Consider the following 144,179-nt stretch of genomic DNA (forward strand, 5'->3'; position numbering starts at 1 on the left):
AGTGTCGATCGTGCATCCTGGGCTGTTGGGACGGCCATCCCCCGGGGCACCCGTGCCTTACCCCCAAACGGCAAATCAAAACCGAGATGGTGCAGTCATTGTCCCCACCAAGCTGGGGGTCTCCACTTAGTTTTGCAGAGAGAATACAGAAGTGTATGAAGGTACCGTCCAGGCAAAGTAGGCATCATCGGGTCCAGAGAGTCTTAAACTTTGACGTGCATGAAAAATCACACGGTAATCTTGTTCAAACATCGATTCCCACCCAGCACGGGTGGGAGCTGGGGGCTGTGCATTCAGTTTTCACAAGCTCTTTGGTGGGGGTAGTGCTGGTCCTCCCCCCAAAAGCCCACCCTTGGAGTAGTGAGAGTCTCTGCTGGACCCGCAACTCATTTCACCTTGGAGGGTTCTTGTCTGCAGACCACACGGTCAATGGATGGCCTCTCTCAATCTTTGCTTCATGGTGGCACCTTCCAGTCTGACTCCCAGAGGTTGATTATGTCATGATGACCTATGTATACACATAGCATAACGGTGTGCACACACCCGCTCTGGCATATGGCACAATTACGTTTTGAGGGATATATATGTTTTATGTGTATTATATGCATGGTCACACGTATACGTATCCAGCATGATTTATTATGAGGAATGGAAATGTACCTATTATACATATTATATATACTATCTACTGGTCTACTTACCTACCGCCTATCTACCTATCATGAAGTATCTCTCATCTATCTGTCTCTACACCTGACTGTCTGTCTGTCTGTGTATCTATCTATCCATCTATCTACCTACCTACCTACCTATCATCTATCCATCTAATCTATCTGTCTGTCTGTCTATCTATCTAATCTATCTACCTGTCTGTCTACCTATCTATCTATCCATCTAATCAATCTATTATCTATCTATCGATCTATCTATCTATCTATCTATTTATCTATGTCTGTCTGTCTGTCTGTCTATCCATCCATCCATCTAATCAATCGATCTACCAGTCAATCTATCTATCTATCTATCTATCTATCTATCTATCTATCTACCTATCATCTGTCCATCTAATCTGTCTGTCTGTCTAATCTATGAATCGATCTATCTACCTACCTGTCTGTCTGTCTACCTATCTATCTATTTATCTATCCATCCATCCATCTAATCAATCAATCAGTTAATCAATCTATGTATCCATCTATCTGTATCTATCTACCTACTTATCATCTATGTCCTATCACCTATCTGTCTATGTAGTATCTATAAACAAGAATTACAGCTGCAGTATAATTTTTTAAAAATATATTGCCACATCCTCTTTCTTTCTTTTCTGCTTGGCCTGAGGTTCTTCCTTGTAAACAACTTTTCCTTCTCCAATCCCATCACTTCTCTTTATCCACAAAAAGCAAAACCCATTTTTTTTTACCTCTAATTTTCTCTTATCTACGAGACCTGGCCACTTCTTTCCATAGTGATATTCTGGGCCATTGTTTTCCTTCCAGCATCAGCACAGTCTATGACAAAGAGATGAGTTTCTCGACCATGTTGTTTTTCATGGAATAATATGGAACCTGGCTATAGAAGAATCTCATTTTGGAGGAAGGTGTTTGTTTTCTGGCAAGACAAGCCTCTTAACATATAACTCTAGCTTCTTGGCTGAAATGAGAATCATTATCTGTTTTTTGTTTTTTTTTTTTACTTTTTATAAAAAATTGATACATTTGATGTACAGTACTATATATCTTTCAGGTGTATAACATAGTGATTCACGATTTTTAAAGTTATACTCCATTTATAATTACTATAAAATACTGGCTGTATTCCACATATTGAGCAATATATCCTTGAAGCTTATGTATATTATACACAGTAGTTTGTAGTTAGAATTGTTACCTTTTTTAAATATGTCTTGGGACACACTTGGAATCCAGACGCCGGTTGAACCAACTTGAGTCAAGACAGCACAGTTTGGCTTTCATTGTATTGGAAATCGTGCTGCTTCTGTTAACAGTTTTGCCGTTCTCATATTCCAGCTTCCTGTTTTGAGAAGTCACAAGGGGCTTCTGTGTCTTAAGCATGGAATGCTGGAAATCTAGGACCTGTTTGCTTTGAAATGACATTCATTCTAGACACGCTATCTTTATCCCACAGGATGTTTTATCTCGTGGCGTGTCTTCTCATTACTAATAATTTACACACGAGGTCTCCACACCCACAACTTCTTCAAACACTTTGCACAGCTGTCTTCCATCAAAAAAAAAAAATAAGAGTGTAATTCTAGTTATGAGAAAACATTCTTGCAAATGGTGCTGACTGAAAGGCAGCCACTGAGCTGGTTGTGTCCTGCCCACGTTGACTGAGCTAGGAAACTTGTCCTTAGGACAATGGTCTGCTTTATTTTGCTTTTCTCTTTTTGATCAGTGAGTGTCTAAAGGAATTTTGTGCAGTTGAAGCTTCCATGAAGCACCTGGGCTGTCTAAAACGGTACGACTCGTTACCATGCACCTGTCCAGATTCTAGAGAAAAGGAATTCAACTTTTGACAGGACGTACTAACACCGCATTGCAGAGGGAGGGTAGAGCTCAGTGGTAGAGCATGTGCTCAGCATGCATGAGGTCCTGGGTTCAATCCGCACTACCACCGTTAAAAAACTAATAAAAATAAAAACCTAATTACGTCCACCTCCCTCCAAAAAAAAATTTGCATTGTAGACAATGGTTCAGCACAGGACGTAATTTTGTGGTCTGTGACTAAAACCCACGACCGCCCCAACGTCTGATCTCCTTTCAAGTCAGGTCCACTGGCCTGCCCACGATGGGGCCTCTGCTTTTTCTTAAGGCTGACATTTCTTGACTAGGTTCAAAGCAGAAATGGCTAGCGTTTGTGTTCCTTATTCTCTCGTGTACTTGGAGGTAAAAGTATTCTGATGGGTTTTTCAATAGACGCGTGTGTTTCTTACTGAAATATTTCATCATGGGTGTTAATCAATGCTCCTGGTTCTTAGCTGTAATGTGGCTCCTTTTACACTGATCTTGAGATGTGAACTATGACCACACACACACACTTATCCATCCATCCATCCATCCATCCATCCATGTAAACACACAGGTATGTTTGCTGAGAGAGAGAGCGATTGCCAGTGCTTTCCAGCCTGATAAATTCGCCTTGGGAGTCTCCGCTCTGTATTACTGATGTGTTCATTGCAACGCAGCTATGGAGAGAATTCGACACAGCATAATTGACTTGAAGGTCACTGCTGCATTTTAATAATACATTGAAGGGAAGTCATCCAGCTGATCAAATAGTAGTAACACCCACTTAAGAGGGAAAAGAATCCCCTGTGAAAACAGATCCGTACCGCGAGAGCTCTCTTTTGTGAGTCCTTTGCATTCAGATTGGTTTTCTGAGAGCAGAGATAAATACAGCTGGCCTTTCCGCAAACACAGAGGCGCTCCCCAAATCATGACCCTCGTCTTAAAGGACCTAACGAATATTAGAAAGACGTGGGAGGGTCCACTAGCAGAACGCGCACTTCCCCAGAAGAGGCTGGCTGTCGAAGTCTTTTATTTCCATATTGGCTTCTGTTCTATCAGAGCATGTGGATGGGAATTTTTTTGTTTTTACAATACCACCCCACTCGAGTTAAGACCTTGTCCTTTGCTTTTTAATAGCATCTCTTTTGGAAGGAAGAGGAAATTAAATCTATGGGGCGTGCACGGGTGTAGAGGTGTTTCCGGGAGGTCCCTGAGGGTGCACACAGACCGAGGCGATGAAGGGACACCAGCTGAGGCTGTTCAGATTAATTCCTGATGCGCGCGTGTCCCTCATTTCCATGGTGGCAATAAGACAGATGATCTAGAAAGAATAAGACACAAGGTTCTCTGCTCTTCCTTTTCTCAAAAACATAACCTACTGTGCACCCAGGCCCTAGAATATCTATAAATTAAAAAGAAAAAGTACCACGGTAAGTAGAGCATTAAGGGAGGTTGGCAGCTCAACAGTACATTCCAGTATGGCCGAGATCTTGAGTAACACACAAAGACCGGCATGAGTTTGAACTTCTGCAAGGTTGATAAATGTCTTTTCAAATGCATGGGTTGGGAAAATGTTCATACAGATGTGTGTTTTTCCATTAAAAGGGAAACCACAGGTGTTTTTTTTGGTGCTCATGATTTCCTTCCATTGTCTCAACTTAAATAACAGACCAGCTTCCTGTCCGCCTGACTCTGGTGATTTGGTACAGTTTATCACCTACGTACCTTCATTTCCAGTCAGCGCTCAGTAGAGCACGCGGTGCCTTGAGGGGGTGTGAGATGGGAAACGCTTATACTGACGTATGCAGCTTTCTGGAAGGTCCCTGCACAAGGAGATCCAGGGAAGTTCCGCATTTTTGCTTCGGTTTGAGCAGAAAGCGGTGAAGCTGGGATGCTGGGTGGGCGAGGATGCAAAAACCGCCTGCCTTGCTGCTCTATTTTGACGCTCTCCTTTGTTGACCTGGGGACCTCCTCTCCTCAGGCAGGTTCTCTCCTGCTGCACTGTGCACTCGTCAATATGAACTCTCCATCAAAGTTAGCAGGTAATTCTTCTACTGGTATGAAGATCTGAAGCCTGAACGACCAGGCTCCTGGCAGCGGTAATCGCTCCTGAGGGCGTAAGTCTGCTCCATGTCTCCCGTGGGTGGTGAACGCCCTCAGGTTTCAACAGTGACCCTGCGAATAAATGCATATATGTTTATATACATATATATAGACTTAAATACACATATTTTATTATTTACATTTATATTTAAGTGCACTAGAATTCTATCCCAGCTGCTCAGTTGTTATGGGTAGTTATTTATCATACATTCTGGAAATTATATTCTTTCAGGACAGAGGGTGGGGGTACTATAGCATAATTCAGAGCACTGTGACTCTCTACGTAGATTTTTTTGCTTTTCTTTTTTAAATGCAAAAAGCCAAGGAAGGTACCATGCATTGCTGACATGATTAGCATTCGGAAGGACATCTCGATCTGAATGGGTTGTTGTATCGTATTGTAAATGCAACCGTGAGCTGCGTTATCAGTGGGGATTCGCCCATTACTTCCTCATCCACAGAACGGAGATTCTGTCCCAGTGGCATCGTGCTGAGCCTAGGAAATGCAGGGCGTTTTCCTGTGTGTCGAGAACATTTGACGTGTGATGATGATGATCATTCTTCCTCTTAACATGTTTCACAATGTGCAATGGCATATGGTTAGCTATAGGTGCTACTTGTTACAGCAGCTTTCCAGAACTTATTCCCCTTGCATATTGAAAACTTTGTCTCTATGATAAGGTGTTACTATCCAAAATGTATGAGAAATTTATGTAACTCAAAAAACAAATGACCTGATTTAAAAGTTGGGCAGAGGACCTGGACAGACAGTTCTCCAAAGGAGACATATCAATGGCCAACAAGTACGTGAAAAGATTCTCGAAATCACTAATCATCAGGGAAATGCCAGTCAAAACCACAATAATATATAATCTTGTGTGTTATGATGCTATCATGAAAAATACAAGAAATAACAAGTTTCGATGAGGTTATGGAGAAATTGAAACCTTTGTACACTATTGGTGGGAATGTAAATTGGTGCCGCCAGTGTGGAAAACAGTATGGAGTTTCTTCAAAAAAAAAAAAACAACAACCTAAAAATAGAACCATATGATCCAGTAATCCTGTTTTGGGCGATATGCCCTCAAAAATGGAAATCAGGATTTTGAAGAGAACCAGAAGCAACCCCATGTTCATTGTAAGATTATTCACAATAGCCAAGACATGGAAATGACCCAAGTACCCATTGTGGATGAATGGACAGATAAATGTTACGTATAGTTTTATATATATATATATACACACACACACACACACACACATTTACATGCAGTGAAATCTTATTCCACCTTAAAAAAGAAGGAAATCCATAAGGCTTTTATGAATCAACCTTCTTTCCTTCCCTGCTGCGGGTGAGGGTTGAGGTTCCTGATATGCACAATGAATATCTCTTAAAATACCTTAAAAGGTTTTAAAAATTCTAATTCAGAAAGATACATGCTCCCCAATGCTCACAGCAGCACTATTTTCAATCGCCAAGACAGGGAAGCAACCTAAATTTCCATCAACAGAAGACTGGATAAAGAAGTTGTGGTATATGTATACAATGGAATACTACTTAGCCATAAAAAAGAATGAAATCATGCCATTTGCACCAAAATGGATGGACCTAGAGATTATCATACTGAGTGAAGTAAGTCAGACAGAGGAAGACAACTGTCATATGGTATCAGTTATATATGGAATCTAAAAAATGATATAAATGAATCTATTTACAAAACAGAAACAGACTCAGACACAGAAAACAAACCTATGGTTATCTAAGCGGAAAGGCAGGGGAGGAATAAATTAGGAGTTTGTGATTAGCAGATACTAACTTCTACATACAAAATAGATTAACAGCAACGATTTACTGTAAAACACAGGGAACAACATTCAATATCTTGTAATAATCTAACGGAAAAGAATCTGAAAAAAAAAATGGAGTCACTTTGCTGTACACCTGAAACTAACACAATATTTTAAATCAACTCTATTTAAATAAAAAAGAAACAAACAAACAAAAAAATTACCTGGACCAAGAGAAACAGATTGCTTTTTACACTCATTTTAAAAAAAATATCACCTGGATTTAGATATATAAGTAAAAGTGTGTATCCATTTCACCCTCTCCCTGGATGGATAATCTTCTGTCCTCTTTGAGCTGAGATCCAGAAAGAGAAATAGGGGTGGCGGATTATGAAATGCATTATAAAAATGAGGGTATCTGGCTTCGGCCAACTTACTCCAGTTGACCTTGACTGTCCTTGCCACTGTATTAGCCTCTCTGGGAAAACCAGGGGCCTCACTAGGAACACCATGGATGAGTCTAGAACACGTAGCAGGAAATGCGATAGCTTCTTCCCATGTGCAAACTTTATAAAATGCAGTGCATTGCGTGAAACTCTCAGTGGTTAGAAGACGTATCAGATATTCTGAGAGTCACATAACACTGGAAATGTTAATAATGTCGGCAGTGTGTACAAAATACATGATGCGTGTAACATGTTTTATATACTTAAAATATAAGAAACATTAATAATTTGATGATGTTTTGAAAACACACTCAAATGTTTCATTAAAAAATACACAGCCCTGAAATTTGCCTTTCCTTCCTTTTTTTTAAAATTTATTTATTACTGTATTACTGAATTATTTTATTTTAGCAGGGGGTGTGAGGTAGTTACGTTTATTTATTTTTCAGAGGAGGGACTGGGGATTGAACCCAGGACCTCGTGCATGCTAAGCAGGCGCTCTACCACTTGAGCTGTACCCTCCCCACTCCTTCCTTTGTATTTTGCGCCAAGTGGTAAACGGACGGGACCCCCTAATTTGGGGTTTGTAGTACGCCTTAGAGTGAAATTCGCCTCTTCCAATAGCAAATCCATCCTTTCTTTCTGACTCTTCCCTATGAAATACAGCATCACGATGCAGCGCAGACATGGCCATGGTGCCTCATTTTAAACTTGGTCGTATACGAGGGGGCAGCACATGTGGAGGGTGACTTTTATTAATTGGCATACTTTGTCAGGACTTCTGGAAGCCATGTGTTCAGTCTGACCAAAATGGCAGCAACTAATCATGTAATCTTCAGATCAGGGACCAGTGTCGCTGACGTCGCAACCAGAGTCCATTCTGGGGATGGCAGCTGCCCGGTGCCTGGTTTATTCCACATACCTGTCTGCTGGCGCCAAAGGACTGTAAGTTTTAGCTGCTCAGAAAATACCACCTTTATGTTTGAATGACCATATTCACTGGGTGTAGAAAATCTATGTTTCTTTTTTCCCCCTTTTTCCTGGAACCCCTTGCTACTCACGCCTCAGCTAGGAAGGACATCTCTCTCTGTACATGCACTTATTAAAAAATTCATTGTATCCATTTCCCGCTCACAGCCCCGTAAGTACAGGGGAAGCTCCCCTTATTCTGGGTTTTCCCCTGTGTTGCTTTTCTTGAGCAGGGCCCTGTGGGGCTTCCCAGGACAGACCACCCCGCGTGTCCTCCACCTGCTTCTTGTTTGTACAAAAAAAAAAGAAAGAAAGAAAGAAAGAAAAGAAACACTCTACTCTCCAAGGGTTCCCCAGGTTCCAAAGAGCAGATTAAACCAGAGGAGTGAGCAAATGCAGACACAAAGGCAAGCAGTCAAGCCAGGCAGAGTAACGCTCGCTTAGCCGTTCAGCACAGTCAAGGACCTTCTGTTCCTCCCTAAGGGCTGCACGTCATACTCTGAGCCGTGTTCTTTGAGCTGTGTTGCAGATGCTAAAGCCCCACCAGGGGGGAGGACTCAACTGTGTGCCGCCCACAAGCGCGCAGACCCCACCGCACCTGCAGGAAGTAGCAGTTTGGTGACCTTGACCCCTGATGACCTCAGCACCCGCCAATCAGAAGACCGTCCGCGGGCTGATCACACGTCCCCGGCCCCCCTCTCTCACCCTGTCTGTCAAAGACCTTTCTGTGACAGCGACCAGGGAGTTGGGGTCTTTTGAGCACCGGCTGCCCCGGGCTCCTTGCTTGGCGCCTGCTGTAAACGCCGCTCTTCCTTTCAGGCATAATGTGGGTTGTAGTTCAGTAGAAACCCCAAACTTCAGGTTTCAGTGAGAGATGAGAATTCATACTCGGGTGCTTTCAGTCAAAAACTGACCCCAGGATAAACCAGGGGGCGCCGAGGGACGCTAACACTGAGAAGGAGAGGCAGCCGGCAAAGAATAGGATTTCAGATTGAAAAAACCAGCCCGTGCCGCATCCCCCAGGGGAACTCCGGGGCACGGGGGACATCGCAGCGTTCGTCCATCAAAAGGCCCGAGACGCATCCCTCATCCGTGCGCTGGGTACGGGACCTCCCAGGGGCACCAGCTCTCAGGGATTTGTAAGTTTTCTGAGCGCTGTGGCAACGAGTCCGCTGGGGTGTGTGTGTGTGAGAAAGACCACAAGTGTGCGCTGTCATGGGCAGGGAACCCGGGAGGTGGAGGAAGGGACCCTAGGACTGGTGAGATGGCTCCCTAGGGGACCTGGCTGAAAGCTACTCCTGTGCGCTGCTGTTATCTTGATGCAGAACCCCTGAAGGGCTCTTGAGTTTGACTGCACGTCTAATTACAGGACTAAGTCCTTCAGGACACTCCGTGGTGACCTTAATCTGTATGCCACCTCGCCTGTATTTTGCACCACATTGTCAAGAGCATTGCCTCCAGATGTGGTGACAATTGATGTACGTCTTGTGGGAGCTCTTTTGGCTTCTCTCCACATAAAGAACTTGTCATCTGGGTCCTTGGTGGTGGGGGGTGAGTGTGTCTTCAAAGGTTTTCCATCTTCTCCAACCCAACAATGATTTGATGGATTTCTGGGCCTGGTGGGGCCACATTGTGTGAGGTTAAAAATGCATCAGTGTAACAAAGTCAGTTCTGGGTTCCTTGGCTTTGTTATTGCTTGTGTTGTTGGACTTTTGTGCAAGAAAGGTGGTTAGACCCAACCACAGCGACACCGACGGAGCAGGCTCTGGGCTTGCTGACGGTCAACACTCCTTGAAGAGGTCTGGCGTTGAAAAATGGTGTCTCCCACGTGGCTGTCAGTTTTGTCAGGACTGGAGCCAAACCTTTGATTCCGTTTGGTCCCTGGGTCGTTGTGGGGTGTTAGTGTTTTCCTTGGGGATTTGACATGATCGGGGAATTCAGATGGTGTGACTCGGTCCAAATGCGATTTTGAAATCTTTTCAGTTCTACCATGATTCCCCCAGGTGACAAAAGGACTGTCATAAAAGTCCCAGGGCCTATAACTTGGTTTGTGACTTTGAGTCCGTCCCTCAAACTCTTTATCACAAAACTCTCTTTGAACTACAGCAAAGTTGGGGGTTCCCTTGAAGACGTTTCTGTATCCCATTGTCTTTCAAAAATGTGACCCGTGCTTTCATCCCAAAGGCGTCACTCGGTTGCTGCCTGTGAACTTGAAGAGGTTACATAAAACACCAGAACGCGGTTTTCCATTCCGAAACGGAATTAGAATCGGCCACCCACCTCCCTCTCAAAGTGGATGTCAGCATCACATAATATACCTATGGGAGGGCTTTGAGGATTGTTAATGGTGGTGCAAGTGTAACGGATTATCACGATCACAGTGTGGGCATCCAGGTGGAATTTTTGGATCTCCCATTATTTTGAAGAATTATATCAAAACGTTGCCAGGCTGTTGAGTTTAAGCGAATAAGTTATCTTACTTGCAGAGAAGCCCTCGATTTTATGAAGCCCAGAGCCGTTGCCCCAACACCAAGGCCACATAGAATTGAATCCTCTTTTGTCACAGCTTCCATGACCTGGAGCTCTGTCAGTGCCCTGCCGTGTGCCCGTTCAGAGATTCTTCTCTTGATGTATAAAGATGTTTCCCACTTGCCCCTGTCAAAGCTCCATCCAGCGTGTATTCTGAGAGCCCCAGTAGGGTTGGCATCACATAATAAGAGTGTTTCACAGCAGCCACCATTAACTGTCCTGAACTTCTCCCTGAACTGCCCTGAGCTGGCTCATTAGCTGGGTTCTTCCTGTGACTTTACCTGACACTCTGTCTGCGGTTTCTGGGTCAAACAGCGCGATCCCAGCGGACTCTGGGTCCAGTGTCATGGGCCGCCCACTCTGTTCTTGGGATTAATGATGTCTTTGAACTCGGATCGGGGTCACCACACCCACCGCCATGGCGCCGTGCAGAGTACAGGGGACACCTTTGAGGGCACGCCAGACCTTCCATCACAGCTCTCAGAAAGAGGAACTGAGGCATCCACATGTCATCACGGGAGGAACTCGGGAGGGAAAACGGATGTAAGGGTTTTCAAGGAACCAGGACTCTGGAAAACGCCAATGTCTTTAAAAATTTCTTTTATAGATTTAAATACATACAAGTTGGACACACATTCACATTTTTCAGAGTCATGGCTCCTTAAAAATTCTTATTCCATTTGGCCCCAGGTTCTTGCCCTGGACAAGTTTTTGGTGGCTTTCTGTCAAGGATTAAAGCTACTCATTGGTTATATATCTGAATTAATATCTATAATCATCACGTACATCTATATTATCTGTCTATGAATAGATAAAATTATTGATTTTGGGTGCACATTGATTACATGCACACATATATGCATATGTGTGTATATACAGATGTGTATATATTATATATATAATCCGTGATTAGCCTTTAATTCTTCTTTTTGTATATATATATTTATATTTATTAAAGTAGAGTCAAGTTAACAATGCTGTGTCAATTTCTGGTGTACAGCACAATACTTCATTCATATAGGAACATGCATATATTCGTTTTCATATTCTTTTTCACCATAAGTTACTACAAAATATTGAATATAGTTCCCTGTGCTGTACAGTATGAACTTGTTTTTCTTTTCTATGCATGTGTGTGTATATATATATATTGGTTAGTATCTTCAAATCTCTAACTCCCAGTTTACCCCCTCCCACCACCATCCCCACCACCCTGGTAACTACAAGTTCGTTCTCTATGTCTGAGAGTCTGTTTCTGTTTTGTAAATAAGTTCATTTGTCTTTTCTTTTCTTTTTTTTTTTTAGATTCCACATGTAAGTGATATCATATGTTATTTTTCTTTCTCTTTCTGGCAGACTTCACTTAGAATGACAATCTCCAGATCCAGCCATGTTGCTGCAAATGGCATGATTTTATTCTTTTTTGTGACTGAGTAGTATTCCACTGTATAAATATACCAAAACATCTTTATCCAGTCATCTGTCGATGGACATTTAGGTGGTTTCCATGTCTTTAGCCTTTAATTCTTGATGAAGACCCACCATATGACTGTTAGAAGTTTATGTCCTTTGCTCATGTTTTGGGAAGCACTAAACATGTTTTCTCACACAAGTATTTTTTGTTCTTTATTAGTAGAAGGTATGACTATGGCTAATGGTAGTAGATGGTCTACCATGATACCCGTCTCTGGCCTCTGCCTCTGCTTTTTTTCCTCTCTTTACCCAATAAGCTCTTGTTTTCATGCATGTCTGTTACTGCCATCCTTTCAAACGATAATTATAGTGCATTAATCCTTCCCCACTGTCGCGTTGGTTTGTAAGATAAAAGGGAATGTGTGTTCTTTTTTTTTTGGTAACATCGTGTGCATTAAACTCAAGAACTGCCATCTTGGATCTCTAGAAGATTACAAGAGGTACAAACCATATTCATTTCATTAAACAAATAAAGAGGAAGAATTAAATTCTGATGGGCACAGAAAGGAATCAGGAAGACTGGAGACCCAAGGACGAGAGTTCTGGCCTCAGGTTATCTTTCGTGGGGTTGGGGGATTTGGCGGGGGGAACCTATTCAACCACTGAATTTTGATTTGCACTTTCTGGAAGCTGGTACGGTAAAATCTAGCTTGGAATGTCAGGAGAGTGAACTAGGGTATCTGCGGGGGGAGTTGAAAACACGTGTACTCCGGGAGAGAGAGGATTCTGATACACTGTTGTGAACCCAGGGTTTGAGAGTGCAGAGTCAGCAGGTAAATGAAATCAAGGTTGAATGTGTCATGCTGTATTAATTCAGATGGCGACCCAACAGAAACCAACCAAACCCTAAAACAGTACAAGTATGTTCAACATTACCAGCCCTAATTACTCCGTGCCTGTAACGTACTGAGACGTTACATACGCGTTTTTAATAGTGGGTAACAACTAACAACTACTGGGTTTGAAAGTAGATGTTTGAAAGTCACGGGCGCCCTACAGATGCAAACATCAAACGTATTTCAAAGAAATGTGCTGAGTCATAGTTGTTACATATCTGTCCAACTGATGAAAATGACACTTCTTTATACTTCCTAGGTATTTTTGTTTCTGTATCAATTATGTCCTAAACATGTCGTACATTTTCCCACGTTTAACGTACAAAGAGGGGGATCGATGTGACCAAAATCACTCAAGCACAGACCTCTGAAGTGTGGTATTTGTCAGCGCCTTATGATTTTTTATATCCCATGTACATGCTTGCCTTGTGCATGAGACAAAGTATATCCTCAGGCAGTATTAATCAAGGCCTCCTCAGAGCACACGGGTAAATAACACAAGACAAATACTCAGATTGAGATTCCTCTCCGACGTTCGTATTCTGAGATGGTGCATCATCCCCCTGCTTCGCTCTCAACAGCGCGTTTAACCACTGACCCGCTAATACAACATGGGGGCTTATTATCCATTCTGCTCTCGTTTTGAACCATGAATTGTGTCTATTTATACAGAGTAGAAATTACACACTTCTCCACACTCCTTAATTTACCTGGCCTCATTATCCTCGTAATACATAAATTAAAAATGACAAGATCGATGAACTGGAAAATCCCCTTAGAGAAGGCAAATTATAGCTAATTGTTCACGGTGCTTCTCCTCTATCTTCAAAGGCATGGAACTTCTAGATCGTTTTTAAAAATTCAGCAAGTAAGCATTTCATGCTCAGGACCATTGTTTCCGCTGGAAGGAAGATGAAATTGGCCCTGGACCGTTGATGGCAATTATACTGATTATGGGAAAGGGCGTGAGGGTGCAAGGTCAGGGACACTCGGTGTCGAGGCTTGTACTGTATTTGAAAGACTCATCATTCAGCGCACATTAATTGAGCGTCTGCTATGTGCAAAGCACTGCGCTGAGATGCAGGATGCCTCCGTTCGACCTCAGCCTATTTTCGAGGCTTCCCGAAAATAATTGCCTGTCAAACCACAAATAGGAATTTTAAAAATAGTGTGCGTTCTGAGTGTCTCTGAGATCGCTCTCAAGGCTTTAAATTTCCAGCGGTTTCAGTGTTCCCGTTTCAAACGCAGTTGCAATATCTTAAATCTAAAACACCGTTTCAATCACCCATCCCTTGTCACCATAAGGGTTCGCCCGCATCTGCCCCGGGCTTGGAGGCGGACCTCAGCTAGCTCTTTGTGTTATCAAAAGGAAGCGCCCCCGGGCTTCTGAAGAATTGGGGAAAGCAGGCTGCCTGTTTTGATCTTCCCTTTCCCACAATTATTGTGCCCTACTTTTAAAAGCAGCTGCTTCCTTTGTTAAATGCTTTACAAAATGGTACGGGAACTAGATATAGGTTTGGACACGACAAAAGAAAATATAATTTAATATGACCTCGCTGTGCATACGAAGCACTGAAGACCGGAAAGGTGAAAAAGAACATGGTTGCCATCATAAAATACCCGTGTCTCCACTGGGGTCACCTTTATCAAACAGGACCTGTGTCCTTGTCATTTTGCAGCCTCCCAATTTAGCACCATGCCTGGTGATGCATGCATTTTTTTTTTTAGAGGAAGGCATGATTGAACACTGAGGCACAGGATAACAGGTCAACGTTCTTGGTTGAGTATTTGGAACAAAAAAAAAAATTAACACCTGGGTTTTTGCCTCCTTGTACAAAAGATGATTAAAAAACCTTATCAAAATAGGAAATGCTTTTAATCACGGGTAAACCCCTCTGCTCTACAAAGACTTCTGCTTTCCCTTTACATTGAAAATCAGTACAGGCATAGGAACTTCCTTAGCGATGGAAGTTGCAGATGACAAGGGGGATTGTGGTCTCCACATAATTCCAAATGTTTGAATTCCATCCCTCTGTGATTTCAGAAGAATCAAATAGGGGGCAGCTTAAACTAAACTTTCTTTTTGTGGGGGGGGGGTGCTGGTGGCTAAGGAAAACTTTCAGCACCCAATTGATCACTCTAGGTGGCCTTTCTAGTCCTTGACTGAAAGCAATGCTGCTGGAAACGCCACTGACCAGTGCTCACCCTCTCTGTTCGGTGGTCTGTGAAGTTGCCATCTGCTATTTTCCCATAATATCTAATCTTCGTAACATCTTCCGACACCCTAATTTCTCACTCTTCTTTAACTCATTGGAGAAGAAGGGATGATACGATTTGAAAGGATGTGAAAGTTGACCTTTTCCTTGAGAATAAACAGTATGTCGCCATGCGTTTTGGTGTGTAAGTTGGGGAACGCTTTGGGAGAAAATTATAGGTGCAAGATGTGACCCTGAGAGTCATGCCCCACTAGCAGCCTTTAATAAACCCGGCACCGTCTCGAAATGTCACCTGTGTATACTCATGCTGGCTGCTGAGGAAAACACCATATCTGTTTCATCCAGAGACAATCCCTGCTTATTTCTGCTTAACAGAAGCCTGGCTTTCTGTTGTTCCATGAATACATCACATCTTTGTTTGGGAAAAAAATCTTTAATATTTCTCAGAATGAAGAAATACTCAACAGAAATGATACCAAGATTATGAATAAATCCGTACAATGACTACATTTTTTCTTCATCGCCGTGGCACCCTCTAAAATCCAGTGGCAGGACTGGCTACTGGCCCCAGAGCCCTGGAGCTCAGTGAAAAATCAAAATGCAGGCTGCCTTGTTCATACATTATTGCAATTTCAAGATGCTGTCAGTAAGCATGAAACCAAATACAGTGCCCTTCTTGGTTGGGGGTTGAAGGAGTGTGTCCTGTGTTCCATGTCCATGACGCTGGCCTTGTTAAATATGACTTGAGATAGAATATATAGTAGACAAATATATGGATATCACATTATATTTGGGTCCCCTGTGCCTTGGGTTGGCGTTAAAGGAGTCTCTAAGTAGGAGCCCCCACAGAGTTGGGGATCACTCAGCTTTCTAAAATTGTATATAAGGATGGGCTACCAATAGGCAACAGGGCCCCAAGAGTTCCAGACCTTAAGCTGGTCCTACTGTGTGCCATGGTTCAAGACAGGCACCCAGCCTGCTGATCAATTGTTCAGGAACAAAGCCTGGGGTCCACACAGCCCCCCACAAAATGTAACCAAGGCAATATTGACTTGTTTGGTGCTCTATTAGCCTGCTTAAGTTATCGTAACAAAATACCATCGATGGGGCTGCTTAAAACAGTGGCACGTTAAAAGATAAAGGATAAAGAAGATGTGAAACACACACACAAACACACACACACACAAACACACACACACACACACACACACACACACACACACACACACACTGGAATACTACTCAGCCATGAAAAAGAAAGAAATAAATCCATTTGCAGCAACATGGATGGACCTGGAGAATGTCATTCTAAGTGAAGTAAGTCAGAGAAAGACAAATATCATATGATATCACTTATCTGTGGAATCTAAAAAATAGTATAAATGAACAGAAACAGACTCTCAGACATAGAAAACAAACTTACAGTTACCAAAGGAGAAACGGGATGGGAATGGATAAATTAGGAGTTTGGGATGAGCAGATACACGCTACTATATATAAAACAGATAAACAACAAAATCCTACTGTACAGCACAGGGAACTATAGTGAATATTTTGTAATAACCTACAATGGAAAAGAATCTGAAAAATAATGTTTATACGTATAACTGAATCACTTTGCTGTACACCTGGAACTAACACAACATTGTAAATCAACCGTAGTTCAATTTAAAAAAAAAATAGAGACATGAAAAACAAGCATGTTTTCTCCAAGTTCTACAGTTTGGAAGTCCAAGGTCAAGGTGCCAGCATGATTGGGTGATGGTGAGGACTCTCTTCCTGGTTTGCAGATGGCCACCTTCTCATTGTGTCTTCACATAAAGGAGAGAGAGATTGAGAGAGAGAGGGAGAACTCTGGTATGTCTTTTTTAATAAAAGGACACTAATGCATCATTGGGCTCCCCTTCCATGATCACATCTAAGCCTAATCTCCACCCAAAGATCTACCTCCAAACATCATCCCGTTGTGGGATTAGGGCTTCAGCACATGAACTTGGGGGAGAGGGGCACAAACATCAACGTATAACAGGAATTTTAATGGAAACCAGGAAACAGGATGTCCTTCAGAAGAGGAAAGCAAGGCAATAAGGGGTTCATCAACAGGACAAAAATCTGGGACTTTCAGTCTAATGGGCGCCCCCACTTCAGGGCTCAAGTGTGCTCCTGATGGGCAAATACTGCTCAGTTCCTGGATAAAAAAACATCCTGTGTTTCCTCCCCTTAGTGTCCCCAGAGGAGGGTATTTTAGGATGATAGACTCAGGTTGCTGCCCAATGGGCAGCCCCTCCTGCCAGGCACCTTTGTGTGATGTGCCTCCCTCCCCAGGTCCTGTGTGTCCACCAGGAAGCGTGTCTTGAGCTTTTCCTTGTTTGTCCACCAGGCACAGGCAGGTGCCCAGGGGCTTCCCTGCAGGAGCAGGGTGGGTAAGGCATGGCTGCCCGTGACACCAATGTCCTGCTGGAGGAAGAAGTGCGCTTGGGGACATCTCTTGCTTCTGCAAAAGGATGACAGGGAAGCAAAGATGGACCAGAGCATGTTACACAGATCCAGCAATCCCAAGTGTAGGATGAGGACACAGGTGAGGCTGGGACACCAGCCCAGGAGACATAGTCCATGTCTGAGACGGTTGATAGGTGGGATGGTCTTCCATTTCCAGGAGAAATAGTTGATGACTGAGAAGGCCAATGGGTGGCCATGGTCTCCTTCATCAAGGGGAACTAGTCAATGGCCCAGAGGGCCAATGGATGGCCATGGTCTCCCTCATCAAAGGAAGGTAGTCAATAGCCCAGAGGGCCAATGGACGGCCATGATCTCCTTCATCAAGGGGAAGTAGTCAGTTGCCCAGAGGGCCAATGAATGGCCATGATTTTCCACGTCCAGGGTAAGCAATCCATAATCCAGCTGGCCAATGGGCAACCATGGTCTTCTGCATCCAGGAGAAACAGTGGAACACAGAGATGCTGGGTTGAGATCCTATCCATGCAGGGAAACAAGTCAATGACAGAGATGACCGATGAGTGACCATGATCTCCTCCTCAGTGGAGGGGAAGTAGTTGATGACTGAGACAGCTGATGCGAGCCAGGATCTTCTTAGTCCAGGGAGACCAGTCTATGACCGAGATAGAGGGCCCTGATGGCCGCCGTCCAAGGAAAATAGTGGACGATAGAAACTATAATGTTGGTTGGGCAAAGAAAGTCCACTCCCAGCTAGCAGTGCATGTGGTCATTTTAGCTATTAGTGTGCAGATAGGTTGATGCCAGTATAGAAGTTAAATTCCATGTTTAAGAAACCATGTGGCACGTGGAGTGTGTAAATGTGCTCGCTACTAAATCTCCATAATTCTGATTCTGTGCGTTTGTTTACTGATAACTACTGCAGGTCAAATCGCACGCCTGAAGGCTGTCCTCACTCTGGCCCCTATTTCTTTTGCTATTTAGGGGAATTTGCACTCTGGGGTTCGTTGAGGGCCCTGACACAGGATGTGCCGTCCCCAGTGGGTCTTCCTGCCTAGAACACAGCTAAATGACTATAGATGCTTGCTGTGTCTCAAGTCACTGAATTGACGTTTAGCCAGAGGCAGGTCAAACTTTCTCATTGGTAAATGAGGGGCATTAAAACTCTGTTTTGAAAATTCTGCAAGTTGCTTTAAATTGACTGGAAATATCGGTGTGACATTGAAAGAATTCTCACCTTGCTGCTCCAGGCACGTCACCAAAACCCACAGGTCCTGTGATGACGGCCGTGTCCTGGGATCCGTTCTGGAAACATTCTACATACAGTTGCCTCTCTGCTTACAACCACAGGGGATATTTTTTGATGGAAGACCTAATTTAGAAATGCCAGGCTTTGAGCTGTAATGGAAGTATGTGTGGGTGTCAGAAAATCAACAGGAGGTCAGGTCGCCATTGGAATACTAACTTCATGTTGGGCAAGTCAAAGCAAAGGAGAAAGAGATGGGGGATAAAAACGGAAAAAGTATGGACTCTGGGAAACACACTGAACAAATCTGAAGCATTTCTTTCAAGGCGAGTGGTAGAAGGTGAACTCCACGGTATCTGATTCTTATTCAGCTTAGATGGGAATCTCACTTTAAGTATGGTCCCAAATGAAAATAACAAAATACAGACGGAAACTATACCGATTATAACCTCCACTGGGCTCTGAGACATCCCTGTAGCCCATCTCTTGCGTAAATAGAAAGAGATTATTGATACAAGTCCCCTCATTTAAACATGATATTTCTTGGATGTTTTCAAAGGAAGAGAATTTGCGCAACGTCATCTGGGCTGTGATTAGAAACCCCCAGGGGATCCAAGAAAAACGTCTTTAGGGGATTATGCGTGACCATGGCCATACCCGCAGGAACAGCTTTGCTTCTGTGTCAAGACGTGAATTGTATCTAGCTTTACATTGATTCACAAGCCGGTTCCCTCCCAGCAAAAACATGTTATAGGGCCTTCCTATAACTAAGAGCTACCTTTGATGAAAGTGTGACAGGAGGGAAGTGGGGCAGGTCACAACCATCAAAAGAATGACACAGCCTATTGACGATAGGACGTAAACAGGTCAGAACCAACTCGACCCAAGATGGCGGGAGGTTTGACTTCCAGTAGACCTTGAGCTTCGTTATGCGCTCACGGTCATACATCAGCTGCCAAATGACATGCCCACAGCAACGACAGTTCCCAGGCTGACCACAAAAAGCCAAAAAGTGGATGGGGGCCCAATTCCCGGAAATCCCTGTCTGTTCCCCAAAAAGTGGGACTGATGCTCCCACTTGTTAGCGTATGAAATTGCCCAGCCCATTAAAACTAACCAAGCTCACGCCTTGAGGCTGCCTCTCTTGCCTTCTGAGACAGACTGCACTCTGTGCATGGAGTGTGCCTCCCTGGACAAACCTGCCTTCACTTTCCTGGGGCTGGCTCCTGAATTCTTTCCTGTGCAAGAAAAAAAACACACATCTCTGGCAGCAAAAGAAGCCCCTTTATGTTATCAGCAACCCCCAGCTGCGCTCGGGCATCTTGTTGACCTGCAGAAGACGTGCCTCCAGCCCACATTTGGCACTGAAGCAATTTTTTTTTTTTGGACTCATGGAATACATTCCTCAATGAGACAACAAATCCAGAAGAGAAATTACACCTTTCTCATGTCAAAAAAAAAAAAATCTTCATTAACTCATCAGCAAAGTTTCTTGGTTCCTGCATTCTTTTTTTTTTCTTTTTTTTTTTTTTTTGCAGTAGGATTTCAAGCCATATTTTCTTCCTAAATAGACTTTTTGGCAGAACAATGGTTCTCAAACTGTCATCAATATATAGGGTCCTGGAGGGTCACTGAGACCCATTCAGGGGGAAGGTGTGGTCAAAATGATCATTCAGAAGATGTTATTGTTTTTTCATTGGGTTGACATTTACACAGTTGCTGTGAAAGGTAGTGACTTAGCACAGATCAGGATGGTGTCCCTGGATGTGAGGCGACGGATGTGTTGATTCACCTAATGGTGGTGATCATTTCACAGGGTAGTCTTATATCAAATCATCGTGTTGCACACATTAAATATATCCAATTGTATGTGTCAATTACAAGTTGAGGGGAAATGGTAGTTGCCCTGCATTGGATGGTAGTTCTATGTTTAATTTTCTGAGGAATCTCCATACTGTTCTCCACAGTGTTTGTACCAAACTGCATTCCTGCCAACAGCGTAGGACGGTTCCCTTTTCTCCACAGCCCCACAAACATTTGTATTCCTCCTTCCTCCCATCCTTCCTTCTTTTTTTACTCCCACTCTGTCTCCCTCCCTCCCTCCTTTCTTTTCTTCTTTTTCTTTTCTTTTCCTTTCCATTCCTTTTCTTTCTTTTCTTCTTTCTTTCTTTCTTTTCTTCTTTCTTTTCTTTCTTTCTTTTCTCCTTTCTTTCTTTCTTTTCTTTCTTTCTTTCTTTCTTTCTTTCTTTCTTTCTTTCTTTCTTTCTTTCTTTCTTTCTTTCTTTCTTTCTTTCTTTCTTTCTTTATCTCTTCTTCCTTTTCTTTCTCTTCTTCCTCTTTTCTTTCTCTCTCTCTCTCTCCCCCCCCCACCCCTCTCTGATAAAAGCCACTCTAACAGTTATGAGGTGACATCTTATGTATTTAAATTTTTTTAGAGGGTAGATCTCATATTAAATGTTCTCACAACAATAAAAAGGAAAAGGAAAAGGAAAAGGAAAAAAGTTGTGGCTCTAAGCCATACTATTCATCATTATATTATTTGCTGCCACAAACTAACAATTACCAAAAAATGTTCCACCTAAGGATGACCGTTGTGAAACAAAATTATTCACTTTATTATATGTTGACTCTTGAGTACACATCTTTTAAAATAGAACACCATTTTTTATTAAGATGAGTGAAAAGAGAAGCAAGCTGCGGTTCTTCAGATTTGCAAGTTTGGCATCTCTTTTCCCAAAAATGAGTGAAGTGAGTCCTGTTGCTTCAAGGAGAGCAATTAGCAGTATTTGTTGGCACTGATAAATCTGGACTTGCAAGAGAACAATTTCGGAAAACTTGTGTCCAAAGCCGCAAGCTGGACAGCTTCCCAGTATTTAGAGACTTTTTCTGATGAGATCAGTGGTGACTATTAGCATATGTAGTTTTTGGATATTGTCTGATAAAATCTGTCACAATCTGCAAGATCTGAAAAACTTGGAACTGATCTTTGCCAAATGGACAATGTACGATGTTATAAAATCATGCATGAATCAAAGACTCTCTAACAGGCAGTCAATCATCAATCAAGAATTGACACCGCAGCGTAGGAAGAGTTCATGGGTAATGATTTCAGAGTCCATCTGGCAACGAACTTTCAACAAACTACCATTTGTTGGGTTTTGGCGTACTGTGAAACCATAACTACGTTCAAAGGCTATGAGAATCCCCCTCCCTTTTCCGATGACCTATCATTGTGAACACAGATTTTCTTTGCCAACCAAAACCAAGCATGCATGACAGATTGGATGCAAAAGAAAATGTGCGAATTCGCGTGTCTCCTATGAAGGCAGGCATTGAAAAGATTTGCAAAAAACTATGAAAGAGTGGCATTCTTTTCAGTATTTTTTTTTTTTTGGTCTTGGAAAATATAGTTGTTTTCATTCCTGTATAGGATTTGTGAACTTGCATTATCCTTATTGTTGTGATTTTTAAATCATTTAATCATATTTTAAATAATTCTCAGGCTTTTATTTATTGAGGTATAGACAGTGGACAATGTTGTGTCCATTTCTGGTGTACAGCTCAGTTTTAATTTCTACAGTGGTAAATACGGATAGGTGGAATCCATGCGAGCGAGGCTTCTGGAATGCATGAAGAGTTTAAAGGGTATGAAGAGACCCTGTGGGAGTTGAGGACGACTGTTCTGAAATTTCCTTGCTCTTTTAAAATGGCTTTGATTGATTATTGATTGATTGATTGGTTAACTGACTTCTTTATGTTACACTAACTCCATGAATCTGTCTTGAGTCTTGAACTTGCTCTGGAAGAGTGAGATCTCTTCTCATCTGAAAACCCAAATGTCCCTACCTTACGGCTTCATCTCCAATTCGAGTCAGTACCTTCTAACAAATACACCACCAATATCATCCTCCCCAGGCAGCATTCTTAGGGACTGTTTTTGTATCCGTTCTCAGCAGGACAAGCTCTTCTTTCCAATCAATTATGGGTGGTTTTAGGTCGTGACAATTCACACGTGATCACATAATTCATTCATACCCCATGTTGATTCACATCAGGACATAAATATTATTCCAGCACCGGTGGAAATGTATTAAAACTCTCTTATTAAAAAAAAAATCCAGAAATAGCCAAGTCTCCAATAGCAAACTTAATTAAACAGTTTGAATTTCTGTTTGGTAATTAAGACTGCACCCTTGACAAATCAGCTTAAGTGGTTTAGGAGCATCAGAATCCTCATTCTGAAGTTGTTTTTTTTTTGTTTTTGTTTTTGTTTTTGTTTTTGTTTTTTTGCCCTACCAGGTGGGAAAATTAGTACCCCTCTTCTCCCTTCCAATTTTTGTTTTTCTAAGGACACTTTTGCATTTTCAAGTTTCCGTAATGTAATTAAGTCTTTGGGGCTTCATGGTTGGTTGAATTCCAAAACAATTCCAACTCAATAAAAGAATGTATTTGAACATTATGTAAATACTATTTATGTAAACCTTTTAATTGGATTCAAAGAGATGGAAATGAATTTCTGCCTCACGGAAACTTTGCCACTAAACCAACACACTTCCAAGTGTCAACGTCTGTTGGATTCTCTGTTCATATTTTTCTTCTTTTAGGTCTTTTGATTTTTTTTTTTTTAGGCCATTTCTTGCTGACCCGTCTTGCTGCCTCTTAACACTTCTTCTATTTTCTTGCAAAAGGAAGCTTTCCTTAATAATCGCTTTTTAAATTTAAAACCCGTATCTGGGGGGAAGGTAAGGTGAAAATTTTGGATTCTAACATTTTAAAAAAATTGTTTATTTTGCTTTAAGCCTTGAATATTTATTTTGCTTCTTACAGAATTTCTGGGTGGAACACAATTTTTACTTTTTCCTCCTTCTACTGACTGGAGACTTTGATTCATAGCTTCTAGTATGTCTTCCAGCCCCCAGTGTTGTTAAGAACGGTGATGTCAAACCGACGTCTCTAAATTCTTAGATGTTTTCTTTGTACAATTTTTAACCAGAGGGTGGGGCTTCTGTTTTCATCCAACTCAACCTTTGTCCGTCCATTCATTTTTGTATTTCAAACATTTCTGTAACTCAGGGGGAAATTGTTTTATCTATACGTACATAATGAGAATGCTTTTATAGACATGCTTCTATATTTATATAAATGTATGTTACGCTTGTGGTATATGTGCTACAAACACACGTTCACACCTCAGCCTCCTGTTTTTACAGGAACATCTTCCTGTTTTCCGTCTGGACGATTCTCTGTCTTCTTAATATTGTACCTTTTCCTGTAGATGCCTGTGTGTGTCTAATTTTAGTTTACAACCACCAGATAGTAAGTTGCAGACATAATCTTCATTTATCCCTAACTAATTCTGTATGTGTTTTTAAAAAATAAAGACATTCTCTTCTATAACATGAGTATAATGATCAAAATCAGGAACTTAACTTTGCTTTGAGACTCATATCGAGTCTACAGACTTATTGAAATTTTGCCGATAGGTCCGCTAATAATTCCCTTTTGGGGAAAAAAGTACAAAAGATCCTATATTTTCTCCTCCAGGATGCAGTCCAGGGTCCCAGTTCATATTCAGTTTTGTCGTAAGTCTTGCATTTCCTTTGATCTGGGAATTATGGCTGAGTTTTATTTTTCTCTTGTGATGCGAGTTCACGTATTTGTTTTTAGAACGTCCCCTGATTTCGATTTGCCTGGTGGTCTTAGTTTTTTCTTCTCAAGGTAGAGAAAAATGTTTCAATACGAGGTGTCTCCAGCCGTGGATCTGTGACGTGCGTGCTGCACATTTTCTCTATTTTTTTCGGTTGCCTTTTGACTTAGTTTAGAGTGTTGTCTTACCATTCAAAAAAGGTTTTTTTTTTTTAACGCTGTCGAGATTTCTATAAAATATTTGTAACGCGTAACCATTCAAAAAAGATTTGTTTTTTTTTTAACGCTGTCAAGATTTCTATAAAATATTTGTAACGCGTCTGGAGTCTGAGTCAGACTTATGGAAAGGAATTTGCTCAAACTATCTTGTCAGTCCCAGCATATTTACTTAGCACTATGCTGAACACTTTTCTTTCCCGTTTGGACTCTATTCTTTCCATGGATGTGAAGTCAATAAGAATGTGATTTTGTTTCTTTTTGCAAGCGTCTAACCACTTGTCCCAGCACTGTAATTGGAGCTGACATCTTTTTTATGTTCATCCCCGTATGTCCTTGAGACTAGCTGTGAGCTTTGTCTTTCGGTCAACTTATTTACCTGTTATAAATAAAACCACACCACTTTCAAAAACACACTATATTAATTTTTAAAAGTCTCGTAGAACTAGTCCTCTTTCAAAGCTGGTTTTTTTTCCTCAGCATATTTCTAGTCATCTTTATGCATTTTTTTCTATATGAACGCTAACAGCATCTTACCAAGTTCTATCAATGTATTTGTGTCTGTTTTTATAGGTTTGCATTGAATGCATTTATTATCAGAGGCAGCATCTACATTTGGAAATGCTTACTGTCCCTTTTGGGTTTAATACGATCCGGCCCCTGGGTCCTTGGTGAGCATTGTATTCGGAAGCGTTAGGGGCTGGTTTCTTTCTGTAGCCCCTGACGGGTCATGGTTGGAAGTCACCAGTGCTGTGGCAGAAAGAGGGGTCCTTCTGTGCAGCTAAACACAGGAGCAACAGATTCATCGTGACTGCAAGAACAGTGACTAGCTTACACAACTGCAACATCACTGTCTAACGTTGTCTTTACCCTGGATCAGCTCAGATGCATATGAGAGATGTTACATTCATTCCTTAATCCCTGTACCATATTCAAGATTTTTTTTTTTCTCCCCTTCTCCCCCCACCCCTGCGGAACAAGTTAGCAGTTTAAGAATTCACTCCGGAGCATCCTTTGTTGAATCAGCCACAATAGCTGGGCTAGTTAGAGTTTTCCGTACCAGCCGCTCCCCAAGCCTCTTGGCAGAATTGCCTTCAAGCGCTCCGTGTGACGTGGCATTAGCATTCCAAAGCCGTCGTGTCATTCTGCCAGACTCCTGACATTTTATAGCTATCATGTCTTTTATCTGACTTCCACTTTCTTTCAATAAGGAGACCGAAGTCACATTTTCTTGGAGATGTCTGAACGTATCCAAATTGATAAAATCTGGGGCGCACGGTTCTAGGAGGAATAAAAGCCAGTGTGTGTTACCCGAAGCCTGCCGAACGTGTTTCCCTTCAGAGACCGTGATTTTTACGTAAAACTCCGGCAGTGACTTGCATCACGTGTAAGCACATGGGCTGGGTTCATTAATAGGCTAAGGTCTTAGCGTCGTTCACAGGGGGCTGTTCTGATCAGCAAGTAGCAAGCATTATTATTAAATCATGCAGAAAAAGCCTCTCTGTTTTTCCTCTCAAGGAGTCATTAAGCCAGCAGGTGTTTCTCTCAGTTCGCTTTAGCATCCAATTTGGTGTATTAATGAAAACCACTACTCTGAAATATTTAACAGATCACGAAAAGAATGATCAAAGAACTGAGATAATGTAGCCTGAAGAAAGGAAAGCAGACGAATGACTGAAGTTTTGTAAAAATCATGCAGAGAATAACCATGTCCAAATGCGTTTAAGAGCCCCCGGGATGGGAAACCAGCTAACGCTGAGGGGGAAACAGCTTACCTTTTAGAGATATTTTGATAGACTGTACTGTGGTCTTTTTGTGGTCTTATTGTATCTTCCCAATTGTATCTGAAAGCTTCCAGCTCTTGAAGACACTGTTCATTCGTCCAGTCAGTCAGTCAGCCAATGTTTTTAAGAAGTGGATTTTGTCACCTTGCCAATTTTAGCGAAATAAAAGTACTTCCAGGGCCCCAGTTCAACTTGGTTTTCAGATACACAGTGGATATTTTTAATTTAAGACAGTCCACGCCAAATATGGGAAAACATCTTCCCGAAAAAAGTTTGCATTTTCTAAGACTCCAGTTGAACTGGGGATCCTGTATTTTATCTGGGAACTCTTGACGTGTATGTGCAGGAAGCCATGGACCTAAACAGATCGGTCACCGTTTCCATCGTGTTGTGGTCTACAAGGGTGGGTGCAAACACGTTCTCAGAAATGCCACCATGCTCTTGATCAAATAATATCCTATACCTGAAGAGATGAGAGAGATTAACATTCAGCGTTGGTTTGGCCATATTGGACAGCGCAGAGTTTAAGGTGGCCATGGATTCGCCACCATCAAAGCTGCCTTTCTCTCTACCCAGCAGGGTAGGGTGTGACCCGACCCTGGGGAACGTTGGCTTCCATATCTGGGGGTAACCGGTGTCCCTTCTCTAAAGGACACACATCAGTGACGGTTGCGCTACCTCAAGATATGCGAAAAAAAGTTACCTGTCAACGCATGATTCTTAACGCAGGAAACTGCTGTGAGGGAGACCTGAAGTCCTGAGATATAAAAGAAAGACCGTGTATTTTGCGTGTGCATTGAATACCTTCCCAGGTAAGAGAGCGTTTGCTCTGCAGAGGAAGGGAATGCGATGCAACGTTTATTAAGTACCTACAACTGAATTATGCCAGAGCCTGTCAGAAAGAAAATGATAAATGAAGATAGTCGCTGTTCCCGGGACCTCGTTATCGGGGACGGAGGAGAATGAGAGGCACGTAAGTGGCCCTGTTGTAAGACATGTTGAGATAAATGGCGCTGTTCACTCCGCAAGCTTGCAAGGGAACAGGTAGGGCACGTCTTAGATAACCCTCAGTTTAAAAAAAAAACACCCAAATCATCTTCATTAGAGATGAATCATCCTGTCAAAACGGACGACAAGGGAGCCCTTTCCAATTCTGTCTAAATAGAGATCCTTCTAACACAGCCCTTTAGACAGTTTACATCCTGGGAATGGGGAAAAGAAAGCGTCCAGTTCATGAAATAGCAGGATTTCAGGTTACTTTTGAAGGCGCCTAGAATGCTGATTCTGCAGACGGAGGGGAAAGATACTCCACGAAAACGGAACGGTCTCAGCAAGTATTTGCTGTTCACTGAGTTTGAAAATTAGGTAATCAGACAGCTTAGCCAATGCAGTTCCTATGCCTTGACCATTTGAAATACAGATTAAATTGGCAGGACGCATAGCTTTGGAGTAAATAGCGACCAAGAAGAGAAAATGGCCAAGTAGAAGCCAGTGGTTGAGAGCTCGTGATGGTGAGGACGGTAATACTTATTTGGCCAAATATTTCTGAGCTCAGCTCTCTCTCACAGCAATATAAAGCCTGAATGCTCTGACGGACGTTTAACGTATCTGATCGATGGTGCATATTTAGCACATGAGACGCCAGGAGCAAGATGACAGGGGTCCACAGTATCTGCACAAAGGGGAGACACCTGTCATCTTTGAAACTGGGTTTCACACACTCCCTGTTCAGCTGGTGAGGAAGGCTCAACCTCTTTGTTGTTCTGAAGGCTCAAAAACGTTCAAACCCCTCTTTTGCCTGGGGGGGAAATGGTTCTTAACTGATTTTTGAAATTATTTTGTCATGCTTAACCAAAGAGGAGGGTGAACCCAAGTCACGTTTAGACAGATAAGAATGGGAGGGTCGAAACGTCACCCACCAGAGATCGTGAAGTTACTGGCCTATACTGGTAGATAATTTTTCATTTCAGACACACACACATACACATTCTATACGTGAACAGATAACATTTTTCATCTATCTGTGTGTGCGTACGTATATATAGATACATAGACGTGCATGAAAACTGTACATCTTGGAGATGCAATCGTGTACGTACACATAGTCACAGATTTATATATGTCTATAGACACATATTATGTATTTTAATAAACAGAAGAATTATATAAAATTATTTTAATGTACTTTTTAATTATATAAAATGTATTTTAATTATATATAATGTATGTTTTAATATATAAAATTTATTTTTAATTATATAAAATTTATTTTTAATTATATAAAATGTATTTTTAATATATAAAATGTACTTCTTTAATGTATATAAAATGTATTTTACGTATGTACATACGTATAGTCACAGACGTATATATGTGTCTATAGATGCATATTATATATTCTAATAAATAGAATTGTTTAAAATATATTTTAAAAATTTATATAAAATGTACTTTTTTAACTAATCCAGGAAATTTATCTACTTTGCCCTTAAAAATCAAGCAACTAGCTGGCTGCCAAAATGCATCTCTTGCAATTGTAAAAGTATGCAAGTAAACCCTTTAATGTTTTTATATCTTTGCCTAAGACAGTGTCCGACATGAGCCAAATAGAAGAAACAAAGCTCCACAGCCCACAAGGACTGGGGAGGATAATTGAGACGAATTCGTGTCTTTTTTAGTGGAACGACAGCACGCCCAGTTCCCCTACATGCTGGTTTTAACGCACGCCACATTTGACAAGCCCGAAACCCTCCGTTGCATTTTGGAGACGCAATTACATCTGGAGGAAGGGCAGTGCTGAATACAGATCTTCTGTTCTTTTTGCTGAATGGGAAGTAACGTGGTCGCTGGCTCTGGAGACCCGCCGCCCGGGATGCGGCCCATTAACAGAGGCCCCTCTGGAATTCGTCAGACCCCCCGCCTCCTAAGGCTTCGTGTCGGAACGACGGGGGCTAAGACAGCCACGCTCGGGTTCGCGCCCTGACAACTTCACAGCTCACGTGGGCTTTCGTGGAATTTGAGTGAATGAATCAATCCTTTCAAACCTCAGCTAAAAGCATTATTCCATCAGAAAAAAAAAATGGCTAATATCGCTCACTCCCCTTCCGTTTCACGTCTTTCTCACTATAAAAGGCTTTTAAACAGCGTTCGTTGAATAAGGCCACAGTGTAATGTGAAATCTGAAATGTGAGGAGATAGTCCTAGGAAAAAAAAATGCGTCCGAACCAAGATGTACATGATTAATTAGGGGACAGTAAGCATAAGTGAGCATGAATGAAAGGAACAAAAATTTAGAATTCAGCAGAGAAAGACTGATGGATAGGATGCAGGTGACGTTTTGCATGGATTTCCTGATTATTACTCAAAATAGTATTTATCAAAGCACCTTTTCGAAAGTAGACAAAATGGATTGCGTTTCTAAGAAAATGAGCTGGCTAATTTCTGCGACGATTGTATTTTATGGTTTTACTGACCGTGTGACATCGCTGTGAAATGACTACAGAGTTAAGCTCTTGAAATCACGCCAAAGAGCATTGCAGAATTACAGAGTTAAAACCTTTTGCTTTCGACCAAAGATATATTCATAAACTCTCAACATTGATCTTCTTGGTCACTTTCCAGTGGTGTCTTTTTTAACGATGAGTACACATGTTATGTGGGTGTGTTAAATATATTATAAATACATTTATACATGCAAACACACATGTATGCACGCAGTGCTTTACAAACTCGGTAGTCTTGGGTTAATTTAATTCAACATTTGCACACACACGTGCATGTCCCGTCACGTCTAATCAGATGCAGTCAGTCTACCTTTCTCTTTGCAGATCTAAGCATCAAATGAAAAAATCACAACATTAGCACCGTCAAACCCCAAGGACTCTCCTGCGTTTCCACAATGTCTTTTCAAGTTCTCGCCTTGGTGTGCTTGCGAGAACTTTGCAGGATGAGCAAGGAAGTGTTAGTTATCAGAGAAACCCAGCGACGCGGTGTGAGTCTCAGGCCAGGTTCTAGTTTGTTTGTTTGTTTGTTATTTTTGCTTTGAGACATTCTCAATCCCTCTAGTGCATGTGTGAGATAGACCAGATACCTCCCTGAGCTCCGGGACGCAATCCTATACTGGTGCCTGGATGGTCCCGCTGGCCAGTAAATGGTTCTTTCAGTGCGTGGCTTGAAATTGGGCTCCTCTGTGTCAAAAAAAAAAAAAGTTTAAGCTATAAAATTGTTCCTAATTTGTACCTTTCTACTTAAAGTACAGTCAGTGTCTTCCACGGTCAGTGAAGGGCTGTTCCCATCAGGTTCCTGCAATGGTTACAGGCAACAGACCGTGGAGGGAAGGGAATGTTGGATGCTTTATTTTTATTTGGACGGCTACTTGGATGCAATGTTCTAAGTCACTTAAATTATTCACTGCAATGCAGTGCTAGGTGAAGGCAGTGGTTTGGCAACCCATGCGACTGCTGCAGTAAACCGTTTTAATAGGCTCAGGGAATTCCAGGGCTCTGCAACATGGTGGTGACCTCTTCCTGTGCTGTGGCATCTGAAAGGACATGACAGACTCTAAATGTTATTTCTCCGTTCCCGGGTATTGCCCTTAGATACTTCGGATACTTGAGTGAGGCTGGCCCCGTATTTGAATATCTTGTAACATCCTCACCTGCAATTGTACCTCCCAAGACCTCTGAGATATTACCCCACCCTGTGATGCCACCTCCTTCACCCCGTCCCTTTCCACCTCCTGTCCCCTCTCCAGACCTACCGTGAACGTCAGATCCCGGGGGGACTCCGGTGGTCATTTGCAAAGACGAATCGAAGAGGAAGAATTTATTTCCATGGCTGTGTTTACAAGACCGCCGGGGAGGGCTGTTCACTGTTGGGTCGGTTCGTGACTGACTCTTAAATAAATGCCGATGTCAGGAGGCCTCCGGTGTGCCGTGAAGGAAGGCGGGTAAAGGCTTTGGTGAGCGGGAAGCTTGAGTAACATCTACGATGTGCATCCATCCGGGGTCCTGCACGCCAGCGGTCCATGTGTTCCCTGTTTCTAAGACCCCTGGGAATTACCACGATAAGAGGAGACAAGTCCACATCAAAACACTGCGTTATATGCGTGAAGGGTGCTATGGACTGAAATGTGTTCGCCCCATTTTTATATTGCGGAAGCCCTAACTCCCAACGTGGCTGTATTTGGAGACAGGGCTTTTGTGATGTAGGTGAGGCTAAATGAGGTCATCAGGGTGGGGTTCTCGTCCAATGGGTTGGTGGCCTTCTAAGAAGAGAAGTGGGTCTCCCTCTTCCCTCTTGTCACATCCAGGCGCCAAGAAAGGCCAGGGGAGGGCACAGCCAGAAGGCATCCACCGAAAAGCCAAGCAAGGGTCCTCACTGGAATCCGAGCGTGGTGGGACCCTGATCTCGGACTTCCAGCCGCCAGAACTGGGACAAACGTTCTGCCGCTTAAGGTCCCCAACCCCACCCCCAGTTACTAGTATTTTGTTATTACAGCCCGACCGCGCTGATACACAGGAGATGGCAGCCGTGCTGTGCGGCGTCTGCAGTGCGCTCACCGGATCGTTGGAGAGACGGCTTAACCACTCGGTGGGGGACTCCGTCAGTGTCACTTACAGACATTGTTTTCCCCCTAAACTCTGATTTGTCACGGCATCTCTAGGGGTCGTACAGAGAAGTGTCGCCGTGTGATGCTCCCCAGAATTAAAAAAACTAAATAGTTACGGTGAGTGGGCGTCTCTCTGGTGGCGCCACGATGGTGCCTTAACTGTACCCAGACGTGAGTCATTTCCAGGCTGAATGTCCTTCGAATGTGGTCCTTGATGGAGAGCCCTGTGATGGCACTTGAAGGACTTGCCCAAAGTGATCCAGCACCATTCGCAAAAATAACTCGATAGGAGGAGCAAAAACGACCCAGATTTTTTTTAGGGTCCGACGGGGGGGTCCCTGGTTCTGAGACAGTGATTCAGAATGCTTCTCTGCTAACTGAGTCCGAACAGGGACTTTTAATACGAGGGTTCGTGAAACAGAACTGCGGTGCAAATCCGTCTCACCTTAGACCCGTTTGGTCCAACGCACCTTATCACGATTTCTCTTGTTTTTAAATATGTATTTGGACTATATGCAGTGAGTAACGTGGCAGGGCCCTGAACGCTGGATGTCTGCCTTCGAGAAAGGATGTAATGCTGGGACCTGTGAGGTCGTTTCTTACCGAAATGGTTTGCAGGACCAACTGGACGTCCCCAGAAGGTGTCAGCTCTCAGTGCCACCAAGAGTTTTACAATCAGTGGGGATCATGGTCCTTCAGGTACGCCTGTTATGAACTGATTGGTGCTCCCAACATTCGGATGTTGAAGCCCTCACCGCCATGCTCCAGAATGTGACTGTATTTGGAGACGGGGGTCTTCAGGGAGCTACTGAAGGTGAAGTGAGGTCATTAGGGTGGGTCCTAACGCAATGGGACTGGTGTCCTTGTAACAAAAGATTAGGACACAGACCCTGGGACATGGCCCTCCTCTCGCCCCACGTTCGTTCTCCCTGCGTCAGGACCCCTTCCCTGATGGTCTTTGTGTTTCCTCTCTCTGCTGCACTTTGTAAACCTACACGGCCGTTTGGTGACCGCCAGGTGCGTCAAAGAGAAACGTCATCCTGCCAGTGGACAGACGCTCAAAAAGTAACCCCTGGAGACCATTTTTTTGAGAAAGAGCGTTGACCCCCTGGATGGCTCTGCTAATTCTATTGAGTATGCCTTTTTGCGCCCCCGCACGCCGGGTGTGCGTGGAGCTGCTGGTGGGAAAGCGTCCCCACTGACCTCACTGGGGAAGCGAAGGAGGTTGTGTCAACACTGGAGGAGGAACAGACAACATCTTGAGATGTTCTCCGCGACTAAGGCGAGTCTGAGGACTCTCGAGTGGCAGGGACAGGACTCTGTCCAGACGATTGTGAGCTTGGTCATTGCTCTCCGGGCTTCAACAATGGGACAGAAACAGCTTACGGAAACGAGCCGCCCCAGGAAGGTTGTGAGACGGATGCTGTCAGCGGGCTCACGCGTCAGTGACCCCATCCCGTCCTACGTGACTTTCCTCTTCTGCAGAGTCTGGAAGTGTGGACTCCCTTGTGGCTAAGTTTCCCCCACGGGCCCCACTTATCCCACCCAGCAGAGGCCCCTGCGTGGGATCTGGGAGGTGGAATTGAGCAAATGAGACGGAAGAACCTTCAGGGACCCTCAGACCATGGCTTGAGGTGTCTGTTTCTTCTTGAGAACCTGAGGCAAAGGTCCTCCCTCGTGTTCCAAAGTATCTTAGCGGAAATTGGCCTGAGGGATGGTTATGCACTCCATCTGGCTTGGTCCTTTGTCTGCATCACTCGGTGTGTTAACTCTTAGATATTCGGAAAGGTACTTATTACCATGAGAGAATCATTTTTTAAAAAAAAAATTAATCACGGGACAAGACAGAACGTGGATCCCTCCATTTCTAGTGGTTCGTCCCCTACTGTGGATCAGAGCGTAAGCCTGCCGTCACGAGCCGTGTTCACGGAGCCCACGCGCTCAAGGCGACTTGCGGGACGCGTCGTAGGACAGGGAACACCTAAGGGGACCGAGCGCGGGTCCGCACTGATTCCCTAGCGGGCGCCAGAAGGCGAGGCAGGTCCAGGCGAGCCTTCTGCGGCTGAGGTCCCCTGAGAAATGTCAGAAAGGATGAGGATGGGGACGGTGAGACGGAGGGGTTGCGCGGGCAAGACGAGGGACGGAGCAGGGGGAACAAAAGCAAGAGAAAGCTGCTCTGAAGCAGGAGAGCCTCTTCTGAGGGACTCACTGGTTCGCACGAAAGCCTGTGTCGGAAAGAAAAGCTTCGGGAGAAGTGTGCAAACGGGCCGCAGCCCGCGGCGCTCGGAGGGCCGAAAGGTTAGACGTAGCCCCCCGGCAGGGGGCCCAACTGCTCCGGGAGAGGATGGGGATTCAGGGTCCCAGGGAAGCTCAGGGCTTGTGCCAGAGAAAAGGTAAGCAACACAAGCTTGCACACAGAAAACGACGCGCCCTGAGGCTGTTTTGTACAGCAGGGGAAGGTAAGTGTTTCTTCCCTCCTAACAGGCAGCGAAGGCCAGAGGGTTTGTTTGTGAGAACAGGGAGAGTGCAGTCAAGCAAACAATTTATTTTGTAAAAATGCAGAGGGGGGAAGCCGCAGGGGCGGGGAGCAGGGGGAGAAGGGGAGAGGGAGCCGCAGCTCTCCGTGGCCCACGCCCTGTGCCCCTGGTGACTCTCGGCGCCCGGGGTGGACGCGATGCTCGGGGTCTCGGTGCCCTTGTGCAGGGTCAGTTAGCCCACCTACAGCCCAGGCAGTCGGTCCAAACCTACTCCCGGCGCCAAATTCAAGCCCCCGATCGTCACTGATAAGCACGCGAAGTAGATCTTCCCTTCTTGGCCATTTGCGAGTCCGTCCGAGGCACTGGGCGAGCCTCAGCCTGGTGTCCGATATGCCAGGGCGCACGGACAGGTGTGTTCTGAACGGATGGGGTGGAGATGCCCATTGCAGGAATGGCTGGACTCGGACGTGTGTGAGGGAGGTGGGAGGAACGTGCACTGAGGATGCAGAGGGGCCGTGGACGTGCATGGCGGCGCTGGGTGTGGTGGGTGTGGATGGACATCGGGGAGGCAGACGAAATACGGCCGTGCAGGCTGGGCGTCTACACGTGGCCACTAAAGACCTTGAGAGTCTCCAGGACTGGGGTTCAGGAGAGAAAAGGGGCAGGTGTCAGGCTTAGATCCCTCCCTCAGACCCACTGCCATGTTTGAACCTGTCCCTGCAGGCCATGATAAAAGTCCGTTTTGTTCAAATAGACACAGAATAGATACAGTTTGTAAAAAATACATATTTCACCTGTTTGCTTGATTTAACATCAAAGTAGACCCCAGTCTCACGCTCTTCCTTAGGCTGTTGCCCTGAGTTTTGCAGAAGTTAGGGGCAGAAGGTGTGGTCAGGATCTGGGTCCAAGGCACGTCCAAATCCAAGCTGTCTGGGTTGTGGTCCAATTTACACACCCCCCACAGTGTGTCGGAACAGAGCAGAGATGGTATTGAAAAGATAAAAGGAGGGAGAGGATGGTGGGTTTTAAAAGGAATACGAAGGATTTCTCCGGTAGGTTATGTCGTGTGTTTTGCTGTGTTGTGCTCTGCATTCTGCATGTCACGAGGCACGTGATGGATGTGTTATGTGATGCGTGTTCTGATACGTAGTAATGTGCACACAACAATTATTTGAAGGAAGAGTACGTACGTTGCTTTGAATTAGCAGGAGAAAGGTGAAAATGGCCCCAGAGGAAGGAGTCAAGTGTCATGAACAATATAAATTCGGGGATTCAGAGAGCTTCTGGGCCAAGAACTAGACAAGCTTTTTTTTTCTTCTTCTTCTTTTCTTTTCTTTTTTTTCTCTCTCTCTCTCTCTTTTTTTTCTTTCTTTCTATTGTCTTTCTTCTTTTTTTTTGGCAAGAAAATGTATTGAGGGAACAGGAAAAAGTTTCATATACGACATCATACATGCACACAGGTATTGTCTAGGCAAGGAGGAAGAAACCGAAGTCTGCACGCGAGAGATCGCTTTTTACGTAACAGGACGCAGACGGGAGAAAAGGCTGTTAAGGTTTCGAAGGGTAGAAATGAACACGTTCAGAACGGGCCAGGGAAAGTTAGTCAAAACGGAAGAGATTTTCCCTTCGGTGCATTCTGAGAAAAGGGGAAAATTGACCCTTATACAGAGATGCTCGGGAAACGGAGCTCGGAAGGGATACCTGTTAAGTAAAGAGAGAACCTTCAGCGAGGTGAGCTGTGAAGTCACACTGGCCTTGGATAAACTGACAGTGTCTAGTGAAGGAAAGGTCTGCCCAGCTTTTATTCTGCATTACTTTGGACCAGTGATGTCGGGGGAGAAAAAAGACACCTGCTGAGATCTATGAGAAATAGACTCAGTAGTGAAACCTATATACTTTAAGACTTTAAATTATGACATAGAAAGAAAACTGGCGAATGCAAAAGACTTCTCTGGGGTTCTTGTGAAAACAAAATGTGGCACTTACACGGGGCAGGAGCAACTGAATGACTTAATGATACGTCACATCTAGGGAACGTACACATTGTGTCGGCCGATCAAATTGTTTTTATTCCTTTGATAGTGAGTGACCTTTCAAATAAAATGCACCAGTTTTCTCCTGATATGCGTGGTACCTCCTGCCACCATTGACCGGACATTCGTTAGTAAACATAGTCACTGGTCGACTTGCGTAATGTTCTTTGGAGAGCGCAGATCAAGACGTCAAACTTTGTCCACGCACCTGGAAATCTCAATTTTTGGCCGCATTTCCATGTGCTGGAAAACCAAACAGTCCTGGTGGACTTTTGCCTATCCTGGATGGGAAGGGGTTATAAAAAAAATGTGAGCAAATCAGACGTTGGACTCGCTTAAAATCAGAGTATTGAGTATTGTCAGTTTTTCTCAGCCGCGGAATGTTGCTCTTTGATGCATTTCAGCCTTCTTTGTTTTTGCAAAGAACAAACAGCGTTAGTTTGTTATGAGCTTAATGAATGCCAAGGAAAACGTCAGGGTCTTTCACGGCGTGGTGTTTGTTTAATGCAACGTCTGTCTTCTTACGCCGGCGGGATGACAGTCCAGTCCGTTACTTTCTTATGTGGCCCCTTTATCTTGTCAGAGGCAAAGGCATTTAATTTTAAGCAAAGGTCAAACAAATTATAAGCTTTGGGCTGCCGGTCAGGCAGAGAGGTTGCACGGTGATTTGAAGGCAAAACATTTGGGGCCACCTGGAAGCGGCAAAGTGAACGGAAAGGGCAGTGTGCGTCAAATGACGCTCACTGAACAGGTTTTAAATGCGTGGAGGCTGTGGTTTCCAGGGGCCAGGTGGGAACCTGGACCAGTTTTGGAAGAGTAATAGGACGTGAGTGGGTGAAGGAAGCCTGAGGATGTGTCAGTCACACACCTGTTGGCCCAGTATCCCTGTCCCCTGAGCACAGCTCCACCTGGTCCAATTTCCTTTCACCTACTCAGGTCCACGCCAGACATAACAGGGTGACAGGGGACTGACTGGCGTGGACAATCGCACACCTGACACACACAGCTGACCTCCGTCTTGAGAGAGTTCACGGAAACTTCCCAGATGTTATTAGCAGCTAGACTCATGTCTGATTTTGCTTTTTCTTTTGGCTTGCTGTTGACATTTCGATATATTTGCATCCAAGGAGGAGTCCTGGGTGCTGCATCCTTTTTTTTTTTTTTTTTTTTACCGGCAGACAACAGGCTTTTTTTCTTTTTTTCCTGTATCAGTATCTCTTTGAATAATTATGCATTGGTAGCCTGTCTTGATAAATCTTCAAAAACCTCTCCCAGTTCTTCACGCCTTCTCTGTCAACCTCATTCTCTCTCTGCTACACTTATTTGAAAGATTCCAGGTTCCGTCCTCATGTGCTGGCTAAGAAGGACGTGTCTGTTTACTTCAGATAACGGAGGTATCTTGAAGTCAGAATGCAGGCACCTGTGGTCATGGAAACACAGACACACGCACGGACACACACACACACACACACACACACACACTGGTGATTACCCTCCTTGCATTAGTTCCTAAAGAGATGACCACACATGCAGCCACTCAGGACTTCCCTGTTTATGGGGAGGGTGTCGGGCGGTTGCTACCCTATTTTGAGGCTCCTGCAGGTAAATTCAGGAACGTTCCCCCTCTGTGCCCCAGATCCACACCCCATGCATCTGGGTGCCACAGTGGAAGGCTCTTCTGCCTTGTAAGGAGCCAGCCTTTGTCACCCTGGGCGTGACCCTGAGATTCCGTGTTCCCTTACGGAGTTTTCTCGCCTCGATGTCCCACGTGGTCCTGACCCGCAGCCTCCTACAGGTGGCTCATGAGGAATTCCAGCTCACCCCGCGTCCCAGACCTCCTGCCCCGGCTGTCCACCCCCCCCAACCCCGTCACAGAACGTCCGCTCTGACCGTCGGGACAGCTTCAGGGAGCCCCTGTAGCTGTTCCTGTTTGAAAACAGCAGGTAAAGATGTAACTTGGTGATGGAAAAGAATGTGCAAAAGCCCGGAGAGATGGTGATATCTCGGGCTTTCAAAGCCGTTATGCATGCGCGCTTGCAGAAAAGGTCACTGGAAAGATTAGAGAGAAAAATAAAATATAAAATAAAATAAAATAAAATAAAATAAGAAAGAAAGAAAGAAAGAAATATAATAAAATTAAATTAAAATTAACTAAATTAAAATAAAATATAAAATAAAATAAATAAAATAGTAAAATAAAATGAAATAAATAAATTAAATATTAAGATAAAATAAATTTAAAATAAGTAAATAATAAAATAAAATTAAAATTAAATTAAATTAAAAATAAATAAATAAAATAAAAAATAAAATTAAATAAATAAATAAAAATAAAATAAAATAAAATAAAACTAGAAAGCATACACCTCTTGTGGCATTTAGGAGGCAAGTCTTGTCACTGTAGTGACTGTGACCTCGAAAAATAAAGATTAAAACCCTGGCCCCAACCTTCTGACTTGTGAAAGAAGAATGATCTAGTCTTAGCTCTGGATATTGCACTGTTTCATTGTGACATTCAAATTGCGAATGGGAGAGCGGTGAACATTTTAAAGAGTTATATAAATACAAGTGTGCATGACAAGGCAAGTTAGTATTCAAAGATGTACAGAATATCAGACATTGAATAATGTCCTAGAAGGCTGAAATGCACTATAAAATGAAGAGGGACTGCCCAGTGCGTTTCAAAATGAGATAATAGTACGTTCATGGACGTCTGAAGCCTTGTGCTGCACATGGAAATTGACACAAGAGTGTAAACTGGCTATAACTCAATAAAATATATATATGTAAAGAAAATAAATAGAAAAATAATGATGTAATAGAAATATTACGTAAGAATATACAGTCAGGGGGAGGGTGTAGCTCAGGGGTAGAACACATGCTTAGCACGCACGAGGTCCTGGGTTCAATCCCCAGCACCTCCTCTAAAAATAAATCGATAAATCGAATTACCTCCCTCCCCTCTCCCAAAAAGTTAAAAGAAAAGAAAAGAAAATATACAGTCAGCCCTTCATGTCCACCTAGTCAAGGAGAAAGGACTCAGGGAAAATGGTGCTGCCGATACCTTCCCTCCCCTCCCAGCATCCAGGACATTGAGAAAGTAAACGTCTTTGCTTTAAGACCCCCACGGCGGTGGCATTTCCTTAGGCAGTCCTAGGAAATGAATACAAGATGCTTCAAGGTGTAAGAAAGAACGCAGAGACTGTGCCCTAACTACAGGTTCTAGTTTTTGAAGAGTGAACCTAAAGATGTGAACACTGAAACAATATTCACCAACATACAACATTTCTCTAACAAAAAGGCCTTACGTGTTTCTGCACGAAATGTTAAAATGCACTCCACTGCCCCACGTAGGGTTTGGTAACAATAAACGTTAAGAGAAAAATTAAAGACGTTTTATGTACATGGTAGTATGCATGATATGAGGACTTTTGTGGGGTTTTTGTTTTCCATTTTTATTGGATGATCTGTCTTTTTATTATTGAGTTGTAAGTGTTCTTTATATATTCTGGGTACAAGTCTCGTCTCAGAATCACAACCTGCAAATGGCTTGTGTGTTTTAAAGAGCTCACATGTCCAGAAAACACTTAAGCTCTATTTCTGTGTCGAATTTAAACGGTAGTAAGCTGCAGAGTTTCTCTTTGGCTGTGGTGAACTTTGCTGAACTACACGGGTCCCCTTCAAGCCTCCCATTTTTCCAAAGATGTGCAGAGGGTCCTCATTCATACCGAGCTGCTAACAAAGACAGCTACTAACTCCACTGATAGATCTGTGTGATTCTTACGTCTTCTTCTAAAAGGCATTGCTGGCTTATCTATTCTGCATCTGCCTGTCCGTACAGGGAAATATATACAAGATCTTGTGGTAGCTCACAGCGGAAAAAAAAGTGACAATGAATATAGATATGTTCATGTATAACTGGAAAATTGTGCTCCCCACTGGAATTTGACACAACATTGTCAAATGACTATAACTCAATAAAAAAATGTTAAAAAGAAAGACATTGATAGCTATAAAAAAATAGATGACAAACTATAATCTGGAGATAGAAACACCACTGTGGATAATGAGATTGGCTACCGTTTATTTTTCATTTAGCAAGTGCTGGAAAGAATTGTATATATAGATTGTATATATAGATTTGTGTATATAGAATTGTATAGATAGATTTTATATAGTATATATGAATATATACTGTGGGATTCACATGTATATACTAAATATACGTAGTAGCGTATATATGCAAATGAAATAGTGTAATATTTAGTGTATATGTATACATAGTATAATTTATAATAATATATATACAATTTAACACAATATATCCAATATCTACAATTTAACAATTTACATTTACAGTGTATATGTATACATAGTATAATTTATAATAATATATATACAATTTAACACAATATAATACAGTATATAGAGTAATTCCTGCATGATCACCATTTTACTGCACAGGTGGTTTGGTTACAACATTTCCTGGGCATTGGAAGCAGGGACACTGGTGTTTAATACATATTGGACATGCTGTGTGTTATACACATCATACTATAGACGGATGTATGTTATAATCATTATTCTTGCTTCTAACACCCATGAAATATTTTTGCAAAACGACCTGCCCACTAGAAATATAATTGTGTCGGAATTATTCCCTCCGTCGAGTATTGCTAAGAAATACGCTTTGCTGCGTATTTTTAATTTCCATTTCTGCCCAATGCTTGAGAGACTTTTCCGGTTGTGACGTATTGGGAAATGTTGGTATTCCAAAGCGCACTGCACACGGATGCGTCTGCAGCAAAGTTTCCCACCAACTGGAAGCTGACAGAAATGAGAAAGTTCCACACGTGCATCTGTAATCTGCATGTGAAGTGTCTACTCAAGTGACGTGAAAACGTGTCTGTGTGCAATCTTTGTCGTGGCTTTCTTTGGAACCACCCAAAGCAGGAAGGAACGCATACGTGGCTCACTTGCGAAATGCATCACAGAACTAGGGTGTCGTCATCCAATGGGAGAGGACTCCGTCACCAAAATGGGTAAGGTCTGGGCACGCACACAAAAGCATGGATGGCAGATACATTCATCTCTGAGAGAAGCCACACTCAAAAGTCTACCTACTCCACAGGCCCATGCATACGACATTCTGAAGACGTCACACTGGATGTAGGAGACTCAGGGCAGTGATTTCCAGCACTGGAGGAGCGGGGGGAGTCTGACAACAAAGGATGAAGGTGGAAATTTCGGCGGGGCTGAACATATTCTATATTTTGATTGTGGAGGTGGTTCCGTGAGTCTGTGCATTTGGCAGAAGTCACAGAGCTGTGCCCTCGAAAGGATACACTTCATGGGATGGGCGGTATGTCTTTGAGAAAGATCTGAAAATGTTTTACATGAGAAATTTTCCTTTTGATGAATGAAATAATAGATCGATGAAGAAGTGATAGGTCCGGGGAATCTAGTTTTGAATCTGTCACACCTGGAAGTTTCTAGATTTTCGTAGAAGTGGCCCACCGGGATGGCACGCCCAGAACGCTTGTTGGAAACCCTTAAAGGGACTCGGCGATGCTTCTGAGGTCAGGAGAAGACAGCTCGGAGAGAGTTTAGCCTGAATTCAGAGAGGTGATTCAGGAGAGCCTTGTAGCATTTTAAGGAGAAAAAAAATGGAATTTAGGTCTAAAGTAATGGGAGAAAGAAAAATACCATATGATATCACTCATATGTGAAATCTAAAAAAAAAAATAAGTGCAAGTGAACTTACTTACAAAACAGAAACAGACTCACAGGCATAGAAAACAAACTTGTGGTTCCCAGGAGGGAAAAGGGGTGGAAAGGGATAAATTGGGAGTTTGGAGTAGCAGGTACTAATATATATATAACAGATAAACAAGAAATTCATACTGTACAGCACAGGGAACTGTTTTCAATATCTTGTAATAACGTATAATGAAAAAGAAACGGAAAAGGAATATATGGATGTGCATGTATGACTGAAACACGACGCTGGATGCCAGAAACTGACACATTGTAAACTGACTCTACTTCAATTAAAAAAAGAAAATGTAAAAAATTGTAAAGAAAAAAATGCAAAAAGAGATTCAGTAATGGGAGAAACGTTTTCTCTGAGTTGGTGTCAACACCCAATTAAGTGCTAATGTTTTACTTTGCAGCAGCCACAGAGTGGAAGAGGCGTGTCTCATGCAGAAATTTTAGCTGGAATCTGGAAGGAGACAAAGCGTTCTTGCGAAGGTGGAAATATCCGAGCTGAAATGTCGATCAACCTGGGTGTTTCTATCAAAAAAAAATCTTCCTGGTGTTTAATCTCTAATAAACATTTATTAAGTTAAAAATGGGATCGAAAGGCAGACTTCTGGTACAAACGGCAACACAGGAAAAGGGGAAAGAGAGAAATTCAAAATTCACAATTCAGAAGTATTGGGAAGAAGAGAGGGTATAGCTCGGGGGTGCCGTGCACGCGAAGCATGCACCAGGTCCGGGGTTCAACCCCCAGCACCTCCGTTAACAAATAAATAAATAACCTAATTACTTTCCCCAACAAAAGTAAAAAAGAAATTGTTAAGAAGCACATCAGAAGTATTGGGGAGTCTGTGTGTATGACTAATTTGTGGATACATGGGAAGTTACCCCAAAGGTAAGAAAGGATAAAGGCTTATTACTAACATCTTGCCATTAGGATGGTCAAGACTGATAATGGAAAATGCTTGATATTCCCCTTTATTTTTGTTATCTTAAAGAAACAGCTGTGAGAGACAGGCATTGAACAAGCTACCATAATTTGTTCTCTGTCTCCATCTTAGCCACGCCTCAAGCACACCCTACCCCCCCCAAAAAAAGCCATAACATATTCATAATCACCCTGCAAAAAAAAAGGTAAGTAAATGTCACCAATTAGAATGCAATACAACTAGGCATTTTCAACATAGGGGAAGAAACAGGAAGCAAAACCTTCTAGGCTTAGGAAATGAACAGCATTCTTCTAAATCATTTTCCGGTTAACAATAAAAATTTTTATAATTTTTTTCAAGGAGCCGTAAGCCATAAAGTCCAGTGCATATCAAAACATCGATGACGCGGTGAACGTTGGGATTCCGAGGACATAGCCGCAGCTTAAAATATTTATTAGGAATCGAGAAAGAATAAACTCCAAGGGGATCATGCCTTCTGCTTAAGACAAACTGAATCAAGTAAAATGGTAGGAAGGATTTATACCAATAAAAGAAGATACGAGAACGGGGCGGTTAACATCTTTGGCCAAAGGATTTAATTTCTCCTCCAAACCAAGACTTAATTCCTTGAAAACTGAGATGTGGATAGAGAAATGCACCATCTTTTGGCCACAGTCTCGGGGTGGGAACCCGTGTGTGACAGTGACCTTGGTGGCATGGATGGAAGTAAGGAGCAAGCTGAGACTTGGGGTCTGGAATAGGTTTTCTGTGCTTACATCCTGACTTCTCCAATCAGCCGGCATGCAGACTATTTGACATCCTCTGACCTTTCCTCATAAAAAAAAAAAAAAGCATATACAGGGCACCAGGTTACAAACTTATATAATAAATCACAGCAGGTCTCGGAAACATGGAATGGCTGATGCCTAGAGCATGAGGTTGACCAACATGAAATTGTATGAAATCGGGATTTTAAAAAAATCATATTATTTCATGCTGGTTCAGTTTTACAGTTTTGTAAGACGTCCTCTGGGTATTAGGTGTCCAAAGAAAAATGGTTTCCATTCAAAGCTGAAAATCCTCCCGGCTGAATGGCATGGGATACGTCAAAAAAAAAGTGGAGAGGAGGGACGGAAATTATTCAGCCTGGAGAAGCGACCTGAGCATGATTTAAAGGGAAGGACAGAGAGATTGGTGAATGCGGTGTTACATTTTTACTGTGGGGATGAATCGAAGCAGATTTAACATATCACCTGCTGAAGGCTATGTCACCTCCTACTCAGGTGTCAAGAAAAAGTGCATTTTCTTTCCCCCCGTGTGTCCAGCAATGGTGAAAATAGACCTCTCCAGCCTGAAGTTTGCTTTAAGATATAAATTAAATGACTTATTTATGACTTCTGCTTCCAGTGGGATCACATGGATGTAATATCTCAGGACATAAGTTCTGTGAATAAGCCATGGAAAGTTTCATAGAAAGACTGAACTTGGCAATCAATATTTTACGACTGTACCCACGCATTCCGAAAAGGATTTGCAGCCACTCACCAAAGATTAAAAATGAAAGACAGACCAAGATCATCACATGTACATAGCAGAATAACATAATATCTAATAGTTAAATAACTGTCAGTTAAATATATTTGAGTCATTATGGCTCATTTCTTTTTTTTTTAAATTGCATTCTGTTGCAATTTTTTTTTACATAGTCAGAATATGCTACAATATAGTTGATGATGGTGGCAATTGCAAAACCCTCCCCAAAGCTGCTCACAGGGTCCTACAGGCAGCATGATGTTTGTAGACAGTTGAAGGAAAAGCGAACCATGGCCCTGGGGAACCAGTCTTGGAGAAGCTGTGCTCATGTTTGCATTTCTGGTAGGACCTCCTGGGTCTGCTTGCCTGCTCTGCTTTCAAGCCGTGAGAGGCTCTCCCCGGGATGGTGAGTCGTAGAGCAGTGGGGGCTGGCTGCTCTCCTGCGTGGACCGAAGCCCCACTCAGATTCCCTCGCCCACACCTGCCTCACCACTTTCCTGCTGGGGAGCTCCCTGCTGTCTACATGTTCCAACACTCACTCAATTCTCTAAGGAACCAGAAGCAGCAACATTTTTTTGATTTTTTTTTGAATTGAAGTAAAAGCAGCAATAATTTTTGGTTTATAAAAACATTAATTTCTAATAAAGTGAAATACATAAGGACATGGAAGGGAAATGTACTATATAAATCATGTGAATCCTCTACACAAACCTAATGTCCAATAAAACAAAATAAAATAGAACCCTTCTTTCCACCCTCCTGCACTTTTGGTGGGAATGTAGTTTCGTGTAGCCACTCTGGAAAACAGTATGCAGTTTCCTTAAAAAACTAAAAATAGACTTACCATATGACCCAGCAATCCCATTCCTGGGCATATATCCAGAGGGAACTCTAACTTGAAAAGACACTTGTACCCCAATGTTCACAGCAGCACTATTTACAATAGCCACGACATGGAAATAACCTAAATATCCATCGACAGATGACTGGACGAAGAAGATGTAGCATACTTAGACAATGGAATACTATTCAGCCATGAAAAAGAATGAAACAATGCCATTTGCAGCAACATGGATGGACCTGGAGATCGTCCTTATTAGTGAAGTAAGCCAGACAGAGAAGGACAAATATATGATACTATTTATATGTGGAATCTAAAAAATAAAACAAACTAGTGACTATAACAAAAAAGAAAGAGACTCACAGATACAGAGAACAGACTAGTGGTGACCAGTGGGGACAGGGAAGCGGGGAGGGGAAGACAGGGTGGGGGAGTGGGAGGTATAAATTATTGAGTGTAAGAGAGGCTCACAGATGTATTGCACATCACGGGGAATGAAGACAATATTTTGTAACTGTGAATGGAAAGTAACCTTTAAAACCGCATTTAAAAAGTAGACCAAAACAAAACAAAAACCTCATGAGAGAATTTTCAAACACCTCTTGTGGGTGGACCCCTCTTGGCACTCATGACGTCTCTCATTTTCAGCATCCAAGTGTGAGGGTCCTACATGTGGCTGGAAGGTTCCTCAACACGAATCAAAGTCCACCCCTGGACTGTCACTGCCCAGCTGTGCGGATCCCTGAGCATGTCTGATTAACGACTATCTCACATTCTCTCTACTGGGTTTTCCTCTCCCTGCAAACAGGCTTTTAGTCTTTGCCAGTTCTTTAAAAGTGATACTATCCAAAAAACAAAAACCAAAAAACCAATTTCTTCTATGTAGCACAGGGAACTATGTTCAATATCTTGTAATAACCTTTAATGGAAAAAAATATGAAAAGGAATATATGTATGTATATGCATGACTGGGACATTAGGCTGTGCACCAGAAATCGACACATTGTAACTGACTGTACTTCAATAAAAAAAAAAAAACAATAAAATAAAAATAAAAAATGCTATTATGAAGGCCACTTTTTAACCCCAACATAGCAGTTTTTCTTTTTCATTTAAAATAAGAATTTTGTGTTGTAAATCAACTATACCTCAATTTAAAAAAAAAAAAAGAGAGAATGCCGTCGATTAAGATATTTTAAAGATTCTGCTCTCTGATTTTTTTTTTTTTAACAGAGTCCCGGAGACAGAGAACAGACCTACGGGGACCAGGGCGTTAAGGGGGTGGGAAAGGATAAACTGGGAGTTTGAGATGTGCACCCGCTGGGGAGCGATGGCGACGTTCGCGGTCTTGATTGCGGTGGCGGTTTCATGGGTGTCTACGTCTGTCTAAATTCCTCGAAGTGCGCAGCTGAACTTTGTGTACCTTACTGCACAGGAGTCATCCCGCAATACAGGTGTTTTTTAGAAAGTCCCATTGGATGACAGTCGTGCGCCACACCTGGCCGTCTCTCTGCACCGAGCTTGGAAGCGACTGAGCGGCAGCGGCCGCGCGGCGGGACCACCCGGAGGGCGGGAGGGACCCCGGCCGCGGCGCCGCCCCCTCGGCTTGATTGGCTGGCGTGGGGCGGGGCGGGGCGGGGCCTCCCCCCGCGCGCGCGGCGCGTGCGCAGGTGCGGGCGGTCGCGCCTGCCCGGGACGTCGCGGCCCTGCCGCCCCGAGCCGCCGGCCGCCTGCGCGCGTCCACGCCGGGCGCCCCGCGCCGCTGGCGGGCTCGGCCGGCGGGGCGGGGCGGCACGGCGCGCAGGGCCTCTGCACGGCGGCCCCTGCGGGCAGGCGGGGCGTGGGAAGCCCTCCTGCGCCTTCGCTGAGCCTTCCGGCTCCCGGGCGCCCTCCCTTGCCGGCGTCCTTGCTGCGCGCGCCGTTCCCTCCGGGACCAGGAGACCCTGCGTGCCCTGCTCAGCTCCTTCTGGAAGCTGGAGGTACGCAGGTAAGCTCACCCCCACCTCCCCAGTCTGGGAACCTGCCTGTTGGCCTTCTGCGGCCCTCCGCTGGCTCACCTGGCGTTGGGTTTCCCCGCACTGGTTGCCTCCCGTTGCTCGTGAAGACTTTGGGGTTTGCCTGCTGTGTCCCCATGAGCCCGCTGTCCCGGGGCTGGCCTTCTGGGGTCCGACCTCAGACACCCCAGGCCACCACCTTCCCTGCTTTTCAAACGTGCAGTATTTACTCAGTTGAACGACGGCTGTAATGATTTCTGTGGCCACTGCCCAGTCTTCCCCTCTCTTGATTTCGGTGTGCGTTTCCAGAACCCTCAACCCCGGTCTCCATCTCCCTCACGCCCTGAAAGTCAGCGCTGCTTTGGTGTGCGTGTGTGTTTTTGTTTGTTTTTGTTTTTGTTTTGTTTTTTCCCTCTGTGCATGATGACTTTTTTGTTAAGATCATGCAACTGGGCTGGAAGGTTCCACTGCCACCCCCGCGCGGGAATTAGATCCGAGTTGGTCAACTGTACTGTTTCCTTTTGCAGCCGGGGCAAGGAGGTCCGAGGGCCTGGCACGCCAAGTGCAGACTGGAGGCTGTCAGCATGTTAGGGGAGCTTGTTAGCAAGGCAGGGCCGCAGACGCGGGGAACCAGAATCCACGTCGCAAGGAGACCCCAGCTGACGGCCGTGAACCCTGCAAGGCGCTGATGCACGGCGTGGCGCTTTCAGGATGAACCGCTCCCACCTGGGACGAACTGTGACTCCCATCCTCACCCGTCATTACTTTTTCTTCCAACTTCTTTACAGCCACTGATGTAAGTTTTTACAAACCTGTGTTGGGTGGGTCCCCCTAATTCAGACCCATGATTCTGCAGGAGCCGGGAGTCTCTCTTGGGCAAGACGGTTTCCACTATGTCATCAAACCAAAGGTTTATTCCTTCACGCTTTTGGCCATGATCTTACGTGGGCTTGGGTGAGAGGCAGCCTGAGGGGCCCAGATGGAGGAGTCCCCCCCCCCCGGCCGCCGCCGCCGCCACCACGTTCAATAAATTCCAGGTGCTTAACGTGATGCTGGGGCGCAGTGGGTGACCATCCAGGCATCTGTTATCAGCATGTATTATGGACGGAGTGTTGAAAGTGGACCGGTGGGTGAACCTCGCTCCAGCCCACAGCTTGTGTGGCGGGTGGGGCCAGCAGGTCTGATCTGGACAGGAACAAACCCATCCCCGGGCCGTGAACTTGGAGACCCAGCTGGGCAGGTCCTGTTCATAGGCAATGTCATGGGAAGAGCCTGGGTTCTGGGATCCAAGCTGGGTCTCTGTGTGACCTTCAGTAACTTTAACCTCCGAGGCTCTTTGCAGGCAAATGAAAATGCAGGTCCAGCGTTAGACGCTTCGATGAGTGGTAGTTACTGTCATGTTTATTATATGGGGGAGGCATGGACCTCAAGGCTGCTCCGGGTTCTCTGAATTCTGACTCAGTTGGTTGGAGGGTCGGGTAGCTGGTGTAACAACAGCTCGTGGTCCAGGATCTGGGCGTGCTCAGAGCACACTAGCTCGGTGAGGTTTATTGGAGACGGTGGGGACAGTGTTAACCTAACTGGCCAGCCCTAAAAAAAATCACCGGGAGGAGTGTGGCTGCACTGATCATCAGGAAGGCAAGATTCTGCATGGGGGCTGCTTTCAGGTCTGTGGCTTTGCCGAGCACGTTTAAAACCCTCTACATCGGCCTCTTCATCTGTCTCTCGGGGAGCTGGGTTAGATGCCCCTGCAGGGAACGGGCCGTGCAAGTTCCTCTGCATTTTCTTCCTAAAGTGGAACTGGGTGGGGATCGTGTGTGTCCCGAGATTAAGCAGGGTAACTTCCACGACCCCACGTAGCCTCTGGAAGTGTGGCTGTTTAGACTTAACATAAAATTCAAGTGCACCCCACCCAGTAACCTGAGGTCTCCTGGCGGTCAGTGAGGGGGGTGCCGTGCTGATGAGGGAGGTGGACCCAGGCTGGATGCCAGAGTGGAGCCTCACATCCCTGCTCCTAAATATTTGGGAATTCAGAGTCTAGGAGCAACTGGACAAACAGGGACTGCTAAAACTCTTTTTTTTTTTTTGAACAGAAATCATACAGCTGATTTTTTAAACCTGACTTCTTAAGCCTGAAAGGAGATTGCACAGTTCTGTCTTTTTTTACCACCAACTCTTAGATGTATACCATCCTTTTTTTTTTAAATTGAACTATAGTTGATTTACAGTGTTTCAGATGTACAGCAAAGTGATTCAGTTATATATATTTTCTTCATATTGTTTTCTATTATGGTTTATCACATGATATTGAATATAGTTCCCTGTGCTATACAGGAGGACCCTGTTGTTTATCTGTTTTGTATATAGTTGTGTGTATATGCAAATCCTAAACTCCTGATTTATCCCTTCCCGCCCTCTTTCCCTTTTGGTAACCATGAGTTTGTTTTCTATGTCTGTGAGTGTATTTCTGCTTTTTAAATAGATTTATTTGCACCATATTTCACATTCCACGTGTAAGTGATATCATGTGATATTTGTCTTTTTCTGTCTGACTACTTCACGTAGCATGATCATCTCCATGTCCATCCATGTTGCTGCAAATGGCATGATTTTATTCTTTTTCATGACTGAGTAGTATTCCACTCTATAAATATACCACAATTTCTTTATCCAGTCATCTGTCGATGGACATTTAGGTTGCCTCCATGTCTTGGCTATTTGTAAACAGTGCTGCTGTGAACATTGGGGTGCAGGTGTCTTTTCCAACTAGAGGTTTTGTTCTTTTCAGGTTTTTTGGTTGTTATTTGCTGTCGATGTAAAACATTTTATAACATTTCACAACATTTTAAAAACATGTAATGTATCACACCTAAAATCGCTGGACCGTATGTCCAGCACAAAATAAGTCCTCATTGGATAATATTTACTGTTCATACTAGAAAAGACCTTGAAACTTTTCTGTCAATTCTCATTCCTATTTCCTGGGATGTCATGGTGGGAGGGTAAATTTTTCTCTGTTGCAGGAATAAAAATATATATATTTCAAAAAAAACCCTATGTAATGCAAATTGCCATTGATTATTTCACTCTGTCTCTCTCTGGCCAAGGAAGCTCTGTAAGTAAGTTGAAGTGTAAGTTAAGGGGAACTTCAGATCACACTGAAATGTCTGCAAATAGCAGGAAAAAATAACGAGAGGGGAAACACAGCAGGGAACTCTGGTGAACAATGAAGGTGCCATGATGAAGTGACCAGAATCACTGCACCAGAGCTCAGAAAATAATGGTACTGGGGGAGATAAAAATCCCTCGGAACTCAGAAAGAATTGTTTGGTTCCTGGTCCCAGGAAGGTTTCGGCTTTTGCTGTGAGCTTTGAAGGCGAATCCCAGGTTTCATGTGACAGGTAGCCAATGATGGCAAATCCCTGTGGACAAACGTGCACACACACACACACACACACACACGACTGGGACATGATGCTGTGCACCAGAAACTGACACATTGTAACTGACTATACTTCAATTAAAAAAAAAAAAGAATTCACCCCACGGCTCTCATCTTTGAGAGAGTCAACGGGGAGGGCTCGTGTAACAAACTATTGACGTTGCCACGCCGGCCACACACGCGCATGTGGTGTGTAGGGAGGACCAGCGCCGGGGCTCTGATGCAAATGCCAGTAAAACTCATGATGGAGCGTTATTCAGGGCTGGGGATTTGCCCGCCTGCGCTGTTAACTGTAAACCACCAGAGCCTTGAGTGTCAGTGCCTTGAATCAGTGACAAATGACAGCAGTGGAGACTCTTGTTTGCTCCCAAACTTCTTGTAATAAAGGGCAGATGGAAATGCTCAGTGCGTTCACACGCACTGTGTTTGCCTCGGTGCAGGCGACTGTGTCTGAAATCTTGACACAGAGGGACGTGGCCCCGAAACTCGGTGATCACTCCCAAACCAGAAAGGAGGATTCAGGTGCGGGAGCTGTAAAAGATGCAATTACCGTTCACAGAGATGTATCTCCTTTCAGAGATATTGTTGATTTGAGCACCTGCGTTGGTTTCCAGTTCAACCCAATTCATCAGAAGTACAGCAACAAAATTTTTTTTGTTTGAAGTATATATTGTTTTAATTGAAGTACAGTCAGTTTACAATGTTGTGTCAATTTCTGGTGCACAGCACAGTGCTTCAGTCATACATGCACATACGTACATTTGTTTTCATACTCTTTTTCACCATAAGTTACTACAAGAGATTGAATAGAGTTCCCTTTGCTGTACAATATGAACTTGTTGTCTATTTATTTTATATACACTAGTTAGTATCTGCAAATCTCGAAATTCCAATTTATCCCTTCCCACCCCCTTCTCCCCCTGGTAACCATAAGTTTGTTTCCTATGTCTGTGAGAATGTTTCTATTTTGTAAATAAATTCATCTCTCTCTCTTTTTTTTTTTGATTCCACATATAAGTGATCTCATATGGTATTTTTCTTTCTTTCTGGCTTACTTCACTTAGAATGACATTCTCCAGGGTCATCCATGTTGCTGCAAATGGCGTTATGTTGTCATTTTTAAGGCTGAATAGTATTCCATTGTATAAATATACCACCTCTTCTTTATCCAGTCATCTGTTGATGGCCATTTAGGCTGTTTCCATGTCTTGGCTGCTGTAAATAGTGCTGCTGTGAACATTGGGGTGTGTGTGTGTTTTTTAATTAAGGTTCCGTCTGGATTTATGCTCAGGAGCAGGATTGCTGGATCATATGGTAAGTCTGTTTTTAGTTTTTTGAGGAATCTCCATACTGTTCTCCACAGTGGCTGCACCAAACTGCATTCCCACCAGCAGTGTTGGAGGGTTCCCTTTTCTCCACAGCCTCTCCAGCATTTGTTGTTTTCTGACCATTTTAACATTCATTCCTTCTATCATTAGTGAAATGTGGTAGTTTTGCTTAATTTTTATATATTAAAGCTATTAGTAAGGATTTAAAGTGTGATCACCTTGAAATGTATTTAAAATACCTATTTTGCTTTTCCTGAGGTGTAACACTGATTTTTTTTTTCACCTGGGGATGAGAATAATTTGCCTGTTCCATATTCCCTATTCTCTGAAGGGCAATGTATCTAGAAAGTTTCTGCTGGTTTGCTTTGTCTGGTCCTGATCTCTACAGGGAGATCTCACAGTCCACAGTGAACCTCCAGAAGTCCAGATTACCTGGGGGGGGGGGGAATAAACCAAAGAGGCCGACAGTAAAATCACCCTGTGATTCTGGTTGTGGAAACAACTGAACAGAAAAAAAAATTTTCTTTTATAACTGAATTTTGTTTTTCTGGTTCACAGTTTTCCATGCACCGAAGGCTTTGTGCGAAGCGGTGTTCACATCACGAATTGAACAGGATTTGGGAGAAACCTGACTATCGTGCCGTCAGCAGAGAGTTTCACGAATCGCAAACTTGACTGAGACATCGAAGCCACTTAAAAAGCCCATTTTCAAAGGATGGATGGCACTGAGTCTCAGAGGTTAGTAACATCAAACAGAAGTCAACGCTGGCTTCTGTGTTCCCTGAGCTAGGACTGCAACAACACTTATTTTCTTGACAAAGGAATGAAAATGAGTCTGACTCAAGGTCCTGGATGCACCTGCCCCCGTAGCACAAAATGCATATTTGCTTGAGAAAGATAATACACTCCATCGTAAGTGTGCAACCAGCAAATGTAGGATGTTGAAAATCTACAGGCAAAAATACTTCTGGACCGTCAACAGATACAAAAAAGGAAAAGAAAAAGACAGGGAGTCGATACATCAAAAGAAACTTAAAAGGCACGAAGTTTTTTTTTTAATGGGCAAAATTAAACTCTAGGATCTATGGATACACACATGGGTTTGAAGATGAAAGCAAGGAAGTGACTGGTATTGAAGTCAGGGTAGTAATTAGTTTTGGAGGCAAGAAAGGACCTGACATATGTGATGCATGGAGTACCTTTGGGGCAGGTGGAAAAGTTCTGTCCTCATCCCATTACAAGAGTGTTTGTCTTTTAATAATTCATTCAGCTTTGGGGGGGAAAAAGACCCCTTTTCCTTATAAAGACTGAATTTTCCATACATGCTGATAAAAGTGACAGTGTAGGTATGCATTTGCAAAACGATATTTTGGATTTGCAAATACTAACTGCTATATATAAAAACAGAGACAAAACAAATTTCTTCTGTGTAGCACAGGGAACTCTCTTCAGCATCTTGTACTAACCTATAATGAGAAAGCACATGAGAGTGAATATATGCATGACTGGGACCTGATACTGGACACCGGAAATTGGCACATGGTAGCCGACTGTCCTTCAGTCAAAAACAAAATAATATTTTGCAGGGGCGCAGAAAGTACCACAGGATACTAAATCCCAGACTTTGGTTCCACAGGAGTAGCCCGAAGTTTTGCACAGAATTTCTCCCAAATTTAAACAATTTCGTTGGTCTGTAACATTCATTTTGGCCATTTAAAAAGGCAAGACCTTGCACTCAGGCATTTCTACATTAAATTCCTTATGTCTTTACCCACCATCAAGCGTGATTCTCTAGGGAAAAATACTGTGAAAATGATTTCAGACGTTCGATATTCAAATTCTAGAAATTCTGCATTGATTTTTTTTTCTTTCTGTGTATGTTGAATACTTTGTCATTTATTCAGGAAAGCTACTTTCCTATCTTCAGGAGTTCATTCTAAGTGAGTACCTTTCAGATATTAATTGTTAAAAATGCCAAGATTCATTAGGTTTTTTTTTTTTGTAATTTAAAATCTTTTGTTTGCTTAAGGACAAGGATAAATCCATTCTTTGTTTAAAAGATAATTGTATCTTTGTGTCATTTTCCAAGAGCGTCAAACAGCCAGAGTAGCTTGGTTTATTCATCACTTTCTTGGTAATGAATGTCTACAAACTGAATCTGGTTATAGCCCCATTTGGCAGTGTTTTGGTGTGCTTTTTTTTTTGTTTTTTCTTTTTTCTTCTTTTTTTCTTTTTCTTTTTTCCTTTTTTTCTTTTTTCATTTTTTCTTTTTCTTTTTTTTCCCTTTTTTTCCTTTTCCTTTTTTTTTTGTGTGTGCATTTTCTTAACACGCTAATAACATGGGCAGTTTTATCTGGAAGCAGGGTTAGAAACAAAAGAACCAGGTCAATGTTTGAGTCACTGAAATGTATTTCTTGGAGATCATACCCAGTTATTGCAGACTTTGAAATTTACTACATCGAGTCTTGAAAGAGATAAGGAGCCGTGTGAATTTTAAAACGCGGTTAATTTTCTGTTGTACCCAAGCAAAGTGTGTAACTTGCACGTTTCTCTGGATGCTTGAGATCTTCAGCTGTCGCTTCACGGTCCAGATGTGTGTAGAGCACAGAGTTCATGTCCGCAAGGGGCGTGCGTATGTGTGTATGTGTGTTTGTGCGTGACTTACAGATTCCATGGACAGTATTTTTTTCCCCATACACCTTACATTTTTAATCAGTCAAGCTTCCTTACCACTTATTTTCATAACAAGATGCGACTGAAGAATGGGAGGAAGTTATCAGTTTGTAACATGATGTATAGGAAAGGTGTTTTTTTTTTTTTTAAGGAGCAAATGACTTAAGGTCGCGTGGAAAGGTTCTTTGTCTTACTGACCGTTGTTTCTGTACGCAAATCCGTCACTGTCCTTTCATGTAATAGGATGAGAGGCCATTTTCTTCTTTCAAAATGGGAGTTAAATGATATGGAAGCAAACATGTCGACTTTTTCATTCCATCGTACGGATTGTCTGATTACCCTCTTTGTCCCTGAATACGTGTGGTTGGCTTTGTCCCCTGGCCGAAGGGATTCTGGAAAATTCACTGCTGTTGCATGCTCCAGTTTATCTACGCGGTGCAGTCACTCTGTTTTTCTTCTTTTATTGGTGTGGGGTGAGCTTTTCTTGACCCACTATCAAGTCCCTGTGCTAACGTCAGCATGGTACTGGCTTAGGAACAGCTGGAGGGAGTGATTTTTTAAAAAGTGGGGGAAAAGCAATTAAGAAACAAGATTCTGAAACATTTGCATATGGGATTGAGGAGAATGCTTGTGGTTCAGTGAGGTGAGCCAGAACTGCATTATTTCATCCATGGGCTCAGGACAGCCGTCTCTACTGCCAGAAGATGACATTGGATCTCCGTCTTATGCGTGCGCGTGATTAACTTGCAAGGTGAGATTAGAGACTTTGATGTCAACCATGAAAGGTAATGAAGAAAAAAGAAAAGATGGTTAACGTAGGTGCAGGGAGATTCAGAGTGGAATCACTATTGTTTAAAGAAGTAGTTTTAACAGAAGAGATGAGTGTGCTTACTATAAAAACTGTCCAGCAAAAGGTCACATAAGAATTCTCAGTAGATTTATGGCAGTATTAATATACGGACAGCTATGAATATCAGAGACAGACACAGAGGTCTTTCTGAGAAAGCAAAGCAGGATGACAAACCCCGAAAGGTAAAGCAGCCAAGTAGGAAATTCATAGGAATTCAGGTGCGAATGGCAAGAGAATTGGCGGAAAGGAAATTCAACAGGGACCCTGGGTGCTGTGTGCTTCGAAAGTGCAACCTATTTAACATGGTTCCATGCACGGTGGTCTGTCGACCTAATGGGATCCGATGCAGCGTTAATCGGAGGAATAGCATTATTCCAGGTGACGCCAAAGGATTTGCATCTGTTTTAGGGGTGGGAATGAGCAATATGCAGGAAACAAACAAACAAAAAAAGCACTGCACTGATCCTGATGGTATAAAACCGTGACAGCCACCATACATGCATACTGTTATAATGTTCTTTATGCAGAATGCGTGTGCATGTCAATCTGCGTGTGTATATGTGTGCAGCTGTGCGTGTATCAGTCCGTGTTTAATCTGAGTGCGTTTGAGTGCGTGCATGTATATACATAACACTCGACATGATATTAAGTAGTAATTGGATATCGCATTCATGTAGCTTTTTAGTTGGTGAGATTTCTTTCTTCGGCTCCACACGCGTGGACACCCGGTGGTCAGTTCTAAAGCTGGTTTCTCGCAGCTGGTGAGTCACCAGTGACCATGGGTCATTGGTGGCCAAGGGCAACGAACAGGGTCTGATCTGGAGTGAGGTCACCTGACTCCCAAATCAGACTTGAGAGGATTGACTGGGAGGGAGGTGCAAACTCTCCTCCTTTGGGACATCAGGAGTTAGGGTGTCCTTTCTCGTCCAGTATTAATAATTAGGAAGGTCCAATTTGCACAGTGTCTGAGGATCAACAGGAAGATGGTGGAATGTTGGAAACCATTCCAGGTCATAAAGTATTAACATTATCTTTTGGGAGTAAAATAGCATTTCAAGACATCCCTTTGCAGGTAAATAAATGGTCACCCTCGGTGGGTGGTGACCAGGGACCTCACTGGTAGGTGAGAATTCCCGAGTGTCTCTTAACTTGCCTGGTAAGTTTTATTCAAGCACGATGCAGGGAAATAAAAACAGTGAAAAACTTTGTTTTCTGAAAGTGACATTCCACTAAGAAAAGCAGCATTTTCCAGGAGAAGAGCTTCAGTGCTGTGGTTTGCATTCCGAGAGAACCATAAACGCATTTCTCGATCTTCCACCGGAGGCTGGCTTCTGTGCGTCATCTTCCTTCAGTTTCCATTAAGAAGCAATGAAAATGCTTAACATTTGAACATAGTGAATGAAAAGCCTTTTCCATTCTATGGTGATGGACTCTCGGCTTTTAAATGCTGACCCCCTGCAATTTAACATTCAGTATTTGACCCTGTGTGAAAGGATGAAAACGTTAAATGTGTGAAACATCTATAACCCTGAAAGGCATGGGAAATATCGTGTTACTAAGAAAGGTTTCCAAAGGCTGGTTGACTCCTAAAGTATATAAAAATGTGTGAAAAGTAGACAACATAATACGAATTCTACTTAACAAATTTTAAGTCTTAGAATCTAAACTGTTTAATTTGGAACTTGCAGTTTTTGTTTTTAAAAATGAAGTCTAATCTGCAGCTTAACATGTACCTCGTGGCTAAAATAAGGAATGATAATCAAAATTCAAGTGCACTGTATAGAACCACATAATATGTATATAAATATATAGTATATTGAAATATATGCATTATATATTCATGTATATTAAGCATATAATATACATGATATATTATGTGTAATGCATGCATTAAATATATATTATATAGTATATTAAACTATTAATAGTATTAAATATGTATTGTTTCTATAAATAATAGTATTAAATAGAGTATAAGAAGAAACTATAATATATACTTAGTATATAGTCTGTGTATTAACATTATATATAATATGTTAATATCATTTATAGATAGCATATATTTTTAAAAATTATATTTATATATAATTCTTTACATAGTATATATAAGAGATATGTTGTACATCTATAAGGAATATGTATAGGACTGTATACAAAATAGAACTTAAAAATATTGAAATCTTACAGATACAGTCCTGTGTCTTCTATATGGAAGCTGAATATGGAAGAACTAAATATGTAAATTGTGATTGAAAACCTATCGCGTGATGCTGTTCCATGCTTGTTCGGGTCACGAGCCGCACTCTGGAGAGAGGAGACAAGGGAGTGAGCTCATGGTAGGCCCTGCTGGGAAATGATGTGTTTAACTCTACCGTCTTCTGCAGCGGGGGCTACCACGCTTTTCTGTAAAGAGCCTGGTGGCCAATCTTCTAGGCGTCACAGCGTAGGAGGGCAGACGCTGGCTGCCACGCAGGTGCCTGTGCAACCACTTACAGGGTAGCTATGAGTACGTGTGAAAGCTGCTTCTAGGTACAGCTGGTCCTGCCCTCCCTCTGAGAGGAAGCGTTTGCAAAATGAGTGGGGCTTTTTTCCCCAGTCACTTTCCTGCAGCTCAGATCCTTCCGTACGTTGAGGGAATGTCTTTCTTGGAGACAGCAAGGCTGCAACCCCCAGACGGCTGGGGCATTTGATTGCAGGGACACGTGTGGATACTTTTCGGGGGGCGTGAGAGGCGTCGGTCGTGAGAACAGATATCAGGGAGGCGGTTACACTCTGCCGGAGGCAGCAGCCCTGGGCCCCTCGCGACACGGGTGCCCGGGAGTCTGCTGTGAAGCCCACGTGTTTATCTGCTGGCTTGTGTTTGGGACGCCGGAGAGCACGGCGGGGCTGCGCCCCGCGCTAGGGACCTGTCTGTCCAGCTGTGTGAGCTGAATTGCACAAAAGGACTTCGAAGCATGAACCACTGTTAAAAATATTCTTGTGTCTCTGTCCTGTCTCTCTGCAATTGTCTAATTTTCTCACTCATTTTTGTCTTTAACCGAAGAGGTAAGGCTCTCTCCCCCAGGAGCTCTGAGCGGTACATAACCTCACACGAGCACACTTCTGTTTTTCTCGGTCCCTAAGGTATGAAAGGAGATTTCCCAGAGGAGAGAAGACTTAATTTTGGAGACTCAGACGGTCAAAGGGTTTCAGCCAAGGCGGCGGCACAGGTGAAGTCATGCATTTGGAGGAAAGGAGGCTTCATGTCCTTCAGTGAGAGTCACGGACACATCCTGAGATGGGAGAGACGTGAGCACTGGGGGCAGGTTTGAGCGCGCGGGTCCTGGCGGCCAGCAAGGTCTCGGTGAGAACTTTCTGAATCCGTCGACGAACTACCAATCGGTCCGCCAGCGCAGGACTAGGTAAGGCACGGGAACCTAATCTCACACGGGAACGTGGATTCTAGCAGGGAAATGCATATGTGGATTTTTTGGTGGCGTCATTTTGGCGGCATGAACTGGCTTCTGGAAGCTTGTGTAGTCGCCTTGGTGGGAAGTAGGAAGCTCTGCATTTTGGCACCGCTTGGGGGACAGAGAGGACAGAGTGACTGGAAAAGGCTCTAGGACGGTATTGACTTCCTAGCGATGCTATTATGAGGCACCAAAAATGGGGTGGCTTAAAACAACAGGAATGTATTAAACCATCATTCTGGACGTGAGACGCCCCAAATCAAGGAATGGTCCCTTTGAAACCTGTCGAGAAGGAGTCTCTGTTGCTTCTTGTTCCCTGGCTTGTGACCGCATCCTTGACACAGGAAAAATGGACATGGGGCGTGAGGAGGGCCACGTCCCGGGTCTTGGTTGAGACCATGGGACGTGCCCTGCCAAGCGTGGGGCCTTGGCTTTGCGCAGGAAAGAATTCAAGAGCGAGCCACAGTCGAGTAAAGACTGATTTATTCGGAGAGATGCACACCGCATAGCGTGTAGGCTGTTCCAGAAGGCAAGGCAAAGGAGATGAGGTGTGGCGGCTGGGGCTCAGGTTAAAGTAAAAGCAGGCACACACTCATAGACGGAGTGCGGGCCGTCTCCGAAGGCGAGGGAGCTGGAGAGAGGCGGCCGCGAGGCTCGCTGTTGCCGGTTTTTATGGGCTCGCTAGCTTCCCAGGCCAACAAGTGGGAGGGCCATTCCGACGTCCCCAGGGAAGGGGCTGGGACGCCCAGGAACTGGGCCACCACGCTCTCTTTGAGCTTTTATGCTCAGCCTCGAAGCCGCCGTGGCACCGGTGGGAGTGTCATTTACCACGTTAATATATTACGGTGAGTGTGTATGAAGCTCAAGGTCGACTGGAGGTCAACTCTCCCGCCGTCTTAATCTGCAAAGCCAACCGGGAGTTGGCTCTTGCGCCATTTTGGTGTTAACTGCTGTCACTCCTTGAATGGCTGTGCCCTGCCCCATTCCCTCCTGTCTCAGCCTCACACGGCCGTCTTCCCTGTGTGTCTGTGTCCTAACCTCCTCCTCTTATAAGGACACCAGTGATGCTGGATCAGGGACCCACTCTACTCCGGGGGTCCCTCATCTTAGCTAATTGCATCTGCGATGACCTCACTGCCCAACGAGGTCATATTCTGAAGTCCTGAGAGCTGGGATTTCAACATACATGCATTTTTTTCTTTTTTTCTGGAGGGAGGCACCGTTCCATGCCCAACCCAGTAGCGGGGACGGAGGTACCATCCACACGTCTTGGTAAATAATGCAGCATGAAACGGAGCCAATTTCGAGAAATCACAAATGGCGCCCAAAGTCTCTACGTTGGGTGTAGATGTCTTTGACCTTTTGTTAATCTTTTCCTTTTTAATTTAGAGTTTATTTGGGGGGGGGACGAGGGAAGGTACTTAGGTTTATTCATATTTTATTTATCTTGAGCGCTATTTATTTATGCTAAGCACGCGCTCTACCACTTGAGCTGTGTCCCCCCCTCCCAGGTGTCCTTGACCTTAATTGACATGCAGAACATCAGCAGAAGCTAAGGTGTTGAACCCACTGGGTTTATCATGCCTGAGAATTATTTAGGAATGACTTGACAACAGAGACTTGGACTTGGGAGAACTCGAGAGCCCTATGAGATCCGGTCCCTATGGTGGTCACGTCTCTTCTGTCAGTGAAGTTGTTAACTGCACCGAGCAGCCGTAGGGACAGAATATAATGCTGCCTCATGTCCTGGTGTGGAAACATCTCCAGGATATACGGGCAGGTGACAGAAAGCAATGCACCTGATGATGCTGTAACGTCTGTTACCCCACGTGGAAATTGTATGTGAAATGACAAGGTATATTTGCACAGTGTCTGGGGTTGAAAGTCCAAGATTCAGAAAACTCCAAGGGGATTTTGGGAGGAGCGCTGAATTCCATTTTTGCACCTAGGGATTCGCTACCATCTCACAGTGGGCATTATCTGTATATTAACAGTTGGTTTGAATACACGTATGGGCGCCGTCTGCATTTTCGTGGATATCCCGTGGTGTCACTGCTCTGGGTCTGTGTGTGTGTGGATCATGCCGTGCTGTTTTGTAGAAGGAAGGTGAGATGGGGTCGTTCAGGAGGGAGGTGGGTGGAAAGCAGTTTCGTCACCCTGGTGTGCCCCCATCAGTGGTGCTCCGCGTCTAACCGTCCAGCACCGCGATGTCCCTTAGGGGAGAAAGCAGACAGGTGTGCTCTTGGAATCAGCATTCATCATGCAAAGGAATGCTGGTAAAGAGGGGAGGTAAAGACACAAAAGCGTGAGTGGATAAGGAAGGATGCTGGAAAAGAATGTCGTGGGGGCAGGTGACAACTTTTAAGCAGCAACTGGGTCTCTTCTGCCTCCAAGATTTAACGATGCAAGTCGCTCTGGATTTGCAAGAGGGAGTGACAATTACCGAGCCCTGCTGGGAAGCGGGGATCCCCAGTTTTCCAATTTTACAGCACATTGGTTTGCAGCCGGGACAGTCTGTGTAACCCTGGGCTTTAAAGGAATCATTTACTTCTGAGGTTCTCTTGGCGCCGGTGCTCGGCTGGATAGAGTCGGCGTGGTCACGCCCGGCACTGCCATCAACTCCCTCTGGAAAGTGTGTCATATTACATGCAATTCAGAGAGATGTCTGCCAGCCTCCTGAGGAGATGCTCCATGAGAGCGTGAAGGAGTTCTTCTACTGCCGAAGAAGATCTTGAGAACATTGTGCCTCGGCAGTCATGACCCTGACAATCGCGGGTGAAGTAGCCCAGACTGAGCTGAGTGAGTGGGCGCTGCGCTCGATTCTGATTCTGCAAACCGCCTGAAGTTTCCAGACACTGTCACCGTTAGCAGTGTTTTTGTAGCATCACAGACGGACTTTTGCAAATTGACGGTTTCTCCTTGTGGTTTCAATTTAAATGCCTGCTTAAAATACAGAGTCTTAAGTAATGGGAAAGGAAGGCATATGGAAGTTTGATATCATGTTTGCAAGAACACAGCGCCATTCCCCTCTCATGTTATAGCTCTGACTTACAGTGTCACCTGAAGTTGAAACGGTACACAAGATAGAAACTAGATTTTTTCCAAAACCATGGCTATCACCAGATTGGGAAGGCACGGGGTGAGGGGAGGTTGCAGGTGGAAACAGGCAGTGTGGGTTTCCAGCATACACCGAATTTCAGGAGACACAGACCCATGGGATTTCACTGGTATTTAAACAAGCACTCCTTGACTCCAGGGAGGAATTCAAAACACACGTTGCAGAAATCACCAGATAGATCTTTTTAGCCTTTCCTATTATGATCTTGATTATAAGTGATCATTTCCACCCGTTTTTACCATATCTGTTGCTCTCAGGAGGTAAACCTCAAAATTACCCCAACCACAAACGAACCCACTATGCAGAATGAGCAACTGTTGCAAGCAGTGTTGCTTTGCTCTTCTTGTTAATGTATAAGATGTAGAAGACACAGGCAAATATTCCTTTGTCCTCAGCCCAGGTCTTTTGACCTTGTACTTCAAGGCAAACACTCCGACGAGGCTGGTGTTCACTGCCCCTGTCTCTGATTGCATTTTCCTCTCCTCCTCCTCCTCCTCCTCCTTTTTAATCGAAGTGCAGTCAAATACAATGTGTTCATTTCTGGTGCACAGCACCACGTCCCAGTCATGCATATACAGACAGATACTCATTTTCACATTCTTTTTCATTAAACGTTATTACAAGATATTGAACATAGTTCCCTGTGCTACATAGAAGACGCTGGTTTTTTATTTCTTTAAAAATGACTTTATTATTTTAGCGGTCAAATTTATATCCATTTGCTTGTGGTACCAAACCCTCTAGAAGCATTTGTTTACTCAGCAGAGGTTTCTCAACATCTAACCATGTTGATGGATGTTGTTAGAGGGCCCAGGTGTAAGATCATTCATTATGTCTAATTTTGTCCAAACTCAAATGGACAGACGTGCATCTGTCCTCTAAAGGGGAGGAATATTGCAAGAGATGCTTATGGTGGAGTGGTGGTGTGAGTTGAATTGTGTCACCCCCCCCAACCAAAAAAAAAAAAAGGTGTGGCTGTCCTAACTCCTAGAACTAGTGGATGCAACTTTATTTGGCAACATGATCTTTGAAGATGTAAAAAAAGTTAACCTGAGGCCATTATGTTACAGAAACGACAGGCCAGCCAAGAAACAAGCACCACTCGGAGGGCTGGAGCACTCAGATGTGTTACGCCGGCGGGCTCAGAGGGGCTTCTGCTCCGAAGCTCTGAGCACCTCCAGGACTGTGCGCATGAAGTTTTATAGGGTAAAGTACAAGCGTGGGGCATTCGGCCAATAGGCATGGAACAGCTTTAGCAGCATCGTTATCACAAAAGTGGAGCAGGGAGGCCCCAAACCAACATTCCAAAGCCAGATATGTATCTTTGAAAACCCAGCTGGCTAGCAAAAAAACATGAACAGCAAACCAACACTAATTAACTTAGATTTACAAATTAGTCCAGCAGAAGTCAGATCAGTATTCCAATACTTAGATTTGTGTGTTAACTTGTTAGCCCAGCCCAGCCTCTCCTTCACATTCCTCGACTTGTGAGTCATCTTGTTAGCCCAGCCCAGCTTTTCCTTCACAATTAAAGTTGATGTTCACCCAGGATGACTTATTAAAAAAAGGGGATTTTGGACATAATGACCAATTTCGGACAAAAACGTCATTAGGGCTTACATAACTTTTAAGGGGAAGTCACTATGTATTCTCTAACTGGAAGAGTTTTTGGACTGTGCCCAAATCAAATGAAATCTTAAAAAAAAAAAAAAAGGAAAAAATGCTAATGAGTTGATAATGAAGACTTGGAGTCACATTCCTAAGTAGTTCCCCACTTCTGTCAGTTCCTGTTACAATTAAATTTTAATGTGTTCACAAGACTTCCTCTAATCAAAACAGAGAGACGACTTTTCTTGATCGGTCACGTGAAGAAAAAAGTTGGCGTCATCCCCCAAAAGGTGGCGCAAGGTGTGAAGTCCAAGAGATTGTTCACAATGAAGTTATTGTCACCTTCCCTGCCCCTGCATGACTCATACCCACTCTGTGCTCAGCTGGACGTTTTAATCTTTAAAGTGGAGAGGAAAAATAGAACGTTTTTAAAAGCAAATCTTCAGGTGGGAGAGCTTAGCGTGTTTGCCTGAAAACGCATTCATTTTTGCTCCAGCGGACAATTTGCAGTGGGGAATCGTTTCCGTCTCAGCCAGGAGATTGGAAAATGAAACTATAAATGAAAAAGCTCCTCGCTCGGCGTTCTGGAGGTGGGCTGCGTCCAGGGTGGGGGACGGGACGGTTTTTCCGCAGCCTTTGTAACCCTGCCCGCATTTGCATGGGGTGTGTTGGGGTGTTCTGCCAGGTAGGTCTCCAGCTCAAGTCTGAGTCAGGATGGCTCTTTGGGCCAAGTTGCATTTTGGTTTGTGAATGGGAGGCAAATATCTTTTCTAAGGGTTCCCAAATTACTCAAAGCTCTTCTGATAAATATGGTAATTGGTTGATTTCAATCTGAAAGGAGTTGGTGTTCAGCTGAGATGTCCTGGCGTCACAGGGCGGGTTATCAGAATGGAATCATTAATTCTGTTTGTACCTATGGTATAAAGTGAAATTCGATTCTGTCATTCCTTTAGTAAAGGTATCCATTGGAGTGTGTGTTAGTGGCATACCAACTTTCCCTGCGGTGGGGAGGAAAAGTTTGCTGTAGGAAAAAAAAAAAAAGATTCAACTTCCTCTAGAAATCCCTTCCCTCTGTTTTCTTAAAAATACCCACCTTATTAATAGTTTGAAGTATGCCAAGAAACATACACCATAGTCAAGATTTCTGTAAGCCTATAGGAGCACCCTGGGATCGACAGAAACAGCTTTGGGGTTTTCCGCCAGCAGCGTTCTTTGAACTGACATACATTTACGTAGGGAAAATGAAACGGGCCATCTGCAGAAACTGCCAGAAACTCAGCGTGCAATGAAGACTCAGCGTAGGGAAGAAAAAGGGACTCGTCTGACTCTCTAGGCTCATTGCCTTCACAGGGTCGGCTTGCTTGGTTGTAAAAAGCAGATAAATTATAGGAATGTGCGGTAGACATTTTCACAGCTATGATAATGGTTTTCGTTGCTCTTCTGAATTCATTGACGACTTAGATGGTCAGGGTGAGTGAAGGTGTCTCGTGAGCAACGTCTCATCAACCCACTGCCCAACGAGCCTGCCGTCCAAGCTCAGCTGTGGCTAGACGGCGAGGCAGCAGGAAACTTCCCATGTGAGTCCTGGTTCTAGGAGCACATCATCTTGGTGTCAGGCAAGAAGAAGAAGCACTCTCTCTCTCTCTCTTTTTTTGAAAAATTGGGATACACTAGACACATGTAGATTGCGAGTTTGAGATGGATGGCTTCTTACTTTGATGCATGTGTATCCTGCAGTGTATTAGCACCATCGAATTAGCTTAACACCTCGATCGCATCACAGAATGATCACTTCTATTTTGGTGATGAGAACAGTGAAGATGTACTCTGAAGTGTCTACTACGGTGTTGCTGACTGTAACCATGATCAGATCTCCAGAACGTATTTTTGTACTAACTGTTGTTTTGACGCCGATGATCTTGCCGGTGCTTTCTGGCGCTACCAGGCGTAACCCACACTGTGATTAGTACACAGGGTAAGGGATTCTGTGGACTGAACGTGGCTTAGGAAAAAGTGGGATGGCTCAGGCGGTGATCAGAGGTTACTTGATAAGTCTGGAAAGGTTGTGCCAATGGCTGGAGGCCAGTTAGCCAAGGGCTAGTGGGCGCCTGCTTCATGTATTTTCGTAGCTTGATAGCTCATTTCCTTTGAGCCCTGAATAATACTCCATGTCCTGGATGTACCTGAGGTCACCGATCCATTGACCTGCTGCAGGACATCTTGGTTAATCCCAAATTTTGGCCGTGATAAATAAATCTGCTGTAAACATCTCTGTGCAGAGCATATAACGTTGCAATTTTTGACACATTCTATTCAGTTTATTAACTGAGTTGTCATTTCTTATCCTGTCTTAAACTAAATCCATACAGGGAATTTTTCTTCTCATTTTCTAATGAAAAAAAAAAAGAAATGGATGAAAAATGGAGGCGATCAAAGTTAGCATCAGAAAATACCTCGAGGACAGGCATTTAAATGATGTTTTCATATCCACAGTGCCTAGCACCATGTATGGCAGATTTTAGGTGTTAACGTATAGATGTGAAAATATTATTTCGCTAAATAATACATGAATTGAAAAGCATTAAAAAAGTCCACACATTTATAAAGAAGGATGTAATATCACAAAGAATCTATCCAACATTTGCTTTAAATAGAAAACTTGTTTGTTATGACATGAAAAATGAAATATTCAAGGACAGGTCATTCAAATACGTTAGGATATTACCTTATGCTATTGGCTGTCCATCTTGGGTCTTTGCATCGTTTGGATTCATTCCTCCTGGTCATCATGGATACTATAATTTTTAATTAGCTCCTTTGTAGAGGTTTATGTATAAATAATTTAGTTGAACTCATGAGAAACCTGCAATGAGTGACTTAATCTTTTTCATTCTCCTCCAGGATGAACAGTCAATTTCATATTTGACCATGGGCTTCACAGACATTCCCACCTTTTTTGAGACCACATAACACATCTCACTGTCACCTTTGTGCCAAAGATCCGTTTGGGTTTTCGATCAAAGTTATGGCAAAATTAACAAGGGCTTCTGATTGTCAGGTATGGTGTGGGGTTTTTTTGTATCTAACTCCACCCTAGGAATCAATTAGGAGTCTGAATTTTTACTCAGCGTGTCACTCTTCCGTGTCACACTCCACATTTTGTCTAGACCCAGCTAATAAAAGAGAAATTTCAACATGATAAATAAAACCCATCCAGTTCTTTTAAACAGATGGCCTTGAAGACGTTTTCTTATTTTGTATCTAAAAAAAAAAACCCAAAACAAAACAAAACAAAACAAAAAGTCACTGCAGTAACCCCAGGCACATTGACCAAAGCAGGAAGATGCCGCGTCTGAATTGACAGGCAACACTGGTCTCCCATCACCACCTTGAGATTGCTTTTGGAAATCGGCTCTTAGCCATGCCAATCCCCTCTCTAGAGAGAGGCTTACAGAGAGAGGGACCTGGCAGTAAACCTTAAAATTGCAGAGACCTGTCAGACCATGGCTTTCCCCAGCCAACAACATTATTAAAAAAAAAAAAAAAAAAGATGGCAGCAGACATCTAAAATTAAATGTCAAAACGGCAGTGAAAATGGCTCAGGCACCTCGACCAGACACAATGCATGTAAAAGAAGGAGTCACTGATCACTCAGAGCTTCTGAACCAAAGCGCTCTGTCAATCAAAGACCCTCTTCGAGTGGCACTTGAAATGGGAGCCACAGTGTCAACATGTCCAAAGCCATTCTGCTTGCTGCACGGCAGGCCAATAAATCTGGAGACGAGGTGTTGGGGCGAGGAATAGCGACTTTACTTGGAAAGCCAGCAGGCCGCAAAGAACGGGGACTAATGTCCTAGAGAACCATCTTCCCCAAGTCCGAATTCAGGCTCCTTTTATACTAAAAAGAGGCGGGGGTGTGGTTGGTTGTTGCAAACTTCTTGGTGTCAGAATCCTTTGTTCTTGCAGCTGTCCACAGGTCAGGTCACCATGTTCTTGTAAACCTTCAGCAAAACAAACGTTCTTTTCTATTCTGCAACTTTTTGTCTCTATATGAATGGAGAAGTGTTACAGCCTTAAAGGTCAGAGCCTTGAGAACGGGCTCTCCTGTCGATTTCAGGCTAAAGGGAACATTCTTTTACAAAAGGTGCAGAGCCAGCATGATCAGCGCAGGGCGCAGGGCGCAGGGTTAGAGCCGAGGGAACAGATCTAACGTGGGCTCAGATTTGCTCTCCCTACTCCCGCAGCAGTGCACGGGCACCGTTTGTGATAAGCCCCACCCTGCCCGCCGGCATCTCTCGTTAAAGTGGACCCTTGGACAGGGATGTGAGTTTTGCCCTGGGGAGCACCGTGGGATGGGGAGACAGTGCATTTTTCACCACTGCCCCGTCTGCACTGGGCATCCCTGCACGTGGAGCTTGTCTGAAAGTCCCGCCACCCTCCATGTCTCTCTCCTGCCAGCTCATACCCGTCTTCCAAGATGCACTAAATTTATAAGCTTCCCGGGGAAGTCGCCTGTAAAATTCTCTCCCCCAGAAATGGTTGAATGGCGACCCTGAACTGTGATCCCATTGCGTGCTCAGTCCCTGGCACTGGGGACCTCCTAACTGCACTGCTCTGTGACACAGCTCCCCCCTTGATGCTGAGATGCACACTTCCTGGGACCCCCGGCTCCTCCTCCTTCCCCCACCTCTCAAGAGAGTGGAGAAGCATCGCTTTTCTCCTGAGGCCGTATGGGTCTATGCAGACTTCCCGGGACAGACTCGCTCAATCAAGATCTTCCTTAGACGCAGGTCGTGAACATTTTCATTGTAGAGCTTTGAGTGTGACCCTCACAGAGCTGGCGGCCTCAGAACCTCTCATGTGAGGACGCTATTTTCTTTAATTAATAGCAAAATTGATACGACATGGCATTAGCCATCTAAAGGGCAACCCAGTGGCATCTAGTCAGCTCATAACGACATGCAACCATCACCACGATCTACTCCCAGAATGTTGTCATCTGCCTGAAGGGAAACCCTTTACCCATCAAGCAGTCACTCGCTGTTGCTCCTGGCCACCACTCACCTGCTTTCTTTCCTGATGGGTCTGCCCGTTCTGGACATTTCCCATAAAAGGAGCGGTGCGTGTGTTTTAACGTGGTAATTCTGCGAAGGGCCTGCGGGGCCAAGCTGCGGTGCCTGTTCACGCTCTCCGAAGTCACAAAGACGCCAGAGAGCTTGTGACGGACGCAGACAGAAAGAGAGTAACAGCGCGATAGGATTAATGAACATTGCCCGTGTGCTGAGATCAAAGTCGCTAACCGGTCGCGCATCCTGACTCAGCTCTCCGAGCGTGTCTCCGACCGTCTGCAGAGTGTGAGGAACAGCACAGCCTCTGCCATCTGACGCTTACTGTATACCCGAGGCCCCGGCCAGGAGCAGTGAGTCAACCACGTGGATCTTCCCGCTCGAACTTCTTCCATTCTCACCTAGAAGATGTTTGTGTCTTTTTTTTTTCCTTTTTTCCTTTTTCTTTTCCTTTTTTTCTGTAGCGCTGTAACTCTCAGACATCGATGCCTGCTTCCTTTGGTTGACTTTAGATCAAAAGGACTGAGAAGAGATGTATTTTCTAAAGACGGTGATTGATTTGAAGGCGGGGCGGATGGGCTGGGGTCACATCACTAACGTTCTGTTTCTCAGTGACCCGGTCACGCAGGAGTGTCTTGGGTTCTGTTTGGACTTGCCGGGTGTGCGGTGGGGGAAAGAACTGTGGTATCTCATATGCAAGCTCAGGCCAGAGAACGTGACGCCTGCAGATGTAACCCTTTCTTTAGGAACGGGTTATCCGGAACGTGCAAGTTATTCCGTGAAAAGAACAGTGATGTTGAGAGTAGTGCACTTGTCTGCTTTTGATTTTCATTTAATCAAATGCCAGGTGTTTGGGGAGGCAGGAAGGAAAGTAATTTAAACAAACAGAAGAACCAAATCCAGCTTTGCACAAGCACGCATCCAAGCCGTCCAAAAAGTGGATAAACAAGCATGCATAACAAAAAAACCTCAGCTCAGTTGTTTACTTACAGTCTGTGAAATTATTCTATCGTATGAAATGGTCCCGTTAACACTCAGTGTAACCTTTCTGGGGTTTTCCCACTCTCCAGACGTGCAAGGGGAAATAAAGTACAGGGAAACAGAAACGAGTTTTAAATTTCAGCATGCGTGAAGCGCCAGGCCATGCCACAGAGGAAACCACAGTTACGTCTACACCAGAACCCAGGATTTCTCAGCCGTGTAAAGATTTTTTTTTTTTCAAATCATGGTCCTCTTATCCCATTCATAAATTGCTTCCCTCTGTATCAGTGAGAGGCTAGATGTCTCTCACATCTTTTAAAACCGTAAATGTGCTGAGGCATGACTGTTGCTTGCCGAGAGGTTACCTGTTGTACTAGTAATGCCCAAATCACAGGGGCTCCACCCAGCAAGAGTTCTTTGTCCACAAACATCACGGTCCACTGTGGGTTGTGGAGTCCCTTCCAGAAGCCCCTGCCAAGTGTGTGCTGGAAAAGGCTTTCCCTGTTCAAAGTAGGTAGAATTCACGCTGGCCACTGGCATGTTTCCATCAGACAGGAGAGGATGCAGTGACATCCACTGCTCTTGTCCAAGTCCCACGGATGAGAACTAGCCCCGAGGAAGCTGGGAAGGAGATTCCAGTAGGGGAGAAGGAATCGGATACGTGGGATCCTGGAAACAAGCAGCCAACGTCTACTATGGGATTGTCCCCACATCACACAATGATTTTGCTGTATTTTATTTACATCACCTGAACACCAGCTTTTGCACAGCAAAGAACACCATCGACAAAACAAAAAGCCAACCAATAGAATGGCAGAAGGTATTTGCAAATGATGTGACCAATTCTTATCCATATACATCCAACATATATAAACAGCTCATATGAGTCAATATTAAAAAAAAAAGCAACCTGATCAAAAAATGGGCAAAAGAACTGAATAGACATTTCTCTGAAGCAAAGGCTTTTAAGTTTAATGAGGTCCCATTTGTTTACATTCTCATAAAATCATGACTTGTTGAAAACTGTTTCCCACCACACCACACAGATTGTTAATTGAAATAGTAACCAAAGCAATCTGACACGAGAAACACAAGAGATATGAAATTGGAAAGTAGGAGGCAAATTTATAATTATGTCTGTCCTTGAACACATGAAAAAAATTTATGACTAGTGTAAAAATTATTTAATTAATAGTAAAAGAACTTAGTAAAATTCCTATCTACAAATTAATCTATTTTATATTAATATATTCTACCTTTTTAAAAAAATATAATCTTGCATACAAATATCAACCAGGTAGTATTTAATAACAGAAGGCTCTGATTACAATGCTAAGAAAAAAGATAAAAAATACCAATTATTTCACATACTCCTGGAGAATATATCAAAGAGATATCATGGCACCCACGATGTGATCATTTCCATTTCAGAGCACAAAATGCGTTTTAAGCTTCCGTGAAGGAATGAAACAGTGCCATTTACAACAGCATGGATGGACTTGGACGACATTGTGTTAAGTGAAGTAAGTCAGAAAAAGATAAATACTGTGTGATGTCACTTATATGTGGAATCCAAAAGATACAGCAAACCAGTGAAAATAACAAAAAAAAAGAAGCAGGCTTATAGATACAGAGAACAAATTAGTGGTGACTAGTGGGGAAAGGCAATTTATGAGTTGGGGGAGAAGAAAGTTATTATGGAATTATATGAAATCATATGTGGGAAACTTTTGAAAATTATAAAGCATGATAGAAGTTAATGAATCTTTCATTTAATAAATAAAGACAATAATGATCTATGTGTGTTTTCAGAACCTATGCTGACATTCATAATTTTTCTTCTATAAATTATTAAGCTAGAAAATTGAATTTATACATTTCTGTTTCATGAGAAATTGTTCTTTATTTCTAGTATGAACTCCACTTAAGTGAGTGTAGTTTTTTTTTTTTAAATATCTTGCCATATTATATTTTCTTATTGTTTTACTTGGCTTTGGTCCAATTGGAAAAACAACTTTTTTCTACTAATCTCTTTATAGAATTTGGTCAACACTTTGTATCTTGAACTGTATAAAAACAAATTCTTCTCCATTCCCTGCATCATAGAATAAGCCATATAGCATTGACATGATCAGTCTTTTTAAGGATCGATAGAATTCAACCCTATACCCACAGGGCTTTTCAGGGGTGGTAGGGATTTCCCGCTGACAATTTTGATTTCTTCATGGTGATAACTAAGTAATAACTCTCTTTCAAAGTCAAGTTAGAAATCCGTATGGTCCTATAGCCTCACTTTGTAGAGCAGGATTCTGGAGTATAGCTTTCCTGTTTGAGTGATTTGCGCTGCATTTTCTGCATCCAGTGTTGGTAGACGGATTGCTTACTAGTTCTGTTGCTGGAGATTCGGATCTTGTCTCATCACAGAAAGAATTCAGAGATGGGACGCAGAGGTCAAGAAAGTAGAATGAGGATTTCTTAAGGGAGGGCTAGGACCCTCTCAAGGGAGAGCGGGCAGACTCAGGTGAGCGGCTGCCCTGAGTTTCTTTGGCAAGTTGGTTACATAGGGTGTAAAAATGAATGGGTGGAATATGCATTGGGGAGGGGAGGGTTTGGGGTCATATTTCCTGATTTCCATCCCAGCTCCACCTTCCCTAAGGGAGGGAGGATTTTTGTCCTTATTTATTCTGGATCACAAATGCCATGGCGTTGGTGCATGATGGGTACTCCTAGCCTGCAAGGCTACGTTTATTGAAATGAAGGCATAATGAGCAAGAGGTTACATTTGGACACTGGAGATTCATACCTTTCCCTACCTTTCTTTGTCAGCCTCCAAGGACGCCTGTCACCCCAAAATATGTGACCAGTTATCAACCCAGACGTCCTGCCTTTCTCTCTCTGACCAGGGACCCCTATACTTCACAAGATGTGTGGTTTCCTGCATTTGGCCTTGTGCCCCCCTTTCTCTGTTACATCTAGCTACCTGCCTGCTCCAACTACTTTCACGAGGTGAGATTTCCGGTTCTGTGTCCCCTTCACCTTTTTTTGTTTTGTTTTCAGAGACGAGATGGGTGAGAAATGACTGCATGCACTCACCATCAACCCCCACCCATTCACCTTTCTGGACACTTCCCTTTCTTTTCTCCCTTACACATTACTGTTCCCTGATTTTTCTACCACAGTGACCCTTAGATGTCCTTCGGGAAGGGTCCCCTTAATGGAGCTAGACATCTGTCCACTAGCACTTAACACACGTTGGCGTTTCCCAACATTCTGGATTTGGCCCAGCTCCCAACATACTGCAGATTCTTCTCTGGGCCAATCTTAACCAGAGCTCCTGGCACCAGCCACTCTAAGGCCCCAATGTACACACATCTCCCCGACACACAGCTGGTTGGTTAATTTTGCTCACAGCCCTCACCCCAAATGCGAGAAACCCTGCAGTCACTTTCACAACCCCTCATGACAGGCTCCTCTTCCTATAATCCCTGCAAAGGGCACCCACGTTTCTCTCTCAGCCTCCCGTGAAGTGTCCCTCACTCTTTGGAATCATCACCAGGTCAAGTGCTGATAATCTGGTTAGCAGGACACTGTGTGAGGGCTTTTACTGAAAGAATAAAAAAAAAAAAGCATTTTCCACATGCTGATTTTCTTTCTTTATGAGACTACCAGCGAGGGAAAATCACAGGCATTCCAGAAGCACAGCGTGTCCAGCTGACAAAGCATTGAAAATCCTGTGCTGTGTCAGCGGAATGCAGGGGCGCGGAGATCAGGGTGGTACTGTCCTTACACGGCATCGCTGCTCGTCACAGAGTCCCTCCTGAGAGCGGGGGCTTTGTCAATAAATACTGCCCTCTGCAAAGTGTCCAAGTTGATTAGGATTCAGGAAAAGGCTCTGTATGTCATGTCAGCTTCCTTAAGAATAAAGTTTCAAGGAAAGTGCAGTTTAAGAGTTTGAATGAGGATACATATATATGTATTTCAAGCTTTATTATTTATATATATAAAATGTGTGTGTAATATATAGTATTGTGCAATACATGTTACATACAGATAATATGTAATAAATGTGTAATATATAGTACTATGTAATATATAGCACACATGTAATATATAGAATAAAACAGCATGATCTCATTAATATATGCTTATACATTATATATATTTAACATATGTAATACATTAATAGTAATATTGTTACTTATTACTATAACATAATTGATAACACAATAGTATAATTAATAACATAATTAATATAATTATATATTTTATATATAAGTATATATTATATAAACATGTAGTTATAACTACATGTTATATATAATTATATATTATATATAATTAATTACTATAAATATATTTAATATATTAATATATTAGTACATAAATAGTATACTAATTAATATAAAATATTTAACAACATATAATATTTAATATATAATTGCTATAAATATGTTTAATATATTGATATGTATTAGTACATGTGTAGAATGTGCATATATGATTGTTTTATACATAATGTCAAGTCAGACAGAGAAAGACAAATATCACATGATATTACTTATTGTGGAATCTTAAAAAATGATACAAATGAACTTATGTATGGAATGGATATAGACTCACCGACGTAGAATTCTAACAAACTTATGGTTACCAAAGGAGAGAGGTGGGGAGGGATAAATTAGGAGTTTGGGATTAACAGATACACACGACTGTATATAAAACAGATAAACAACAAGGTCCTACTGTACAGCACAGGGAACTATAGTCGGTATCTTACAGTAACCTCTAATGGGAAAGAATCTGAACCTATACACTGAAACTAACACAATATTGTAAATCAACTACAGTTAGACTAAAATGACAACAACGTCCTCTTGTTATTAGGAAGACTTTAAAAACGATCCTCAATCAACAAGGTCCTTCAAGACCACAGTAATAATTTGAGAGTGTGGACTGGGGTTATGCCATCCTATAGGTAGTTGGCATTTTTCATATTCTATACTGTCATAACTTCTTTGAAAGAAAAAAAAAGAGAGAACTAATGATGCCTTCTTGACACGTCAAACCCAGTGGGACAGTATCCATGGTGACTGATGAGAACCATTGGGAGGTGACCTGCTCTGGATTGATTCAAAGACAGCATCATGAGACGTTATTCACCCTTCACTGATAGTCCTTTGCATCAGTAAATTCTCGTAAAATGTTCAAGATTGCATCTGTTCTACATATTCATCTTCAGCTTCCTTTGTTACAAAAGGAAACGTTAAAGTATAAATCCCACAAGTAGAGGGCACATCACAACGAGAAAGTGAATGCTGGGGCTGTCTCCCCAGGACAACCCAAGACCTAGGTCCCAGTGGGCCAGGAGCTTTTGTCCCACCCCAGACAGTGGTCAGAGATTAAACGACCAACTATTCCTTTACTCCATTGCCATCAGGTCTCAGAACGATTCCTGCAATCTGTTTCTACCAATCACAAATCCAAACTCAGACCCGCACCATTGTGTGTTTATCTATGAAGCATTGTATCATATATTACCTCACGTACTTCACTCGAAAGCCCATGCATTGTTCTCTCCATTATTAATTTTTTAAAAAATCTGTTTAACTTACTTCTTAGCTGTTCTTTCGATGGCGTTCCAGATCCTACTGGAAGAAAAACGAAGTGTCACATATGACCATTTTCACATGGGAAATAAGACAAACCGATTTTACCAAACCTCCTCCCCCAAGATCCTGGCAAACCCCCATAAATCTCGGGACAACCAGTTCCATTAAAATTGAATAAATTTTGAATTGTAGAGCAGCTTGACCGTACAGAAAAATTAAGAGGGAAGTTCCGAGTTCCCACAGAGCCCCTCCCCCTTGTCACATAATCTCCTCTGCTAATAGCACCTTGTGTTAGGGCAGTGCATTTGTTACAGTCAAGGACCCAATCGTGATAGAATATTATTGACTAAGGATTATAGTTTTCATTAGTATTTGCTTTTGGTTTTGTGCATTCTATGAAATTGGATAATGTAACGTAACGTAACGTAATGTAACATAACATAACATAGCATAGCATAGCATAGCATAACATAACATGTATCTAGTGTTACCGTATCATACAGACTACTTTCATTGCCCGAAAAATCCCCTGTGCTCCACCTGTTCATTCCTCCTCTCCCACTGCTTGGCAACCACTGATCTTTTTACTGCCTCCATAGTTTTGCTTTTTCCAGAATGTCATATACTTGGACTCGTGCAGTCTGTAGCCTTTTTAGATGGCCTTTTTTCACTTAGCCGTATGCATTTACGTTTCCTCCCCATCTTTTCACAGCTGATAGCTCGTGTCTTCGTACCACTGAGTAATGTCCTGTTGTCTGGATGGACCACTGTGGACTTATCCATCACCTGTTGAAGGGCATCCTGGTTGCCAATTCCATTTTAAGGCAGGTAAGACTTTTTTTTTAACATTTTTTATTGGTTTATAATCATTTTACAATGTTGTGTCCAATTCCAGTGTAGAGCACAATTTTTCAATTGTACATCAACATATATATATATTCATTGTCACATTCCTTTCTCTGTGAGCTACCATAAGATCTTGTATATATTTCCCTGTGCTATACAGTATAATCTTATTTATCTATTCTACAATTTTGAAATCCCAGTCTATCTCTTCCAACCCCCCAACCCCCTTGGCAACCACAAGTCTGTGTTCTATGTCTATGAGTCTATTTCTGTTCTGTATTTATGCTTTGTTTGTTTGTTTGTTTATTTTTAGATTCCACATATGAGCGATCTCATATTGTATTTTTCTTTCTCTTCTGGCTTACTTCATTTAGAATGACATTCTCCAGGAGCATCCATGTTGCTGCAAATGGCATTATGTTGTCAGTTTTTATGGCTGAGTAGTATTCCATTGTATTCCATTTCTTCTTTATCCAGTCATCTGTTGATGGACATTGAGGCTGCTTCCATGTCTTGGCTATTGTAAATAGTGCTTCTGTGAACATCAGGGTGCAGGTGTCATCCTGAAGTAGGGTTCCTTCTGGACATATGCCCAGGAGCGGGATTCCTGGGTCATGTGGTAAGCATATTCCTAGTCTTTTGAGGAATCTCCATACTGTTTTCCACAGTGGCTGCACCACACTGCATTCCCACCAGCAGTGTAGGAGGTTCCCTTTTCTCCACAGCCTCTCCAGCATTTGTCATTTGTGGCCTTTTGAATGATGGCCATTCTGACTGGTGTGAGGTGATAACCTCATTGTAGTTTTGATTTGCATTTCTCTGGTAATTAGTGATATTGAGCATTTTTTCATGTGCCTGTTGACCATTTGTACAAGTAAGACTTTTAATAGATATACTCCCTGAAGTTTCTGTCCACTTTCTTCCTCCTTCCTTCCTTAGTTGCCAAGAAACATTTCGGGCTCATAACTATTCCATCTTTTCCTTTCCTGTTGTAAACATAGGAAGCTAACTTGTAGGGATAGGAGTGGAATAATAACAGTGTTCTCAAAAATAGCTAAAAATCACCTTCCCCAATCTGCACATCCTTCTCCATGTGACTTAAAGAGGACAGATCATCCCTGCTAGAAATTAATGCAAATTTCAGGTGCTTCTCTCCACCTCACCTCTGGCTTATGGCTTTTAGAATACTACTCAGCCATGGTAAAGAATGAAATAAAGCCATTGGCAGCAACACGGATGGACCTAGAGATGATCATACTAAGTGAAATGAGCCAGACAAAGACAAATGCCATATGATATTACTGATATACAGAATCTAAAAAATGATACAAATGATTTACAAACTTATTTACAAAACAGAAACAGACTCACAGACGTAGAAAACGGACTTATGGTTACAAACTAGGAAAGAGGGGAGGGATAAATTAGGAGTTCGGGATTAGCAGATACACACTATTACATATGAAGTAGATAAACAACAAGGACCTACTGTACAGCACAGGGAACTGTATTCCATACCTTGCAATAACCTGTAATGGAAAAGAATGTGGAAAAGTATATATATTAAATATGTATGTATGTAATATATACAGAGATGCATAACTGAATCAACTTGCTGTAGACCAAAAAATTAACATTGTAAACCGACTATACTTCAATTTCAAAAAAAGAGGTTGCTTTTAGTTATCCTAAAAAATGAGTGTTTTATTATTGTGAGTCCACTGAGACTCTGGTCCTCAGTCATTTCTCAATTCATATCCAGAGCTTTGCACATGCGAGCAAGAATGATCCAAGAGTGAGAATGACCCTTAACATGTGTCTTTTAAAAAGAAAACATGTTTGGTGTTATTGTTGTCAGTTCATGTTTTAGGGATTGTAACGGGAGCCCTGATTTCTGGGGTGTGTGCCTTTTAAGTAAATTGATAAAGAGGGGAAAAAAAAACAAGATTGGAATCTGTTGAATGCATAATTATTAATTCTGCATGTGCAGGGCCATTCTGGAAATGCCTGCTAGGGAAAAAAAAAAAGGCAGGCACTTAACTCCTGTTGCATGGAAGTGGCTTTCTAAATTGCCAATCTTTGGGGATGGAGCAATATGTCGGATGGAGATGGAAATGTTTCTGTATTCTCATGAAGTAATAAATGAGCTGTCATCACTAATAGCCCCAGGAAAGGGTTGGTTTCTCAAGCAGAATAAGTAAGAATGGAGCAGGCGAGCCTGTCCCTGCTTAATGAAGCTGAGAGATTAAAGACACTCCATCATCGCACTTTTACTAGCACACCTGGATTTTCTTTATTAAAAAGGCATTTATCTAATGATCCATTGCAAGCTATTACCAGAAACGCAGAGCGGTGTTACACACGGAAAAGAGGCACCAAAGAAGGAATAGTTCTTTGCTGTAATAAAATCTTGATAAGGTATTGATCTTTAAAGGCAAACTGTTGGTTTTGCGTTTCGCACCGGGCTGTCAAGCTTACTTACAGAGAGAATAATTTAGCCCCATCCCTGGCCCGTGGCGTTAATGGAGTCGAGACTTTTATTTCTTTCATCAAGTGAATTTTATACAAAACAGTAGTTTGATGATTGCGATAATGTTGAGAGCAAAGTCCATGTCATTAAAGAGGGGACAGGATGCCAGGGAGAAAATCTCTTACCCAGTTGAGACCTGATTCTACAATATGCCAGCATGTCTGATTGAAGTCACTGGTTGCCGATGTGAAAATTATCTTCCTCTTTTCAACCGCCGTTGGAAGGAGAGGGCAGACTCTTACCGAGCAAGCTAATTCGTAATATTCCACTGGTGGCTATTGGATGTTTAAACAATTCTCAGGAAAAGAAAGAACCCAATGCCCTTGGGGTAACGTGTACACTTAACAGAGAACTTAGACAATATGGCAAAGCGAGAGCATCTGACTTCTGGAATGAGGTTACACATTTTCAGATGTCTTTTTGTCCAAGTATCTGTTGCTTCATTCCTACATATAGGCAAAGACATATTATTTTCTGAAGCCGTGTTTGAAGCCACATAAGCCTGCTGCAATGTATGTGAACATCTATGAACTGTTAAGTCTGAGGTTGACACTACATGTATCGGTTCAAAACAAGGAATATCTTTTACACTTTGCACATGCGCACATTCTCTGTCTGGAAAGTGTATATATCTTCTAGATGAGAATGATGTTTTTGTAGCCTCTCTCCTGGAAATGTTCATAAAATACATATTTAAAACAGAAGAAGTATTACTCTAAATGAAATGAGCCCATCACAAAAGACAATGTGTGATTCCACTTACATGGAATTGGCTGGTACAAAAAAATCTAGACAGACAGAGAGTGGTTTAGTGGCTGCAACCTGGGAGCAAGGGGGCACGGGGAGGGACTGCTGACGGGCAAAAGATGTCCTTTTGTGGTGATGAAAATGTTCCAGAATAGGTATACAACTCCGAATACACTAAAAATCCACCAAACTGTTACCGAGTCTAAACTCGTTCTGCTCAGCACACGACAGAGCTGTAAATTGGGAGATGAGGTGTTGGGGTAAGGAATAGCGACTTTATTTGGAAAGCGGGCAGACTAATGTCCTGGAGAGCCACCTTCCCCAAGTCAGAATTCAGGCTCCTTTTATACTAAAAAGTCAGGGGGGTGTGGTTGGCTATTGCAAACTGCTTGGGGTAGGAATTCTTTGTTCTTGGAATTCTTTGTTCTTGCAGCTGTCCATGTGGATCAGGTCATGGTGCCCCCATGAAACCTCTAACAAAACAAATGTTATTTTCTCTTCTGCAACTTGTTATCTTTATATGAATGCAACAGTGTCAATATGCGTAAAGGTCAGAGCCTCCAGATCGGGCTCTCCTGTCTATTTGAGGCTCGAGGCAACATTCTCTTACAAAAGGTGCAGAGCCAGCGAGACTGAGCGTAGAAAACAGGGCACAGGGTTAAAGGCAAAGGAACAGATCTCATGTGGAGTCAGATTTGTTCTTTTCTATTACAAAACTACACACTTGAAAGAGTGCGTTTTTTGATAGGTGAATTACATCTCAATAAGCTGATAAAAACTTGCTGGGATTTGTATCAAGTGCCTACCCTGGGGATGGCCCCCGCACGTCTTCACGGCTCCATCTCATTGTGGAGAATGACACTAGTGCATAGATGTGAGTGCAAAACCTTTGAAACCCACCGGTGTTGGTTTTGGCTTCTCAAAAAGTATGATCTTTGAATCAGATGCATCAGCATGTTCTGGGGGGTGAATTTTGGTGCTGAATATCAGGTCCTGAATCCAAATCTGCAATTTAGCAAAATCTCAAAGGGATGCTCTGGACATCCCCACATCTGTTTGGGAAGCAGAGTGGTACCCTTTGCCGTCCAAGAATTATTCGGTTGGGTTATTTGCTTCTAAGTGAGACTCACTTCTTTCAGGGAGATGTTTGAGCTCAATGAACTCACTTTGGAGGTGGGTAGGTGGGAAATAAAGTGACTGAGTGAGTGACCAAATCAGTCTTAAGATGCCATCAGTCCCATTTTTCTATAAAAATGCCATGGAATTCATAGAATAGCATGGGGGTAACCACATGGCCACCATTATTAATAGGAATCTTAAAAAAAACGCAATTATAAGCAGACTGTTTAAAAAGAAATCATTACCCCCAAAGAAGCCCGCTCTGTGCCTAAATGCACATTATCCAGTTTAGAGACCACAGATGTAGCATCGTGTCCTTAAAGTAAAATAACTTAAGGACATACGAGTGGTTTCTACCTCGTGTGTGTATGAATTTGACAGATTTCAGTATCTCGGAGTCTCTTGTGCAGAATAGAGGTAACCCGCATGCCCCCGCTTCATTCGGAAAGAGTCTTGATCCAAGAATCAGAGGTGTGTAGAAACGGTCCAAAAATTCTATCACGAGCTGACAATGGCTCGTATTCTGCCCACATGACTTGTTTCCGACTGAATTTGTTGCTCCTTTGTGGGAAACACTTAGAGAATGATACTCATATAACCGCTCAGATATTCATGATTCTCCCACGAAAACCAGGCTTGGATACAGAGTCTGGTTCCTGGATGTGTGTTAATTTGGATCATAAAGTATCATCTTAAGATTTATTTTCTGTAAGACGGAAAGTGTCACATTTCATGGTGTTGACATGCTGCCTGGCAACTGGCTTTTGTCACTGTCTCATGTGGACTGGCTTTGCCAGAGAGGAAAATGATATAAATAGAATTTAAAAATCTTAGTGTTGCATATTTAGGCAATATTTATTCAATGCTAATGTTGCAAAATGATTGCCCTGCAATCATGCAAATAAGTTCATTTGTCTTTTTTCTTTCTCTAGATTCCACCCTGTCTTAAAGCGGGAACAATTCACTCAGTGACCTTTTCTCACAGGTACTCAATTTCCTCCCATTCTCACGGTTTCTTCTACCCCTGTTTAATCAATTTTATTTTTATTATCTACCTGCAGTTGCCAGCGGGTTTTATTAAAGAAACCTTGCAGATATTATCTTTATAAGCTCTATTTTTTTCTTTTTTCATTGAAGTGTAATTGCTGTCCAGCATTATGTGTCACCGGTATACAGCAGAGTGAGTCACAATTTTTAAAGGTTCCTCTCCGTTTATAATCATTATAAAATGCTGGCTCTCTTCCCTGTGTTGTGCGATGTATCCTTGCTGCTTATCTGATCCCCAATGGTTTGTGCCTTTTAATCCCCTACACTCTCTTGAACAATCACTGTGTTACTTATTCCTGAATAGAAGAAAAATTCTTGATGCATCAAAATATTGAGAAAGTCCAAATGCCCTGAACACTCGATGTGGTTTTATACGCTGTGAAGTAATATGTGCGATGATTTCGTTCATTCATTCTCCCAGAAATACTGATTGAGAACTGGAACCTCTATTCCATGCTGACAATAATGAAGGACATAACTGCTTTCACTGTAAACATGGATCCAGATAAAAACATCAAGGGGTCTTTCTGGAAGAATGTATAAGCTTGACATATTTGTTAAAAAATCTAAATGTATGTGTTTAAAAAAAATCTAAATAGACAGATACGTACCCAAGAGTGGAATCACTGGGTCGTGTGGTAACTCTAGTGTTAGCGTTTTGGAGAAGCTTCCATACTGTGTTCCACAGTGGCTGCACCGAGGTACATTCCCGCCCACAGTGCGGGAGGGCTCCCTTCCCTCCACGCCCTCGCCAACGCTTGTTGCTTGTGTTCTTTTTGATGCTAGCCAGTCTGACAGGCGTGAGGCGTTCCTCTGTGTGGTTTTGATTTGCACTTCTCTGATGAGTAAGGATGCTGAGCATCTTTTCAGGTACCTCTTGCCCGTCTGCACTTCATCTTTGGAAAATGTCCCTTCAGTCCTTCTACGCATTTTTTTAAACAGGTTGTTTGTTTTTTTGATATTGACTTATATGAGCTCTTTATATGTATTGGATATATAAGGATAAAGATGGGTCATATTACCTGCAAATATCTTCTGCTATTCAGTAGGGCGTCTCTTCTTTTTTTTGTATATGTATAGTTTTATGGAAGTAGAGTCGGTTTACAATGCTGTGTCAATTTCTGGTGCACAGCACAGTGCTTCAGTCATAGGAACGTGCATATATTCATTTTCATATTCTTTTTTACTGTAAGTTACTGCAAGATATTGAAGATAGTTCCCTGTGCTGTGCAGTATGAACTTGCTGTTTATCTGCTTTATATGTGTTAGTACCTGCAAATCTCAAAGTCCCAATTTACCCTTCCCACAAGTAAGCATAAGTTTGTTTTCTATGTCTGTGAGTCTGTTTCTGTTTTGTAAATAAGTTTATTTGGCTTCTTTTTTTAGATTTCACATATAAGTGATATCATACGGTATTTTTCTTTCTCTTTCTGGCTTCACTTAGAATGACAATCTCCAGGTCTATCCTTATTGCTGCAAAAAGCATTACTTCATTCTTTTTTATGGCTGAGTAGTATTCCATGGCATAAAAATACCACCTCTTCTTTATCCAGTCATCTGTCCATGGGCATTTAGGTTGCTTCCATGTCTTGACTATTGTAAATAGAGCTGCTGTGAATATTGGGGTGCCTGTATCTTTTTGAATTAAGATTCCCTCTGGATATATGCCAGGAGTGGGATTGCCAGATCATATGGTGAGTCTATTTTTAATCTTTTGAGGAATCTCCATATTGTTTTCCATAATGCCTGCAAACTGCATTCCCACCAGCAGTGTAGGAGGGTTCCCTTTTCTCCACAGCCTCTCCAGCATTTGTCATTTGTGGACTTTTGAATGATGGCCATTCTGACTGGTGTCAAATGATACCTCATTGTAGTTTTGATTTGAATTTTTGTGATAATTAGTGATAGCATTTTTCCATGCTCCTATTAGCCATTTGTACATTTTCATTGGATAATTATTTATTTAGGCCCTCTGCCCATTTTTGGATTGGTTTGTGTGGGTTTTTTATTAAGTTGTATGAGCTGTTAATATATTCTGAAAATTAAGACCTTGTCAGTCTCATATTTTGCAAATATTTTTTCCCATTCCATAAGTTGTCTTTTGTTTTTCTCATGGTTTCCTTTGCTGTGCAAAAGCTTATAAACTTAATTAGGTCCCATTTGTTTATTTTTGCTTATTTTTTCTATTGCCTGGCTAGACTGCCTTAGGAAAACATCGCTGAGATTTATGTCAGATAACGTACCTAACTTTTCTTCTAAAAGGTTTATAGTGTCTTGTCTTATGTTTAAATCTTTAAGCCATTTTGAATTTATTTTTGTGTATGGTGCGTAGGAGTATTCTAACCCCATGGATTTACATGCAGCTGTCCAGTTTTCCCAACACCACTTGCTGAAGACAGTGTCTTTATTCCACTGGTATGTTCTCGCCTCCTTTGTCAAAGACTAATTGACCAAAAGTTTGTGGATTTCCTTCTGAGCTGTCTGTTTTGTTCCATTGATCCGTGTCTGTTTTTGTATGAATACCATGCTGTTTTGATGGCTGTAGCTCTGTAGTATTGTCTGAAATCTGGGAGAGTTTTTCGTCCAGCTTCATTCTTTTTCTTCAGTATTGCTTTGGCAGTTCTGGGTCTTTTGTGATTCCATATAAATTTTAGATTTATTTGTTCTAGTTCTGTGAAAAGGTGTCCTGGATAATTTGATAGAAATCACATTAAATCTGTAGATTTCTTTGGATATTATGGTCATTTTAAGAATATGAATTCTTCCAATCCAAGAACATGGGATATCTTTCCATTTCTTTTAAGTCATCTTTAATTTCCTTGGTGAATGTTTAGTAGTTCTCCATATACAAGTCTTTCACTTCTTTGGTCAGATTTATTGTTAGTATCTTTTTTTTCTTGGATGGAATTTTGAAAGAGATTGTTTGTTTATTTTCCTTTCCTTATATTTTGTTGTTAGTGTAAAGAAAGACAATTGATTGCTGTGTGTTAATCTTGTGACCTGCTACCTTGCTGAATTCTTTTATCAACTCTAGTAGTTTTTGTGTGGACCTTCTAGGGTTTTCTATATATAGTAAGTCATCTGCATATAATGACAATTTTACCTCTTCTCTTTCAATCTGGATCACTTTTATTTCTCTCTCTTGCCTGATTGCTGTGGCCAGGACTTCCAGGACTGTGTTGAATGGGAGTGGTGAGGGTGGGCAGCCTTGTCTTGTCCCAGGTTTTAGCACAAAGGCCTTCAGCTTTTCGCTGTGGAGCACTGTGCTGGCTGTAGGTTTGTCACAAGTAGCTTTTATTATGTTGAGATATGTTCCCTCTAAACCCAGTTTGGGAAAGATTTTTATCGTAAATGGGTGTTGAATTTTATCAAATTCTTTGCCTGCATCTATTGAGATGATCATGTGGTTTTTGTCCCTTCTCTTGTTGGTGTGATGTATTACATTGATTGATTTGCGTATGTGGAACCGCCTTTGTGTCCCTGGGATGAACCCCACTTGGTCATGGTGTAGAATCTTTTTTATGTGTTGTTGGATTCTATTTGCTAAAATTTTGGTGAGGATTTTGGCGTCTATGTTCATCAGTGATATTGGCCTATAATTCTCTTTTTTTGTAGTGTCTTTGCCTGGTTTTGGGATCAGGGTGATGGTGGCTTCATAGAATGAGTTTGGAAGTTTTCCCTCCTTTTCAATCTTCGGGAGAGTTTGAGAAGGATCAGTATGTGCTCTTCTTTGTATGTTTGATAGAATTCTCCAGTGAAGTCATCAGGTCCTGGACTTCTGTTTGCAGGGAGTTTTTTTATTGTTGATTCTATTTCACTTCTAGTGATTGGTTTGTTCAAATAATCTATGTCTTCTTGATTCAGTTATGGTGGACTGTATGTTTCCGGAAACTTGCCCACTTCTTCTGAGTTGTCCAATTAATTGCCATACAGTCGTTCATAGTATTCTCTCATGATTTTTTGTATTTCTGTGGTGGTGTTTGAAATTTCTCCATTTTCTCTTCTTGTTTTGTTTATTTGTGTCCTCTGTCTTTTCTTCTTGGTGCGACTGGTCAGAAGTTTTTCGATTTTGTTTACTCTTTCAAAAAACCAGCTCTTGGTTTGATTGATTTTTTTCCTGTTGTTTTTTAGTCTCTATTTTATTTATTTCCCCTCTGCTCTTTATTCTTTCTGTCCTTCTGCTGAACTTGGGTTTTGTTTGCTCTTCATTTTCTGATTCTTTTAGGTGGTGGGTTAGGTTGTTTATTTGAGATTGTTCTTGTTTTGTGCGGAAGGTCTGTATCGCTATGAGCTTCCTTTTTGGGATTGCTTTTGCTGGATCCCATAGATTTTGTCTGGTTGTGTTTTCATTGTCATTTGTCTCAAGGAAGTTTTAACTTTATCTTTGATTTTCTCAGTGACCCATTGGTTTTTTAATAGAGTGTTTTTTCATCTCCATGCTGTCGGGTTTGTTTTTTTCTTCTCGTTTGTTTTTCTGTGGTTGATTTCCATGCTATTGTGGTCAGAGAAGAGGCTTAAACTTGCATTTGCTGTGGCAATATCAGTTATCTGCTGTGGTCCTGAAGGGCTGTTTTGTTTTGTTGGTTTGTTTGTTTTCATTTCAAGTGGGAGTGTTCCTGTGCAGACTGGGCACATCTGAGTTTTGTGGCGCTGGCTGCTCTTGGTGTGGATGGCTGCTTTGTGCGTCTTCCATGAGTGCTGGCTGTTACCCTTTGACTGTGGGTGTCGTTGGCACTGTGGTGCTCAGAGCCTGCCCTGACTCTTGCTGTTGAGATGGACCTCCTTTTTTTGGTCTGTGGTTGTCACAGCCTTGACAGAGGTTGCGTCTGCTCCCCCGTTGCTGGAATAAGGGCTTCTAGACCTGTTTCTGAGCTGTGGTGTGTAGTGGGCACGGCTGGAGGGCTTTATCTGGGGAGAAGAGGAGGCAGGAGACGTCCACTGGGCAGCGCCCTCTGTGCTGTTGTCTGTCACTTGTTATGCAGGCTTACAAAGTACTGTTTGTTGACACCGCCTTTGTCCCTGCCTTACCTGCAGGAATGCCGGCCACCTGCTCTGGTGTCCCCCAGGCTCTGAGCCCCAGGAACCACCAGTGCAGATCCACCAATGTCACGTGCTAGGACCCACCACAGTGAGCGTGCAGTCACACACCTGAATCCGTGGTGTGGCACAGGGTCAGGAGAGACCCCAGCCCCTCCTCCACATATGGCACGTTATGCCAGCCTGTCATACATGCCCATACTCGCCCCTCCCATGTACCAGAACTCTGCTCACCACCTGTTTGCCCCAGGGGCACGGGGGTCCACAAAGGATTCAGATAGAGCCAGTCCATCCTCTCTGCCTGGGGCTGTAAACTCATCTCAGCCCCACCTGTGAAGTTGCAGGGCCCCTGGGTGTGAATTCAGTTTTCGGGCCTGCTTCCCCACAGCTGTGATGGCTGTGACCGAGCCCCACCTGTCTTCTCATGGGAGCCAAGCCGGGACAGAGGCTCTGGCCTGCCTGCCTTGCACCCCGCCCACACACCAGCAGTGGTGCTTTTTTTAATGGGGGAGCCAGCCAGAGCTCACACCACCCTCCAGTCCCCTGAGACGGCCTCTGTGCATGGACTCCTCACTGCCCTCCAGCAGCCGGTCCCGGCACGTCCCTGCCAGCTCGCGTCTAGGGCCGGGGAACATGGGGACCCTCCCTGCCAGTTTCCCTCAGTTCTGCCTGCCAAGCGGCTGCTCCTTTCTGCTCTGAGTCTCAGAAGCTGCACGTCTGTCCTGGGTGGAGAGGGGGTGTCCTAGCCTGAGGGTGCCTTTCTTCCTCTGCCACTGCCTCCCTGCAGGACCTGTCCTGCACCAATTTTTCATTTTCTTTCTTTTTTCTCTTAATGGATTCTGTGAGAATCCTCCTGGGTTTCAAAGTGAGAGACACTCTGCCAGAGTTCAGTCAGTGTTCTGTGCGAATCACTGGGTTTGTAGTTGTAATTCTTGGCATGTTTGTTGGGGAGGGTGAGCTGGGAGTGTCTCCTCCACCATCTTGGCCTTCTCATTGTGTTGCTTTCCTTTCCTGTGGAAAAGCTTTTAAAACACCAATTTGAAAAGATCCATACACCCCAATGCTGACAGCAACACTTCTTATCGTAGCCAAGACATGGGAGCAACCTAAGTGTCCATCAACAGATGATTGGATAAAGAAGCTGTGGTCTATTTATAAAATGGAATAGTACTCGGCCATAAAAAAGAATGAAATAATGCCTCTTGCAGCAACATGGATGGACTTGGAGGGTATTATGCTTAGACAAATAAGCCAGACAGAGAAAGACAAATACTGTATAATATCACTTATATGTGCAATCTAACAATACAACAAAGTAGTGAATAAAAAAAAAAAAGAAGCAGACTCACAGGTATAGAGGACAAACTAGTGGTGACCATTGGTGGCAGTGGCAGAAATATATTGGTGGGGGAGTGGGAGGTAAAAAGTACTGGGTATAAAAACTCCTCCTACTCTCCTACTCTCCTACTCTCCTACTCTCCTACTCTCCTACTCTCCTACTCTCCTACTCTCCTACTCTCCTACTCTCCTACTCTCCTACTCTCCTACTCTCCTACTCTCCTACTCTCCTACTCTCCTACTCTCCTACTCTCCTACTCTCCTACTCTCCTACTCTCCTACTCTCCTACTCTCCTACTCTCCTACTCTCCTACTCTCCTACTCTCCTACTCTCCTACTCTCCTACTCTCCTACTCTCCTACTCTCCTACTCTCCTACTCTCCTACTCTCCTACTCTCCTACTCTCCTACTCTCCTACTCTCCTACTCTCCTACTCTCCTACTCTCCTACTCTCCTACTCTCCTACTCTCCTACTCTCCTACTCTCCTACTCTCCTACTCTCCTACTCTCCTACTCTCCTACTCTCCTACTCTCCTACTCTCCTACTCTCCTACTCTCCTACTCTCCTACTCTCCTACTCTCCTACTCTCCTACTCTCCTACTCTCCTACTCTCCTACTCTCCTACTCTCCTACTCTCCTACTCTCCTACTCTCCTACTCTCCTACTCTCCTACTCTCCTACTCTCCTACTCTCCTACTCTCCTACTCTCCTACTCTCCTACTCTCCTACTCTCCTACTCTCCTACTCTCCTACTCTCCTACTCTCCTACTCTCCTACTCTCCTACTCTCCTACTCTCCTACTCTCCTACTCTCCTACTCTCCTACTCTCCTACTCTCCTACTCTCCTACTCTCCTACTCTCCTACTCTCCTACTCTCCTACTCTCCTACTCTCCTACTCTCCTACTCTCCTACTCTCCTACTCTCCTACTCTCCTACTCTCCTACTCTCCTACTCTCCTACTCTCCTACTCTCCTACTCTCCTACTCTCCTACTCTCCTACTCTCCTACTCTCCTACTCTCCTACTCTCCTACTCTCCTACTCTCCTACTCTCCTACTCTCCTACTCTCCTACTCTCCTACTCTCCTACTCTCCTACTCTCCTACTCTCCTACTCTCCTACTCTCCTACTCTCCTACTCTCCTACTCTCCTACTCTCCTACTCTCCTACTCTCCTACTCTCCTACTCTCCTACTCTCCTACTCTCCTACTCTCCTACTCTCCTACTCTCCTACTCTCCTACTCTCCTACTCTCCTACTCTCCTACTCTCCTACTCTCCTACTCTCCTACTCTCCTACTCTCCTACTCTCCTACTCTCCTACTCTCCTACTCTCCTACTCTCCTACTCTCCTACTCTCCTACTCTCCTACTCTCCTACTCTCCTACTCTCCTACTCTCCTACTCTCCTACTCTCCTACTCTCCTACTCTCCTACTCTCCTACTCTCCTACTCTCCTACTCTCCTACTCTCCTACTCTCCTACTCTCCTACTCTCCTACTCTCCTACTCTCCTACTCTCCTACTCTCCTACTCTCCTACTCTCCTACTCTCCTACTCTCCTACTCTCCTACTCTCCTACTCTCCTACTCTCCTACTCTCCTACTCTCCTACTCTCCTACTCTCCTACTCTCCTACTCTCCTACTCTCCTACTCTCCTACTCTCCTACTCTCCTACTCTCCTACTCTCCTACTCTCCTACTCTCCTACTCTCCTACTCTCCTACTCTCCTACTCTCCTACTCTCCTACTCTCCTACTCTCCTACTCTCCTACTCTCCTACTCTCCTACTCTCCTACTCTCCTACTCTCCTACTCTCCTACTCTCCTACTCTCCTACTCTCCTACTCTCCTACTCTCCTACTCTCCTACTCTCCTACTCTCCTACTCTCCTACTCTCCTACTCTCCTACTCTCCTACTCTCCTACTCTCCTACTCTCCTACTCTCCTACTCTCCTACTCTCCTACTCTCCTACTCTCCTACTCTCCTACTCTCCTACTCTCCTACTCTCCTACTCTCCTACTCTCCTACTCTCCTACTCTCCTACTCTCCTACTCTCCTACTCTCCTACTCTCCTACTCTCCTACTCTCCTACTCTCCTACTCTCCTACTCTCCTACTCTCCTACTCTCCTACTCTCCTACTCTCCTACTCTCCTACTCTCCTACTCTCCTACTCTCCTACTCTCCTACTCTCCTACTCTCCTACTCTCCTACTCTCCTACTCTCCTACTCTCCTACTCTCCTACTCTCCTACTCTCCTACTCTCCTACTCTCCTACTCTCCTACTCTCCTACTCTCCTACTCTCCTACTCTCCTACTCTCCTACTCTCCTACTCTCCTACTCTCCTACTCTCCTACTCTCCTACTCTCCTACTCTCCTACTCTCCTACTCTCCTACTCTCCTACTCTCCTACTCTCCTACTCTCCTACTCTCCTACTCTCCTACTCTCCTACTCTCCTACTCTCCTACTCTCCTACTCTCCTACTCTCCTACTCTCCTACTCTCCTACTCTCCTACTCTCCTACTCTCCTACTCTCCTACTCTCCTACTCTCCTACTCTCCTACTCTCCTACTCTCCTACTCTCCTACTCTCCTACTCTCCTACTCTCCTACTCTCCTACTCTCCTACTCTCCTACTCTCCTACTCTCCTACTCTCCTACTCTCCTACTCTCCTACTCTCCTACTCTCCTACTCTCCTACTCTCCTACTCTCCTACTCTCCTACTCTCCTACTCTCCTACTCTCCTACTCTCCTACTCTCCTACTCTCCTACTCTCCTACTCTCCTACTCTCCTACTCTCCTACTCTCCTACTCTCCTACTCTCCTACTCTCCTACTCTCCTACTCTCCTACTCTCCTACTCTCCTACTCTCCTACTCTCCTACTCTCCTACTCTCCTACTCTCCTACTCTCCTACTCTCCTACTCTCCTACTCTCCTACTCTCCTACTCTCCTACTCTCCTACTCTCCTACTCTCCTACTCTCCTACTCTCCTACTCTCCTACTCTCCTACTCTCCTACTCTCCTACTCTCCTACTCTCCTACTCTCCTACTCTCCTACTCTCCTACTCTCCTACTCTCCTACTCTCCTACTCTCCTACTCCTCTCCCTGCCCTGGGACTTGAACCTACAACCTCCTGCATGCTAGCCCTGCTCTCTACCCCTAACCTATACCCTCACTCTAGCTACCTGACTTCCCTTTCCCTCACCTTTATCTCCTACACTGACAGACTATGCTGAGTCCCTGGTTCCTGACCCTGTGTGATGTATCCAAAAACCATTCATGTATTTTGTCTTCTCTCTTCTTTCAGCAGGCACACTTACATCCACTGTCCATTGCTCCATCTTCACTGGAAACAGAAATGAAATGTCTTTTTCAGAGAGTAACCTGGGACCCAGCATTCTCCCTCAGCTGAGGAGATAAATCCCTGTGCAGGTAAAGTAACATAGCTAGCGACAGCCTGTAGCTCAGGGGTTGACACCAGGGCTATCATGCCAGAGGTCCTGGGTTCAAGCCCTGCAGAATGGCATAGGTGAGATACTTTGCTGGAAGCAGAAATCAAATTTCATGTTTTGATAATTGCAGTACATCCTTCACACCTTTCTCTGTTGCTGTCTATGCTTACGAAATTTCCCAAAAAGTCTGAATTTACTTAGGGGCCCAATAGATCTCGCTGGACTTGCTAGACTCTTAGGATCAAGAGTTGCAACTCATCCATCCTTTTGTTCAGTCACAATGATCAGAGGTGGAAGGTTGGTGACTGCGTCATTCTGACCACATTTTGCCTTGCCGTCAGGCCACATACACTGGGACAGCCACTTGTTACATTTCAGGTTGCAGCTCAGCGTCTGACGTGAATTCATTGCACTTAGCCATGTAGATAAATTATAAACATCAGGCCCACCACATGCTAGTCATTCTAGCTAAAGACAAATCCTGTTTTGTTTGTTTGCTAGTTTGCTCCTTTACTACTTTGGCAGACATTTGATCCTACTTAAATTAGATATATATTAAATATAATATTAAATATATTATATTTTAATGTAGTGTAAATTTAACATATTAATATATATATATTTATATATTTACAATATGATTTATATGTTAAAAATACATATATATTAAAAAAATATATATATCAAATATAATAATACATCCATGATACGTGGAACTGTTCAACTGTGAACTCAGTAACCTGCTTCTCAAAACTCCGGATACGTTCCAGCACAGCTTTCCCACTACACTTGTCCACAGACACTGGGCTCCACCAAAACCAGTCCACCTTCGAAACACAGCCTGTACTTTCCATACAGATGGGAAAGGCTCCCTGGTGCCTTTTACGATTTCATCTTTCCATTTGGCAAACACGCAATGTTTAGACTACGAGCACATTTTCGGATCAGCAAGAATAGACATGGGAGACAATCAAATAAACGAACGATGCAGCTTTCTATACCCTGCTAAACTATCACTCAAGAGTGATGATACAGCCAATCTGGGAAACCCGTAATGGAATATAACTTCTGCAGTATCTCATCATCACCCCACGGAAACCAAGGAACTACAATAACAGAGCCAAAATCCACAAATAAAATCTACCAAAAAAACAAAAACAAAACACTAGGTGAAAAGCTATCTTGAGCCCTATCATAGTGACATTACAAAAAACCAAGGCCAATGTGGCAGAGACAGCAGACTTGTGACTTTCAAAGGAATATGCTTTAGATGTCCAACTGATTATGCAACAGTAACAATGGATGCCAGGGGGCGAAATTGCCTCAAACTCAAAAAACTGTGAATATAGAATCCTATACTCAGGGAAATTAATTTTATTCACTGATTTATTTATGTATATCTTCACTGAAGGACAGTTTACAATGTGTCAGTTTACAACGTGTCACTGTCTGGTGTACAGCATAATGCTTCAGTGATACATGAACATACATATATTCATTTTCATATTCTTTTCCACCATAAGTTAGTTACTACAAGATATCAGTTAGAGTTTCCCATGCTCTACAAAAGAAACTTGTGGTTTGTCTATTTCATACATATTAGTTACTATCTCCAAATCTAGAACTCCCAGTTTATCCCTTCCCAACCCCTCCCCACCAGAACCATAGGTTTGTTTTCTATGTCCATGTGTCTGCTTCTGTTTTGTAAGTAACTTTTTTTTAAGATTCCACATATAAGTGATATGATCTGTTATTTTCCTTTCTCCTTCTGGCTTACTTCATCTAGACTGATAATCTCCAGGTCCATCCATATTGCTCCAAATGGCATTATTTCATTCTTTTTCATGACTGAGTAGTATTCTGTTGTATAAATAGATCACACCTTCTTTATCCAGGCCTCTGTCAATTGTTATGTTCTGTTTCTTCCAGAAACAGACTGTATGTCTTCATTGGAGAATGGCTTGTTTAGGTTTTCTGCCCATTTTTGGATTGGGGTGTTTGTTCATTTTTCTCATTAGGAAAAATAATTTTACAATGAAGGCAAAAATAGACATTTTTAAATGAACATACACAGAGCTTGCCACCTGTAGATGGACTAAAAGATGTAATTCAGAAGGAGAATGATCTGAGAGAGACTGTCTCGTGCAAAACCAGGTGACTTTCTAAAATGCTGAACTGTATTTAGGCAAATCTACATGAGTACTGATCTCCACCAGAAACCTGTTAGAAACAGTGAACAAATTTAGGGAAGTTTCAGTATAAAAAATCAATATACAAAAGTTAGTTCTGCCTCTGTACACTAACAACAAAATATCTGAGAGAAATATGGAGAACAATCCTATTTACAATTTCATCAAGAACAACAAAAAATACCTAGGAATAAGAAAGACCTGTACAATGAAAACTGTCAGACAATCATGAAAGGAGGGGGAGGGGCAGCCATCATCACCAACTTATTATATTCTCATGAGAAAACATATTCATTTTTATTTTTCAGCCAAGTGGGCATTTTCTTCATATATGCTGGGAAAAAAGAGAGATTTTAATTTAATTTAAGGACCATCTTTATTAAAGTTGGATCAATAATTTTATCATCCATTGAAAGATGAGAAGGAACCAATGAGAGTTTATCATCCAAATGCTTCCTCTGTCAAGAGTTACAACAAATAAACAAAAATTTAGGAGACGTACCACAGGCAGCTTGCTGAACGAGAGGCTTTGAAATATCTGCAATAGTCACTGTCAAGATGACACATCCTGAGGGGAAACACAGGTCAAAACAACAACAAGAAACCTCTTCACACACACACACACACAGTACAGTCAGAAAGACAGTGCTGGAGAAGATGAGAGGAGTCTGGAAGCACTGCCCATCTCTGGCAAAAATGTAACGTGGCACACCTGTTCTGGAAAACGATCAGGTACTTCCTCCAGTAGTGAAACACGGTGCGGGCATCTGACCTGACAAATCTACTCCTAGGCACACTTCCGGGAGAAACGAAGACACATCTACACAAAACCTTGCACACGCTTGTTCATGGCATCTTTCATGCATAATAGCTAAAAAAAAAGTGGAGAGTACCCAATGTCTGTCAACATAAATGCATAAATAAAATGTAGTCTCTCCACACAATGAAACGACTCAACACTTCAACAGAGCCCTGGCACGTGCTGCAGGATGCACGAACTCGATGTGACATAAAATGAGCCACTCAACAAAAAGTCATAGTGTATGATTCCACTGGCATGAAATGTGCAGAATAGGCAAATCTATAGCAAGAAAGTAGAAATGGGTGGCGGGCTGGGGGAGGCTGGCGAGCAGGGTTAGGAGGTCATTGCTAAGGGATGTGGGGTTTCTTTTTAAGGTAATGAAAATATTCTGAAGTGGATAATGGCTGCACAAATCTGCGAAAATGCTAAAAAAAAAAAACTGAATGGACACTTCAAATGGGTGAAATGTATGGTATGTCAATTATGCTTCAAAGGAGTTGAAATACATTTTTTGAAAGTGGATACAGACATACAGACAGAAGTGAGGAGAGGGCTGACTTACAAAGACAGATGCAGGCTTCTCAGAGTGTTTATGAACCTGCTCCCTCAGCTCTGAATCTGTTGTCCTAGGAGGAAAGACATCACTCTCTCAATGTCGGTTAGTAATCCCGACATTAACGAGGTTGATGAATTAAAAGGAAATTTTTTAAAAAATTGCATGATCAGTCCTAAAATTTTAGCAGTTCAGAACTGTATGCCCACAAGAGGTAGGAAAAAAGAATTCAGTAGGCATTCTTCCCAGCACACTAGCACGACTTATACTTAAGTTTAAGCCACAACAGGCAATAAAACATCCCTAGTCAGACTCTATTTCTGAACATGACATGCAAGGATAGTGCAATGCAACAAATAAAATGAAACAAATCGAGCTGGAGGAAGACCATAATTGTTTACTTCCTTCTGCACCCCTTCTAAATTAATTAACAGAAAGTATGTTTTCTGTAAAATGGAGTAAGTGCAAGAAAGCTAGTGACACAAGACCCAGAGTATAAAAAGTGTATGACACCAAGACGTGGCAGGAAAGACTGTTTATCGAAACCCTCAAAGGCAGCACACTGCAGGGGAACGTTTTAAAGAAAGAAAGAAAACATCACGGAGCCGCTGGAAATAGAAGTATATTCCTCAGACCTGAGAAAATGAAGACCAAAGTGCAGAGAAGAAATGGGGTTCTGGAGTGGGAAGTGTCTCTCTGCATGTCTACAGCTACCGACCCCAGTAACACAAACGCTGGTCTGGATATGAGAAGAGGATGGGGACTATCCTGTGGTCCAAGAAGGTCAGGAATTCAAAAGCCACCTCCAACGACTAAGACTCCCAAATGCATTTGCATTTGCAGAAAATGAAGAGTTTGCAAGGCAGATCTTTTGCTGCTTTGTTTTTAATGGCGCTACAGTGGCCAGAAAATACTATGTAAGTTACAGGTGTACAATATACTGATTCACATGTTTTGATGGTTATAGTCCATTTATACTTATTACAAAATATTGGCTATATTCCCCCATGCTGTACAATATATCCTTTATGGTATTTTATACCTAATAGTTTACACCTCTTAACCCGCTCCCCCTAGTTGCCCCTCCCCGTTTCCCTCTCCCCACTAGTTTGTTCTCTGTGTCTGTGTGCCTAATGCTTTTTTGTTACATTCACTAGTTTGTTGCATTTTTTCAGATTCCATGTATCAGTGATACCAGAGGGACATCTTGTTCACAAAGTGCACTGTTGAGAATAATTGCCAATGTGACCACTGGCTATGGATGGAGTCAACTGGATGGATGAAGGGATGAATGAGGAAACAGAGTCTCCCCTACATACTTCCACCAGAATCCTTTTCCCCGTGTGTCTTTGCAACCATTCATTCATTCCATTTGCTTGCCCGAATACCCTAAGTGGAAACCATAGTTTAAAATAGTTCTAAATTGGTTGTGCCTCCCAAGGCTTGGTAGAAACACATAGACCTTCTCTTTAGAGGTTAGTACTTTCAATGGAACCCTCAAAGAATTCCTGCACATGGTTTCAAGGACACCAACCCATCTAAACAGCCCCACACACAAAAACAAAACAAAACAAACAAAACAAAACGAAACAAATCTAAACGCTCAAGAAAAAGAGCCACCATGAGAGAAGAAATTGCTCACACAAAAGCAATGGGGACCCTAAAAGTCAGAGTGGAAAAGAAGTGGATGTAAAATATTGGAAAAAATACACATGGAGAAATACAACGAAGAAACAAGTGACTGTCACAGTCCTGCCCACAGACTTGCAAAATGGTTGACTTGAAGAGACATTAGCTAGATGATAGAGAAATACCTGAGAAAGAGTGATGAAAAAAAAAAAAAAAACAAGAAAAAAACCCAACAAGTAAAAAGGAAAGTAGGAAAGAGGTGTTAAAAACCACAGGGGAAAAAAGGGTGCGAACTCACTGCCTTTATGTAATTAGAGTTTCATACAGAGATGACAGATTGGGAGAGGCAATAGCAAAGGCATAATAATTCACGAATTTTCAAGACGAGAAGCAAGGCGCCATTGCCTGGATGGGGGCACAACCTACCTGGGACAGAATACATTTTAAAACAAATTGAAGCCAAGCTGTGTCATAGTCCAAGAACCAAAGAAGACTGAACACAGCTGTCGAGCTCCAGAAAGAAGAGGCAGATGGAACAAAAACTAGACACTCTTCGGGCGTCTCATGCAGACTAGTAGCCACTGGAATTAGACGTGCCTGCAGAGCTCTGACAATGACGGGAGGGTTGGACTTCTAGAGAAACGCCTTGCAAGGCTACCAGTGAAGTAAGGGTACTTTTAGACGACTGTGCTTACAACAGAGCTTCCATAAGTGAACGCTAAGGTGTACGTTAAAGAAAGACAAGAATGCACTTGAAGACGCATGCATAAAATGCGGGAAGTGATGCTGGGGGTGGGGAGTCGATGGGGACGAAGAAGCCAGCATGGGGGAAAAATCTAAGGAAAGATAGATGATTGTATAAAACGGTGTACACGAAGGGATTAGAAAATCCTTGATATCCGCCCTATGCTGGTTGCAACCGCGTAACACTTGGGGACTTGGTTACAGTTGACGGACATGAACAAGGAAAACGTTAATTTAGGACTTCATGAAAGTGTCTAGAGACATCACTAAAATGCTACCTAGAGAGTATATACATTCTGGAAATGTAACAAAGGAAACGGGAGACCAGTTCAAAGGCATCAAAGAGAGGAGAATGGTGATGGGAGAGGACCCATGTAAGATGCAAAAAATTAACATGACAAATGTACCCAAGTCATAACGAATGCTACTCAAATCAATCTCCCTTTTCAAAGATACAATCTGGAAGATTGGATTTAAAAAAAAAAAAACAACTCTATGTTGTTTATAGGAAACGACATGTAAGAACAAACTAGATGGAAAACAAAAGGTCAAACAAACACCTGCAATGGACAGACACAGAATAGACAGAACTCTGTTGATATTGGACAGAATGGACTTGACATCACAAAGGATTAATCCATTTAAAGAGGGTCACTATTTGTGGAACACAAACCTATGGTTACCAAAGGGGAAAGGGTGGAGGGATAAATTAGGAGTCTGGGATGAGCAGCTACACACTGCTATCTGTAAGATACATAAACAAGGTCCTTCTGTAGAGCAAAGGGAACTGTGGTCAGAATCTTGTAATAACCTTTAATGGAAACGAATCTTAAAAATCTACGTGACTGAATCATTTTGCTGCACACTGGAAACGAATACAATGCTGTAAACCAACTTCAACAACAATTAAAAAATAAATAAAGAGGGTCACTACCTAGTGATAAGCTCGCTTCTCCAGGAGGACATAACAAGTCTAAACGTGTTCATACTTATTAATTAGCACCGCATCCATCTTTAAAGCACACTGGGCAGAAGAACAGAGACAAACTGAGCGATCCATAACCACAGTGAGGTAACTTTCAGCTCACAGCGCCTGGCAGAGCAAGCAGACCACATTGAGAGAAAATGTGGAGTGTTTGTGTGATACAGTTGACGCACGAGTGCATTCCTAAAGGGCACCGTAGCCCCTGAGCACCCCACAAATGGAGACGGTCATCTTTGAGTCCCATGGGACTTTAAACGCAAAATGAACACGTATAAATTTATCCAGTGAGCCTACATTTGAAGCTGTTATAAAACATTATTTTAAAAAATTAATCACCTTGCTCCTCAGTAGCCAGTAGGCCAATGACAGCATGGCCATTTACATTAAAAAACACTGGATGACGATGGAAATGATACAGCTTGAAATTAAATTCGGCTACATTCAAACTGAGAATAAGCAGGTGGAAACCAAGCGTCCCACTTACAGAAGTTCTTTGCAAGAACTTTGACCGAGCATTAGAATCCAGGATCCATAGATGTATCCTGTATCCACCCATGTAGCCACCAATTGGAAAGCGTTAAAAAAAAAAAAGTATAGAAAAATTGATTAGCAAGTTTTAGGGGATTGCAGTGACCGATGACTATCTGCTTTGTGCTAATTTGATTGAAACAAACCCAACACTTGGAATTTTCCATCCCTCTTGCATTTCTGAACAGTCCCATTGCTTTCTGAAACTCATGGCAATAAATGTGTTTGCTCTGAATGCCACACGTGTTTCAAGGGGACACATTTTTATTTTCTGTTTGCCATTATTTCTATGCTGCCTCAGATTAATGCAGTTCTCTCTGCTATCTCTCGGTCTGCACAGCGCCAGTCCCCAACTGGTCATGGTTTTCCCTTTAAACTTTCTGAATTATTTACTTCATCTCTGCTTGTTTCACGGCTGGATTTACTCACTCTTTTCTTAAATGAAATCATTCTCTGTTTTTATAGGTGATTGCAGCCAATTCGTTTCCATCACCATGAGTGATACGTACAGGGCTACTTGCGGAATCTTGACTTAATGCATTCAACGTGATCTTATTGATGTTACGATATGTAGCTTTTCATAGTAAAACATCACACATACCCACACATATGTAACACACGTGCACACACACCTGCAAACACACAGTATATATGCGTGTGTATAAACATACACACGCATATATGCACACACACACCCATCTATAAATATGATTTAACTCTTTCTGAAGTGATACCCATTTACCTTTTTCTAAAAATATATTCACGCCTTCTGCCCACTTTTTAATTTAGCTGGGTTTTCTTGATATTGTATGAGCTGTCTCTCTATGTTGGGTTAATATTAATTCATTATTAATCATAGCATTTCCAAGTATTCTCTCCTGTTCCCTAGGCTTTTTCCTTTGCTGTGCAAAAGCTTTTAAGTTTCATTAGGTCCCATTTATTTTTTTCCCTTTTGTTTTCTTTCTTTCAGTGACAGATGAAAAAAAAAAACTATTGCTACAATTTATATCAAAGAGTGTTCTACGAGTTCTTCTAACAGTTTTATACTTTCTAATCTTACATTTAAGCCTTTAGTCCTTTTTGACGGGTTTTTCTTTTTTGGTATACGTTGTGATAAAGCTGTCCCATTTTACTCTTTTCCGTGGAGCTGTCCATCTTTCCCAGCACCACTTACTGAAGATGCTGTCTTTTCTTCATTGTATCTTCTTGCCTCCTTTGTCAAAGATTAATTGACCATAGGTGTGTGACTTTATTTCTGTTCCATTGATCTGTGTGTCTGTTTTTGTGCCAGGAACCATGCTGTTTTGATGTCTATACATTTGCTGGGATTGAAAAAAAAAAAGCATACAAATGGCCACATTGTACAAAAGGAGATGGATATTAGCTACCACACTCCCTGACTTCAGATGCCCACTGACTCTCATAAAATGTGAACATTACTACACCTTTTCTCATCTCAGTTTTCTATCTCCCACTTATTGTGTTTTATTGGTTTAAAAAAAGGTGTTTTATACATTGTTCGTAATATTTAAGTGTTTTTCACTGTGTATCTTCCAAAAGACGCTTGCATCATGTTTCTGTAACGACACAGCTATTCTGTGAGAATCTAATCTTTTGCTCCATATTTCATATCAGCAACGTCAGAAATGTTCCTCTTGCCCTGCTCTGTCTAGTTATTTTTTTTATCTTTCTGTGGTCCATTTCTCCTTTCACAGTTTCAGTGTTACCTTCAGTTTTCTTTGAATAGGGCAAGTAGCTCCTTCCCGGTATTTATCACAGCTTTTTGAATAGAGTATTTTCCCAAAGCAGCACTCTGTCTGCAGCCTAAGGGCTAAGTGTCCTATTTAAGTATGACTTTCTTTCTTTTTTTACCCCCCTAGTCGCAGGTCACTTAAAAATATATGTTATTGTTCATTTGTTTCTGGGTGTTAGCATTTTGGAACTTGTAAGGAAGAGCAAAGGGGGAAATGATTTCTAGTGGAACCCCAGCCCCATGTATGACTAGCCTGTCAAAGAAGCAAGGTACTGAACCCCTGTGTGCCTCGGTGAGATGGGTGTCTGACCAGTACCAACTGCAGACAGCCGATTCCAACAGTACAGAGGGTAACAGCTGGTGCCCACTTTGGATGTGAGGCCTTAGCGGTCACATCCATTTCTCTCTCTAGCTTTGCACTTCTGCCTTTCTGCAACTATTCCTGCATCAGAGAAATATAATTCATGTATCATTTTTTTCCCCTCCTTTCTAAGAGGTTTTTTTCACCACCAGTGGATGCTTAAATAAAACATTATTTGTTCTGGATATGAACAAATTAAGATCTAAAGATAAAACTAAAAAGAGAGTTACCTTTTGACTGATCCAGCAATCCCACTCCTGGGCATATATCCAAAGGGACCTCTAGTTCAAAAAAATACATGCACCCCAGTGTTCATAGTACCACTATTTACAATAGCCAGGACACGGGAGCAACCTAAATGTCCATTGACAGATGACTGGATAAAGAAGCTGTGGTATATTTATACAATGGAATACTACTCAGCCATAAAAAAGAATAAAATAACACCATTTGCTGCACCACGTATGGACCGGGAGATCATCATTCTAAGTGAAGTCAGTCAGAGAAATACAGACATCGTATGATATCACATATGTAGAATCCAAAAGTTAGTACAAATGACCTCATTGATAAAGCAGAAACAGACTCACACACATAGATAACAAACTATGGTTACCAGCAGGGGAAGAGGGGAGGGATAAATTGGAAGCTTGGGATTAACAGACACAAAATACTATAAATAAAATAGATAAACAACAAGGTCCTACTGTACAGTTGCATGAACTAACTTCAATATCTTGTAATAACCTATAATGAAAAATATGAGAAGAAATATATATATGTGCACAACCAAATCACTATGCTGTACACCAGAAACTAGCACAACATTGTAAATTGACTATACTTCCATTAAACAAATAAAGCTATATATTTTTTCCAATATTTTAATTGGTTCTTGGTGATCCCTTAATCAGCTAAACAAAGGTGTGATTTTGATTCAAGCATCTCCCATCCCACTGTCTGAAGTGCCATCTTCAGGACCACCTGTGGTGGACACTTGAGATGAATGGCATCAGAAAGCAGCCTTGATTTGCTGTGTGTGGCTCCTTCTCTCTCAGTCCGTGGTTCGCCATAGCATCTCACCATGCACCTCCCACTCCATGGAGTCTAGGTTATCTTCTGCTTTCCTGACCCCCGCAGGAAGAGCCATCCAGAATTTACTGCTCTTCCCTGCATGAAATATCTTCCCAATGACCCTCTTTCTCTGCCACTGAATTACAAAGACGACTTCTCTACCAAACATACGTGTTCTTAAAGTTTCTCTTGTTTAACATATTTGCTTTGTCAAGATGGTCTTTATCTGGTGTATTTTTAAAAACTGATAAACGGTTTACAACGTGTTAGTTTCTGGTGGATGGCAAAGTGACTCAGTTATACATATATGCTCTTTCATATTCTTTTTCATTATAGTGTTACCAAGTCCAAACTCATTCTGCTTGCTGCACGACAGGCTAGTAAATAGGGAGACAAGGTTTTGGGGCAAGGAATAGCGACTTTATTTGGAAAGCCGACAGACCAAGAGGATGGCGGACTAATGTCCTGGAGAACCATCCTACTCCAGTCAGAATTCAGGCTCCTTTTATACAAAAAACAGGGATGGAGTGGGTGTGGTTGGTTGTTACAAACTTCTTGGAGCAGGAATTCTTTGTTCTTGCAGCTGCCTGCCTGGGCCAGGTCAGGGTGTCCCTGTAAACCTCCAACAAAACAAAGGTTATTCTCTATTTTGCAACTTGTTATCTTTATATAAGCGCAGACCTGTTGACATCCTTAAAGGCCAGAGCCCCGGGAACAGGTGGTCCTGGGTATTTCAGGCGAAAGGCAACACTGTTTTACAAAAGGTGCAGCGCTAACAAGACTAAACCCAGAAAAAGGGGCACAGTGGTTAAAACCAAAGGAACAGATCCAATATGGAGTCAGCTCCGTTCTCTATCACAATAGGTTATTATGGGATCATGAATGTGGTTCCCTGTGCTGCACAGTAGGACCTTGTTGTTTATCAATATATTTGCTTATTTTCATTTAAAGCACATATGGTTTGTTCAAGTCAGTTTTCCCAATTTGTAGAATACGGGTGCTCTGAAAAATAACTGAATCAGCACATACGTGATGTTTACAACAGAGCCCGGCATGTGCTCAGCTCCAGGGTCTCCCCTGGGGGGCTACAGATCACTGAAGTTCATGTCATTAGCCACCAAGCCGCCGCTGGAATCTTCCAGGGATGGGAGAACCCACCCAGCAGAGAGTGTCCTTTTACTGTAGTTTTGGAATTCTCTGCTTTCAGTGAAGCAGTCAGGCCCTTAGCCATCCTCCCACAGACAGAGTTTATGGAGAGTCACAAGATGCTCTGAGCAGTCAAGAACTGTCCTCTGCTTTGGAAATCCTGAAGCTTATGCAGATGATGGTACGTGCCTTGGAATCTGATGTGGTGGTGACAGTGAATTTGAAGAGAGCCAATTAGGGGGATCCTTAAAAGCTTGGGAGCAGAAATGGCAGCGTCAAACTCCAGCATTACTGGCACCCGTGGTTTGTCGACGGCAATCCCTGGGGTGCAGAGTTGGGACTGTTTCAGGGGGAAGAGCTGCAAAAGCTGATTTTTGTAAGCCCTCTGTGACCAGGAATCAAAGAGCCACTGGAAACGAAGGGATGGCTCCCGAGAGACAATTGCAAAGCATCCCACTGGACCTCCCCTCAGTGTGTCCCCAGCGGCAAGACAAATAGGAAACAACCTGAAACTTCTTTTACACAGAGGACGATGATCTCAAGTCGGTTCCTGCTGTTTCGCTCTGTTTTCACCAAAGATGCGAGACTCTTGAGGCATTTCAATGCTACTTGTCCTGGAGAGCCAGCCCACGAGATGTTCTACGAGGTACATCCACTCTACCGCCTGAACTTCTTGAGAGATGAACCCAGACCCGACAGACCTTTGCCGTTCCCACAGCCCTTTGCCCAGTGCCATGGACGGTACGGTCCATCACGATGGAACCAGCCCCGGCTGATGTCCCAGGGAGCAGAGAGATGTCTGAGAGAGTGCCAGGCAAGTACCATCCATGCGTCCATTTGAAAGGCTATGGGAAACTGCCGTTAGTAAGTGATGGAACAAAAGCAACATTCTAAAAGGTCGGAGAAGAAAACTGGAAATGGAAAACTGTTTACCGATAATGCACAGAATGGAAATCAGTGGATGAAACCATGCTGTTGAGTTCTGCTTACAATTTAGTTGCACATAAAAGAACAGATTTTTTTTCTTTTTGGCTCAGTCGGATGCATGCCTTTGGCGTTTCCCATCTCCTAGGGTGCAGGGAGGGGAGGGAAAGGGACGCTGGCAGAGGTGTTCCATTGTGAGGTGCTAGTTCCTCCAAGCGAACATTAATTTTCCTCTTCCTTCTTCTCTTTCAAAAGCGACATTTTTTCCCCCCAGGAGTCCTCTCTGGGTCGGGGATCTAGTGAGAAAAAATGGGAAAAATTCAGCCTTCTGACAAAGTCATGGTTTGGGGGGGGGTGACACAGACAAGCTGGTTTGGGTGCATGTTAGCGAGAGATGTTTCCCTCAGCAAAGAGCTACGTGGCGCAGCAGCACCTTCTTGGAATATTTAAGGATATTAAACCTGGCTTTAAAATGCTAATAATAATTGCCAGTGTAAACCACGTGTCTAAAAAGTTCTAGAGGAGGTGGGTTGTGTACATGGCTTTCTTACGAATGTGTCACAAAGCCAGATGCCTCTGTGAGCAATAGTAGCTACTAAACCGGTGAATACATGACTCATACACATTAAATATAATGAGTAGGTATGTACACACACACGCCTATACTCCATACAACGATTTTCTGGAAGGAGAATCAGCTAGACCTTTAAAGCAACAGAATCCTTTGCTGACACTGAAATCATTATTTCATTGCATATAAAGGGATGACCCATTCGGTTCCCCTTAGCTGCACTTTCGTGAGCCCTTAAAAAAGTGTTTTGTGGCAGCAGTAGAGAGGAATCAATATAGGCGTGTCCTTAAATTGATGGAATTCTTTTTCTTTCCATCTGCATTTTCACACAGGTGCATTTGCAACATGGCGGGAGGAGGACACGAGTGTGGAAGGGGAGAGACGGTGGCCGTGCACCCAGAGCCCTTACCCCGCGAGGCAGTGAAGCCCTGTTACCAGGTGACACTCTTCCTCTGCTAACGCTGCTAGGGCCTTTTTTTTTTTTTAATCAATGCACACGCATTTTTAAGCTTCTCACTGTATTCCTGATCGTGGTCGCTAAGTGTGCTTCCATTTATGACTTTGATGTCAGTGTGACTGAATTCGGCACTCAGGCTGGTAAGAGCAGAAGGGAAAGGAAGAAACCCAGATCATTGCCTTTTATTCCCCCCTAACTCTGGCCCATGACTGCGAACCTGGTTCCCGCTCTCCTCTGCCAAAAACGAGCCTATTTTGTCCGACTATGAAACTGCCCTGTTCCAAAGCAGAAACGTTCGCGTGTCGGGGATTTTGTTAACAGATGCAGATCTGGGCCCGTTCCCTTTAAAGAGGAGGCAGCAGAGGCTCATTCACGCCTACGTTGATCTACGTCTCAGAACTGGTCATGAACTCATTTATTCATTTCATCAAACAATACCTGCATGTGCCAGGAATCGAATTAGGAGCTGGCAGCGTACAGAGGGAACGTGCTCCTAAAAAGGCTGTAAATGCACGTCCAAGGTGGGGGTCGTCTGGTATAAGGTGGCCCTAAGACAGCATTTGCAGTGCCTATGCTTTTTTTATTACTGTTTTTTTCTCCTGTATCTTTACCATCCCTGGCAAACCTCCTTTTCCTCCTGCCCCCGGCATCCTTCATCCCAGGAGCAGTGCTGCCCTTTCCCGGCTCAGTCTGCCCGTGGACGTGCTGCTGGAGGGGTCGCGGCTGGCCATGAGCCCGACACTCCTCCTCTGCACCCCGTCAGCCTGTGTCGCTCTGGGGGCCACCGCCTTCTAGTGAACGCATGGACATCCTCCATCCGCTACACAAAACCCAGCCAGACTTGCTCTTTCTTATCTAGGCACCAGAACACCTCTCCGTAAGGATAGTTGGGAAATTCTCGACCCCCGTGACCCCCACAGAAATAGTCTGCTCGGCGCCAGGTGTGTGAGGTCAAGTCGCTTTGCCTGGACGGTCCCTCCGTCCCCAGCCTCCGGTTCTCAGCACGCTCCCGACCCGAGTCGCGAACAATCAGAAGTCACCCCCTTAGACTGACAGCACAGATTACAGGTGACAGAGCAAATCAATGAAGGGCGGGGCGGGGGTGCGTTGGCCCGAGGGCAGGGATGTAGCAGGATCCCGGTCACGGCATGGATTTGAGCGCGTGAACATGTACACCTGCTCTTGGCTGCCTTCTAGGTGGTTTGTCTCCAGTGTGGTTGGACTGGTCCTGTTCGGAACGCCTCGTGCTCATATTAACTAGAGAATCTAAGTACATAGAAGTAGGAAATAAAAGAATGCATGTGCAGTGTACATATGCGTGTCTGTTTATAATTTGTACATATATATTTACCTTAAATTACGATATGCTCATGGCCTGAGAAATTTGCAGCTCGAACATGGCTATAAAAAGGACATGCACGCAGGTGCCCTCATAAGACGGGGAGTTCAGACACAGACGGAGAAGACAGCGTCGTGACTATCCTGATGGATCAACAGACCAAGGAGCACCGAAAATTGCCAGCAACACCAGGAGTTAGCACGGGCGAGAAGAGGTTCTCCACTTGAGCCATCAGACAGAGCATGGCTCTGCCACTGCTTTGATCGTGGACTTCCAGCCTCCAGGATTGTGAGGCAATACATGTCTGTTTCAAGCCAAAAAAAAAAAAAAGGGATACATGTATGTGTGTCCATGTAAGTACCTACACATACATACATGTGTGTGTACAAATATATTTGTTCTTGTGACATGTGAAGGTATAATTTTTATACACATTTATATTATGATTGCAATTATACCTTTGCATGTCACAAGGACAAATATGTTTAAGTGAACTAACCTACATTATAACGTCATTTAAGTCATTGTGATACATATATGTATGGTACATACACAATTATGTCTTTACACGTGACAATAATGGATGTATTGAAATGAACCAACTTAAATTACAGAAGAATTTAAATAATGATTCAAATACATGTGTTTCATATATACATTCAGGTAACAATAACAAATTAAACTATGTAACTTAAATAATTATGGTATATATATATACAGACATACTCACAGGATGGTCTCTGCATGGAGCAATAACAAATTCATGTGTGATGTAATTTAAATAATTACAATACATACACACATACATACACCCACACAATGCTCTCCTTGCCTGTAACAGTAACAAATTATGATGTAATTTAAATAATTATGATAATCCGTATAGACACACATATACTCACACAATGGTCTCCTCTGCACGTAACAGTGACAAAGGCTTGTATCTTCTGTGCCAGGCACTGAACACAGCTGCAGAAACATAACCATGAGAGCAGATTCAGGAATTCATATTTGCAGAAATGTCAGGAATGTAAATTTGTTGCGTTTTCAGGAGAAAGGACTATTTTGAAAGACGCTTAAGCTATAAAACTGTTTTACAGGAAGGTTTGATGTCCCATGTTGCGCACACCCAGTATTTTCCTTTCGCATCACAATTCTTTAACAAACACCATGGCTTCACTTCGAGTCTGGTGCACGTTCGGTGAGCATGCCGGGAGTCGGATCTGGTTTTTACATCTTGGCTTCATTCCTAAACTGCTGTGAGACTTGAGGAAAGTCTCCTCATCCTCCGATCCTGTTCTCATGCTTCATCTGAAAAAAAAAATACAAATAAAAACACAGATCTCATGGAATTGCAGAGGAATTAAAAATCTAATGAACTAAACAATAAAACACCGGGTAGGTTCGATTATGCTGAACGAGGGTCCCGCCAATGACAGCTGTTAACGACAAGATGATTCTCTTTGCTTGGAACTACCAGGAAACCAAAGGCAGGACAAACAAGAGTTTTGGGGGCAAAGAATTTCCCCGGAGTTGCAGATTAATCCAGTGCTGACTATGTGCTCAGATGTGACCCAGTATCTCACTTTTCTCCATCATTACAGCAACCCCATGGGATAAGGATGAAGCGTTCTTGGGAGCAGACGGAACGCATCACGTTTAGACACAGTTAAAAGTAAGCGAAACGATATTTTTTTGCCCAGATATGAAAAGCGTAAAGTAGCAGGTTAGAATATTTTGGGGGTTATTCCGTAGGTGACAGGCAGGAAGTACGGGTCTCGGGGAAGGTGGCAGACGTGGTGACAGCACACCTCTCACTCAGGGAGTGTGGGCCTCCTAAGCGGAGATGGGTGGCTAAAACGGAGAGTGCCAAGTCATGGCAGCAGAAGATCAAAAGATCATGTTTAGACAGAGTGCCCTGGGGATGTCCGTGCAGATACTCTAAACCGAAAAGCAATGATTAAATTTTTCATTTGCAAGCTTAAATGGAATTTTCAGACTCATCAGAGAAACTTAAATAACACAAGAAAGGATAAAAAAAAAAGATGACTCGCAGAATCTGCATTACGCTGCCAGTGTTATTATCTTGAAGATAAAAACTAACCATGAAAATGACCACCCATCCTATTGTGAATTTTAGCAGGCTGTACAGAGACGTTCAACTTAACGCGCTTCAGACATGATAAACATTCATTCTCTCTTTTATTCAGTTAAGTAATATTTAGTAAGAGTCTTCAGTATGCTGGCAACCGTGAGAAATGGCAAAATTCATCAGCTTGGGTCCTCCCCCTCCCCACCATCCACCCAAGAGAATAAAACTCCCGTGGAAAAGACAAACCTTTGTTTAATAAAAAATCAGCTGGACGTAGAGCATCCGTCATACGCGACTTCAACAGAGGCTCGTCGGAAGGGAAAAGCACATCTGTTCTGGTGCACGGAAGCCACGCAAAGATGGAATACTTTAAAAAAAAAAAGATAAAAAGGCTGCTGGTGAGACTGGAGGAACATAGGGTCAATTGCTGTTGACAAGGCGAATAAGACAGAGAGATGACTGATGGGTTTGGTGACAAGGAGATCATTGGACAAACTGTCAAAAAATGGTTCTGTGGGGTCATGGGGACAATTCTCTGATAGGAACGGACTCAAGAGAAAATACAGGAGCAGAAGCAAGGTAATGAATGTGAACAAATCATGGAGGAATTCTTCTGAGAAGGGCTGGAGAGAAAGGTGGGGAAGGTGAGCCAGAGTTATGTTGAAAAAGTACCTTATAAGCCAGGAAGAGAAAGAAAAATACCATATGAGATCACTCATATGTGGAATCAAAAAAAAAAAAAAAAGGACACTATGAACTCATCTACAAAACAGAAAATCTCACAGACATAGTAAACCATCCTATGGTTACCAGGGAAAAGACGGTGGGGATGGATACATTTGGGAGTTTGAGATTTACGAATGTTAGCTGCTGTATATAAAAACAGATTTTTTAAAAAGTTTCTTCTGTGTATCACAGGGAACTGTGTTTAATATCTTGCAATAACCTTCGATGAAAAAAATATGAAAATATATGTGTGTATATGCATGACTGGGACATTGTATACCAGAAACTGACACATTGTAACTGACTGTACTTCAATTACAAAAAAAAAAAAAAAGAAACAGTACTTTAGAATCAGGCATGTTATAGTGGGTGTAACTTCTACTGGGAATAGTCAAGATGGAGATTAACATTTGGGGCACCCAGGTCAGCACTGAAATGGCCACTTGCCAACTGTCTGAGTTTTAATGAGTGACCTTATCTCTAGAGTCCACTGTATCTTTGTTTACAAAGAATAGTGAGCTCTGTCTTGGAGGGTCCTTGAGGAGATCAGAGAAAAACAGAGGACATACCACACACAATATGAAGCACAGGTGTGTCTTGGAAATGAGAGCAGTTATGGAGGAAGAAGATGAGGAAGAGGAGGAGGTGGTTAAGGAGAAGAAGGAAGACACACCAGCGGAGGAGAGCGAGGTGAAGGAGAGATGAGGAGATGGAGAAACAACAGGAAGGGACACAAGAAGAAGGGAGGGGAGGATATGGTGGACGTGAGGGGAAGGGAAAAGGAGAGGAAGAGGAGAGGGGATGTGGAGGGTTCCATCCTCCTCCTCCTCCTTCTGGTCCTCCATCTCCTTCTACATCTACAGATGGAGGATTGGAAGGAGGAGGAAGAGGATGGAAGAGTGAGGAACCAACAGGACAGGAGAGACAGCAGTTAGAGGAGGAGGGGGAAGAAGTAAACCCCAAGAATGTGATTGGGTTTGTTCTTTGGAAATTTTAATCCATCTAGAATTGAGAAGGGAAAGGAAGAGACGTGAGTGATTCTGAGGTGCACTGGATGACCAAAATCTATCTAAGGGATTTCACTTTTCCTTTGAGAATATCGCTGAGAACATAGTCGATGCCAGGACAACAGTACACTCCAAGGGAACAGCAGGATGCAGCTGTTGTAAGGAAGATGTTCTCCAGCTAAAGACGCAATGAGGACAGTGTGGAAGATGGCTTGGCCAAAATGAGCTCAAAGGATGCATCCTTGAGTGTAAAAATGATGAGCTGAACCCATAAAAAAAGAGGGACCCGGGAGGAGGAGTTGGAGTTAGGGGAGGATGATTCATTAGTTTTGAGACTAGTTGGAATTAAGCTGCAGGCAGGGTAGCAGGGTGGAACCATCCAAGAGACCTTTGGAAACATGAATCTGGGGAAAGTTGCAAACGTCATGAGGGACAAAGCAGCCTTGAGGTGGTCAGTAAGGCTGAGGAGGTTGTGTCCATTCAAAGTGAGAAAAATATAATGAACTCAGAGAGGTTGCAGCAAGAGGCCATTCATCACCTGAACCACTGGGAGAAGGTGGCCTCACGCAGGGTTAAATCCAAGGATCAGCGACTACCCCTGAGACGTTTTCTTCCCTCTTCCCATGTCTCTGCCTTTCTTCTGCATTGACTTTCCTCCACCTCCTCTTCCTCCTCCCTCTCCTCCCCCTTTCACCCTAGGGAGAAAAAACAATAGAAACTTTGTCTTGGGCTCTCCACTTCTGAGATCTTGTTAAGATGCTCAAATGGGGAGACCATGATTAAGTCAATTGATTTTATAAAATGAGAGTCTAGGAGAGGCCCTTGGGCATAACCAATGAGAAATCAATGGATGGAGAGATGAGATTGGAAGCATGAGACCTGCATTACTGATCTAGAGACAGAGGACAGGGACAGAAGTCCCAAACCAAGCCAGTAGAACACCTAGTATTTAGAACAGTATAGAGGATGGAGCCAAGGAAAGATAAGATGTGGAAAGGAGTTTCCTGGCATCGAAGGAAGTCGAGAGAGGGCAACACTCAAAGGGTGGATGGCCAGTTGGTTGGGATGCTTCTAAGAAGAGACACATCTTGTGGGTCTGGTCCACAGACATCTTTGGAGACCAAGACAAGGTGACCTCTGATTCTGAGGTGGTCACAGAAGCTAGGATGCAGTGGGCTGCTTCTGGAATGGTGTGTGAGGAGGTGAAAGCTATGTAGCAGATGACCTCCAGAAATCCAGCCACGGATAAGAACTAGGGTAGGTGGTTAGAAAAGGATGGGGGTGGGGGTGGGGATCCAGAAGGGGCTTCATTTTATCTTAACTTTTTGGCCAATGTGTCTGCACTATGTCTAGCGTATTATAATCTTCTGAATATGTATAAGATGAACAAACGAATGAATGAAAGAGAAAACAATTCAGGGGCCACGCTTCAAGAATCTCCCTCAGTTGCCTATCTCTGCTACATCAAATCATGATAAATTTAGAAGCACCAAATAATAGTCATTTATTATCTCATAGTTTCTGTGGGTCAGAAGTCTGGGTCCAGTGAGATGAGATGTGTCCTCTGCTGAACGTCTCCCAGGGCCAAAATCAGGGGGTTGGGAGGGCTGTGATCATGGATGCTCTGGGGACATATGGCTCCCAAGTTCACTCATTATTGTCTGAATTCAGTGCCATGTGGTTGTGCCACTGAGCTCCATGCTTGTCCTTGCTGCTAGAGGCTGCCTGCATTCCTTCCTCCCCGTCCATGTGGCAGGATGAGTCCTCCTGATGCTCTGAATTACTCTGACTTTTTTTTTTCCCTGCCATATATCTCTACCCTATAAACAAAGACAGTCCTCTGCTTGTAAGATCTCCTGGGATTACACTGGACACGCCTCCACAATCCAGGAATCTCTCCTTATGTAAGATTCCTAAATTCAACGACCCCTGCAAATTCCCTGTTGCTCTGGAATGTAATGTATCTGCAAGTTTTGGGGATTTTTTTTCACCATTTCCTTATGTCCACTGGAAAAAAAAGAAGTGCTAGCTAAAAGCTGAGAATTATGTTTTATTTAGCAGAGATATTGAGGACTTAAGCCCAGGATGGCAGCCTCTCAGATGGCTTTGGGGGACTGCTCCGAGAAGGTAGGGGAGGAGCCAGAATATATAGGAGTTTTTGCAACAAAACCCAGGTAGTCAGAACATCCAAAGATTACTGTTAATTAAAGAAAAGCAAACATTTATAGATGTATGTGAGATGCAAGAGTCTGGGGTCTTTGGAATCATACCTCTGACGTGCACCTGTGTTATCCAGGGCCAGTATCCTGTTTTTCTCCATCTTGAATCCCCTCAAAGTGCACCCTTGGGGGCACCTGCAACGGCTGAGGGCTTGCTGACTGCAGTATCTTTTGTTTACTCAAGTGGCAGGTGACATTCTTTGTCCACACTTATATGTTGTTTATTTCTTTTTAAAAGAGAATATATATACCTACATTCCAATTCTTCCTTTTTTTGTTTTTTTGTCTTTTATAGATGTTCAGAAGCTTCAGAGAACACCAGACAGCCATGCCTACAGTCAAACTGCTGAAAGCAACACAGCTAATTTTTCTAGGGTACAAGGTGACATCTTAACTACCTTTCCTAGTCCAAGATTACTCAGTGGTGCCGGGACCGTCATCAACTTTCCTGATATGATAAAAGTTCACTGCTTCACATTCTACATTCCGGTTCCCTTGACATGTCTTTTTTAATGAATGATTATGATCAGAGCCCATGTAATTCTGTCTCTGTTTTCAAAGGGGAAAGTTTAATCTAATAACATTTTATTAAATTTTTTTCAGTTCTCGCCACGGCACGTTTGAAGGATATTCAAGGTAAACCATTCTACACCAGATTTTGACTGCTGGATACCCCCATCCTTCCTAATGAAAATTTATTTCAGGCCCGTAGCAAACTCTGCTGTTCATTATAACACTGAGTATTTCTGCACACGGGCTTTTTGGATGTGCTAACTTTATCACTGAGAGTTTACGCTGGCCTGTTTTCCATTTAGAAATGAATGATAAATAGATAAAGCGCTAAAGAAGAAAATTGGATTTTCAATCAGTCATTCATCCTATATAAAACAAAAAAAGAAAACAGAAAACAAACTAACCAGGTGATGATTTAGAACTGGAGCTACACCAGATAGTATGAACTTTATTAAAGACGGAAATTACAATACTGCTCCGGAAGTGGATGTTTCTTTGCTGTCTTGCTTTGTCTCCACTAAGTAAACTTAGATTTACAGAACTATCATGCGTCAGGGAGCTTGATGCATTGCAGTGGTTGGAAATGAACATTCCTTTAGGGCCAGGGTGGGTAATAAGGCAAATGATGGGGACTACAGAACAGCGATGATGTGTATTGAACTTAACGTAACTACAGGTTAGATATTTTTTAAAAAGCCAATTTGCAGGCCAAGTGAGATGTCCTTGTGAACTCACAAAACCTGTCTGTCACCTGCTTTGGCCCCGAGTCCAACCCCTACCTATGTGATACCCCCTTGTGTCTCAATTTTACTTCCCTAGGACAACAATGGTTGAAGCCACCTGGGTGACGGGCATCCATTGAGGGAACAGTAACCTCCCATTCTTAATAACTGTGTCAGAGATGGGAGATGGTGGCTCTAAGGCAGAAGCATGGTATCGGGGTGAGGCAGCGTGCCAAGTGGCGTAGAAATGGCGCACATCGCCCACCCACTGCCTTGTCACTCACCCCTGCCCCTTGGGACTTCCTGGAGCAGCGTTCTGTAATCCCATCCACCATGCATGAGGGGTTCTCTCTGCCCCTTTGTTGAAATGTCTGTGTTACCTCTTCACTCACTGGGAATGCTCTCTGGTCCACTGCATCGTCTCTTGCCAACGTCCCCAATTTCCTTCCCATAAAAAGAACAAGTACCATGACAACAGAAATAAAGCTCCATTTTTTTTTTTTTGAGAGAGAGAAGACCTTTTCAACGCACTGTCTCAACTTGGAAGCCTGCGGAGATTTCTCTTCTGATTATTTGTGGTTTTCCCATATGAGGGGAAACACTACCCATCAACCTCTTTGCCACACGGCACGGCTTCCATGCAAAGACCTTGCAGAGGGCAAATAAAAAGCTGATTTCTCCACAAGCGGCAGGGTACAAGGGGACACAGCCTCTTTTAAAAATATACACATAACGGACACATTCTCCAGGCAGCAACTCAGGGAGGGGGGCGCAGACCCTCAGCACCTACTGATGGAATTTCCAAGGGCAAGTCTTCATGCTCACATGTTTATTCAGACTTGGTTCTCTCGCTACAACAAGGGCTGTGTTTTGCGTCATTGTTTCTGTTACAGGTGTCCTTCTGCTAAGGTCTCCTCTTTCACTTCTGTTGTCCTGAGTCTCTGATGGGCACTTCTTTCCCTGCATTCTTGTCTGCACCATATTGCGCTGCCATGACTAACATCCCCTGGCTTTGGATGTTATGTATATGTATACTGTTTTGCCCCCAGTGCTGATAAAAATGAGCACCTCTGGTCAGCACGGCTCTCCTCAACAAGTCTACAAATAATGAATGCTAGAGAATGTAGAGAAAAAAGAACTCTCCTACACTGCTGGTGGAAATGTAAATTGATGCAGCCACTGTGGAGAACAACATGGAGGTTCCTTAAAAAACTAAAAATAGACTCATTAAAAACCTACCATATGATCCAGCAACCCCACTCCTGGGCATGTATCTAGAGAAAATTCTAATGTGAAAAGACACCTGCACCCCAATGTTCACAGCAGCACTATTTGCAATAGCTAAGACATAGAAACAATCTAAATGTCCATTGACAGATGACTTGATAAAGCAGTTGTGGTGTATATGTACGATGGAATACTACTCAGCCATGAAAAAGAATGAAATCATGCCATTTGCAGGAACATGGATGGACCTGGAGATGATCATTCTAAGTGCAGTAAGTCAGACAGAGAAAGACAAATATCACAATGATATATCACTTACATGTAGAATCTAAAAAAAAATAGTACAAATGAACTTATTTACAAGACAGAAACAGATTCATGGACATAGAAAACAAACTTAGGATAACCAAACGGGAAAGGTGGGGAGAGATAAATTAGAAATTTGAGATTAGAAGATACACACTACTGTATATAACAAAAACACCAACGTCCTACTGTAGAGCAGAGGGACCTATATTCAATACCTTGCAATAATGTATAATGGAAAAGACTCTGAAAAAGAATATATATATACCTGAAAAGATACATGTATATTTATATCTCTGAATCACTTTGCTGCATAACTGAAACACTGTAAATCAACTATACTTACATTGAAAAATAAACACAAAAAGATGACCTCCTGTTTCCATATGTATGTGATGACGTCTGCAAGCCTTTGGAAGGCAGAGGGACTGAATACAGACAGGGTGATTTTAAAGGAGGTGAACACGTTGCAAAAGAAAAACCAGCACATAAATGTGCCGTACCGTTTTGCAAAATTGCCATGCTGATGGACACACTGCAAAGTGTTGCTGCTTTGTACAAAATGGCACGGAAGCAGCATGCCATTATTTGGCACCAATTTTTTTTTGGTGGGGGGAGGAGGGCAAAGATACTTTCCTACGGCCTAGATAGTAATTCTGCCATATCTGAACAATATTTCCCTGTGATACAATCAACCGTGGCTTCTGACACATTCTTCAAGCAGAATCTCGAATCTGGGGGCAGTGACAAATGGAATTCCATCACAGGGCTGATCCGCTTTGGGTTGCAATGATTTATCTCCTCGGGGAAATGTTTTTCAAAGTTGTGCTCAGCTAGGATCCTGGGGAAAGGCGAGCTGGGCTGTGAGAAGGTATAAAATTCATAGATGCATGCAATTTACACAGTGAAAACTGACCTTGAGGTCCCCACATTCTCACTCCATCACTTTAGAAACAAGCAAAGACCAGGCTCCAACGAATGCTGGGTGGTTATGAATACCCCGCGATCTGAGAGGCTCTGAGCATCTGATTGAAGCTACGAGCCTGTCTCTGACGGAATGCCTCGGTGCAGCCAACACGGTGCCTTCTCTGCAGGCCCCCAAGGTCATGCAATGGAATTTTACCCCTGGACTCCAAGATGCCTGAGGTTGAATGATTTATGTAAGGCCACCCATGAGATACACCCGAAAAACAAAATGGGTCTTCGTTTGGAATTGAAACCACCTATTTCAGGAACAGAGAACCCTAACTTTGCCTTCGCAACATATGTTCCCCATCACATGGACGCGAGCTTCAAGGTCTGCCCCAAAGATGGACCCCCAGACCTCACAATGTGCTCCTTTTCAAACGATAATTTAAAATGTATAACCAGTGTTCAGCTGGGGTTTTCAAAAGTCCTGATTGCTTTAGAAAGTCCAGCTACATTCCTAGTGTGTGGAAGAGACTCACTGTTGAGAATGGAAAAAAAAGTAAGCCCTCTTTATCCGCAAGAGGGTCACTGTTTACTGGGGACGGTGGGACATAGTAGCTAAACATATAAAACCCTCAGGCCAAGAGACCCTGAGTTACATTCAATGCTGCAGATCTGAACGCCCTTTAAAATATTCTCAGCATGCTTCCTGATAAACTTTATGTTCTTAAAAAAAGTCTGAAGTAAAAATGTTGTTGAGACCATTTATATCACTGCCACATATACTTAGAATGATGCACTTTCCATGATTAGAATGATGCATTTTGCATGATTTCAACCAAAGGTACCTGTGATTGTCACAGATCAGACGATATAACAGACAAGGGATTCCCTTCAAATCCTCAAGGTCAGTTTTTTTTTTTTCCCTTTTGCATCCTTTCTGTGCGATGTCCTAACCTCCATCCTTTTGCACAATTTGGGGCAAAACTCAGTGTCTGCCTCTGAGCTCATTTCCTACCCCGACAGGTTTTTAAGTTTCTTGTACAGATGCAGATGATCTGCCTTTTATATAAATATAACATTTAACATTTCCACTTTAAGAAGCCAAATTTAAGGTTAGACCAGCAAAATGAGTTACTCCACTTTGGCCAACAACGTCCTTATTAGCGTAAGTATATGGTTGCTTATAATGAATATCATGTAATAATCTTAATTCTCAGAAACACCTTAACAAAGTGAAGGAACACAGAATATAGCCTTCAGTTCCATGAAGTCTGTTTTCAAATTTTTTGTGGGACAAGTAATTCTGACTATAATACTGGATGTCGGAATAAAAAGTAGTTTTGCGGACATAGAAAATAATTCATGTCCTCTTAAGCTTAAACCAATAAAACATTATTCATTCTCTCTCTCTCTCTCTCCAACAGAAATCAAAGCCATGCAAAAAAACAGGAGATTTATTTTGTGTCTGAGCAAACCCAAAAATCAAATATTCAGATTCTGGGTGGACTAAAGAGTTAAGTTTATATTAGGAACTAGGAAATGACCCCAAATGACACAGTCATCATCTTAGGACATTCAGGCTATGCTCACAAACGTTTTTCCATGTGATAAGGAATGTATCATTGTCAGTATCAATATGGATAAAATTGGAGGTAAAAGAGGACGTGACGGCTCAAGAAAGTCAGTTCGACGATTTTTGGAAGAAGGAAATCAAACAAGAAAATACACTCAAATGTTTCAAAATCCCAGCCCAAGCCGAACTTCCGAAGAAAACTCTGCAAGACGAGCACCTGGCTGCATTCAACCGGCTCATTTTCAAGTATGTTGACTCAGAAACCCCAAGTGGAGATACGAAGTGTTGGATAAACAGTCTAGTAAAGTCGATGAGATCCCCTCTGAGGGCGGCTTGTATGGGAAAGCAAGACATGAGTGGGGGGAGAATTTAACTCTCACGTCCAACGGGCAAGAAATAAATGGAAGCTAAACAGTTCCTTTCTCAACGCGAATTCTGTACGTTTCGTCAGATCACTGCTCGTTGGCTGGAGCTGAGATTTCTGTGACTTTGGCATGTCAGAAAATTGCGTATCTGGGAAACTATATGGATCATATGAACATATTTCTTTTTAGAAATATTTAACTCAGATAAACGGATGGACAAACTGGGAAAAACTGGCTCCACACTTAACGGTTTGAGGGTTTTTTTTTTAACCATTTTTTATTGACGTTTAGTTGATTTCAATGTGTTAGTTTCAGGTGCACAGCAGTGATTCAATTGTGTGTGTGTGTGTGTGTGTGTGTGTGTGTGTGTGTGTGTGTGTATTCTTTTTCAGATTCTTTTCCATCATACACCGTTACAAGATATGGGATATGGTTCCCTGTGCTGTATAGTAGGTCCTTGTTGTTCATCTATTTTATATACAGTAGTGTGTGTCTGCTCATCCCAAACTCCTAATTGATCCCTCCCCAACCTGCTTCCCTCTTTGGTAACCCTAAGTTTGTTTTCTATCTCTGTGAGTCTGCTTCTGTGTTGTAAATAAGTTCATTTGTATCTTTTTTTTTTTTTAAAAAGAGTCAACATAGAAGTGATACCATATGATTGGTCTTTCTCTGTCTGAGTCACTTCACTTCGTACAATCATCTCTAGGTCCATCCGTGTTGCTGCAAAGGTTTGCATTTGTAACACTGAGCTTGGAACTGCAATAGGAATGGACATGGGGCTTCTGCACGAGGTCGTCTTGTCTGTCTGCCTTTCTTCCTGGTGGCCTGTTCTTATCAACCTTGAATGAACTCCACCCACGGGTTTGTTTGAACTACGTTCTCCAGAGCTGAGGTGGGGTTTACCTAAGAATTCCTTTACGCAGAGTGTTTTCTGCATCACTTTTGTCCATTGCCCACAAACATTTCCTCAAGCCTCAGTCCTGACATTTCTTGGTTTAACCCACTGATAGCTAAGTCTTTGTGCCTCAGGGAAAGTCTGCCCAGAAGTTCTCCTTCCGGTCAACTCATAATTCTTCCAGCCTCCTTAAGAAATCCAATCTAGCAAATCGTTTAGAGTTTCCAGAATACGTCTGCAGAATTTCCATAAAATGCTACCTCTCACTCTTGGTCATCCTAAAATTGATTCCTTCTAAGAGGCGGGAGTAGAGCTCAGTGGTTGAGTGCAGGCTTAGCATGCACAAGGTCCTTGGTTCAACCTCCGAGTTCCTCCACTAAAAAAAAAAAAAAAAAAAAAAAAAAAAAAAGATTCCTTCTGCATACTAACATTTAAGAGGATTTTTTAAATGTTATTTTCATTATTTTTTTAATTTTAATTTTTTTTTATTGAAGTACCATCAGCTACAACATGTCCATTTCTGGTGAACAGCACACTGTCCCAGTCATGCATACACATACCTATTAAAACGTTACTTTTAAAAAGTCGGTGCTAATCTATTTCATTCTGAACTATCAGGATGGTGTGTTCTCTTCTGGTAAATTCATTTTAGGATTTTATATGTCTTGTAACAGGCTACTCAGTCTCTGGTGAGCTTGTTGGCTAACCTCGCCATTAGTAATTAATATTGTTTTGCAGAAACAAGTCCTTTTTTTTTTTTTCCAAACAAATGACTCACCGTGGAACCTTGGAGGAAGCACACATCAACGTTTGTAAATGTTGAACCCTAGAGGGCTCGTGAGTGAAGGACCGGCCTGGGAGCCTTTCTGGTGTGGGCATCGCCACCCTCCCGGCTGTTCGTGGATCTCAGAATTCCCCGGCCTCAGATAATATTTCTCCCTTACACTGTGCATTCTTTTCAACCTTAAATTCAAACTATGATGAAAATGTTTTGAAAATCTATTTCCTACCCCTCTTAGACTCATTCTCCGTTCAACATCAGTGAACATTCTGCCGGAGGATGCCTTTAACGGGCTGAAGACTTTATGTCGTGACAGATTTTGATGACAACCTCATGTAGCATTTTATTAAAAAAAAAAAAGATTTTGTCATGTTTTACGAATGAGTCCTTCGGTCGTTCAGAAATCAAATGAACTCATTTGAGTATATGCTCAATTGGAGAGTGAGGGCTCGTCCACAAATGACTTCGTGCTAAAAAAACAGCGGCTCCGTTAAAGATGGCTACTTATCCATAAAGTAATGAATTTCGTAAATGAACTATTTGAACGGTGAAAAGCTGTCGGTACCAAGTTCTAACGGATGTTCCACATGGTAACAAGTAGCTTTTCAATCCACAGCTACTTGACGCCTTTCTTGAGCATTTCTATAATATCCTATATCCTTAAAAAAGTAATCAAAATATGTAAGCGACGTACGCCGGGGTATCAGAGACCCGTGATTCCTTCTGGCCTGATTTCACACAGCACGTGTGCAGGTGGCTTATATATTTTTATATTCACGGTGCTAAAACGGGACACTGCTGGTCACTGCCTGCCAAGGCTCGGAGCGGCAGGGAGGGAAAACGCAGCGCACGGCCACGTCTGCAGGGGGTCCGCTCCCTGCCCAGGACGGCCGTCTGCTTGGCGGTCCCGCCAGCAGGGCACCCCCTTCCCCCCCTTTTCAGTTTCCAAAGGCAGATGCTGTTGGAACAACATGCCCTGCAAAGCTGAGCCTTCCCTCGGCCCAGGGCGTGAGGTTCGTCTGTGTTGCTCAAGACACAGACTCTCCTTTTCCTTTGGTTTTGAATGATTCAGGAAAAGCCCAGGAGACTTATTTCTGATCAGAGACACAGAAGAACGCCTGAAGGCGGCAGTGCCTGGAAGAACTTGGCTCTTTTGAGTTGAAAAAGAATGAAAACTGTCTTTGGTGTGGTCGCCCCACAAAGCTGGGGTGGGCCTCCACCCCCCACGTTTGGTTTGCTTATTGACATTGACGCAGGCACGTGTGTGCACATGCGTGCACACACACACACACACACACACATGAAAAGTTCATGGCTCACATAGTGAAACTTGCTGGGGAGACCAGAGCAGGACACTTTCTATCGCATCCGAAAATGCCTAGACGGCACAGGGAGAGAAGTCTGCAGTGAGGCTGAAAATGGGTGTCACACAAGAAAGGAGACCACGCTTTTATTATTATTATTATTATTATTATTATTATTATTATTATTATTATTATTATTATTATTATTATTATTATTGTTATTAGCATTCCCTGTTGTGGACCAGGAGGCGACAAATGAGGCATAAAGCTTGAAAGCTGTCAGGAGGGCATACTGGAAAAAAATGCAATCCAAGTTTTTAACCACAGCCTAGAGGGCAGATGTGTGAGGCTGTTCTGATGGGACCGTTGGTGGCGGTCTTGTGGACGGAACATCACAGATGGAGAACCGTGACGTGCAAAAGGGGGCTGACGGGTGGGATAAAGGAAGTAACATAACGTGGTGGGTCAATGAAACTCTGAAAACAAACCAACTCAGATTTGTGGTTTCCAGGGGTGGGAGGAAGTGGGCGGGGGGGGGGGGGAATGCATGAAGGCAGATAAGACACAAAGTCCCCGTTACAAGATGAGTAAGTATTGGGGATGTAACGTACATGATAAAAATAGTTAACATGGCTGTATGTCAGCCAGGAATGTTGTAAAGAGGACAAATCCTAAGGGTTCTCATCGCAAGGCAAAACAATTTTGTTTTCTATTTCTTTAATCCTGTACCTATAAGAGAGGATGCATGGTCACTAAACCTACTGAGGCCATCACTTGTTGATGGATGGAAGTCCAACCATTACGCTGTGCGCCTTACGCATACAGTGCTGTAAGTCAATTGTAGCTCAATAAAACTGAAAAAATATTAAAAGTAAATATACTTAAATCTGCCCCTCCTCCTGAAAAATCCCTGGAGATGTCTCAGAGGAAAGACAACGAATCAGGAACCGTGTTCCTCTGAGTATCTTGTTCAGTGAAATTAATAAGCGTCCTTATTACTCAAGTTGGTAGGAGTTGGGTGAGCTCTATGTTGGCAGCAAATCACATTCTAGATCTTTCCCCTTGGATTCTTCCAGGCTCCCCCGATTTCAACAGAAGAGTGGTCACCACCAGTGCGAAGTCCACACAAAAGAGGCCGGCGTGGACCATCTCTCCCTGCATCTCTGCTGCCTGAAGGGCAGACATCATCCCTCCCCAGGGAAGAAGGATGATTGTGACCTCATGCCCGTGGAAACCTCCCCACCGCATTTCTCCACAGCCTTGTGCTCAGTCAGTCATGCTCGCCACGTCCTGGCTGGTCCCCTGTAAGCACGGTTTTACTCCCCAGAGCTTACTGAGCGACACACGTTCTGAAAGGAAGATGCATTCCCAAAGGAAGAACATTACAAAATTAGGAAAAAGTGCAGCAAGGCACCTGGAGGGGCTGTATCTTTGCCATTGCTGGTTGTGCGGCTGAGAAAAAGTCACAGTTAATGAATAAAATACTGCGGGGACCCACCCACCCATGAAATACAGTCACATAAGTCGTGTGTGCACCTTTGTCTCAACATCCCAATGGTATATCTGTGGTTTCAATAAAAACATTAGGAATTATACACAATGGAATACTACTCAGCCATAAACAAGAATGAAATAATGCCATTTGCAGCAACATGGATGGACTTGGAGATGATCATACTAAGTGAAGTCAGTGACACAGAGAAAGACAAATACAATATGATTTCACTTATACGTGGAATCTAAAAAAAGAAGAAAAAATGAACTTACTTACAAAACAGAAACAGACTCACAGACATAGAAAACAAACTTATTGTTATCAGGATGGGTAGGGATAAATTAGGAGTTTGGGATTAGCAGGTACACATGACAATGTATAAAATAGATAAACAACATGGACTTACTGCAGAGCACAGGAAACTATATTCAATTTCTTGTAACAACAAATAATGGAAAAGAATCTGAACATACATGTGCATGTATGTATGTATGTGTGTGTGTATATATATATAAATTGCTTTGTTGTACTCCTGAAACTAACATTGTAAATCAACTACACGTCAATAAAAAATAAAATTAAAAAAATAATAAAATGAGAAAAGCAAGGGAAAAGAGCTATAGAAGGTACTTCATCTCAGTAGAAGAATCACCAGGGGAAAATGTGGTTGCCAAGGACCCATCCCGTAATGGCGCTCACACTGCTCGCACAGCTACAGAGGTGAGAGAAAACAGCGCTCAGGGAGGCATACGCGGTCCCACATCTCCTGAGAAGGTCAGCAGTCCGTCCCCCCTCCTTAGTGGCACGCACTTAAAAGCCGAGCTTATTTAAAAATCTATCTGCAGCAACTGCCAGACTTTCAGGATAGACCCTTCCTAGGGCCGTGTCCCTGCCACGTTCCGTAACAGCGCTGGAGCTCCAGCAGGCGTTTCAAAAGACCGTACCTGCCTGGGAAAGAGGACCTCAGGTCCAGCCACCCAAGGTCTGGAATATTGCTCCCTGATTCATATGCACAACCAGCTCCTCGGCCCCACGGGTTGCTTCTCATTTTTATAAACGCTGCATTTGATGCAAAAATGGAGGCTGTCGTCCCCCCCCCGTATGCCAGCTCCGGACGGACACAGCTGTCTGCGTGCTTGTTTGTGGAGCCGTCACCGGCGATGAAGAGCAGAGAGGAGGGTCAGACCGCTCTGCTCCCTCTTTGAAACGTCCCCCTGCAGAACGGCTCTGTGTTATTTGTCATCGTGATAGACGTCCCTCCTCCTCAACCCTGTCCCTGACACACCCCAGGTGTTAAACAGCCAAACAACAGGCAGCCCTGAAGATAAAGACTTTGCAGGATACCAAAAACCCATCAAGAAGGTTGTTTTTTTTTTTAAAATAAAATCTTTTAAATCACATGCATATGTTCTTTAACTGTGCTTTGCCGATCCTGACACGCGGGTTGATATTTTCCTAGTGAAACCGCAGATGGACTTTTGCAAAAGACTCCTGCATCTTTCCTCTTTATCTATCCCTGTGGGCTCATCTGCAAGTTAATTCTTACACTGGAGGGTGGTACCCAAGACAGGCTGTGCTGAGTTCGCTAAGTGGGAAATGGAGCTAATTTCTGGGGCTCTGACCTTCATTCTGGTCACTTAATTTCCAGATGGTTCTCGGTATCAGGAGAAGAAAGATTCCATCTGAGAGATAAAAAAGAAGACACACACGACAAGGTCTCGCTGTAGAGCGCAGGGAACTGTGTGCCATGTCTTGTAATAAAGCGTAATGGAAAAAAGAACATGAAAAAGACTGTGTGTGCATATAATATATATATAACTGAATCACTTTGCTGCACACCAGAAACTAAGACAACATTGCAGATCCACTCTACTTCAGTTAAAAAGAAGATATGCCATTCTTTCAATTCTCAAAAGTCCTCTTTCCAGGATGGATGAATAATCCTTTTTGAAGGATGATCACTTTGCTGTCCCAGGAGTTTTGTCCCAGCCCCACCACCAAACCCCAGAGTGCTTTCTTAACAAGGAAATGATACAGTATCAAAGGGGAGAGATACATTTTGGAGAGATACATGTTACAGCGATACATTCTTATGGTGATGTTACCATCTGCTGGACCCTCTGTTACATTATCTCCTTTTATCCTTCTTACAACTCGAAGAATGTTTTGTTTCTATTTTATCTACTGACAAATTAAGGCTTAGAGACACTGGGTAAATGGCCCAAGGACACAAAACTGGAGCTCGTGAGGATGTCAAAGTCTGTCCTGTGGGCTCAAAACACAAAGCCTTGGGCATCCTGCACCAGAGCATTCTTTGGGGGTGGGGGCTGTCCTGTGCACCGCACTGATTTCTGTAGCATCCCTGATCTCCACCCACTAGACGCCACAGGCACCCCACACTCCCCTGAAAGATGTGACAATTGGGATGTCTCCAAATATTACTCATTGTCCCCTGGGGACGAAAACACCCCAAGTTGTGAATCACTGCACTGGATTCTTCAAGGGGAACCAAACAGTAAGATGGTAATTCCCCAGGTGTCCACCCAAGACCAGAAGCATCACCGTCCTCTGGGAATTCTTGGTACCCAAGGACTCAGAATCTCGGGGGTGGGTGCAGGAAGGCTGCAGGAGGCTCTGATGCTCCCTCGGGCTTGAGAGCCCCTGGGATAGAATGATCCCTCCCCACGCAGGCTTTAAAGAGGGAGAAGGATGAGAGAAGACAGAATGTCTTCTCAGCCTCCCTGAAACTCACTTGTGTCTTGTTTTTTTCTATAAAGTATAGAGTCACAATATCTTTACAATGCTAAGGACCCTCACCTGCATTTCAGTCGTCTTTGACTGTTGGATGCACTGACTTGAAAAAGTTAGGACTATTTGTCATCATCTAGTTCTTCAGGGAGGGACCACAGACACTGGCTTGTCTCCTTAAGGTGGAGACTGTCTGACTGAGGAATGTAAAGGAGCAATAATTGGCAAATTCCTCCATGATGAAGGGGCGGCCAGGCTGGCCGTGCTGTGAGGGTGTATGGGTTTCCTGTTGCCTCTGTAACAAATGGCCACGACCTTTGTGGCTTAAAACAACACACTTTTATTCTTTCACAGTTCTGGAGGGCAGAAGTCCAAAAGTAGTCTTACATACAAATGGCCACACGTACATGAAAAAATGCTCGATACTGCTCATTATCAGAGACATACAAATGAAAACCACGATGAGGTGTCACCTCACACCAGTCAGAATGGCCATCATTCAAAAGTCCACAAATGACGAATGGTGGAGAAGCTGTGGAGAAAAGGGAACCCTCCTGCACTGCTGGTGGGAATCCAGTTTGGTGCAGCCAACGTGGAAAACAGAATGGAGATTCCCTAAGAAACTAAAGATAGGGTTACCATATAATCCAGCAATTCCACACCTGGGCACATATCCAGAGAAAACTCTAACTCAAAAAGATACATGCACCCCAACGTTCATAGCAGCACTATTTACAACAGCCAAGACATGGAAACAACCTAAACGTCTACCGACAGATGACCTGATAAAGAAGCTATGGTATAGTTATACAACGGAATACTACTCAGCCATAAAAAGGATGAAATTATGCCATTTGCAGCAACATGGATGGACCAAGAGATCATCATACGAAATAAATCAGAGCGAGATAAATACCATATGATATCAGTTACGTAGGGAATCTAAAGTATTATACAAATGAACTTACAAAATAGAAACAGACTCACCAACATAGAAAACGAACTGATGCTTACCAAAGGGGGAGTCGGGGTGGACAAATTAGGAGTTTGGGATTAATAGATATACGCTACTATATATAAAATAGATAAACAACAAGGTCCTACTGTGTAACACATGGAACTATATTCAGTATCTTGTAATAGCCCATAATGAAGAAGAATACATACACACATACACAGACACACACACATATATCTGACTGAATCACTATGCTATTCACCAGAAGTCAACACAACATTGTAAACTGACTATACTTCAATTAAAAAAAAATAACTAAATAAATAAAAGAAGGTGAGTCTTAGGGGGCTAACATCAAGGTGTCTAGCAGGGCTGGTTCTTTCTGGGGATCCCTTGCCTTTTCCAGCTTCTGGAAGCCACATTGCCTGGAGGCTACTTGCCTCATCTTCAAAGCACATCCCTCCACCTCTGCTTCTGGGAGCACTCCGTTCCCTTGCTTTGACCTTTTTCTCTCCCTCTTATAAGGAGCCTTGTAATAAGAGTGGTCCATCAGGATGACCCAGGAGGACCTAATCATTTCGAGACCCTTACGTGCATCTCCCGAGCCCCTGTGCCCAGAGGCTGACACAGTCACGCACCATAGGTGTGTGGCCGTCTTGGAGGGACAGTTTACACAGGACCAGGCGTCTTCCCTCTCCCAGTGGTGACCATGAGTCCACTGTCCAGACACCCAGTTTCCTCTGGAGGCCACCATTGATGGAAGCAATACAGAGATGCAAACTATTCACGAGTCACACTGCATCCCAGCAAATGTCGACGGACCACCCTCTGGGGGAAACCAACCATGCCGTCCTTAGACCCACCCCTCAGTCATAAACAAGAGGGACAGGGGCTCGCGAGAGCAAGGGAAGGATTTTCATTCCCAGAAAGGCACCGAGTCCATACCTCGCAAGGAGTCGACTCTGAGGGCGATCGAAGGCCCAGCTGGGGGACCCTCCACCCTCATTGAAGCTCCATCCTAAAAACAGGTACCACAGTCTCCTGGACTTTCTCTGATGAAGTCAAATGTGCATCAGAAAGTCTGTTCGCTCCATTGTGGTCATGATTTCATCAACAAACGAATGGAAAATCCTTCGTGCGCTGCCTGTAAGACTGTAGGCACTTGATGGATGATAACATGTTTTTCTTCCTCGTAATTTAAATGCCACTAAGTGAAGCCTCTGTGTCTCGGCTGTTGATATTTGCTGTTCATAATCAGTAAACAACTTTGAAGTGCCCAGTGGACGGTTCCATCTCCAGAGGAGACATACTAGCAAATCGTGGTCATTGACCCCAACGGCGGAAATTCTGACCTGAAATAATCATGGCGGAGGGAATGAGCAAGGATTCATTATCCGGTCCTGTCCAACGGGCTTGCAATTGAATAGAACGCAAAGGAAATCATGTCAAGGGTCACTCTCCGCTGCGTGGTCCCAACAGTGCCCACCCCTCCACCACCACCACCTCCAAGAGCTGGGTTTTTGGGAACTGCATTTGCACTGTGGAAATTCTTAGCTCTGGTTCTGCGAAACTGCAACCAGCTCTGCCCTTTAACGCTGGAGGCCACACCCACTGCTGGGACATTTGACACATCGTACGTGTGGAAGAAATGAGGTTTAAAATAATACTCTTATATTTCCGTCAAGAGAGCGATGCACTTTCCAAGGGGACATCTGAAAGGCGAACATTTACTCACTAGGAAGACTGTGCGACATCTTCCTGCCTCCCTACGTTAGAAGAACGGTGTGCATTCACCGACCACACCCACTCCGTTCATCTTTCACACAGTTTATCTGCTTTCTGCACAAAAGAGAGGATATAAGCTGCCCAGGAAGGAAGGCATGAAGAGGGAACAGCAGTAAAAATTTCTGATAAATGATTTATCTGTTTTCCCACTTACACTGAGCTAATGATGGAAGGCATCATAATACAGATTACAGGTAACCCTCTGAAAAATTACGGGTTTAGTTCCAGACCACTGCAATAAAGCACATATTGCAATAAAGCAAATCCCAATTTTTTTTTTTTTGGTTTCCCGGTGCACATAAAAGTCTCGTTTACATGACACTCCCATCTATTAAGTGTGCGGTGTCTAAAAACAATGTACATATGTTAATTAAAATTTTCCAAATTGCAACTCTGTGTGTGTACCACATTTTTAACTGTTTCAATGCATACTTTTTGCATATAGAAACGATGTAATTCATGTTGCAATTTACATGCATAAGCCTGCCAATGAAACACAGAATGACTTTAAATTCCCCCCCTTTTTTTTCAATTAGTAAAATATTTATTTTTGAGTATGACGGAAGACAAGGATTCACTGATAGATTCTACCCGCAAGGCGCTCAGTCAAGACGAGGAAAACACCATAAAGAAGCAACCTTACGAGGGAAGGTGATGCGGGTACAAGAGAATCACGTAAAACAGAGAAAACCCAGAGGACAGAGCGATTGTTTCTATCGGAGGGTCAGGCGTGCCCTTCAGGAGAGAGGACATATGCACTAACGCTGGACACGCGAATTCAGCCCCCTGCGTGTGATTCAATGCGAGACCCCCCACTTCACAGACGGCTCCCATAAGAAAGGACACGTGTCGCCAGGCTCTGAGGTCCGCATCAAAATCTCACCGCCTCCAAGTTTCCCAGACTCAGTCTTCCTATCACCCTGTATTGTGCGTTTGCACTGTCTTCGCAAACGAGCAACCACTTCTATATTCATTTTTAATTGCCCAAAGAATTGCCTTAAGGTTTTGTCATCAGACGCCTCCAGAGCACGCTTTGCCTGGATGTAATTCACACGTAAAGCAGGTGTTCGACATTCCTCTGTATTTTTATGACCTGCCATAATGCTAAAATATATATATATATATATATATGTATACACACACACACACATATATATATATATACACATATACATATATATGTATTTTTAATTTTGATGCCATCATGGACTTTTTTGAGGAAATGCAAACGGATGTCCCTTTGGATGCCTGGTTTCAGTGCTGGGCATGACAATTTATGCAAGTATAAATATTTTAACCCACCCCCTGCGAGGCTCCATGCTCTATTTTGAGAAACCTGATGGACAAACTGGTAATTGCATCGGACACGGGCTTTCAATCAACTCGCCCGCAAGCTGTGCTTCGATGACTCGCTGCGCACCTGATAATTAATCATCGGCTTTCCTGCAAGAGGATAAATTCTGTGACGTCCCCCGGAGACACCTAAGTCTACACGCACCTCTTCCAGGGAAGCGTTGGGTCCTCTGAAAGCACAAACCTGTAAGTGTATCTTCTGCAACGTTGCAAGTGTGTGTGTCAGAGGCCTGCCCCGAAGGTAACCTTCCTTTTCCCCGTGGAGGGAGTCAGATTAATTACAGCTCAGCACCTCCCTGCCGGCGTCCCTCTCGACCATGTGGGGAGAGTCCGTCCGCAGAATGCTATTTATGCATCTCCTTTAAACCAGACTCGATTTGCCCAGACCTGTTTTCAGCATTCAACCTTATTACAGAGCCTCCGAAACAAATGAAAGGTCTTCGTTATGGTTACTGGTAAGGTGGTGGTGATGGGAGTGAAAAATATGTGGGGGGAAAAAAAAGATGTTAAACGTTCCAGATTCTACACTGTCAGGGACCAGGGTGTCTGGGGAAGGAGTGGCTGCATCAGCTAAATCCAGAAGATGAACTGAAAGCAGGAGAAGGAATTATTGAAATTAACATCAAACGTAACATCGAAAGTAACAGCGAAATGAATAGTATTTCCCAATAAAAGTATGAATTAAGGCAGAGGGAAACCAGGATGCAGATTTCACACGGACACTTATGAAGAAATCCCTAAGAGGGGGGGAGTGTGTTTGCAAAGGGATGCGGAGGGCGGAGACGGGTTGAGTCAGTTGCTTTAGGGTAAGCACTAAACCCACAAGTGTATGCGTCTTGCATCCCCTCGAAGGGAGGAAACTTTTCATTGTGTGAGCGGGCTGCCCTGTGCCCGAGGACACCTGCGTCTCTCCTTGCTGAAGCATTTACTGTTTGTCAGGCTTTGAGGTGAGCACTTTGAGGGAGGAAGGAGGGAGGAAGGGCGGGAAGGAGAGGGAGGGAGGAAGGAGAGGGAGGGAGGAAGGGAGGGAGCAAGGAGGAAGGGAGGGAGGGAGGAAGCAGGGAGGGAGGGAGGAAGCAGGGAGGGAGCAAGCAGGGAGGGAGAGAGGGAGGAAGGAGGGGGAGGGAGGGAGGAGGGAGGCAGGGAGGAAGGAAGTGAGGAGGGAGGGAGGGAGGAAGCAAGGAACAAAGGGAGGGAGAAGGAAGGGAAGAAGGAAGGGAGGATGGAGGGAGGGAGGAAGGAGGGAGGAAGGAAGGAGGGAGGGAGGGCGGGAAGGAGAGGGAGGAAGGGAAGGAGGGAGGGAGAAAGGAGGGAGGAAGGAGGAGGGAGGGAGGAAGGAAGGAACAAAGGGAGGGAGAAGGAAGGGAAGAAGGGAGGAAGGAGGGAGGGAGGAAGGAGGGAGGGAGGAAGGAGGGAGGGAGAGAGGGAGGAAGGAGGGGGAGGGAGGGAGGAGGGAGGCAGGGAGGAAGGAAGTGAGGAGGGAGGGAGGGAGGGAGGAAGCAAGGAACAAAGGGAGGGAGAAGGAAGGGAAGAAGGGAGGGAGGATGGAGGGAGGGAAGAAGGAGGGAGGAAGGAAGGAGGGAGGGAGGAAGGAGGGAGGAAGGAAGGAGGGAGGGAGGAAGAAAGGAGAAAGGGAGGGTGGAGGGAGGGAGGAAGGAAGGAGGGAGGGAGGGCGGGAAGGAGAGGGAGGAAGGGAAGGAGGGAGGGAGGAAGGAAGGAACAAGGAGGGAGAAGGGAAGAAGGGAGGAAGGAAGGCAGGGAGGAAGGAAGGAAGGAGGGAGGGAGGAAGGAGGGAGGGAGGGAGGGAGAAGGGCGGGAGGAAGGAAGGAAGGAAGTAGAGAGGAAGGGGCCCAATGTCACGAGTCAGCGAGGGAGGCACCCAGGCCGAGAGCCTGAGCCACGCGGCCGTCTCGCGTCCCGCCGATCGCGCCCCAGCGGCCCCGGCGGCGGCGGAGGCAGCGCGCGCTCGGGGACTCGCAGGGACGCCCGGGGGCGGGGGGGGGGGGGCTCCCCGCCGTCAGAGCTCGCGGGGCCGGCAGGGGGCGGGGGGCAGGGGGCGGGGGGCGGGGGGCAGGAGCGGGGGTGCGAGGCGGGGCGCGGGCCATGTCCCCGCCGGCCCCAGCAGCGCGGTGGGCACGCTTCGCCTGGATGCGCGGAAGAAGACAGAAGAACAGAGTCACGTTTGCTGGAGTGGCGGCAAGAGCTAAAATTCCACAGTGAAGAACGGGGCTCAGAGCACGCGAGAAACAGAGCGAGAGAGTATTTTTAGCTCCTCGTTAAAGCCGGCAACGCAAAGTTAACTGCAATGGTTTATAATTTCATAATTCTGCTCTTTCCTATTATATATATTTTTTGCAAACAACTCTAGAGGCAGGGTGTTAAACGAACTGACGTTTCACAAGATTGACATTAATTGCCTAAACTTCTTAAATTGGTTACATCAAAAAAAAAAATGAGGCACAGATTATTTTAAAGAAAGCCTTAAAAAAATTTAGCAACAAAGTTAAATACATGGGTTATCACCATAAATCTATAAAATACGCCTATACAGGCATGGCCCTCAGACAGTGTGAGTTTGGATCCACACCTCCCCAATAAGGCAACCATCACCGTAAAGCAAGTCACACGAATGTTTTGGTTTCCTATGACACGTAAAAGTTACATTTATACCGGACTGTAGTGTGTTAGTACTGTAATAACATTACGTCCAGAAGAAAAACGTGCATACCTCAATTTAAAAATACTTTATTGCTAAAAAAGTAAATGCTCGCCACCATCTGAGCCGTCAGCGAGTGGCCATCTGAGCCGGTGCTGAGTGTGAATCACTCTGAGAATTCCCCAAAGTGGGACCGGATGTGCAAAGCGAGGGTAGGTGTCTGCCTGTACCTGTGTCTCCTGACGTATCGACTCGAGAAAGGGATTCATTGTGCTCTACCGTCTCCCAAAGACCTTGGCCCCTGCTCCTTCACACCTACAGCCTCCAAGGATGATTTAGGTGGTGGTATGTACAAAAAAACCCCCAATGTTTTCCTTTTTTCTGAGAATACGTCCTTCATGCTTAGTTCCTGAGATCCTGTGTGTGGTCCACGTAAGTCTGTCGCATGGATGAAATACACACTGAGAACAGAGGTGTGAACGGAGTGTTGCCTCTTTTATTCCTGTAGCAGACATTTCTCCCAAAGATGCAGCCGTCGAAATACAGGAGACCTGGGCAAATATTTTCATTCTCCCCCTGGGAAAAAAAAAATGCGAACCAGCAGGGGTGATGACTTCTCAGAGTAGCTTGCTTTGTGGAGCTGCAGAAGACGGAGTTCAACAGCAAAATGGAAAATGGAAAATTGAAAACATGTTTCGGAATATGTGTGCAATTGAGATGGTCAGAGATTTCTAGATGCTGGGTGGCTGTACTGATTGCTGCATCTTTGGGGAGAAGCTAAGTAGATTGGGGTGCGGGGTGTCACCTCTGACTTTACACAGATGGTCAAAGGTGGGGAGGGGGTGGGAGGGATAAACTGGGAGTTTGGGATTAGGAAATATTAACTACTATATATAAAATAGATAAACAACAAGGTCCTGCTGTACAGCACAGGGTACTATATTCAATATCTTATAATGACTTACAATGAAAAAGACTCTGAAAAGGAATACATGTATGTGTATGTATGACTGAAACATGATGCTGTGCACCAGAAATGGATGCAACATAGGAAAGGAAAGGAGAAAGAAAGAGAAAGAAAGAAAGAAAGAAAGAGGGGAAGAGAGGAAGAAAGAAAGAACGAAAGGAAAGGAAAGGAAAGAGAAGAGGCCAGAATTTGTTTGCTTTTTTCTTTCTTTTGCCTCTTAATTTGCTTAAGAGCTTTACACGTATCCATCAATTTGTTAAGGAATTTTGGCATCACGAACACTCTGATCTGCGTCAATCAACACAATCGAAGGGTGAAAATCTAGTCTTTCCTTAAGTCCTGCTGTCACAGCTTGAATCGTACCACTCCTCTCCAAAAAACAATTCTACATTTAAGCCCTAACTCCCAGGACCTGTGCATGGGACCTCCGGAATTAGTGACTTTTACAGAGGTCCTCAAGTTCAAGTGAACAACCTTCTTCATTAGGGTAGGACCTCATCCACGGGGTCCTTCTAAGAAGAGAGACGAGGACCCATGAATTTCTGTTCATTTTCCTTCCTTCCTTCCTTCCTTCCTTCCTTCCTTCCTTCCTTCCTTCCTTCCTTCCTTCCTATTCTTTCCCTCTTTCCTTCCTCCCTCACTCCATCCTTCCCTCCCAATCTCCCGTCCTTCCTTTCTTTTAAATTAACTACATTCTGTTAAATTTTGCCCTCTTAGACACTTTTTTTTTAAATCAGCAAAACACAGTTAACAGGAAGAAATCCCCGTGCCCATTTCAGCCCGTGCTTCCAAACCCTTTGACAAACATCGCAGAGTCCTTTCAGCAATGTGGGTGTAACTCACGGCCCCCGGCAGGCAGTCCCCACCTCCTCCCTAATTCTGTCCACGCAAGTACTCTCCACGCGAGGAGTGAAGACAAGTTAGCAGATGAAAGGGACACCGGGAAGACTGTGAAATTAAATTTAGCCACCACCTGCCAGCAGGGGCTGCTTCTGCTCCCCAGAATGACTGGCAAGCCTCAGGAGCGAGGGGAAACGGGCCTGCCTGGTGTCCGCCCTGCACGAGTCAGGGGAGGGACAGTCAGAAGCCGGACTGATGATGCGGCTGCAGTTTCTGCCGCAGAGATGCAGCCAGCGCCGGGAAGTCAGGTGCTCAGGAAAGGAAGCCTTTGGCATGTCCCGATTTTATTCATGACGCCTTTCTAACAACAGTGTCGGCTGAATGCTCAGACGTCCCCACAGGTGCCCTTGGGCAGGCAGCCGACAAACGCTGCAAGCTGGTAAATAAAGAACGAAGTGGGTGAAAGCGGGATTGGTTCGTTTAGAAGGGGAAATGCAAAAAAAAAAAAAAAAAAAGAAAAAAGAAAGAGAGAGACATAAAAATGCAGAACAAATAGGAAGCTTCTGAATTGCAATGTACATCCCCGAAATGAGAAAGCCAACAGGAACACGCAGTGCATTCATAAGCTGTTTAAGTTTGAAACAGAATCTTCTCTACTCAGATAAGCAATCTGCGAACACACTTGGTAGGGATCAGCTGCCCTCACCCACGGCACCTTCTGCATGTTTATCCTGCTCTGGCTTTCACGTCAGTTGTCCAGAATTTATTTCCTTGGGTGAAAACAAAATTAATTTTTTCTTAATTGCAAATGTTTTAGGTCAAGCTGTTGATGGCTGTTGCAACCTGGGGTTTTTTTGTTTTAGGGTCACATTTATATTGCTGTATGTGCACATATGTATTATGCAGGTTTATATATTTATACATTTATTCTACATGCATATGATACACATATGTTGCATTGTATTTAGTATAAATACAGCACATTTTATATATTTATATATTTTATATATTGATATATTTATGCACATACTCATAACTACTGATAAAGCCAGTGACAAATCTGCAATTGTATGTGGCTCTTAGATAGGTGAAATTTGTTCATCCCCCCAAATGCCAGGTATCTTTATTACTAACAGACTAGAATCTCTGTGTAATTTTACTCTGTAGAATTCTTCATATGGAGAGAAGGCCGATTCTGGGAAAATATAATGGTGCTGTAACCAGTAAAGAAATGGTGAGGGGAGGGCCTAGCTCAGTGGGATCATGCGTGCTCAGCGTGCAGGAGGTCATGGGTTCAATCCACAGACCCTGCATCAAATAAATAAATAATAATAATAATCAATTAATTGATTAACCTAATTACCTCCCCATATGAAAAAAAATTTTTTTAAACGATATAGTCATTTAAAGCTGTGCGTTTCCGCCAAGTCCTCCTGTAACAGAAGCCTGCTCACCTAATACGGTGCACTTTCATTTTTATGTGGTTCAAGGTACTTTGCGATTCCCCTTCTGATTTGTACTTTGACCCACTGGCGACGCAGAAGGGTGTTATCTCGTTTCCAATATTGGTGGATTCTCTAGACATGTGTCAATGAGTGATTACAACTTCATGCCCCTGCAGTCAGAAAACCAACATTGTATCCATCTGGTTTTTTAAACATTGAGACTTAGTTTTAGGTGCCGAATACGGTCTAACTTAAACATTCTGTGTCCGTTGATCATTTATACAGGCATGCCTCATTCTACTGTGTTTAGCTTTACTGCAGATCACAGATACTGCATTTTTTTTTTTTTTTACAAATGGAAGGTTTGTGGACACCGTGCATTGTCAGGGTTAGCATTTGTTAGAAATAAAGTGTGTCTTAATTAAGGTTTGTACGTTGTGTTTGTAGACATAATGCTACTGCACACTTAATAGACAACAGTATAGTGTAAATGTAACTTTCATGTGCACGGGGAAAGCAAAAACATTGCATGATTGCCTTATTGTGATGTTTGCTGGCTTGAGGTGGTCTGGAACTGGACCCCCAATATCTCCGAGGTAAGCCTGTATGCGTCTTAGAAGGAAGCTCCCTCAGACTTACAGGGTACAAAAATATTCAGTGCCCAACAGGGTAAATTTGACAATGTCTACCATCCAAACGCACATATCTAGACAGGGGAAGTAGTTGAGAAATGTAACTGAGAAGGCAGAGAATAAAATAAAGTGATCCAGATGGACCCATGACTGGCCCAGAGGGTAGACTACACACAGAGCAACCCTAAGTGGTTGTTATAACTGTATGTTATATGCTCACAAAGTTAGCAATGGGTAAGGCATAAAATGACCTAAATCAAACATCTCAATATGAGACCTGCAGTGGGGAGATGGGAAATCTACGGAGCGGAATTTGCAGCAGATTAGAATTTGCAGGACAAATAAATGACTGGGTAAAGAAGTTGCGGTACATTTACAATAAATATAGATGTATTTATAATAAATAAATTTATAATAAATAAATTTATAATAAATATACCAGAACTTCTTTATCCAGTCACCAACATACAGACATGACAATAAAAATTCTACAAATCAAAACACTGAGAAAATAGATTTAAAAAAATATGGAATAGAAATTCTGTGAGCTGTGGGAAAACTTTAAACACCCTAATATGCATGTAATTGAGTTTCCTGATAAAGAGGATCACAAAAAACATATCTGAAGAAATTATGGGAAATCACTTTCCACAGCTGATGTAAATTTGTAACACCAAGCTCCAAGAAGCCCAGTCAATGTCAAGGACAGAAATTATGAATTAAACTAGGGTTTATCAGAATTGTAAGATGATCCTAAAGCAATCTTTAGGGGGGAAAATGCATAGCATTCCATAATAAAATTGCTTAAACTGTACTGATTCAGAGAAAATCTGAAAGCACCCAGAAATAAAAGTTAGCTTACACACTACAAGGGAAAGAGCAAGAATGGAGCTTTCTTGTGAGAAACGATGCCAGCAAGAAGAGAATGTATAACGTCTTTAAGATGCCGAGAGGGGGGAAAGTCAATCAACAACCATATAGCCAGCAAAAATATATTTTAAAATTAAAGATGATGTGGACGTTTGCAAACACACAAAAGCAGAAAGACTTCAGTAGAACAGAGCAGGCTGCAGGAAATGCTGAGGGCACCCTTCAAGAGGAGGAAAACTTATACCAGGTGTGATTATGGAAATATGGATTTATACAACGGAAGGAAGGAAATCAGAAATTGTCACCTCATGGAAAAGGAGTAAGTTCTTTTTTTTCTTTTTAATCTCTAAAGATAACCAGCTGCTTCCTCAATCGTGACAGCAATGTGAAAATTATAACTAATGGATAAACATTTTTTCCTTATTATTTAAATCTCTTTAAAATAATTGCCTCTTCAAGCAAATATGATTTGGAGAGGCGGATTATAACTTGCGCACATGTAAAATGAATGGTGACATTAGCACAAAGTCTATGAGGGGAGAAACGCAAATACACGCTGGAAATATTCTTATACTCTGCGTGAAATACACTGTCACTTGAATGTAGATTGTGAATAATACCTACTATGAATCCTACAGCGACTAACAAAATTACAAAATAGTCACAGCCAACAAACAATGGAAATAAAACAGAACCATAAAGAAAATTCAATTACTATGAAAGAAGTCAAAACTCGGAAAAAGAGAACAAAAAACAAATGAGACCAAAAAAAAAAAAAAAGAGAAAAAAAGAGAAAAAAAAAAGCAGATCATCTTTCAAACTCTCATACGTCAACAATAATGTTAAACGTCAAAGGTCTTCAAACTCCAATTGAAAATGGAGTTTGTCAAGTTGGACAAAAGGCAAGATTCAACTCTATGGTATGCTGACAAATATATATGTTCCTTATAAAACATTTAAATAAAAAGACACAGGAGGTTAAAAGTTACTTGAGAGAGAAAAGTTATCCATGCTGCCTATGATCAGAAGACATTTGGTGTGGCTACACTGCCATCAAAGGCTGTTTCACAGTGAAGAATGTTACCAGTGATAAGGTTACTTCTTAACAATACAAAAGTCAATTGATTGAGACAATGTAAAATACTAAACGCTTATGCACCTAATAACAGGGCCTCAGAAAGGCAACTAAAACCAAAGGGTTTGCAGGGACAAGCAGAGAAATTCGTAAGTTCAGGTTAATTAAGATTGAAGTGCCCCTTTCTTAAGAACTGATAGAAAAAGGAGACAGAATAATTAACAGGAGATCACACATTTGTTCAACACCATCAAGCAATGTGTGCTAACTGTCATTTATGGGACAGTTCACCCACGTAGAGCCAAACAGACTTTATTTTCAAGAGAACACATTTGGCAGGTTAGACCCTATTCTGAACCACAGCACTTTTCTTAATAAACTTAAGATGACCCTGGTCATATCTATCGCATTTATTTATTTATTTATTTATTTATTTATTTATTTATTTTATTTTTTAAAGTTCACATTGAAAAAAAATAAAGTGTAGTTGATTTAACATTTTAAATAAGAGAGTTTTGGAATCTTTAAGGTGGGGAAAGGAAATATGAGTTATCTTTTAAATTTGTATAGAGGGTTCCTGGCTGTCTTTGTTTTCTGTGCTTGATTTTATATCTATAATACTTATAATTAAAAAAATACCATTAAAGTCATTTATTAAATACTGTTGGATTTTTTCCCACTTGTGTAATAAGTATAAATTAGGACTGCAAGACAAAAATCTAGTGAAAGGCATGGGTGCTCACAATAGTCAAATTTTTGTACCCTAGAATTCCATTTCATAAGAAATGCAAAGACTCTTTAATTTTTTTTCTTTCTTCAGATACAACATCCTGAGGGATTTCATTTGAAATTTCAGGCCTGACAAAACGCTCTCCGAGGGCAGATAACTATCAGACTTCAAAAGACCTTGAATAAAGGCTTTGTTCCAGCATTAAAGGAAGCGGATTTGACCCTGGGGTGCTGAGAATTGTGTGTTAACAGAGTGGCTTAAAGGATGGAAAAGAAAGAAATTATATGTACATGCATACAAATCTCAGTAGTAACGCCTCCGAGCCTCACCTCCGCGTGCTGCAAATGTGTGGACCCTCTTGAGATCTTATGAGAAACCAGGAGCGAGGGCAGCTTCCGAAATGGCTCTGGAGGAGTGATTACTGGTGACAGGAGGAGGAAGTTACTGGGCTCTGGATGTGCTCACTAAGCTCATCGCGTGGGACTTACTGGCCAGTATGACCTCCGCAGTTCGAAGCCTGACCTTCTCGGCGGGGGCGGGGGGGGTGGTGAGAAGCAAAGACACCCGCCAGAATTCATCGTGGCGGAGTCTGGACGTCACCGGGGGGCAGGCGGGAAGCGGCGTGGCCACCGGTGACTGAGTCAAAGATGTAAGTGGAACTGAACTCAGAGCCTGACTTTTTTTTGACTCTCAGTCTAAATCCTACCAAGCAGGCCATGCCCAGGGTGTGATCCACAGCAAAACCACAACTTTTGTAGCTGACACCCATCTAACGTTTTACTAAAACATCACCTGACCCTTCTTTTCAGGATGGAAATTGCTTTTGTCAGCTCAGTGCAGACAACTGTGGGGAAGCCGGCATCTGCTAACACGTGCGGACTGGCGCGGACCCAGGCGGGTGTTAGACCAGTGTGCACAAGCCGCAGGGACAGAGCCTCGTCCTGTAAACCCGGTCACTTCTACGACACGCTTCGCCTGTTTGTTTTTTTCTTTTCTGAACAGGCGATGGGCATGAAAGTTTTACAACATGATAAACATTTCCAAAAGTGTTTCTACGCCTGCAAAGATTCCCCAGCTGTTGGGTATTTATTTGAAAGGATTTACCAGGCTCTATGGAGCTTAATATATAAAAGTCTTATTTAAAGGCGAAGAAAAAAGATAAGGAGAGGGAGAGAGAGGTCAGAGATACAGAGATGGAGAGAGACAGAAACAGAGAGATAAAGAGGAGAGTGACAGAGATGATGGAGGCAAACCTGGGGCTCCAAGACACACCCCAGGCAGCAAGCAGTTCCCTGAGTTTTCACTCTGCACCTGTATTGTGCTCTGTCTCAGAATTGGACCACCCATATCTGGAGGGAACCTCGATTCCTTCCTGGTTAAGGCTGATACAGGAAAATGAATGTGGGGCAAGAGGGTGGCCGGGTCCCAGGTCTCAGTTGAGTCCCTGGGACATGCCCCACCAAGTGTGGATCCTTGGCTTCACACAGGGAAGAATTCAAGAGCGAGCCACAGGCGAGTAAAGGCGGATTTATTCAGAGAGACATGAACTCCACAGACCGAGTGCAGGCTGGCTCAGAAGCCAAGAGAAAGGCCACGAGATGCGAGGGTGGGCGCTCAGCAGATACGCACTCCATAGACAGAGAGCGCGGTCCACCTCACTCAGAAGCGTGAGCAGCCACGAGGTGCAGGGCTGTTCGTTTTTATGGGCTCAATTATCTCAGATGCTAACAAGGGGGAGGATTTTTCCAACGAAGTTGGGGAATCGGCGGGGATTCCCACGATTTGGGCCACCACGCACTTTCTGACGTTTTGTGGTTAGCCTTGGAACGGGCTGTGGTGCCCGTGGGGCTGTCACTGAGCATGCTGATATATTACAGTGAGCGTGTAATGAAGCGCAAGGTCTCCTGGAGGTCAAATCTCCCGCCATCTTGGGCCTCAAGGTCTACTGGGGGTTGAATTTTTCACCACGTTGGTGTTAATGGCTATGTTATTTCTTGAATGGCTGTACCCTGCCCGCTTCCTTCCTGTCTTAAGACTGCACAACAGAAGTTCCCAGCAAGCTTTGAATCTCCCTTTGTACCTAACTGGTGAAGACAACTGGACACCATCGAGAAAGACTAACTCTTGGAATCACCATGAGAACTGTGGACAATTCCCACTGCCCCGCCTTGTCCAAAAACCAGAGAAAGAGAGAAGGCTTTTCCCAGTCAGCTGTGAATCAACTCTCCTCCTGATAATTCTTACATTCATCTTGGAGGGGGGTGGGTGGGCAATGCATTCGGGAGCTAACCAAGGGAGGAAGATGTATTTATTGACTGATCCTTGTCTCCGCAGGGTCACATGTAATGTGATGCTCAGAATGGATTCACCTTAGAACTGGACCCGATTATGTGTCAACAACGCTGGAAAGACGAAACAAATGTTACAGTCAGGTCTTGAAACTCCAACGTCTACAAATGAGGAGTGGGTAGACTCCCAGGCTGGCGAAAAGCTGCTAGATTAGAGGCTACTTCAGTAAGTACCACAAGCAAAAACACCACCTCCACCAGCACCACAAGTTAAAAGCAAGCAGAGCCAAGTACACGAGGTTGAACTCCTGTGACCGCCATGAGATCTGATCAAGTAAACACGAGGTGCCTCCCACAACAAGAATTGTGATCCTCGGGGTACTATGTGATTTGTGAGGTCACATACACTCTCCCCTAGCCACTGGGGTCTAACAGGTCAGGGATGAACTTGTTACGTAAGACTTTCTCCATCTGCTGAGTGTCTTCCCATGTCCCCGTCAGGTGGACCATCTCCAAGAAGCTGAGTTGGAAGAAATAGGCTCGTTCCACCTCAAACCCTTACCCCACCAGCTACGCCCAGAGTCCGCCATGGAAAATCTCATGCTGGGTAATACTGACCTAAGAGAAGAGTTCCCAAGCCCAGTGGATTGTCTTCCTATGAACATAGGATCTCTAACACCTGTCGCACAACCACTGCACGTTTTGATGAGAAGCTTAAACCTTTAGATCATGTACATCAAAGTAAAGGACATAGCGATTCAACATAAGTTTGTCATCACGATCGTGCAACAATCCCTTTTAATTTTTTTCTTTCTCTCTCTTTTTATTACTATTTTTTTTTTAATTTCACGTTGAGATGGCTTCCATGAAGCTGTGCCAGGATTCCGATCCCTTTGTCTATTAAGGTGACAGCTGTCTGTTGCAAGTGATTTGAAAACAGTGGCCGGACGGCGTGCAGACGTCAGACAATTAAGCAGGTAACTGAAAACGTTCTTACAGAAATAGGCAAGTGATTAAATATCCCTGAGCAGCTGTAATCCGTCCACTTGTTCCTTGGGAAATGTCTGGATGTTGAATAAATATGTCACCCCTCCACCGCAGCTGAAAACATTTGGGTAACGCTCGCCTGCGGACTTCAGTGTCGAGTTGTAAGCTGTTTAGTCCCACCCCTCAAAGTAGAGCCAAAGAATATTGGTTCTCATTTGAAAACTAAATGTATATGCGTTTATTTTTGTTTGTTTGTTTGCTTTTTCCCAATTAGAAAGAGGAGATTTGGAAAACATTTAAAGGGAAGTCAAAGAAACAGGAGCGGAATGGAAGACTGGCTTTTACACACGCTGTGGTGGCAGCTGAAATGTTTCTGCGCGTTCGTGGGAAAGCGGGGTGGCCCCACGCGGTGCTCGGAGCGCGTTCTCACAGCGATCTCAGGCCAGAAGTGGCTGCAGTAGGCATCCTTCTTCGCTCACAGCGTGTCTGGAAGGGCATCCGCCAGGGCAGACTCATAGCGAATGCTCCCTAAGACTTTCGAGTCTTGACTTGGGTGAGCTCAAGCCACGTGACGTGCCTTCAAGCACAGAGGACGCGCAGCAGGGCTCCCCTGGGTCACCCAGTCTCCTCCTCCTCCGCCCGCCCCTCTCTGTGCTTTACAATCAGACACGTTCTAAAAAGCAGCGCCGCGGTAAGAGAGAGGAAGCGTTGCATTGAATGGGAGCGCGTTTAAGTCACTGGAACCAAGTCTTGTTAGCATGAGGCCAGTATGAAAAATGTTGTACCCATAAAACACATTGAAGCGGGGTCCCACTGCATTATGAGGCTGTTTTACCAGATCGCTGAGCTCATGTCTGTTTGCTGCTTGGGGCCTCCCCACGTGATGGTGATCAGAAAAGGAAGCCTGCAGACCAAGGCAAGGCAGAGTTTCAGGGCAGGGCAGCAAGAAATATTTTGTCCCTTTCGTTCGAGGAGAAGACACTTGTAGAAAAACCATCGAGATGCCAGCTTGAGCCCCCACCCACGTTCTGCAAGAGCCACTGTGTAACTTGACTTCCACATTCGCCCTTCTGCGCTGTCAAGTTTTGAAACAATTTTTCAGATAGGGCCACCATTCTAAGCGTCTCCCAGTTCTGGGAACAGGACAGCCCTCTTTTACCTGACTTTTCCCTCAAATAAATAAGGAGTATTACTAAGCCGAGTGTCTGTTACTGATGACACAGTTGTCAGCCTTTCCCCACTTTGGAGTGTCCCCAATTATTAAGTCAGTTGTGGGACTTCCCCTTGCGAAAGCAACAGAATTGTACATACTGGCTAATTCTGTTTCTCCTTCTCCCGTGGAGTGGCGTGGCTCCACACACAGGCATGTCCAACGTCAACTCCTGCTTTAATAAGCGGGAAGGGCTTCGGTGAGGCCAAGGCTAGACTCTGGCTGTTGGCTGATGGGGAGGGTTCCCTTCATAGTCTCAGAATGGTGCCCGCCGTGTCTTGTGTTCCCGGCATCTTCACCCCAGTGAGAAGGGAAACAAAAAAAGCCAGGACAAGACTTGTCCACTGAGGTGGGAAAGGCACTGCGGTGTGTGTGGTAAGCCCCGTCCTGGGGTCTCAGCTCCTGCCAGAGACGTACTGGTTATACTGGGTGGGCGTTTGAGGAGAGAAGCCAGAATGAGGCACGTGCTGGCCGTCAAAGCCGCACGCGCTCAGCCAGGCCAGGGGTACCGGCAAGGACGGATCAGACGTGCTGCTCCTGGGAAAGGCAAGAATCGCTCGTGTCTAGAAGAAAATTTCTACTTACTTAGGACCCAGTCTTAACTGTCAAGCCCCAGAGAGAGCGCTGCCTGTGGTCCACTCGCTGGTGCTGCCACCAAGCCCACGTACACGACAGATCTACTGCAAATGCCACAAATGCCACATATTCTGCCAGACCTCGCACTTCAACCGCGGTGTGTTCTTCAAGAAGAAACCTAGTCTTTTTTCTACTTGGCTTCCCCATCCCC

At 43.3% G+C, this 144,179-nt stretch overlaps 1 long non-coding RNA gene across 2 annotated transcripts; it reads left to right on the forward strand.

The window, feature by feature from the left end:
* Positions 1–47,118: 47,118 nt before the first annotated feature.
* LOC140691778 (uncharacterized) lies at positions 47,119–113,202 on the forward strand. Of its 2 annotated transcripts, XR_012067450.1 has the most exons (12): positions 47,119–47,408; positions 47,943–48,211; positions 52,744–52,923; positions 63,346–63,481; positions 71,362–71,453; positions 72,757–72,936; positions 76,252–76,367; positions 81,714–81,766; positions 91,512–91,636; positions 105,248–105,353; positions 106,232–106,440; positions 113,051–113,202. It is a non-coding gene; the product is annotated as an uncharacterized lncRNA (long non-coding RNA). The 2 variants fall into 2 exon arrangements; XR_012067449.1 differs by lacking the exons at positions 71,362–71,453; positions 72,757–72,936; positions 76,252–76,367; ... (3 more) ...; positions 106,232–106,440; positions 113,051–113,202 and having other exon boundaries at positions 63,346–67,110.
* Positions 113,203–144,179: the final 30,977 nt, after the last annotated feature.

Source organism: Vicugna pacos, chromosome X (assembly GCF_048564905.1).
Source record: "Vicugna pacos chromosome X, VicPac4, whole genome shotgun sequence".
In the NCBI taxonomy this organism is placed as follows: domain Eukaryota; kingdom Metazoa; phylum Chordata; class Mammalia; order Artiodactyla; family Camelidae; genus Vicugna; species Vicugna pacos.